At 38.2% G+C, this 101550-nt stretch overlaps 3 protein-coding genes across 10 annotated transcripts in view; 1 reads left to right on the forward strand and 2 right to left on the reverse strand.

The window, feature by feature from the left end:
- Window positions 1-11853: 11853 nt before the first annotated feature.
- etv4 (ETS variant transcription factor 4) lies at window positions 11854-48235 on the forward strand. Of its 2 annotated transcripts, none has more exons than XM_028475929.1 (12): window positions 11854-11933; window positions 16051-16153; window positions 16224-16271; window positions 18907-18960; window positions 32734-32863; window positions 34359-34532; window positions 34608-34930; window positions 45509-45574; window positions 46084-46131; window positions 46663-46835; window positions 47388-47489; window positions 47866-48235. In XM_028475929.1, exons 1-12 carry the CDS (start codon window positions 11862-11864, stop codon window positions 48076-48078), a joined length of 1506 nt encoding a protein of 501 aa, XP_028331730.1. In that variant the 5' UTR covers window positions 11854-11861; the 3' UTR covers window positions 48079-48235. The 2 variants fall into 2 exon arrangements, with proteins under 2 accessions (XP_028331730.1, XP_028331731.1); XM_028475930.1 differs by lacking the exon at window positions 11854-11933 and adding an exon at window positions 15594-15760 and having other exon boundaries at window positions 47866-48078.
- dhx8 (DEAH (Asp-Glu-Ala-His) box polypeptide 8) lies at window positions 46835-62681 on the reverse strand. Of its 2 annotated transcripts, none has more exons than XR_003676229.1 (24): window positions 62440-62681; window positions 62109-62194; window positions 61934-62006; window positions 60981-61072; window positions 59814-59917; window positions 59349-59687; window positions 59123-59267; window positions 58726-58932; window positions 58567-58654; window positions 58403-58500; window positions 58128-58275; window positions 57763-57944; window positions 56577-56771; window positions 55685-55870; window positions 53716-53926; window positions 53463-53644; window positions 53222-53362; window positions 52498-52653; window positions 51976-52113; window positions 51779-51907; window positions 50750-50946; window positions 50494-50673; window positions 49360-49641; window positions 46835-47464 (listed from the first exon to the last, which is right to left on the reverse strand). XR_003676229.1 is itself a non-coding variant. In XM_028475928.1 (24 exons), exons 1-23 carry the CDS (start codon window positions 62546-62548, stop codon window positions 49422-49424), a joined length of 3606 nt encoding a protein of 1201 aa, XP_028331729.1. In that variant the 5' UTR covers window positions 62549-62681; the 3' UTR covers window positions 46835-47464; window positions 49418-49421. The 2 variants fall into 2 exon arrangements, 1 of the variants encoding a protein (XP_028331729.1); XM_028475928.1 differs by having other exon boundaries at window positions 49418-49641.
- Window positions 62682-81151: 18470 nt separating this feature from the next.
- LOC114481262 (thyroid hormone receptor alpha-B) overlaps window positions 81152-101550 on the reverse strand; it is a 90387-nt gene continuing 69988 nt past the window's right edge. For 5 of the 6 annotated variants that reach the window (XM_028475935.1, XM_028475933.1, XM_028475934.1 and 2 more), the window contains 8 exons: window positions 101347-101550; window positions 96928-96989; window positions 95560-95660; window positions 94811-94958; window positions 94411-94616; window positions 90461-90607; window positions 88566-88824; window positions 81152-87604 (listed from right to left, as the gene is read on the reverse strand). The exon at window positions 101347-101550 is cut by the window's right edge and continues 149 nt beyond it. In XM_028475935.1, the coding sequence (XP_028331736.1) occupies window positions 87354-87604; window positions 88566-88824; window positions 90461-90607; window positions 94411-94616; window positions 94811-94958; window positions 95560-95660; window positions 96928-96989; window positions 101347-101402 (1230 nt within the window). In that variant the 5' untranslated portion in view covers window positions 101403-101550 and the 3' untranslated portion in view covers window positions 81152-87353. Of the gene's footprint in view, window positions 87605-88565; window positions 88825-90460; window positions 90608-94410; window positions 94617-94810; window positions 94959-95559; window positions 95661-96927; window positions 96990-99882; window positions 99990-101346 lie in introns of those variants that run through there. The other variant, XM_028475937.1, reaches the window with a different exon arrangement.

Raw genomic sequence — 101550 nt, forward strand, 5'->3', positions numbered from 1 at the left:
TGGGTGGGATGGTGGTGCTACTGGGATTGTGCCACGTTGCACTAAGTTCACCTCAGGTGTCAAACGGGACAAATGTGAAAACATAAAAAGAGCTGCACAAAACTAACGCGCAAATGTAAAAGATGCAGAAATGAAAGAAAAGTGATTAAAATATGGTAAAAATCTTACAAAAAGTGGAAAAATGGTTTGATTCTTTCTGGTTTTTGGCAGTAAATACACAAAATCAGAGCAATTCATAATGTCAGGGCTAACTAATGTTAATAATATTTCAGTTTCAACCCAAAAATAAGCAACTCCCTATTCATTTTATAGCAATAAGAGAACCTGATAACATAGCTCCGCCCCTTTACCCTTTGACCCTGGTCACCCAGCGCTGCTACGTGCTAATCTAACCCAAATATATGAGACTGGTTGCTACATGCTAAGCTAAGCAAAACATGTGGGACTGGTGGCTACATGCTAAGCTTACCCAAACATGTTGGACTAGTTGCTACGCACTTAGCTACTCAAACATAAGGGGCTTCTCTCTATGTGCTATGCCAACCCAATGACGTGAGACTCCTCACTACGTGCTAAGCTAACCCAAACGTGGGAATGATCGCTACATCCTCAGCTAACCCAAATATGTGGGACTGGTCGCTACATGCTAAGCTAACCCAAATGTGTGGGACTGGTTGCTACGTGCAAAGCTAACCCAAACATGTGAGACTGGTCACTACGTGCTAAGCTAACCCAAATATGTGGGACTGGTCGCTATAAGCTAAGCAAACCCAAAAATGTGGGACTGGTCACTATGTGCTAAGCGAACCCAAACATGTTGGGCTGGTCGCTACATGCTAAGCTAACCAAAGAAACACATTTATCATCTACAATACATGGAACGCAAAGATTCTTCTTATGTGTCTTCATGGATGATTTGGTTCATGTTTGTACAGTTATGAACAGATCTATTCTTTCTATATCTGTCATGACCTTATTCGCAGAAGTTAAAAATGATTGGTCGGTTTGATAAACGGCTGACTCGGCGCTACACTTATGTATTTCCGTAGCTGGATGTAGTTGTAGCTTTTTATTTTTTAGTGTCCGAGAGGTTTCATCGCTCCAAGGTTTTTGGCGTCTGACGCTGACATAAAACATTGTGTCTGCTTTGCTTCTATCACGATATATCTGGACTGTGAAGGTCCGACCACATTATCCACATATATCCTGAGTTCATTCCAGAACTTTTCCATCTCCTCTGAGTAAAAAGCCAATCCTTCAGAGGTTTGTGTTCGCCTGCAGGAGAGAAAAAGCACTGCTGTCAAACTGTCAGAGGCCGCGTTACCCAACACCGACCGAGCGAGGAGGACCTTGGTTGAGGAGTGCTGCTCCAAACCGCCACGACCATGTGTTTATCAGAACAGGCAGGGTTTCACTCATCTGCTGCAGCCATGTCAGCCGCGTCCCCGCAATCAGAGAAAAGCAGCTGACACACGCAATAAGTCCAGCTTTGTTTCAGCGCTGCTCTGAGGGATCGGATTACTGTGTTTATATAACAACGGGTCTTAATTATAGAGAGTGTGTGTGTGTGTGTGTGTGTGTGTGTGTGTGTGTGTGTGTGTGTGTGTGGTGGAGTCTAGCACTAATTGGTGTTGATAGGCTTGGAAAAGTGACATCATTACCAGATTGTGTGGATTTCCCCCCGAAGGTCAAACAAGTGAGCGAAACCGGAGCGTTCTGCAGAGAAGGAACCACATTCACATATCTGCTCTAGGTGAACAATATCTACATATCTACTCTAGGAGAACCCCATCTACATATCTGTTCTAGGAGAACTGTATCTACTCTAGGAGAACCTGGTCTACTTATTTGCTATAGGAGAACAATATCTACATATCTGCTCTCGAAGAACAATATCTACATTTCTGCTCTAGGTGAACAATATCTACATATCCGCTCTAGGAGAACCACATCTACATATCCGCTCTAGGAGAACCACATCTACATATCCGCTCTAGGAGAACCACATCTACATATCTGCTCTAGCAGAACCACATCTACATATCTGCTCTAGGAGAGCCACATCTACATATCTGCTCTAGAAGAACAATGTCTACATATCTGCTCTAGGAGAACTATATCTACATATCTGTTCTAGGAGAACTGTATCTATATATCTGCTTTAGGAGATTAATGTCTACATATCCGCTCTAGGAGAACCACATCTACAAATCTTTAGTAGAGCAATATCTACATATCTGCTCCAGGATAACTACATCTATATATCTATTCTATAAAAACTACATCTACATATCTACTCTAGGAGAACCATATCTACAAAGCTGCTGTACTCCAATGCTGTGGTAATGCTGCCCCCTGGTGGTCATTTATTCACAGCTCTACTGTCATTTTTTTCTACTAATATTTCTTTTTAGGAGATAATCAATGGACGCATGGTTTAGTAAACTATTAATATTTTTCCTTAAATGTAAAAAAAAGTGATGTTAAGTCTAACTTTTATCATCTCAGCTGCACATACACCTTTACTTTGAAAAACATTAAACATTAAGCACATTTCCTGCAGCATTTTTTCCACAATTTACTGCTTTACTAAAAAACGGAAGTTTCCTATTGCACCACCGGAAACCATCAGTGGGAATATTCACTTTAACCATAGACATTATATAATGTCAGTGACTTTAACATCTATTGAGTGTTGAGGCTGATAGAAATGTGCTGAACTAGCAAAGCAGGCCACAAGGGGGCGTTAGAGACTAATAATTAAAAACTGCTGCTGAAACCTTGGACATTAAACAAACAAAAATATTTGTATTCATTTCTTTTATTTTTGATATATTATATTATTGTTTTATATCATATTTATTTATTAACTCTATTATTAATAATTTACTATCATCATTTATCGGTAGATTTTAAAAACCACAATTAAAAACACAAAGTAGAGGTTTGATGGTAGCTAACGATGCTATTTGATGTTAAACCTGTCCAGTCGATCTGTAAATCTATCTCTACGTTACGTTCCAATTCCCTGAGCACTGAAACGCGACACCGACACAGATCAATCGGATCAAAACAGGTCTTAAATAACCCGACCTATTTAGGATCACTTGTGATTACGTAATGGTTTGTGTAAGAGGAGAAGACTGGGATGTTTTCACTCACACATCGGACAAAACAACAACGTGTCGTAACTGGAGTGATGACGTTTTTCACACGATAAGTTCACGTTGTTGAACACGTCACTGGTTAGGTTACACACCTTATACACAACATACATATTATATACATACAGTATATACAATAATACATATGAAAGTGTTCCTTGGGTCACAAATAGAGTTTAAATTATTGACAGAGCTAGTTATCGATTAGCTAACCTAATTAAATTCTCGTCATTCTCGTTATCGCTCTGAGTTGTTTCGTAAGAACTGTTGGAAGGTGAATAAAGCATTTATTCATTAAATCGACTATTTGTTATAAAAGTGTTTATAACCCACAAAAATTGTTTTAGCAGAACTTTGAATGTAAACAAAGAGCTAGAGTTAGCGATTAGCTAACCTAATTAAATTATTGTCCATTATTGTTCGAGTTGTTTTGTAAGAACTGTTGGAGAATAAATAAAGCATTAATTCATCCAGTCGACTATTTTTTTATATTAAAATACATGAAGTGTGTGTGAACCACAAAAAAATAGTTTTAACAGAACTTTGAATGCAAGCAAAGAGCTAGAACGCTCATAAGTGATTAGCAAAACTAATTAAATTCTAATCCATTATCGTTCTGAGTTATTTTGTAAGAACTGTTAGCGATCAGCTAGCATACTAAACTACTTTTGAAAGAAAAAAACATTAATTACCACCAGAAAATGAGCTTTGGGGCACAATTTTAATGTAAACAAAGACATATGTACAAAGCGGGTCATCATCTGCTAACCAATTTGTCACGTCCATTATTAGGCTTAGCTTAGCTTTGTTGTTTTATAAAATTTGTGTTGTTAAATGAAGTATTTATTAACTAAAATAACTACTTGTCTGAGCAAATACATTAACAAAAAGTGTATTAACCCACAAGAAAGATGTTTTGTGGCAGAATTTGGAAAGTAGGCTAAGAGTTTTCAAGCTAGTTAGCGATTCTCATGTCCATTAGCCTCGTTTAGCTAACCCAATTCTCACTTCACATTTTAGCTTGATAATTGTGTTTGCTTTGTAAGAATTGTGAAAAGATAAATAAGGTATTTGTTAAAAGAACTGCTTTTATTTTTGTTTAAAAAATGCAATAATTACTCCTCAAGAAATTCATTTTGAGGGAGAATTTTGAATGTAAACAAACAGCTAGATAGCGATAAGCTAACCACAGTCTCAAGTCTTCCATGACTAAATTCTCTCTGCTTCAGTTCTGTTGTTGTTAAATTATTAGATTTTATTAGATGAACCTTGTTTTACTGCAAATACTTTTGAAGTATATACCACTACAAAAAACTGTTTTGTGTTATAATTATAAATGTAACCAAAGAGCTAGCATGCTAGCCAACAATTAGCTGACCCAGTTTTTTTTTTTTTTTTAAAATGCTTTTATCTTTTCTATTAAACCGTTTTATTTCACAGTTTGTTAAATCTGACATGTTTGTAACTTTAAAAGTTATTGTTCATGATTTTTTTTTCCAGAAAACAAACTACATCTTTACATCTTTTGACTTATTCTTCTTTTGCTAGCATAGACTTTTTGTCTATGTCATAAAAAAGTTCAAACATTTGCTGCGGAAGACAGAAACAGATGGTTCACTTTCTGCTTTTAAAAGATAACGATCGTAATATTTTGTCATATTTGAGAACTTTTTTGTAATGATAATGTAACTTTTTTGCCAAAGCTTAAGTGTTTTCCGGTTCAAATGTGAACAAACCGACCTGGTTTTTATCATCTGGCCGACAATTTTATTGATAAACAGAAAAACAAGAGGTCGATTGTTTCACCTGCCAAGAGAAAATCAGAAGAGGGACACACGATACTATGGTGTATAATAAGAATAAAGCAGGAATGTGTGGGAACGACGCAAACAAAGCAAACGGCAGCGATGCTGTAAGTGATCCAAGCGGCTGCCAAGAGAGAAGAACCAGTTTGGAGGAGGAAAACCCCTTTAAAAAGGTCACAGGTTAGCGACTCCTGCTCTGAGCGCGTGTGCGAGGTGTCAGAACATTCCCTCACACAGATCATTACCCGCGATCGCTTCCTCCCGCCGTGGAAACCCATTTTCTGGGTCAGTGGAGCCCAGAGAAACACTGATGGTTCCCATTGTTCTCAGACAAAAGGCCCCAAACAACCAGCAGAGAACCAACGCCTCCACAGCTTCACTGGGAACCACTGAAGGAACCTGTCACATCACCTCAACACTTCCAGACACTTTTAACTGTTTAGAGCTAGATGGTTGATCACAGCAGGGCCACAGAACTGTGATTATATCTAATCAAAGTGTCACATGATCAATGATGTCAGCATTAGAACAACAGAGTTCTGTAATTTCTGTGTATTTTTATTGTCATAATGTGCATTTTTCTGTTTTGTATATTTTTTTTTTGTAATTTTGTGTTTTTGCTGTCATCTTGTATGTTTTTGTTGTCATTTTGTTTGTTTTTGTTGTCATTTTGTGGGTATTTGTAGTTGCTTGTGTGTTTATGGTATCATTTGGTATATTTTCTCTCATTTTATGTGTTTTAATTGTTTTTTTTGTATAATTTTTTGTTATTTTGTGTATTTTTGTTGTCATATTGTCTGTTTTTTCTGTCATTTTGTGTGCTTTTGTTGTCTTTTTCAGTGTTTTTCTCTCATTTTGTGTGATTTTGTTGTTATTTTATTTGTTTTTGGAGTCATTTTTTTGTATTTTTCTGGCATTTTGTGTATTTTTGTAGTCATTTTGTGTTTTTTTCTGTCATTGTGTGTGTTTTTGGAGTCATTTTGCGCATTTACTTTGGGGGCTGAACTTAATTAGTCCAAGGGCCACATGTGGCCCCCAGGCTGCCAGTTGCCCATGTCTGTCTTAGTGAATGGTACTGACCTAAACCTCAAATCCTCTTTGAGGTCATTCATTCCTTTTCATTTATTTATTACCAATACCAATTTAATACATTATTCACAAATATTTTGATTTCATTTTTCACACTTTAAAATTACTCGTTATAATATATAATTTACCATGTCGGATATTTAAATCTAATAAAATACCCTTACATCTTTATCATGTATATTTCATATATCAAGACTTATTTTTCACATTCCAACAATGAACATCTATAAGTGAGACAGCATTAATTCATGTTTTTTCATTAAATTATTATGATAATATTATTTAACTTTATTAATAGGTAGACGATACATGTTTTATTGTTATAATCATATGATCGATTTAGTTTTATTATTGATTTATTTGTAATTTGTTGATGTCTAATTGTGTTTTACTCATGATAGTGTGTTTTCTAATTGATCTTATTTGAATTTATTCTGAGCGGAAGTCTTAGTAAATGATTGAAAGACTTGAGTGTTTGAAACCTGAAGCCTGCTGACGAAGAGGAGGAGCGATGAAGAGGAGCGATGAAGAGGAGCGATGAAGAGGAGCTATAGCAGCTCTTAGTGTAACTAGATTGTGAGCTAATCAGTGACTGTTCAGTTATCTCTGCTATCATCACACAGCTGATGTCATTGTGTGTGTGTGTGTGTGTGTGTGTGTGTGTGTGTGTGTGTGTGTGTGTGTGTGTGTGTGTGTGTGTGTGTGTGTCCTCAGAGAGCCACAGATGAGGTTAAGTCATGTGAGGATGACTAACTGTGCCCATGATGATATGATGTAACTCACACAGGCCTGATGCAATGTGTGTGTGTGTGTCCGTGCATTGCTTTTAGAGTTTTTCCTCGATCGTTCACACACATTCTCTAAAAGCTTGCCTCACGCTCTCAGAACTAGACACACAAATCCAAAATAACACACACAATGGGCCAAACCCGTCAATTCTCCTGCATAATGAGACTTTGCATTTTTTAAAAAATGTAATTTCTTCTCAAAACTGTATTTTGTTTTCAAATGACACACACAAACCATCATATGAATAGACATTTATAAGAACCAGTTGAACACTGATGTGCTCAATGTAAAACACTATGAGGAATGGAAAACACTTCTTCTCCATTCATCAGAATGTTCTTTTGTTCAGTGTTCCACTTACTACAGACACTACATGTATGTGTGTTGGAGAATATTTGAGAATATTGTTTTTCATACTCAGAAGACACAAATACATGATCAAAAATATTTTATTTTTCCCACAAAAACAATTTACACTGTACATCCCAACCAACACAAACTTGCACATAGAAAACAAAAGAATTTACTGTATACAGTTACAGTAAAAAAAAATGTAAAAAAAAAAACTTTGCTGCATCTTCTCTTCTATTTCGGTCATGGCCACAGCATCTCATAGAAAATAGAAAAAAGTGTGTTTTAGAACTGCAAATTGAGTGTAAAACAGGAATTGTGTTTGTAGTTTAGCAGAATTGGTTCAGGGTGTTGGTGCGTTAGTTACATGTTGTGGTCATTGTGTCTCAAGTACCAGTAATTATGTGTAAACAATTGAGAAAAACTGTAATACTTTGTTTTTTTTAAACTTTTAATGCATGACTTTCTAAAAACAAAAAAAAATGAATTATGTGTGTGTTTAGGTGTTACATTTTCCACCGTGTGTGTGTGTGTGTGTGTGTGCGTGTGTGTGTTCCTGTGTGTAAGTGTTTTGTTTCATGTTGATACAGTGAACTCTCAGAGGTGCAAATGTGACACCTGTGTGTTCCCAATGGGATATGTGTGTGTGTGTGTGTGTGTGTGTGTGTGTGTGTGTGTGTGTGTACATGTGCAGTTTTATTGATAAACAAAGAATGAAAATGATCAAAGCCCTAAAATCAAAAAAACATTAATATTTAAATCAAATAGAATTGAATGTTTGCTGCTGTGCTTTTTATTATTCTGAGGGGGGAAAAAATGCACATGTGAATGTTTAAAATTGTATTTTATTTCTTATTTTTTTAAATATTTCATAGTTTTACAAAGTAAAAACAAACTACACAAGACCCAAAAACACATACAAAATGAGGTGAAAAACACAAAAAACAAGCATAAAAATACAGAAAACAACCCCAAAAACAAAAAAAAACATCAAAAAACAAAAATGACACCAAAACAAACTTAACAGGCATTACATTTTTACAAAGATGCACAAAAATGTCCCAAAAAACAGCAGAAAGGGCGACCAAAAAGACACAAAATGACAACAAAAATGTGGGTGTGGATTGAATGATTTAATTTATTTTTATTTCTATTTTATAAATGTTCTCATCAATTCTGGAAATGTTTTTTTTTTTTTTTTTTTTTTTTTTGGAAAAATCATCTAACTTTTTTGAAAAACTAAAAACCAAATTTTTAATTGCTTTTTAATAATCAGAAAATGTAGGTAAAATAGAGCCTATGTTTTGTTTTATTTTTTAGAGAAACATCTCATTGTATTTTTTTTTTTGAAAATTAAATGTCATGTATTTAAATATGAAAATATTTTCATTTTTATTTTTTTCCAGGGTAAGATTTGGAATAACAGCCTATTTATACAGTATATATATTTTTTTTTTCAAAAAAAGATCTCATCAATTGAGAAGAACAGGATGTGTTTTTTTGTGAACACTACATTTTATGATGCATTACACTCTTTATGGTAAATATCAGTAATAATAATGTTGTTTTCATTGGATAATAAAGTCTTATTAATGTTGGATGTTTGAGCTGCTCTCATTATCCCAGTGTCGTGTTTTTAAGGGAACGAAGAACATTTACGTGACAGAGTTTAGGATGAATGAAGAAGTCCAAGGAAAACCGCAGGAGACAAACGGCTCATTGAGAGACGCCAATGGAACAAACCAGCTGCACCAGCAACACCTCACTACTGGTTAGTGTGGGAACGCTAGTGGGAACGTTAGAGGTAACATTAGAGGGTGAAAAGGCCCCAATAGAAGAGTTCAGTGCATGAGGGTAGTGACCCCAACAAGGCTCCTGTGTGTGTGTGTGTGTGTGTGTGTGTGTGTGTGTGTGTGTGTGTGTGTGTGTGTGTGTGTGTGTGTGTGTGTGTGTGTGTGTGTGTGTGTGTGTGTGTGTGTGTGTGTGTGTGTGTGTGTGTGTGTGTGTGTGTGTGTGTGTGTGTGTGTGTGTGTGTGTGTGTGTGTCTGCAGCTGTGTGACTACAGTGCCACCAGTCAAGAACACCCCAATAAATGCTATTGTGTTCACCTCCTAATTGATCTTTCAGAGGGTGTGTGTGTGTGTGTGTGTGTGTGTGTGTGTGTGTGTGTGTGTCAGTGAACAAGTGGTCCAGTGTGTGCAGGTGGTTCTGAGAAGCGCTGCTCGATGCCAGCAGTGACATTTCCTGAGTGCGTCTCCACAGCCTCTCATCCCAGCAACGCTGTAGATTCCTACTGGAATGAAGGACCCCACAAAGACCTGCACCACACCTTGAACTAACAGGTCCCCACAAACACACTCAATCTGCAACAAACACACTGAACCTGTAAATAACAGGTCCCCACAAACACACTGAACCTCGAACAGGTCCCCACAAACACACTGAACCTGGAACAAACGGGTCCCCACAAACACACTGAACATAGAACAAACGGGTCCCCACAAACACACTGAACCTGGAACAAACGGGTCCCCACAAACACACTGAACCTGGAACAAACGGGTCCCCACAAACACACTGAACCTGGAACAAACGGGTCCCCACAAACACACTGAACCTGGAACAAACGGGTCCCCACAAACACACTGAGCATAGAACAAATGGGTCCCCACAAACACACTGAACATAGAACAAACGGGTCCCCACAAACACACTGAACCTGGAACAAACGGGTCCCCACAAACACACTGAACCTGGAACAAACGGGTCCCCACAAACACACTGAACATAGAACAAACGGGTCCCCACAAACACACTGAGCATAGAACAAACGGGTCCCCACAAACACACTGAGCATAGAACAAACGGGTCCCCACAAACACACTGTGATTTTTGTGGTTTTTTTGTGTTTATATTTTGAGTTTTTATTTTATTTTATTTTTTTATTATTTCTGTCAAATGTTTTAGTCCTTTTAGTGTTTTGAAGAAGCTTTGTGTGTTCTTGGAGTCATTGGCCATATAGGGTTTTGTTTCTTATTCCCCCAACACAAAAAAGAAAAACATCTCCCCCTCAACACACACACACTCACACACAGACACACACTTGCGATACAGGCGTCATGGAGACTGCTTTGTTAGGAGACGGTCAGAGAGCAGCCATGCCAACTGGAAAATGATTCCCAAAGCAAACACTCGTGTGTGTGTGTGTGTGTGTGTGTGTGTGTGTGTGATACTGATAATGCACTTACAAAATTATGACAAACTGTTTTTTCTTCTTCAATTTTGGTCAAACGTGAAAGTGAACTAACTTTTACTGTAACAGTTTCTGTGACGTCACTACAAGGCAAATTTATTTGTATAGCGCATTTCATACACAAGGCAACTCAATGTGCTTTACATGATAAAACATTCATACAGGTCTTATAATCATGTACATTTGATGATGTTTCACTTTGTACCTAAACCGGAAGTTACACTGCCCTCAGGAGTCCCAAACATGACAATTTGTTCATACTCGACCAAAAAATATCTCTTATTAACTTTTGCTTAAAACCCAACTGTCTGTCTGTGTGTGTGTGTGTGTGTGTGTGTGTTCGTTCCCAGCTCCAGCACATCCTCTCCTGGACTAGTTTCCACTTCTATATCCAGGAAGGATTTACTTTAGCAAACAACGCACCTGAAAATAGATGCAGACCAAACGAACCGCCGAGGTTTTCTCCACCCACACACACACACCCACACACACACACACACACACACACACACCCACACACACACACACACACACACACACACACACACAACGTTTCCTGGAAAGGTCACCATGGATTATTTGAACTCACAACCTTCCCAAACTGATCCCATTGTTTGGCTTGTTTTAGTCATCCTGGATTGAACGTTGACGACTGTTTTTAATTTGTCAAAAGGTTAAAAGTTAAAACATTTCTAGGATTTATAAACAGCGCTCGTAATCAGAGACGGGTGAATTTATCGGCCAGTATTTGCCATAAAATGTGAAACTGGTCCACATTTGTTTTGGTATTTCCACAGAAAAAGAATTTGTGCTGTTGTTCTAGCTTTGTTTTGCTGAATTTAAATCAATTCTTAATTCTCCCAAAAGCAATTTCTAGCTTTTGTGTTAGTCTGCAGATATGGATTTAAGTGGTGTTGCATTAGAAAAATGAAAATTTAAGAAAAATGAACTTGTTTGCATCATTCAGTGCAATGATGGTAAAAAGTAAAGAATAAAACTACAAATTTACCTCACTGAATGTTTATATATAAATGTCGATACTTAAAGTAAATATACGTTTTTTAAATTATTTATTTATTTTTTATTATTTATAAGTTTTATTCCATTGATTCATCAATTTTTTTACCCGCTTGTTCTTGTTTTCAAGGTTGCGGAGTATAAGTTTTATTAAAAAAAATTATTATTTAAGTATTCATATTTAAATTGAAATATTACTTCAATTTAAATATAATAATGTAATTTAATTTACAATTAGCAATTAAACTCATGACAAAAACAGTTACATATTTACATAAATACTATTATAACATATTACAAACGTCTTACGTTTACGTCAAATATCACGGTACGTCACGTGACGTCACAGAAGCTTAAGAAATGCTAGTGAAGGAAGTGACATCACTCCCGCACATGCGCAGGACGGATGGAGTTTCCGGTACGGATCGTGTAGCAACAACAACAATAACAACAACACTCAATTCTGTGAGCTAAAACCATGTGTTTAAGTGTTTTCAGTAGGTAGACAACGTTTATGACGATTTCAGTCATTTTGTAAACTAATATAGATCATTTCCCCCGTGTTTTATTCACATTTATTCAGCTCAGGGGCTAACGCTAGCTATGTTATCTGACTTGCACCTCATGTGAGAACTTTCTAAGAAATGTTATATTTAAACTCTTTGAGTTATTTACCTTTTTAGGCAACATATTGTGACTGTTGTGTGTTTTTTGTTGTTGTTTTTTACACATTATTACAAATTTTATTTTGTTATATTGTAACATTATGTAGCCAACTGAGGGAAATGCTTGCTCGTGATTGGTTGATGATGTCAGAGGTTGTCTACAGTAGCCAATCAGATGGTCCTTTTAGAAAATAAGTGGATTCTGTGAAGGTTTCAGTCTGTTATTTTAATCTTTTTACATTTATTTTGAATTCCGTGAAGGTGTCTACAGCAGCCAATCAGATTGTCCTTTCAGAAAATGAGTGGATTCTCTGAAGGTTTAAGTCTGTTATTTTAGTATTTTTACATTTGTTTTGAATTTCAGGAGGAAATTAATTCATTTTGTTTTTGTTTTGAAGGATTCCTGACTATGAATCGTCCTTTGTAGATGTTTGATGTAATGTCTGTAGCACTGATAGACCCTCCCCCCACATCCTCTTCTTCTTTAGTCCATGTTTTCCCCACTAACGTGTGTCTGTCGTCGCTGCCAGGAAGTGTTCCCCTCTCCTCACTCTGAATATTCACATCTGAGCCACAACAGCTGAAGCTCCATCGTGGTTTCATCCGTCCATCAGCTGTGATCAATAAGCACTCTTCGTCCTCCACGGCTGAAGCTAAAACCCTCTCTGAGTGCATACTTATCTCCCTGCTGACCAAGCTCTATCAGACTCTCTTACAGGAGCGTGTTTTTCAGTTGTGTGTGTGTGTGTGTGTGTGTGTGTGAGAAACATCAGCAGTGATCTATCTGCACTCTATCCACTCGTAAATCTTAAAGGCAAAGGAAACGTGCAGAGATCAGCACAGGTTAGCAGAGTTCGAAAGGAGGCGACTTCAAATTGTTCGACACATTGAAAACATGTGTGTGATGTGAGGACATCACATGACACGCCTCAGCTCAGAGCGTCAAAGATTAGAAAACGACCCCCGGCCAAACTTGTAAAGACGCAGAAGCTCAGTCTTAATTATTTATTTATTTTAATCAATTTTTATTTTTATTTTACATGAAATGATCACACAAAGAACAATCTCCAACTGTAAACTGAGTCTTAATTATTGTAGTTTATTTTTTATTTTAACTTTTTTACATGAAATTATCACACACACGTCACAAAATAACACGATCCCCCAGCCCAACTGCGACACTAAAAGACCACTAACAGTGGTTTGATAGACGCTCACTAAATACCATGATTACCATCAGACCGTCAACACCACCTGAGAAAAGCGTCACCAATCCATCTTGAACACTCGACGACAGTTATAGCAGTGTTTGACAGAGGGCCACAACATACCATGATCACCAGCCCGCCCGTAACACTGATAGACCGTCAGCCTCATCTGAAAGGACAGGTCACAAAACAGCGTGATCACAAGTTAACCCATAATACCAACAGACCGTCGACACCAATATGCAACATAACACGGTCACTAGTCCGTCTGTAACACTGAAGGGACCTTCATGTCAGCGTTTGAAGGACAGTAACAAGATACCATGATCACCAGTCCAACCGTAACACCATCAGACCAACCAACAGTGGTCGTAGCTCTGCAGATTTCCATTGATATGGTTCAGATTCAGATCATGACCTCCTTCATAAGGAGGAAATCAGACTTTAAAGATGCAGAGTATTTGATAAGCAGCTCCATGTTAGCTTTGGTTTCCGTTCTTCACTGATTTCTCTGAGCTGATGTATTATTTATGGTCTGTGATGTACATCTAAATGTTCATGTAAACCTCATTAGGAGGAAATCACCCGCTCACTGTTTCTAAGGATCATGTTAGAGCAGTAGAGATGACTGAGGCCTGTGTCTCACTATAGCTGGGGTTCTCAACCTTGGGAGGGGGTCACCAGAGGCCTTCAACAAACAATTTGAGCCCATTTTTGCTTATTTTCACCCAAACTTGCCATATTTGAACCTATTTTCATCACTTTTTCTTGCCATATTTTTTGCTCCTTTTAATGCATTTTTGCTACATTACTCCCATTTTCTGCCACTTCTCCATCACATTTCAAAGTCTTTTCTACACATTTTTTCCACTTTTAACACATTTTCAGCACTTATAAACCCTTTCCACCACTTTTTCACCTAATGTCGTTCATGTCATTTTTCATGAATAATTTTGCCAATTTAACCACATTCACCATTTGTTATGCCCATTATTTACCAATGTAAACTAACTGTTCCAATATTGACACTTTGAAACCTTTTTACCACTTTTTTCTGTTTTACTTTTTTTGCCCACTTTAATTTGCAACTTTGAACCAGCCGACATTAGAGTGGCCAAAAACAGACAGAAAAAGGGTTCAAAGTGTCAATGTTGGTGGGGATGGGGTAATTTAATAAGTATAGAACAATTAGTTAACATATGTCACATTAGAAAAGGCATTGAAATGTGATGGATAAGTGGCAGAAATGGGAGTAATGTGGCCAAAATGCATTAAAAGGAGCAAAAATATGGCAAGAAAAAGTGATGAAAACAGGGTAAAATGTAGTGAGTTTGGTGCAGTTGCAGAAAAACATGCAAAATGGTCTCAAATTGTTCAGAAAAAATATTTTTAGTTTGTTGAAGTCATCTGGTGACCCCCCTCCCACTGTCTTGTGACCTCAAATGGGGTCCTGACCCCAAGGTTGAGAACCCCTGGTCTATAGTATGGAGCATTTATCCGATGCGTCGAAATCATAGAACCGAGGACACGTGTAGGCAGACATGTTACATAAGAAGAATAAATAAAGTGCTTCAGAAAGGCTAACTCTGAGTTTCCGTCTGCGTGTCAAACCTCTGAGTGCAGTAAACAAAGAGTCTGGAGGATGAAAAACATGTCAGGACTTTCGTGCTGGGGCAGGTTTTTATGAATGGACGTTTTTTTTTCTCCCCTCTCTCTTTTTTGTGAATGAAAAACAACTGGAAAATCCAGTCACAGTGAAGCCCTCAGGCTGCTGCACGCTGATTGGCTGGCTCTGCTGTAACCCCGCCCATTGCTTTACAACACAGCCTCGGTGTTCCTGTTTGTGATTGGCTGGAGGCTTCATTCATAAGCGCGTGCATTCATCCGGACAAAGGCGAGAAATTTAAGCCTCTAAAAGAGGAAAAATGCGCCAATCAGAGAAGAAGAAAAAAAGCTCCTAAAACACGTTTAAACGACAAAAAAAAAAAAAAAAAAAAAGGAAGCTGAAGGTTGGTGCAGCTGCTTGTTTCTGGTTCTGGTTCCTCCTGGTGAAAAAGTATTTCTGACGTGGCACCCAAAAATCACACAAAAACACATTAAATGTTGTTTTTAAACCCACAACGCAGAGTTTAGAGCAGAGAAGCTTTTTAAAAACACAGACAGAGACAGACAGACAGACAGAATCCTGCTGGTAATCACTTCCCCTTTGGCGTTTTTTTTTTTTTGTGAATGGAGCTCATTATGCATGCAGCAGTAGCTCCATTCACGAGCTGCTGCTGCTGATGCGCGCTCCCTGCACGAAGAAACTGTGTGCGTGCGTGGATCAGCCTCCACGAGCGCACACGGTTAGCGCACACAGAGCCGTGGAACGAACATGGATGGATATTTGGACCAGCAAGTGCCTTACACTTTAGCAAACGTACGTATGGAGCAGGTTTTTCTTAAGTTTGGCGCAGCTTTTTGCGTTTTGTTTGTGTCCGAGCTTCATCTTGCGCCGTTTCTGCGGGGCTTGCACGCGCTCCCACCGGGGAAAGTGTGCGTTAACCGTGCGTAAAAGTAGCCCCGGGATCACCGGCTGGAGACGCGAAGTGTGTATGTGCGTGTTGGAGTTTGTTGTAACGGGTTAGACGGTGCGCAAACTACGGTGCACGTCACTGCGCCGCTGTTTCTCCGGATGTTTTTGCGCTAATTCTCTGATTTCTGCTGCAGAGGACGCACGGAAATGGAACCGGGCCCCTAAACAGACTGCTGATGGCAGCCAAGAGGAAATACACGGACACAGAGACAGAGTTGCCCCCTCAGGAATCTGAAGGTAACGTTTTTGTGTCTTTTTACGTTACTTTACTTTAGACATTTATGTTTGTTTTCTTTCATCTCCTCAGACCTTTTCCAGGACTTAAGCCAACTCCAGGAGACGTGGCTCACAGAAGGTGAGACGTGTGTGTTCGTGTGTCTTTGTGTTGATTCTTTATCCGAAGCGTGTGCGCGTGATTGTTTGCGTGTATGTGAATGTGTGTGCGCGCGCGCTCGAGGTGTGAATGAACTCTGCTGTGTCAGTCTTTGCCTTTGATGTGCGTAAAGGGAGAGCTTTCAAAATGCAAAGATCTAAAGGAAAATCTGCAAAAACTTTCTGGTCATTTGTTGAGAAAACGCAGTTAAACTTTGATATTTTTAAAATGCATTCTTAAATGATATGAACAAACAGGAGGATTTCTGCACTAGAATCAGTGATTTATTGAGAAAATCAGCTGTGGTTGCATTAAAGACCTAAACAAATACATAAATAACATTATATTAAGTCTCTTTTTGACTTTACCTGTTTTAAATGACGTGTGAACAACTTTTTGTTTTTCTTTTAAATAAAATTTGTTCATTTATTGACTTTTATTTAATCCTGAAAAAGACTAAGCTGTATTTTCATTTATTTAGAATCAAATGGTGGTGAATGAATTAAAAGTAGACAGACAAGACCAATTTAATTATCTATAGTAAATGTGTATTTTTTATTAGTCCCACAGTGATGGTAATTGGTTGTTACAGCAGCAATTATTTAACAAATATATATTGTTAATATGTAAATCTTATTTTATTATTGATAACATGAAACAGCTTTTTATAAGAAATAAAAGTCTTTGTGTGTGTGTGTGTGTGTGTGTGTGTGTGTGTGTGTGTGTGTGTGTGTGTGTGTGTGTGTGTGTGTGTGTGTGTGTGTGTTACAACTTCCACATCCCCACAGTTTCACTTCTGTAATCCTGGTCTGATTTTCTGGGAATACACAAAATGATTCAAACAACACAAATATGCATGAAATCAACACAAAACTACTCAAAAACAACAACAGAGATACACAAAATTGCAGAAAAATAGTCGAAATGACTCCAAAAACACAGAAAGTGACTAATTTTTCATAAACATCTGATTGACCATTGTTTTAAATGCTGTTGATAATGTGATGATGATAAAACTTGTGCGTCTCTGATATTGAAGCATTGCAGAGATACGTAGATGTACCATGGTGTGTTACCCTGGAGAACACACAATAAATCTGATAAATGTGAAAGTGGGGTTGAAATGGTGTTAAATATAAAAATGTGAAAATAGTTTTAAACATAGAATATTGAGTTAAATATAGAAAATAGTGTTAAATGTGAAAATGGTGTTAAATGTGTGAATGGTGTTAAATATGTGAATGGTGTAAAATCCAAAAGTGGTGTTAAATGTGGTCAGAGAGGCGGAGTCTGCTTTGGATGCAGATGGAGGCCTCGGTGTGGATGAATCAAACTGTTTGTTTCCTGCTCATTGACAGAGAGCTGACGGAGAGATGTGATCATAAGTAGCTATAAATAATATGACTGTTACGCAGACGTGGAGCGGAGAGGAGGAGCAGAGTGTGGAATAATCAGGTTTAAAAATGTGACAGGAGAACATGCCAGTCGTTAGATGTTCTCCTGGATTCTCCTGGTGTGACATCACTGAGCGTCGTCTGATTGTTGTGAGGCTCAGATTAGACGTTCTACTCCTTAATTGTCGTTTAGTTGGATTGGCGTCGGTGGCGGTGAGAGCCATGTGAGCTGCAGGCGTTGTTTCTGCTGCTGAAGCTGAACGTTAGAGTTGAGGAGCTTGTTACATCTTGCCTGAGGTCGTCTCTGGGGTTTATACCAATGCTCCAATCTCCCACCGACTTCCTTCTTGTGCCGACTTGCTGCTCCTGACGAGTTGTTCCTGGAAACCGATCAGATGTGAACACACACACGTCTGATGCTCATCGTGTGTGTGTGTGTGTCTTTACAAGGTCCAGCATGTTTCTATGAGGACATGTTGAAACCAGCAGTGATTGATTGATTGGTGGATGTGAGTCTGTTCAGTGTCAACGCTGTCCTCTACCAGGACATGGACTCAGTGATCCACTTTCCCCTGCACACGACAGAGGATTGAACTCTGATTTACTCTTTTTCCCCTTCTGTTTGTGTGTGCAGGTTTTGTAATCACATTTGAGGACATTTTTATGATGACATACCTAAAAAATTGGTAACACCAGACATAGACAACTGCCGGTCCGGGGGCAGCATGCGGCCCTCAGCCTTATCTTGTGCTACCTCCAAAAGTGAATGCAAAATATGACTCAAATAGCACTGAAAAGGACAGAAAAGTACACAAGAAAATAACAGCAAAATGTACAAAACGACACTAAAAACATACAAAATGAGAGGGAAAATGTGCTGAAAGATGCTGAAAAACACACAAACAATAAGAAAACCACACAAAATGCTTCCTCTGAGACTCCAGACCCACATGTTTGGGTTAGCTTAGCATGTGGCAGTGCAGGGTCAACGGGTAAAGGGGCGTGGCTATCTCACAAGGTCCTCTTTATAGTTCAAATTGTCTTATTAGGATGATGAAAATCAAAGAAATATGTGATTATTGGACTGACGATTATTGCGCAACAGACGGTGAAAATAGTGTTAATGTGTAAATGGTGTTGAATGTGAACGTGGTATTAAATCTGAAAACGGTGTTAAATGTTGCTAAATGTGATGCTAACGTGTTTTTATCTTATATTTCCAGCTCAGGTTCCTGACAGTGATGAACAGTTTGTTCCAGACTTCCACTCTGAGAACTGTGAGTACTTTTCCTCTCCGTGTGTCGATGTTTCTGATGTGAAGCTCTGCATCGTATCTGTTGGTGATGATGTGTTTAATGATGTGTATCAATTGGGTATTGATCAGATATTGATCGGGTATTGAATGGTCCGTGGAGCGTCTCTGCTCTGGTGCTGGTGTTGGTTTGTCTCTCGTTTGCATTGGAGGGTGAAATAAAACCTGTAGAACATTTACCAGTGAAGGAATATAGACATTATTTCAGGCGGGAAAACTTGAACCAGTTTCCCTTTCCAATTGTTTCTTTGGGTCTCTGTTCTTTCAAAATAAATCGCCTTCATTTTCAGCAGTGACACTGAGATGTCAAGCTTTCAAAGTATAGCTGGAATTTATGAGATAAGATCACACAACATATCATAGGATGACTTAAGTTAACGTAGAAAAAGATAACAAGACTTAGAATAAGATTACTAAAGATAAGATAACTTAAGATAATTTAGGATAAGTTAACTTTCTAAGTAAAGCTTAATTAATGAGATAAGATGACACAACATAACATAGGGTAACTTAAGAATAAGAAGACTTAAGTACAGATAAGATAACTCAAGATAGGATAACTTAAGATAAGATAAATTATAATGAGATGACTAAAGATAACATGACTTAATATAGGATAACTTAAGATAATTTAGGATAAGTTAACTTTCTAAGTAAAGCTTAATTAATGAGATAAGATCACACAACACATCATAGGATAACTTAACATAACTTTGAATAAGATAACTTAGGTTAAAATAACCTAAGATACGATCACTTGAGGTAAGATGACTAAAGGTAAGACAACTTAAGTTAAGATGAGATAATTTAGGATAAGATCAGATAAATTAAGCCAGGATAAGTTAAGCTGAGATCAGATCGTGTGTGAGCGTAGCCTCATCTTTGTTACAGTCTGTTGTTTACACACACTCAGCCATTCATGACTTTTTTTCCTCTCGCTGCTTAAAAGGAAGTGTGCCTCGCCTCCACTCTTCATTCATAAAAACACACACACACACACACACACACACACACACACACACACACACACACACACACACACACAGTCTTTCACATACCTACACACACTGCAAACCCCTCCCTGCCTAAACCGAAAAACCTCTCTCTCTCCTTTCCCTTTTTCCTACACACACACACACACACACACACGGAGCACTGAGTGATCCAAGATGTGCTCTAACGCTGATTTCCGAGCTGTGAGGGACGATTGTTTGGTTTTCAGCAGAAAAAAAAATGACTCAACGGAGAAAAACATTTGTCCTTTATTTTGAAAATCCCTCGACCTTTGCTTTGTTCCTCTGTGATACACACACACACACACACACACACACACACACACACACACACACACACACACACACACACACACACACACACACAGTTTTTCATGAATGGGCTGTTTGTGAGGGAGAGGCTGAGGTTGCAAGTTAAGGAGAAGTAAACACTCTGTTATGACGTCGGTGTTAAGCTCTTCACCGTTAGCGTTAGCATTAGCATTTGCGTGTGTGGTAGCAGAAAATGCCCCAAGTCATCACTTTTCATACTTGTTTTGTAGTACTTAGAATGGTTGTTGTAAGTTGTATATTTTAGATATAAAAGCTAAATAAGTTAAAGTTACAACATATTGGGTGAGTGTTCATATGCACAATGCTAATTCTGTTAATGTGACTTCCCATAATATGTTAGCATTAGGCTAACGGACATTTTTCCACATTTTTTCCCACAAAAACATTTGGTTTACACGAAATTGAGCGAAGTAGAAGATAAACCAGGAAATTAACTGAGGGAAGCAAAGGGCCACATGGAGCCCCCAAACTAAAATGACACAAGAAACACACAAAGTGACCGAAAAAAATACACAAAAGAACAACAAATATACACAAGATGAATACAAAAATATAAAGAAATACACAAAACTAAAACTAAAACCACATCAAAAATACAAAACAATGACTGAAACATTACAAAAATTACTCCAAAAACCCACGAAACGAATGAAAAATACATAAAAAATAACAAAAAAAACACAAGATGAATACAAAATATTCAATATTAAAAACTAAAATGAAGATACAAAACAAAAACGCACAAAATGATGCATAATACACAAAACAAAAACACACAAAAACAACTTCAAGAATATAAAAAATGACTCATAATATACAAAACAACAAAGGAATATACAAAATAACAATAAAAATAACATTAGGAATACAAAAAATGACTCATTATATACAAAACAACAGAGAAATATAAAAAATAACAATAAAAACAACATCAAGAATACAAATAAATGACAGAAACTTAAAAAACAATACAAAAAATGACTCCAAAAACACACAAAACAAAAGAAAAATACACAAAAATCATAACATAAAAGCGCAGAATGATTCTAAAACTACACATGGATTTTATAGCGATTATCTTTCATTAAGTCAGATTCAGTTTAGATTTGCTGCACCTGTAGGATGTTCAATGAATGAATGAAATACTCAGAGAGAAATGGTGAAGGCTAAATTCAGGTTGAGAGCATCGCAGTCAGAGCGGCTGGGATTCATGAATGGACGTGTGTACGTTCCTGTGAGTGTGTGTGTGTGTGTGTGTGTGCATGAGTGCGGCTCTAATTTCTGCAGCTGGGACGTTTTTCTTCTGTGAGGAGTTTGAAAAAAAAATGTCAGAGAGGAAAAGATCCTGTGAAAGGAGATAAAAATACCAGCTGAGAGATCAGAGTGCTCCAAGAAAACGACTTCCAGTGTAGAAACCAGCAGTTTGTTTCTAACGGGAGCTGAAGTGGAAAATCTGAAAGAGACGTGTGTCGCTATGCCAACGATGTCAGACTAAATTTATCTCAATTAAAAGACGTCTAAAATGTCAAACTTTTTTTTTTTTTTTTTTTTTTATACTTATTTTGTGTTGTTTTGGGTTAGTTTCAAGAGTTTTGTGGAGTATTGTTTTTAATCTTTACTTGTGTTTTATGTTGTTTTTTTGTTTCTTATATTGTTGATTGTTTTGTGTAGATTTTCATTTTCTTTATGTTTTCTTTTTGTGTGTTGCCCCTAAATAATTTTGATGTTTTTCTTTTCATTCTTATCATATTTGATGATGTTCTGGGTTATTTTGATGAGTTTTGTGTGTTTTTTCTTTTAAATCTTGTGTTTTATGTTGGTTTTTCTCATCTGTCATGTTTCCTTGTTGGTTTTGTCATGTAAAAAATGCCAATTGGTTGTGTTTTCCTTGTTTAGTTGGTGTAATGACCCTGTCATTGGTAACAATGGTGTTATTTTTGAACAATGGCGGAAATAAACACTTGGTTTTGTCTTTTGGAAATTATTTTTTTTTTCCAATTTTCTTGTGATAGTATTTTGTACAAACTAAAGGATGGTGAAGAAGGAGGATGGTGGTGGTGGTTTCCCAGTTTGTGTCACTGGGTCTGCTGACATGGAGCAGAAGCTGAGAGTGATATCGATCCCTCAGAGCTGATGGAGATGAAGCTCAGATAAATCAGCCTCAGGGTCCGATCGCAGCGGAGGAGGGTCAAAGATGTCAGCCGGCATTAGGTTTCAGATCCTGACGGAGAAGTGAAGGATTGGAGGAAGTGCAGGAGGAGCTGTGGACAAGACTTGTGGGTTGATAAGATGATTGAAGTAAGGAAGGAAGGTGTCCTCTGAGCACCAGATAAGGATAAGGAAACTTCCACCTCCAATCCATCTTATTTTCCCTAAAGTCCTTTATAATTCTTACAAATTACTTCTTATTTTCCTTATTTTGTTAAATTCTTCCCAAATGCTTTTTTAATTTCTCCAAATTATTATTATTTTTTGAAAACATTTTTCATTTCCCAAATTATTTTTCTTTGTCAAAATTATTTTTCATTTTTTTCAAATTATTATTTATTTTTCTGAATTTTTTTTCATTTTCTAAATATTTTTTCAAATTTTCCCAAATTTTCATTTCTTTGAATTATTATTATTATTATTATTATTATTATTTCAATTTCATTGAATTTTTCCCAAATTTAGCATATATTTATGGGAGAGGCATGTAAAGCTGCTGCTTGGTAGCCTGGAATCCATCCTAATCTCCTTGTATTATTCATACAGGCGATTAGTTTGGAAACAGTCAACAGTCAGGACAAATACGTGCAGAGTAACCAATCAACCGATGAGCGGACCTGGCCACAATAGCACAACAAACGTAGTTCTTTTTCCCTAAACGGAGCCCGCAGACAAAAACAGCGTGTAGTACGGTACAGACTTATGGTTTTAAAGCCTCTTCTTGTTGTGGTTTCAACACAATAAACAGGTCACAATAAAAACAGAGCATAGTGCAGTTTTGAACGTCTTCTCCGTGTCGGCCGCCATGTTTGTTTTGATACTGCTTGGCGCACGGGATATGACGTTTTTTTCCTGTTTGGCTCGCGAAACAGCGGCATCACCAGACCCAATTCCTTACAACAAGTAAGGAAGTGGGTGTGGCTTCGCCAGGCTAGCTGCTTGGCGGAGCGTGAGATGAACTCTAACAGACTTTGCACGAGATTTAGAAAATGGCCACCAAAACAGCTTCGCAAAAGTGTGGAAAACTTCAATCTTTCATGGATTTTAACAGGTCGTTCGGTGTGAAAGGGGTACAGATTCATTTATGAACATGTTTAAGAGTAGAAGGCAGCCAGAAAGAGAGTCGTAGGTGAGTCCTCCCACCGCCTGCGCTTGTGGAAATCCCTGATCTACACACGTGCACGCTCGTGCACACCCCTCCCATAGTGCTTGATGAGCCTCGGCCGGTCGATGACCACATTTAACATTAGGACGAGAGCGAGGAGTCGATCCACAGCAGATTAATGACATCAGACATAAAGAGAGGATTTATAGCTGCTCATGAAGAGTCGACGCGGCACAAAGGAAGAGAACTATGTGGAACATTCCCAGTTCAAACTGGGAGCTCACATACAGTTTCAGTTCTACCTGACTACTGTGAGTTCACACTAATGATGTTTCTATGGTTACTGGATGATTGGAGCACAGATAAATAAATCTGAGAGGATGATGAGGGTTAATTTTCTGATAATAGAGTAAAAGAACTCATAGAAGTCCTAAAACAGAGCTCTGTGGGACTCCCACACCTTCACCCACTTTGGGAATAATGAAGTCTGTTTCTGTATAATCATGGATGGTCTTGTCCTGTCAGTTCTGATCTTTTATGGTCTGGTTTGGTCTTGTCTGGTCTGGTCCTTTCTTTTATGATCTTGACTTTGTATTCTCTGGTCTGATCTTACCTGGTCTTGTTTCGTCAGGTCTGGTCCTGTATGGTTTGGTCTTAAATGTTTTTATTTGGTCTGATCTTGCCCTGTCTTGTCTTTTAAAGTCTGGTCTTGAATGTTCTTGTCAGGTTTTTCCTGGTCTGATCTGGTCTTGTCTTGTCTTTCAAAGTCACTTCTGGTCCTATACAATCTTTTCTTTAATGTTCTTGTCTGGTCTTTCTTTGTCTGGTCCTTTCTTGTCTGATCTGATCTTGTATGGTCTTGTCTTCTAAAGTCAGCTCTTTCCCTGTTTTTTCTTGTTTGGTCTGGTCTTGGATTTTCTCATTTGATCTTTAGTGGCCTGATCTGGTATTGTTCTTGTCTGGTCTGTCTGGTTCTGTCAGGTTTTTCCTGGTCTGATCTGGTCTTGCCCGGTTTTGTCTTATCTGGTCTGGTCTTGCCCGATCTTGTCTTTTAAAGTCTGGTCTGGTCGTTTTTGTGTGCTCTTGTCTTGTCTTGTCTTGTTGTGCTGTAATGATTTGTATATAATTTAACGTGTGAAGCTCCTTCTACCCGTTTGTTTTTCTTTTTTATATCTAAATTATATTTTTATTGGATTAAAATGTGATTAAAATTCTTCAGATTTTTCTTTGATTGGTTGATTTGAACCATCCTGACATCACAGCAGATACAGAGGCTGTGATTGGTCAGTTAAAATGCATTGATTTCATGTTCACATTAAGGAGCAACACAAAGACTGATGTTGATGGTTCTGATGTAATGACCTGTTTTTGGAAGTTTTTTTAAATTCCTTTTACATTCAATATTGAAGAAAATGCAGTCACTTTGTGGTTACAGATGTAGCTGACCTCCACAGTGATGGTTGAGTTCAGATACATAAAAAGCATCCGAGGCCTCGCTACAGGAACCTGGTCTAATTTTCTGCTCCACGTTTAAACTGCGACGAAGGGAAGTGAAACTTTCTCGTCATCGTCTGTCACTGACTTCTACTTCCTGTTAGTGAATAGCACACAATGCACATGAGACATTAACACAGAGGTTCTCAGCTGGTGGGTCGGGTCCTAAAAGTGGACCTGAACCTGCTTTCAGTTGCATTTATGTTTTAAAGACAATCTGGGACAAGCTCCTGAGGCTTTTATTTTGAAGATGTAGTTAGGGAGAGTAAATTGTTGGTTTGTTTTCTTTTTGGTCTTGGTCTGGCGTAAAATAGGCTCTGGACTTTAGTCGCATCTACAGAAAAAAAAATTAAAACAAGCTTGTGTGCTTTTGTTTTGAAGGGGATTTATTTGTCTAGAATAGCGTGGCCTAATCTTACTCCTAACAGTAGGGGGCGGTGATATGTTCCGGGTTTTCTACAAGTTTTATAAGTAATTACAAACTGAAAAAGACCGTTTTTTAATTTTAATTCAACTTTTTGATCATATTTTATTCTTTTTGAATGATAGAAATAATTTTTTACGTAGACGGGGCGTCTTACTTTACTTCCAACAGCAGGGTGCGGTAATGTTGTTGTTAAAGGTTCCTGTGCTTTTTTTTAAATGATATTTATTTATCTAGCACAGTGATGGGAAACTTTTATCAAAAACGGTGATTGTCTGATATAATTATATAAATTAATGACCAATCTGAATATTAATACAGGGAAATATAAAATGTTCTTGTATATTTTTGTTTTTCTTATTTTCTTCTCATTTATTGTGTTTGTTTTGTGTGTTATTGTAGTCATTATGTTCATTTTTTTTCTTGGTTCATTTTTCTCTCATTTTGTTTATTTTTTCTGTTGTTTTTGTCTATATTTGCTGTCATTTTATGATCTTTTGAAGTAATTTTGTGTATTTTTGCTGTTTTGTGCTTTTGGAGTGATTTTGTATATTTCAGTCTCATTTGTTGTGTTTGTTTTGTGTTTTATTAGTCATTATGTGCACTTTTCATGTTTGAGTCATTTTTAGGGTCCTTTTATGAGCTTTTGAAGTATATGTGTGTATTTTTTGTTGTCCTTTTGTGCAATTATGTATGTTTTATTGAGTGATTTTGTGTATTTTTGCTGTTATGTGTGGTTTTGGAGTGATTTTTATGTGTTTACATTAAACCGAGGGTCGTCAGTTTCTCATGTGTGTTCTGATCTAACCGTAGGGGGCGCTAATGTGTCTCTGAGGCTTTTTGTTCATGATGATTTACTTTGGTGTTGACTGTCTGGATGGAAAGGGTGACTTTTCTCTTATAAACCTCATAGAATGTTCTGCTCGTGTGGCGATCTTTGAGTTTAGGAAACGTGTTTTCACGAATGAATGAATATTGTTTATGACGTAACGAGAGTAGCGGAGGTAGAACAAACGTCCAGGAGGACGGTTGGATGGTGTTGGTTCTTCACATCTGTCAAGTCGGGCTTGTTTGTCAGGAATCTGACAGCCGTGCTTTAAATATTCAAGCAGCCTCAACCATTATCAGATAAGAGAGGGAGAGCTGTAAATCAGATGGAGCCGACGCTAATGGATCCAGCACACACACACACACACACACACACACACACACACACACACACAAATGCACGCACGCACACACAGTGAGTGCTGTTTCTCTGTGTGAATGTGAAAGTCGTTCACGTGTTCACCATATGTTTGCATCTGCACGTTTCCTCGCTCGCCCTCGTCTTCGATTGTTATGGTAACGTCCTATTGAGCCCCTATGCAAACTTGGGATGGACTGAATGGAAAAGTCCAAACATGGCTAAGGTTCTACTGGGAAGGGGCGGAGTTATCCTTAGGGTAAGGATGTACGGTGGCGTTCCCCAAGGCTCCGTCCTTGGACCCTTTTAGTTCATCCGCTGCATCAGAGATGAGCGGCTTTTATCACAGCGGGGCCACAAAAATCACTTCATCAACATTCACGTTGTTTTATGTATTTTTTCTTTCGTTTTGTGTATTTTTTCTATTGTTTTGTTGTCGTTTCTTGCCTTTGCTAATGCTAATGAGGTTAGTTCGAGTTTTCTGTAAGGTTTATAAATAATTACAAACTGAAAAAGACTATTTTTAATTTATATTTCACTTTTCTAATCTTATTTTATTGTTTTTGAACCATAGAGAAAATTCTTCATGTGGATTGATTTTTTGAATTGCCCTGTCTTATTTTACTTTCAAACAGCAGGGGGCGGTAATGTTGTACTTGATTTCCTGTAGGTTTTTAAAGGTTTAATCTCTATAAATCTTCTCTTTTCAATACTCTTGACTCTACTTACTGAAACCTGCAAATTGGAGTCCACGACTACTTTTGCTAACAATATAATAGTTTGTTGAATTTTATTTTCTGATTAGAGAGCCACATTATGAGAATATCATCTCAGCAATTAAAATGAATAGTTTTTTTTTCATATTTTTGTCTAATTTGTTGTTTGTTTTGTGTGTTATTGTCATCATTATGTGCGTTTTTTATGTTTCGAAGTTGTTTTTGGTCACATTTTGTTTATTTTTTTGTTATTTTTGTCCATATTTGCAGTTGTTTTATGAGCTTTTGAAGTGAATTTGTGTTTTTTTGTCATTCTGCATATTTTTGTCTCATTTATTTAGTTTGTTTTGTGCGTTTTTTACTCTCATTTTGTTTATTTTTGTCTATATTTGAAGTAAAATAATTTTTGAAGTCAGTAAATTGTCTTTGCTAATGCTATTGAGGTTAGTTCGAGTTCCTCACTTTAAAACATTGATCAGACGGTTGATTTCACACACTATCAGTCAGGATTTCAAACATTTCCTTGACTTGTTTTTAAGGAGGAAACCCTTTGAAAACCAATCAATCAAATCTGACAGGTTCCAGTCTGTTCCCGCTGTATCAGGGAAACCACACGGTTGTTCTCCCAGGTTTGATATTTGACGTTCCCAGTGAGCCTGAGTGTGTCCAATCTCAGTGCGTGTTTACGTTCCTCTCGACGTGTTTCTGAGAAGGAGAAACTTCCAGGAGCTCCAAACTCTGCGTAAACATCCGAGCTGAAAATGTCCAGATGTTTCCAGAGCTGAGCTCTGGAAACATCAGCTCACACTTCCACACATGCAGACTTTGACTTTTTGTATGATTATGGTTTATTTTTTGAATGATTTATTTTTGTGTGTTTTTGTTGTTATTGTGTTTTTGCTTTTTTGGAGTCACTTCATGTATTTTTGTGTATTTTTTTTGTGTCAATTTGCCTATTATTTTTAAATAATTTATTATTTTATGGAGTCTTTTTGTGTATTTTCTGTCATTTTGTATGTTTATGTTTTTGTTTTGGTTTGTTTTTGTTGCCATTTCGGTTTTTTTTTGGAGTCACTTTATGGGTTTTTTTTTTTTAAAATGTATTTTTCTGTCAGATGGTAAGATAATTTTGTGTAAACACAGTCTGTGCAGTGAGAGTTCCTCATAGTGCAGACGGTATAACTGATCTATTGCTGTCTGGGTTAGCTTAGCACGTAGCGTCACTGCCTCAGCAGGGTCAAAGGGTTAAAGGGGGCGGGGCTACGTCCATCATCAGCTACAAAATTAAATCTAAAAAAACAAGATGTTATCGACTGATAATTATCGTACATCTCACAACAAGCTCAACAATGCAATATTTGTTAATTAGGGTGTGTGTGTGTGTGTGTGTGTGTGTGTGTGTGTGTGTGTGTGTGTGTGTGTGTGTGTCACACTGATGTGGTGATCCCTTCACTTCCTAAAGCACTCGACCGTGACCGTAACCTTTGACCTTCTGAAAGCCGACGCTTCCACGTGTGTGAGGAGTTAAAAGGCCCTTTGACCTTATCAGTGAGGGGGCGGGCAGCACACACACACACACAGTCCGAGTCTGTTTCTCCAAAATTAAATGATATCCAAAATACACAACACGTAATTACTCCAAAAAAACATACACATTTACAGGAAGGCACCAGAGGATGACCAAGATGCACAAAACAACTTCAGAAATATCAGAAAAATATGCAAAATGATAACGAAATAAATGCGAAATTACAGAAAGACACAAAAGCAAAACAAAAATACATTACTACAAAAATATCAGGAAAATATCCAAAACGAAAATCAAGTTAAAGTAAGAGAAGGAAAAAGGGTAAAAAAAGATTTTTAAAAATAATAATAATCTAAAAGAACGTGACATGAATGTTGTCATGATTCATGAGAGTTAATAACGTGACCCTTTGTGAGTGCGCTGTGATAGATCACATCTATAATAAGAACACAAACCTGATCTTCTGACAGTGGAAACTCTTCTGCTTTTTCTCTAAAAGCTTTGCTTCACAAGTCTGTCTAAACTCTAACGTGTTAATACGAATTATACTGAGTTTTACTGAGTGGGGATGTAACGCTGCAAAAATGATTGTCTTTAATAAAGAGCAGGAAGAAGAGAGCCCTGCCTCTCGTCATACAACGTGGATCCGTTTATACGTCCAGTAAACACACACACACACACACACACACACACACACACACACACACACACACACAGCTCCAGCTCCTCTCTTCATCCAAAGTGGATTTTAGATCCAGCTGAAGTGACACAAAAACAAAACGACCTGATTAATCTGCTGCATCGTTACGCAGGCGTGGAGCAGAGAGGAGGAGGAGCAGCGCGTGGATGGAGTCACACAGATATCAAACTGTGACAGCAGGAAATTAGGAAACAAACCTTTGCTTTGTTTCCTGTTTATTCACCAACAATCATAACAACAGTCGACAATCTGAATTACAACAAGAAAAAATACACAAAAAAACACGCAAAAATGTTGACATTTTTAAAGTGGTTTTAAATTATTTTATCTACCTTGTTGCCTTTGAAGTCATTTCTGCATCTTTCCTCTCGTTTTAGTTTCTTAATTGTCATTTTTGTGTATTTTTATTGTAGTCTTTGAGTCTTTTTGTCATATGATTTTGTAGCTTTTGTTGTCGCTTTGATTTTTGTGGTACTTTTTATGTGTTTTTGTCTCCATCTTACTGTCGATATGTTTTTGGAGTCATTTTTGTGTATTGGGTTGTGTTTCATATAAATGTTTGTTTGGGAAAGTTTTTTTTGTGCGTGTGGTATTTTTAGTGTAGTTGTGTTGTTTTGTATGTTTTTTTAGTCATTTTATGAATTTTTCTTGCTGCTTGTGGGCTTTTAAAGTTGTTCTTGTGATTATTTTGTGTACCTCGTTGCCTTTGGAATCATTTCTTTATTCTTGTTTTATGTATTTTGTTTTTGTATTTTTGCTGTCGGTCTGTTGTTATTTTTGTGTGTTTTTGGAGTGAATTTACAGTGAATTTAGGTACACACACACACACACACACACATACACACACACACACACACACAGTCCTGGTGCGTCAGGCTGGGAAATGAGAGTAAATGCTCTCTAATCCTGTTGATCTGCGTTAAAGCCCAGACTTCCTCACCTGACTTCCTGTCGTGGGAGAGCGAGCAGCGAGAGCTTCTACTATTGTTTAATGTGTTTGGATTATCTGTCAGAGACGCAGAGCAGAGACGCTCCGTTTAGTGTCACACACACACACACACACATACACACGCACACACACATACACACACACGCTGCTTTATTTCTCCTTCAGATAAACATCGCTGAGACACCATGAATGGATGAATGAATGAATGGATGCAACATTCATGTCAGCGTTATATTAATAATATATCTGAGCATTAACACAGGAAAGAAAAAAATCTTTTGTGGTTGTTTTGTGGGTTTTTTGTGTGTTCTTGTTGTCATTTGTGTATTTTTCTCTCATTTTGTGTTTTTGCTGTTGTTTTATGGGTTTTTGTTGTTTAAGTTTTTTCTCCATCGTCCTGTGTATATTTGTGATTTTTATGTATTCTTATTTTCATTAATGTCTTTTTTTTCTCCTTCTGTGTATTTTTGTGGTTGTTTTGTTGGTTTTTTGTGTATTATTGTCATTCATGTTTTTTTTTTTTCATTCTATGTATTTTTGTGGTTGTTTTGTGGGTTTTTGTGTATTCTTTTTGTCATTCATGTATTTTTTTCTCATTCTGTGTATTTTTGTGTGGTTGTTTTGTGGGTTTTTGTGTATTCTTGTTGTCATTTGTGAATTTTTCTTTCATTTTGTGTATTTTTGCTGTTGTTTTGTGTATTTTTCCGCCGTTTTGTCTATTTTTGCTGTAGATTTTTGAATGATTTTACTGTTTTGTGTTTTGTTGTGGTATGTGTGTTTTCTGTCACTTTATTTGTTTGACATCACTACTTTGGGGGCCGCAGAAAATTAGAAAGAGGGCCTTATGGAGTACGTCGACCTTGTGTCGTGTTGTGTTTGTCCAAACGTCAAACTCCATTTTTAAACGTACGAGTAAAGAATGAAGGAAAGGAGCAAAATGGTCGAGATTAAATCTAGTTTGTCTTCATCCAATTAAACATCAGCACTGTAAATAAACCCCGCCCCTTTCAAAGACGCGGGCTGTTTGAAAATGCGCGGAGGATGTTTCTCAGTTGGAGTGCAGGTGAACTGTGGGATTAACACACACACACACACACACACAGCTGGAGGTGCACAGCTGCTGCTGTTTATTCTTTCGGGACCAGAAAAACATCCTGTAGTGTACACTCCTGCCCTCACATAATAAACACGCCTCAGTGTGGAGCTGCACTTTGGCTGCTTCCCTACAGACACACACACACACACACACACAGACATTCTACAGACTGTGGGTCTTTATTCAAAGTCGTAACCTACGTGCACTAAAGGGAAACTTTATGAATAAAATCTACATTCATGAGAAAAAGGTTATTTTATCTCCTGCGATAGAAACGAGACGAGTTAAAACGGGGGTTTTCAACCGTGGAGTCGTGACCCCATGTGAGCTTATTATTATTTTATTTTTTTCAAATGGAAATGCCACACACAATCTCAAACAACTGTATTCTATACTTTCACTTTCTCAAATATAAATCTCGTTCAAATAAAATGCAGAATAAAAATATCGTAGCTTGCGCTTATTGTTACTTTGTGCGCTGATACACATTTGTAACACAGTATAACAGACTTGATCAAAAAACTAATTTTAGAGAGAAGAAAGTCTTTGCGGTTGCTAGAAATGAGTAAAATATAAATGGGGTCATGACAAGAAAAGGGTTGGAAATCACTGAGTTAAAGGTTTATAACTTTTTTCTTTGAGTCGTGAGAATACGAATGCTGAACATTAACCAAGTCCTAAACCAAAAGCATCGTGTACGTTAGCATGTTGTTGAACTTCCAGAGGAAGTTTTGTCTGATGTTGTGTCTGTGGGCGAGGACGCAAACGCTGCAGGAATGTGATCGTGTGCGAGCATGTGTGTGTGTGTGTGTGTGTGTGTTTTTTTTTAACATGTCTGTCTGTCTGTCTGTTGTGTTGTTACTTAAGCATTTTGTCTGGAACATAAAAGAGATTCTAGTGTGTGCGTGTGCGTGTGTTTGTACGCTAAATCTCACCCCTGTTTTCCACCGTGTCTTTGTGTGTTGTTGTTTTTGTGTGTTTTGTAGCCGTGGCCTTTCACAGTCCTCCTGTCACCATCAAGAAGGAACCTCAGAGTCCAGGTTCTGATCCGAGCCAGTCCTGCAGCCACAAGCAGAGCTTCAGCTTCTCCAGTGCAGAGCAGTGCCTTTACGCCAGGTACTGACCGTCTGTGTCTGTGCTTCCAAACGCGGCCTTTCCAAGTGACGGATGCAGAAACTTACAACATGTTTCTCTCCTCTGGGAATCTTCGGATCATTCCATTAACAGCTGATAAATGCAGGTTTTTAAATAATTGAAAACGATTATGGCAAAACACTTAGCTTAGCACGTAGCGACCAGTGTCACATGTTTAGATTAGCGTAGGGTGACCATATTTTCATTCCCAAAAAAAAGACACTTGGGCCGACCTCTTCTTACTCAAAAAGTACTCAACGTTTTTTTGAATTTACCTTGTAACGGCAAAATAAAATAGAATAAATAAATCAGTTGTCATTGTCCATAAGGTTTAAAAATTATTTTCTCTCTATAACAAAGACTGAATGACTGACCTTTATTATGCATTTAACTATCTGTCCTTGAAAAATATCATATAAACCTTAAAATCTCTCAATCCTTGAAACAATGAGAAACGTCTCCTATAATCCTATAACAAAAAAACTCTGCTACATGTTTAGATTATTTTAGCAGATAGTAACCAATGCTACATGTTTAGATTAGCTTAGCACATAGTGACCAATGCTACATGTTTAGATTAGTTTAGCACATAGTGACCAATGCTACATGTTTAGATTAGCTTAGCACATAGTGACCAATGCTACATGTTTAGATTAGCTTAGCACATAGTGACCAATGCTACATGTTTAGATTAGTTTAGCACATAGTGACCAATGCTACATGTTTAGATTAGCTCAGCACATAGTGACCAATGCTACATGTTTAGATTAGCTCAGCACATAGTGACCAATGCTACATGTTTAGATTAGCTTAGCACATAGTGACCAATGCTACATGTTTAGATTAGCTTAGCACATAGTGACCAATGCTACATGTTTAGATTAGCTTAGCACATAGTGACCAATGCTACATGTTCAGATTAGCTTAGCACATAGTGACCAATGCTACATGTTTAGATTAGCTTAGCACATAGTGACCAATGCTACATATTTAGATTAGCTTAGCACATAGTGACCAATGCTACATATTTAGATTAGCTTAGCACATAGTGACCAATGCTACATGTTTAGATTAGCTTAGCACATAGTGACCAATGCTACATGTTTAGATTAGCTTAGCACATAGTGACCAATGCTACATGTTTAGATTAGCTTAGCACATAGTGACCAATGCTACATATTTAGATTAGCTTAGCACATAGTGACCAATGCTACATATTTAGATTAGCTTAGCACATAGTGATCAATGCTACATGTTTAGATTATTTTAGCACATAGTGACCAATGCTACATGTTTAGATTAGCTTAGCATGTAGCGACAAATGCTACATGTTTAGATTTGCTTAGCAGGTAGTGACCAATGCTCCATGTTTAGATTAGCTTAGAACGTAGTGACCAATGCTACATGTTTAGATTAGCTTAGCACGTAGCAACCCGTGTGTTTGCATGTTCTCACATGTGACCGTGTTCTCCCTCAGTGCCTATGAGCAGAAACGCGCTGCTAAGGGTTCCTGCCCAGGGACCCCTATGTCCCCCCTGCAGCCGCAGCATTACTCGCCTAAATCCGCCTCGGCCGGACGGCCCGACGCCGCCTACATGAACCCGCCCTCCCAGCCGTTGCCTAGCAACACCTACCCCCCCGTCACCACCAGGTGATGCTGCGTCTGCGAGAAACTCCGTGAATATAAAACAAGAACTCGTTCTGATGCTTTCCTACTCCGTTCCAGGTTTCAGGGAGCATCAGGGGACCCCATGTGCCCCCCTCAGTTCCCCCCACATGGACAGCCTTACCCCCGCCTGCCCCCCTCCCAGGCTGCACACGGGGGCGGCGGCGGGGGAGGAGGGCCTGGGGGAGGAGGGGGTTTCCAACACCCGCCGTACCTGCAGCAGAATTTCAAGCAGGAGTTCATGGACCCGATGTACGAACGGGCCGCTCACATGCCCGGGCCGGGTCACAGGGGGGGCCACGGACCACATTCACACCCACACCGCTACCCACCAGCCCACATGATGGTCAAACAAGAGCCCACGGACTACGCCTACGAACCGGGTAAGTGATGCAAGACCCCGGCTGTGACTTTTGAAAGATTCTGAAGAGTCTGTAAGGTCTACAGAAGGTCTGTAAGATTTTTAAAGGGTCTGTAGGTTCTTTAGAGGGTCTGTTATTTTTAGGGTCCATGAGGTCTAAAAAAGGGTCTGTTGTGTCTTCTTTAAAGTTTCTCGTGTCTTTAAAGGGTCTTTTATCAACTTTAAAAGATCTGTAGGTTCTTTAATGTGTTCATAAGGTCTAATAAAGGTCTGTAGGTTCTTTTAAGGTCCATTAACTCTAAAAAGGGTCTGTAGGTTCTTTAAAGGGTCTTCAAAGGGTCTACAAAGTGTGTTCTCTAAAGGTCTGTAGGTTCTTTAAATGGTTTATAAAGTCTAAAAAGGGTCTATAGGTTCTTTAAAGGGTCTGTGTCATCTTTTATGTGGGTTCTCCTGTAGGTTTTTTAAAAAGTTCTGTAGGTTCTTCAAAGGGTCTGTCGAATATTTAAAGGGTCTGTAGGTTCCTTAAAGGTTCTCTAAAGGATCTGTTGTGTCTGTAAAGGTTGTTCTCTGTAATAATGACGATATGATAAACTATAGACGCTGCGTTACAAAGACCTTTACCTTTACTTCATGAGTTCTTGATCCGTAACCAAAGGATTGACTGCAGCACAAACTGTAAACACTGGATCGACTCCTTTCCTCTCCTCCTCCTCCTCCCTCTGAGGAGCCGCAGGAATTTCATTGAGAAAATGGAGGGCAGAGGAAAGCCTAGAGTCCCTGGTGGAGCTCTGATGGTTTCATGTTGCACCAGCGCTTCCTCTTTCTGCAGAGCATGAACTCATAATGGAAAAATGAGCCTCGGCCGCAGAAACTCGACCCTCGGCTCCGAATGTCAGCGCTCACACACAGGACGCTTACCTGCTACACAACAAACACACAAAATAGGTTTTTAACTTAATGACAGAACGCAATCCTTCCATAATCACTTCTGTGAAGTGTTTATTTTAGCAATTCATCCACAGTTCATCAGACGCGTCAATAAAACACAACAATTAACGACAAACAAAGGGAAGTTCCATTTAAACTATTGTAAACAACAACATTTATTAAATGTTTATATGAAAAGAAGAGAAAGTTCCATCACTTACCGTCATTCTGGCTGTAAATCGCTGCTTGTTTCATTTTAAACCGAGGAAGTGTTTGTATGTATTCTGTAGCCTGCTGCTCCCTCTAGTGAGTAATTATGTGAACTACACGTCTCTGCGAATGCTGAGTGGCTTCTACTGAGCATGTGCTGTACCAGCCAATCAGCAACGACCTCTGAGATCATTCCAAAACATGTGACTTATAGCCCATAGTGAAACTTATGGCACAAAGTTACTTTCTTAGTTACTAAATTATTTACTAATTAACTAACTTGGTGTCATTTTGTGTTTTAGGGTTTTTTGTTTTTGTTGTTATACTCTGTTTTTTGTTGTTGTTGTGCTTGTTTTTGATGCTTTACTGTGTCATTTTATTGTTGTGTTTTTGTTGTTTTACTGTGTGATTAGGTTGTCTTGCTTTCTCTTTCTTTGTTTTACTGTGTAGTTTTGTTGTCGTGTTGTGTGTTTTTATTGTTCTTTTGTGTATTTTTTGCTGTCCTTTTGTATGTTTTTGTTGTTTTACAGCGTAATTTTGTTGTTGCGCAAGGTTTTTTGTTGTCATACTGTATGTTTTAGTTGTTTTACTGTGTATTTTTGTTTTCATGCTGTGTTTTCATTTTTTACTTTATTTGTTGTCCTTTTGTGCTTTTTTTTTGTTTTATTGCAGAATTTCATTGTTGTCCATTGTATTTTTGTTGTCATACTGCGCGTTTTAGTTGTTTTACTGTATTTGTTGTCCTTATGTATGTTTATGTCATCCTTTATTATGTTTTTGTGTCTATTTTGGGGGCCCACACACTTAGACAGAGGGCCGCCTGTGGCCCGCTGGCCCCCAGTTGGCCACGCCTCCTTCAGTGCCTGTGTGCGGATGCTGGGGCTGGTGCAGCCATGTGGTTTCTACATTCTCCAGCAGTGAGTCAGCGTGAGCCTGAGGCGGCGCTGCACCCGGTCCAGTTCAAAACACACAAACAGACGCTCATAAATGTGTGTGTGACTCACACGTCTTTGTGTGTAACCATAAAGAAAAGCACACACACAAAGATGGCACAGGAAACACACAACAAAGCACCACACAACACCTTCACTGTGGGAATCAGACGTGTGTGCGTGTGTGTGTGTAAACACCTTTTCTCACACGCAGACTTTCTATGTTTTTATTGTTATGCCTTACTATAGCCTTATCTCAAATTTTGTTTTTTCTACATGTTTCAATTTGAATGCCTTACTGCCTTTTTTGCCCTTTTTTATTCCTTATTGTAGCCTTACCTAAAAAAATTACTTTTTTAACATGTTTTTATGCCTTACCTCCTTTTATAGGCATTTTTAAAAAGATGTCACCCTTTTTTATGCCTTATTACAGCCTTACCTCAAATTTTCCCCTAAATGTTTTCATGCCTCACTATAGCCTTACGTAAAAAAAAAAGTTTTCTAAATGTTTCTATTTTTATGCCCTACTACATTTTTTGCCCTTTTTATGCCTTACTATAGCCTTCCTTTTTTCACACTTTTTTATGCCTTACCTCAAAAATGTTTTTTAAAATTTTGTAAATGTTTTTTCTAAATGTTTTTGTTTTCATGCCTTACCTTTTTCACCCTTTTTTATGCCTAACTATAGCCTTACCTCAAATGTAAAAAAAAAAAAATGCCTTACATTTTTTGCCCTTTGTTATGCCCTACTATAGCCTATACCTAAAAAAAATTAATTTTTTTTTATGAATGTTTTGTTTTTTATGCCTTGCCTCAAAAAATTAATATTTTTATAAATGTTTTTATTTTTATGCCTTACTATAACCTCACCGCAAAAAAAATTTTGGTAAATTTTTTTTTCTAAATGTATTAATTTTTTTGCCTTACTTTTTTTTGTCCTTTTTATGCCTCACTATAGCCTTACCTCAAAGAAGAAGAAAAATAAATTATAAATGTTTTTTTCATTATGCCTTACTTTTTTTGCCCTTTTTAATGTCTTACTATAGCCTTACTGTAGCCTTACCTTTTTCGCCCCTTTTTATGACTTACTATAGGTATTTCTTATTAAAAAAAATTATATTTTTAATAAAAAAATTTTTTTTGCCTTACTATAGCCTTACCTAAAAGAATATATATATTTTTTAGAAATGTTTTTATTTTTATGCCTTACTGTAGGCTTATCTTTTTTCACCTTTTTATGTCTTACTATAGCTTTACCTAAAAAAAATCTTGAATTTTTTTTTTTTTAATAAATATTTTTATGCCTTGCCTTTTTTTTTTGCCTTTTTTATGCCTTACTATAGCTATACCTATAAAAAAAAAATTCATTTTTTTTAATAAATGGTTTTATTTTTATGCCTTACCTTTTTTTTTTTGCCTTTTTTATGCCTTACTATAGCTATACCTATAAAAAATCTTTTAATTTTTTTTAATAAATGGTTTTATTTTTATGCCTTACCTTTTTTTGCCTTTTTTATGTTACAATAGCCATACATTTTTTTTGTCCTTTATTATGCCTTACTATAGTCAAACCTCAAAAAAATTTTAAATTTTTTTTTGTAAATGTTTTTACTGACTATAGCCTGACCTAAAAAATCCAAATGTTCAAATTTTTATACCTTACCTGGAAAACAACAGTTTTTTATTTTTATGCCTTACTATCACCTTATCTTTTTTTTTGCCTTTTTTATGCCTTACTATAGCCTTACCTCTGTTTTTGGCGTTTTAAATTTTTTTGCCCATTTTTATGCCTTACCTTCGTTTTTGGTGTTTGAATTTTTTTTCCCTGTTTTTATACCTCCGTTTTGGCGTTTTAAATTTTTTTGCCCTTTTTATGCCTTACTATAACCTTTCCTTCGTTTTTGGCATTTGAAATTTTTTCGCCCTTTTTATGCATTACTATAACCTTACCTTCGTTTTTGGTGTTTGAATTTTTTTTCCCCGTTTTTATACCTCCGTTTTGGCGTTTTTTATTTTTTTGCCCTTTTTATGCCTTTCTATAACCTTACCTTCGTTTTTGGCATTGGAATTTTTTCGCCCGTTTTTATGCCTTACTATAGTCTTACCTCCATTTTTTGGCATTAAAATTTTTTTCGCCCGTTTTTAGGCGTCTTAAATTTTTTTTGTCCTTTTTATGCCTTACAGTAACCTTACCTTCGTTTTGGCGTTTAAAATTTTTTTTCCCGTTTTTATGCCTTACTATAGCCTTACCTCCGTTTTGGCGTTTTAAATTTTTTTGCCCTTTTTATGCCTTACTATAACCTTACCTTCGTTTTTGGTGTTTGAATTTTTTTTTCCCGTTTTATACCTCCGTTTTGGCGTTTTTAATTTTTGCCCTTTTTATGCCTTTCTGTAACCTTACCTTCGTTTTTGGCATTGGAATTTTTTCGCCCGTTTTTATGCCTTACTATAGCCTTACCTCCATTTTTGGCATTAAAATTTTTTTCGCCCGTTTTTAGGCATTTTAATTTTTTTGCCCTTTTTTTGCCTTACCATAGCCTTACCTTCGTTTTTGGTGTTTGAATTTTTTTTCCCGTTTTTATGCCTTACTATAGCCTTATCTCCATTTTGGCGTTTTAAATTTTTTTGCCCTTTTTATTCCTTACTATAACCTTACCTTCGTTTTTGGCATTTGAAATTTTTTCGGCTGTTTTTATGCCTTACTATAGCCTTACCTCCATATTTTGGCATAAAAAAAATTTTTCCCGTTTTTATGCCTTACTATAGCCTTTCCTTCGTTTTTGGCATTTGAAATTTTTTCGCCCTTTTTATGCATTACTATAGCCTTACCTCCGTTTTTGGTGTTTGAAATTTTTTGTCTTTTTTATGCCTTACTATAACCTTACCTTCGTTTTTGGTGTTTGAATTTTTTTTCCCCGTTTTTATACCTCCGTTTTGGCGTTTTTAATTTTTTTGCCCTTTTTATGCCTTACTATAACCTTACCTTCGTTTTTGGCATTTGAAATTTTTTCGGCCGTTTTTATGCCTTACTATAGCCTTACCTCCATTTTTTGGCATAAAAATATTTTCCGCCCGTTTTTGGCTTTTGAAATTTTTTTTCCCGTTTTTATGCCTTACTATAACCTTCCCTCCGTTTTGGCGTTTTTAATTTTTTTGCCCTTTTTATGCCTTACTATAACCTTACCTCTGTTTTTGGCGTTTTAAATTTTTTTGCCCATTTTTATGCCTTACTATAACCTTACCTTCGTTTTTGGCATTTGAATTTTTTTCGGCCGTTTTTATGCCTTACTATAGCCTTACCTCCATATTTTGGCATAAAAAATGTTTTTCCCGTTTTTATGCCTTACTATAGCCTTACCTCCGTTTTGGCGTTTGAAATTTTTTTTCCCGTTTTTATGCCTTACTATAGCCTTATTTCCGTTTTGGCGTTTTAAATTTTTTTGCCCTTTTTATGCCTTTCCATAACCATACCTTCGTTTTTGGTGTTTGAATTTTTTTTTCCCGTTTTTATACCTCCGTTTTGGCGTTTTTAATTTTTTTGCCCTTTTTTTTTGCCCTTTTTGACCTTTTTGACCTTTCCTTCGTTTTTGGCATTTGAAATTTTTTCGGCTGATTTTATGCCTTATTATAGCCTTACCTCCATTTTTTGGCATAAAAAATTTTTTTCCCGTTTTTATGCCTTTCTATAGCCTTACTTCCGTTTTGGCGTTTAAAATTTTTTTGCCCATTTTTATGCCTTACCATAACCTTACCTTCGTTTTTGGCATTTGAATTTTTTTCGGCCGTTTTTATGCCTTACTATAGCCTTACCTCCATATTTTGGCATAAAAAATTTTTTTCCCGTTTTTATGCCTTTCTATAGCCTTACTTCCGTTTTGGCGTTTTAAATTTTTTTGCCCTTTTTATGCCTCACTATAACCTTTCCTTCGTTTTTGGCATTTGAAATTTTTTCGCCCTTTTTATGCATTACTATAGCCTTACCTCCGTTTTTGGTGTTTGAAATTTTTTGTCTTTTTTATGCCTTACTATAACCTTACCTTCGTTTTTGGTGTTTGAATTTTTTTTTCCCGTTTTTATACCTCCGTTTTGGCGTTTTTTATTTTTTTGCCCTTTTTATGCCTTTCTATAACCTTACCTTCATTTTTGGCATTGGAATTTTTTCGCCCGTTTTTATGCCTTACTATAGTCTTACCTCCATTTTTTGGCATTAAAATTTTTTTCGCCCGTTTTTAGGCGTCTTAAATTTTTTTGTCCTTTTTATGCCTTACAGTAACCTTACCTTCGTTTTTGGCGTTTAAAATTTTTTTTCCCGTTTTTATGCCTTACTATAGCCTTACCTCCGTTTTGGCGTTTTAAATTTTTTTGCCCTTTTTATGCCTTACTATAACCTTACCTTCGTTTTTGGTGTTTGAATTTTTTTTTCCCGTTTTATACCTCCGTTTTGGCGTTTTTAATTTTTGCCCTTTTTATGCCTTTCTGTAACCTTACCTTCGTTTTTGGCATTGGAATTTTTTCGCCCGTTTTTATGCCTTACTATAGCCTTACCTCCATTTTTTGGCATTAAAATTTTTTTCGCCCGTTTTTAGGCATTTTAAATTTTTTTGCCCTTTTTTTGCCTTACCATAGCCTTACCTTCGTTTTTGGTGTTTGAATTTTTTTTCCCGTTTTTATGCCTTACTATAGCCTTATCTCCATTTTGGCGTTTTAAATTTTTTTGCCCTTTTTATTCCTTACTATAGCCTTACCTCCATATTTTGGCATAAAAAATTTTTTTCCCGTTTTTATGCCTTACTATAGCCTTTCCTTCGTTTTTGGCATTTGAAATTTTTTCGCCCTTTTTATGCATTACTATAGCCTTACCTCCGTTTTTGGTGTTTGAAATTTTTTGTCTTTTTTATGCCTTACTATAACCTTACCTTCGTTTTTGGTGTTTGAATTTTTTTTCCCCGTTTTTATACCTCCGTTTTGGCGTTTTTAATTTTTTTGCCCTTTTTATGCCTTACTATAACCTTACCTTCGTTTTTGGCATTTGAAATTTTTTCGGCCGTTTTTATGCCTTACTATAGCCTTACCTCCATATTTTGGCATAAAAAATGTTTTTCCCGTTTTTATGCCTTACTATAGCCTTACCTCCGTTTTGGCGTTTGAAATTTTTTTTCCCGTTTTTATGCCTTACTATAGCCTTATTTCCGTTTTGGCGTTTTAAATTTTTTTGCCCTTTTTATGCCTTTCCATAACCATACCTTCGTTTTTGGTGTTTGAATTTTTTTTTCCCGTTTTTATACCTCCGTTTTGGCGTTTTTAATTTTTTTGCCCTTTTTTTTTGCCCTTTTTGACCTTTTTGACCTTTCCTTCGTTTTTGGCATTTGAAATTTTTTCGGCTGATTTTATGCCTTATTATAGCCTTACCTCCATTTTTTGGCATAAAATTTTTTTTCGCCCGTTTTTAGGCGTTTAAAATTTTTTTGCCCATTTTTATGCCTTACCATAACCTTACCTTGGTTTTTGGCATTTGAATTTTTTTCGGCCGTTTTTATGCCTTACTATAGCCTTACCTCCATATTTTGGCATAAAAAATTTTTTTCCCGTTTTTATGCCTTTCTATAGCCTTACTTCCGTTTTGGCGTTTTAAATTTTTTTGCCCTTTTTATGCCTCACTATAACCTTTCCTTCGTTTTTGGCATTTGAAATTTTTTCGCCCTTTTTATGCATTACTATAGCCTTACCTCCGTTTTTGGTGTTTGAAATTTTTTGTCTTTTTTATGCCTTACTATAACCTTACCTTCATTTTTGGTGTTTGAATTTTTTTTTCCCGTTTTTATACCTCCGTTTTGGCGTTTTTTATTTTTTTGCCCTTTTTATGCCTTTCTATAACCTTACCTTCGTTTTTGGCATTGGAATTTTTTCGCCCGTTTTTATGCCTTACTATAGTCTTACCTCCATTTTTTGGCATTAAAATTTTTTTCGCCCGTTTTTAGGCGTCTTAAATTTTTTTGTCCTTTTTATGCCTTACAGTAACCTTACCTTCGTTTTTGGCGTTTAAAAATTTTTTTTCCCGTTTTTATGCCTTACTATAGCCTTACCTCCGTTTTGGCGTTTTAAATTTTTTTGCCCTTTTTATGCCTTACTATAACCTTACCTTCGTTTTTGGTGTTTGAATTTTTTTTTCCCGTTTTATACCTCCGTTTTGGCGTTTTTAATTTTTGCCCTTTTTATGCCTTTCTGTAACCTTACCTTCGTTTTTGGCATTGGAATTTTTTCGCCCGTTTTTATGCCTTACTATAGCCTTACCTCCATTTTTTGGCATTAAAATTTTTTTCGCCCGTTTTTAGGCGTTTTAAATTTTTTTGTCCTTTTTATGCCTTACAATCGCCTTACCTTCGTTTTTGGCGTTTAAAATTTTTTTTCCCGTTTTTATGCCTTACTATAGCCTTATCTCCATTTTGGCGTTTTAAATTTTTTTGCCCTTTTTATGCCTTACTATAACCTTACCTTCGTTTTTGGCATTTGAAATTTTTTCGGCTGTTTTTATGCCTTACTATAGCCTTACCTCTGTTTTTGGCGTTTTAAATTTTTTTGCCCATTTTTATGCCTTACCATAACCTTACCTTCGTTTTTGGTGTTTGAAATTTTTTGTCTTTTTTATGCCTTACTATAACCTTACCTTCGTTTTTGGTGTTTAAATTTTTTTTTCCCGTTTTTATACCTTCGTATTGGTGTTTTTAATTTTTTTGCGCTTTTTATGCCTTACTATAACCTTTCCTTCGTTTTTGGCATTTGAAATTTTTTCGGCTGTTTTTATGCCTTATTATAGCCTTACCTCCATTTTTTGGCATAAAATTTTTTTCGCCCGTTTTTAAGCGTTTTAAATTTTTTTGCCCTTTTTTTGCCTTACTATAGCCTTACCTCTGTTTTTGGCGTTTTAAATTTTTTTGCCCATTTTTATGCCTTACCATAACCTTTCCTTCGTTTTTGGCATTTGAATTTTTTTCGGCCGTTTTTATGCCTTACTATAACCTTTCCTTCGTTTTTGGCATTTGAAATTTTTTCGGCTGATTTTATGCCTTATTATAGCCTTACCTCCATTTTTTGGCATAAAAATTTTTTTCGCCCGTTTTTAGGCGTTTTAAATTTTTTTGCCCTTTTTTTTGCCTTACCATAACCTTACCTTCGTTTTTGGCGTTTGAATTTTTTTCGGCCGTTTTTATGCCTTACTATAGCCTTACCTCCATATTTTGGCATAAAAATTTTTTTTCCCGTTTTTATGCCTTACTATAGCCTTACCTCCGTTTTGGCGTTTTAAATTTTTTTGCCCTTTTTATGCCTTACTATAACCTTTCCTTCGTTTTTGGCATTTGAAATTTTTTCGCCCTTTTTATGCATTACTATAACCTTACCTTCGTTTTTGGTGTTTGAATTTTTTTTTCCCCCGTTTTTATACCTCCGTTTTGGCGTTTTTAATTTTTTTGCCCTTTTTATGCCTTACTATAACCTTACCTTCGTTTTTGGCATTTGAAATTTTTTCGGCCGTTTTTATGCCTTACCTCCATTTTTTGGCATAAAAATATTTTCCGCCCGTTTTTGGCGTTTGAAATTTTTTTTCCCGTTTTTATGCCTTACTATAACCTTCCCTCCGTTTTTGGCATTGGAATTTTTTCGCCCGTTTTTATGCCTTACTATAGCCTTACCCCCGTTTTTAGGCCTTTGAAATTTTTTTGACCCATTTTTGGTGTTTGAAATTTTTTCGCCCGTTTTCTTGCCTTACCTTACCCCCGTTTTTAGGCCTTTAAAAAAAAATTTAACTTTTTTTTGCCCTACTATAGCCTTACTTTAGTTTTTTGGCGTTTGAAAATTTTTCGCCCGTTTTTATGCCTTACTATAGCCTTTCCTCCATTTTTTGGCATTAAAATTTTTTTGACCCGTTGTTGATGTTTGAATTTTTTTCGCCTGTTTTTATGCCTTTGAATTTTTTTTTTTCACTTTTTTTTGCCCTACTATAGCCTTACTTTAGTTTTTTAGGCGTTTTAAAGTGCTTTGCCCTTTTTATCCCTTACTATAGCCTTACCTCTGTTTTTTGGTATAAAAACTTTTTTTCGCCCGTTTTTAGGCGTTTTAAATTTTTTTGTCCTTTCTATGCCTTACTATAACGTTACCTTCGTTTTTGGCGTTTGAAATTTTTTCGCCCGTTTTTATGCCTTGCTATAGCCTTTCCTTAATTTTTTGGCATTTGAATTTTTTTCGCCCATTTTTAGGCGTTCTAAATTTTTTCTCCCTTTTAATGCCTTACTATAGCTTTACCTCGAAAAACTTTTTTTTTTTTGTCCTTTTGCAGCCTTACGTACATTTTGTCTATATTTGAATTTCAGTAGTTTTTAGGGCCTTTCTATAACTAAACCATATCAAATATTTTTTCCACATTTTTATGCTTTACCTCTTTTTTCATGTTGTTTTTTCATTTTAACGCATCATTATTAACACATTTAGATTGTCGTTGTTGTCCAAACACTCACAGAGCAGCATTTGTGTTTCAGATGTTCCTGGATGTCCCTCCATGTACCAACACGAGGGTTACACACACCCGCAGCACAGCAGTGAAGGTAACACACACACACACACTTTAAAATAAACACACTAAGTACAACAGCCTTAAAGGACGAAAGCATTAAAACCCAAGATTAAAAAAACACACAGATTAATCAAATAAACAGTTAATATCAGGAAAATATGAAATTAATAGTTACAAGAAGTAAAAAAAAAGCTGATTATTTGTTAAAAGAATGGCAAAAGCATTACACCTTAAACTAGATGTAAAAATAAAGGTAATATTTAATAGAATAATGTAAATAAAAATCCATGATATTTATTAAAGTTCCCAAAATCCTGAAGAGAAAAAAAACAGAACAGTTTGACAAATTCATATACAAAATTAATTAAATGCATTCAGTTTGATCTAAATAAAAATAAAACGGATACAAATAAATCTGATTTTATTAGAAATAAATCAATAAAATTCAAAGAAAATGTAACGTTTTGTGAATCATCAGTTAGTGACAGATCAAACACTGAACCTCCTCCTCCTCTCATTCTGCTCTGATCTCCTCTCCAGGTTTCCTGTTTGAAAACGACTCTCGATTGGTTCCTGAAAAGTTTGAAGGTCAGCTCCTCCCCTCTGGTCACATGACACAAATAAGCCTTTGATCTACATTCACTACATCTGTAGAAACCCATTTAGTTGAGTCACTAATTAGTTCAGTGAACTATTGTAACAACATTACGAGATGTTCAGAATAAAAAGATCAACATGTGACTTTGAGGCAGTCTGGGATATTTACCTACTTACTCTAAATACATCCTTACTTAGTTACTCAGTTTCCTCCTCACTTCGTATCTTAGGAAGCTAGTAAATAAATAACTTACCAAGTAATTTTGAGAGTAAGCAGAAAAAAATGTTTATTCACAAACTTTTCTAACTTACCCATTTGCCTACTCTCTAAGTTACTATGTTACTAAGTTATTTAATAAGTTACTAAGTTAGTAGGTTACTAAGTACTAAGTAACTCCCTAAGTTACTACTTACTAAGTCAAGTGACTCAGAAGCTCTTTGGGGCGTCGTTGAGTCCCTCAGACCAAAGCCTTCTGGGTAAATGGAGGTCAGAGGTTATGAGTCTCTCTGTTCCTCCTATAGCTGAGGTGAAACAGGAAGGAGGCGGAGTCTACCGTGAGGGAACGCCGTACCAGAGACGAGGTTCTCTACAGCTGTGGCAGTTCCTGGTGGCGCTGCTGGATGACCCAAACAACGCTCACTTTATCGCCTGGACTGGGCGGGGCATGGAGTTCAAGCTCATAGAACCAGAGGAGGTGAGTTTACCCTCTTATCACGTTACTAATGCTAGCGGGGCGCTAATGTTAGCAAGGAGCGAACAAGCTATATAGATTACCCTCTATCACGTCATTAACCTAAGCCGGACGCTAACATTAACGAGGTGCTAACATTAAGGGGTCGCTAACATTAGCAAGGCGCTAACATTGACAAGTCTCTAACATTGGCGCTAACATTAACGAGTCAGTAACACTAGCGAGTCAGTAACACTAGCGAGTCGCCAACATTAGTAAGGTGCTAACATTAGCAGGGCAAAGAGTGTTAGACTGAATCCTTCAGCTGCTGTTTTCCATTATCAGTTTTAGAGCAAAAGAGACCAGGATAGACTGTTAAAAAACCAAGACTCATTGATGACTCCTCCGTAGCTCCGCCTCTTTCCTCCGAGCTGCTGTTTGTTCCACAGTAAATAAATCACAGCTGGATTTCAGAGCCATTATCTGGACTCTAGCGCCTCCTGGAGGCCACAGAGGGATTACTGCTGAGTCATGGCCTGGACTTTGTTTGTTTGTTTACTCCTTGTTTCCCCTCAGGTGGCTCGTCTGTGGGGGATGCAGAAGAATCGTCCAGCGATGAACTACGACAAGCTGAGTCGCTCTCTGCGTTATTACTACGAGAAAGGAATCATGCAGAAGGTCAACTACATTATATTATCTCCATTATATATAAACAGATCATATTTAAATACTATATTATGTATTAAAATAATAGAACAACAAAAATAGAATTTATTATAGAAAACAGGACTAAAACAAGAAGAAAAGCAGCATGAAAATAGGGAGAAAAAAGGACAAAACAGTATTATTTTTCTACAAAAAATTATATAGAATAGATATTGTTTATATCATATATAATACATGTTTATTTATTATAAACATTGTATAAATTAATATATTGTAGACAGAGAAAGTTTATAGCTTCTATTTCAGAGCTGCTGAACGGAAACTGTTGTCATGGCAATCTGTCTTTTCATGTTCTCCTCTAAAAGCCCCTCCCTCTCTCTCCCTATAGGTGGCGGGTGAGCGCTACGTCTATAAGTTTGTGTGTGAGCCTGAGGCTTTGATCTCTCTGGCGTTCCCTGACAACCAGCGTCCGAGCCTGAAGGCGGAGCTTGAGCGCTACGTCAACGAGGAGGACACGGTGCCGTTGTCACACCTGGACACGGCGGGCGACGCCCCTCAGCACGTGGGGGCCCCGCCCTTCACCAAAGGCTACATGTACTAAAGCCCCCGCCCCCTGCCCCTCCCTCCTCGCTGCACCTCTTGCACACGCCCACGTGTATATAAAAAAAAGGCTCTGCTGGTTTTGTTTAAATTAATCTGGTCGGGGTTGTCCACTCTTTACTGTTGTGCTTAATAAACACTCCTGATACTCAACGATTCATCTCTCATTCCACTTCCTGTTTCCTGTCTGCAGAGCATGAATCCGTAATAAATTAATTATATATAAACAAAATATTAAAAAAAACTCTAATATATTAAAATAAAATGACAAAAAACTATCTGTTACAGATGACAAGATGAAAACAGGACTAAAAAACTCAGCTTCATCTCCGTCCCAGCATTCCACTTCCTGTCACTCAAAGTCAGAGCGTCTGCAGAGCAACACTTAGCGTGGTTAAGATGAAACGCGTGGATAACAAAGTTCCATCCAGATCTTTTCTTTAGTTTTAAAGTCTGAGTCAGAGCCTGAGGCGCAGCATTAGAGCCACGTTCCACTCACAGGAAACGCTGATTAGCATCTGAAGCTAACGTCGTAAAGCCTGAACCAGGCCTGGATCACAGCCATGTCTTTAAACGCATGGATTTCATCATGAAAATCATTCCTCAGGGAAATGAAATTTGCTGAGCAACAACTGTTCGGTTTCCTGGTGGAAAATAAATAAATGACACGTGGAGATGTTTTTATCTCGAGTCGTTTGTTTTAATCTGTAATAACAAAACAGAAGAAGTGGTTTGATGGATCAGTGTAAGCCTAAACATATAAACTAGATTTTACTTTCATCTATGTGTTTTATTTAGAAAATTTGACACTTCCTTTAGTGCTCAGAACCTAAAAAACAAAACTGCATTTTATTTTGAGCTACAATTTTATTTTGAAAAAATTGACTTTAATCGATGCATTATATTTTGAAAATTTGACACTTCCACTTTAGCACTCATAGCCTAAATAAATAACTGGAATTTAATTAGTCATATTTTGAAAATTAGATACTTCCTTTAGCGGTCTTTTACTGGTCTGATTAATATCCGACTGTGTTATTCTTTATATGTCTATAATGTGCATCACTGAGGTCATTGTTCTTAAACCTTTTGTTATTGGCCGTGTCAGATGTGGTTCAGGGTTGAATTCCAATGCTAAGCTAATGGTGTGTGTGGTAATAAAGTCCAACAGAGGAACAGGAAGTGGTCGTTTAATAAAAAATCTAAACGTGTAATACAAAAATCAGGTGACGAAGGAAAGAACGACAACATTTCAATAAATAGTCCATTAAATCTTTCAAACCTGGACATCCTGATTTAAAATGTAAAAAAAAAAAAAAGGTGTGGCCTCCTATTCTCACGGGCTCAGCGGCGTCTGAAGGCGCGTGAGATCCTCCATGCGTTGGGCTCCTCGTAGCGGTTGTAGAGCGGCTCCAGGCGCTGCTGCTTCTTCTGTTTACTGAGGCGCGTTGGATCGGACACTTTGAAGAAGGCGGGAGAAAACTCCACCAGCCAGCGAGGGTCGATGGTCGTCACCTCACGCATGTACTCCTTAGTGGTGAGGACCAACTCGTGGTACACCACCCTGAGATGGACACACAATGCACGCATCAGCACCAGGACAAGAACAGGACGGGTTTGAAAATCTGCCTCATTTATAATCTTAAATCAATAAATAAATAATGATACGGATGGGGATATATACATACTGTATATACATAAATATATTTTAAAAAATTTAAATACAAAAATTTTAAAATTACAAAAATTTCTTTTAAATAAAACAAATGTTAAAATAAAAATATTTTTTAAAATACAAAAATGTTAAAATACAATTTTTTTTAAATATTAAATTTTATTAATTAAATAAGTATTAATTATTTTAAATTAAAATAAACAGCATTCAGTCAGTGATTGATGTTAAAGTTTTCATTTTAATTTATTTATTTTAGTGCATGGACTTAAAAATGTGACGTGGTACGACCGTAATTTTACTGTAATTTTTTTTTTTTCCTGAAGTGAAATATTTTGTAAACAATCAAAAGTAATGGTAACAATGACATTTATTATGCGGCACACACACATTTAAGCTGTGGAAAGATATACTCTTTAAAATGTCATAAAATAACTATTTCTAAAAAGAATGATTAATCTTATTATTCAACGGAACATTTTTTTGACAAAAATCATTAAAACATAGTTGTAAATACATTTTTAATAACATATTGGATAGATAATCAATTAATTAAATATTTTTGAGATTTGATTTTGCAAAATTATTATTACGAGACAAATTTAGACAAATTCCCAGTGAATCTGTGATGTTTCCAACCTGTTTTATTATTATTTTTTATTTTAGGGTCATTATTGTATGTGTTTTATTATTATTATTGGTGTGTATTTTATTTTGAAAGTATGTGAAGCAGGAAGTGCGTACCACTCTGGCTGTCTGTTGAACAGAGCGCTGGAGGGGTGGATGTAGACCACCTGCTGGTCGATCAGCGTCCTGTAGCCCTCCTGTGGATCTTTCTTGGCTGCGTTCCTGAAGAATCCACTGCAGATCGCTTTCTGCACACGTACCGTAGCTTTACCACACGACACCACGTCCAGTTTGTGTCTGAGGAGCAGAGGAGGCAGAGCTTAGAGAAGGAGGCGGGGCTGTGGGGGCCAATGCCCACCTTACCGTACCCTACCTGTCCATGATGCCCAGCATCTGCTTCCTGATGTCCTGAGCTCTGCGCAGCGATCGCGCCTGGATGAAGTTCTCGTAGCACCAGGGGTTGGAAAACTTGTTGTTCTTCCATGAGTTGTAGACGGCGAGCAGCGTCAGGTGGTCTCCCTCCGGCTGGTGAAACTTAGCTTTCTTCTGGTCGGCCAACGCCTGCTTGTCCTGGAACGAGGAGAAGAACAGATCTATTGTTTATCTCTATTTAGAAAAGACATTTATTCACTTCTATTGTTTTCATGGTTTTTCACCGTTTGGGAAATAAACAATAAATGAATAAAGAATAAAGTTCATTTTAATTTCTGTGTTAAAAAGTTTGATGTAAATAGTCTTAGATTTGTTTTTTTGTTTTATTAAATCAATGTTTTTTATTCAATACTCGAAAAAAGTCGAATTCAATTTCATTTATAAAGCAACAAATACAACACGATCAACCCATAAAATTAGGAAATAAAAAAAATAAAAACTTTTTATGGTATTTATTCATTAAAATTAATCTGAAATTGGAAATAATGTTTTAAATGTGGCCATTTGGCCATCCATCAATTCTGTAATTTCTATAAATTAACATTGAAAGTTTCCAACTTTTTCTATTATTTTGAAAGAATGCTAATATTTAGATTTGAATATCTCCAAAATTCTAGAGCTTAAGTCCTTGTGGAAATGTATTTTAATATATATTTTCTAAATTATAATTTTACTTAATTTTTATCATTAAACAAATAATAATGATTTAATTATACATATATATTTTAAGTTTTGTATTTTAATTTATTTTATGTACTTAATTACTATATAATGTATTGTATTTTTATTATCAACATTTTTTAAATTACTTTAGTAAAAGTTTTTAGAAATTTCATTGAATTGTATTTTTTTTATTTTTATTTTTTATTTTTTTTATTTTTTCCCATGGTCCCCATAGTAATGTACGGATCTAGCGATGTGTAGCAAAGACAGAAATGACTGTTGTGTAGCTAACAGATTAGCTACCCACCTTTGGTCTGTAGAAAACGTTCTGCACGGACAACATGGACACAATGGTCAACATCTCCTCACTACAGCCCAGATGAACGGACATGATGAGCATCTTACACAGCATGGGCTCCAGAGGGAACTCAGCCATCTGTGGGATTCAGAGCGGCGTTAGCTACTGTTAGCTTAGCTTAGCGTAGAGAGGAGCGACCCACTCACCCTGCGACCGAGGCGCGTCAGCAGACCTTCATCGTCCAGAGCTCCCAGCGTGTAGAGCTGCTCCATAGCTGTGATCAGAGTCTCCATAGGAGGAGCGTCCATGAAGTCAAAGGATAGAAGGTCATTGATGCCCATCGCCTGAAATTAGAACCAGATTGCACGCTGATCAATTATTGGAAGAGAAGAAGAGAAACGGTCCAATCAGAAGGCTTCAACTGTTTTTATAAAATATGAAGCAATCGCTGCACAAAACAACACATAAAATACAAAAAAAAACATAAATACACAAAATACACATAACAAATATGAAACAATGACTCTCAAAACACAAAAGTTAAAAAAAATGAACACAACAAAAACAAAAATGTACAAAACTACAACAAAATTAAAGTACAACAAATAACAACTACAAAAAGACTGAAATGCAACAAAATGACGACAAAACTACACAACAAAAATGAATCCGACATAAACACACTAAACAGAACTGATTATAATGAACCACAGCTATGGCGTCAGCACCTTGAGGGACAGCACGGTGCTGGCTAAGTTGGTTCTCTGGATCTCGGGTACGTTGGTGGTCAACATCTCGTCCCTGTAGGCTCTCTCTGTGTAGAGTCGGTAACATTTACCAGGTCCAGTTCTACCAGCTCGACCCGCTCTCTGCTTGGCCTGGGCCTGAAACAACATGAGCCCAAATTCATGTGAGTAAACTTCTGTTCACTACACAACTTCTGAATAGCTACGATTTAAGCAAAAAGAAATTACTTAAAAGGAAAAAAGAAAAAAACATTTTTGGAAAATAAAAAATTGAAAGAAACGTGAAAAAATAATAAAGAAAAACATAATTATTTAATTTCTATTACTAGATAAATAAATATATAATATAAATAAATAAGTTAAAAATTAAATAAAAACAAAATCAGAGGCTTTAGGAGTGTTTTTCTTCATGACATCAGAAACTGGGAATTTATAGAAACAAAAAATGTTTTTAATCCATTCATGTAATAATAGGGCACAAAACACAAAATGACTTAAAAATACACAAAACAACAAAAACACACGATAATAGAAAAGTATACAAAGTGCTAGAAAAATACATAAAATAACTTAAAAGATTATTTTGAAGACACAAATCGACAGAATTACACAAAAAATACAGTAAAAGACGCAAAAAGACAATAAAATGCTGAGTAACCTTTATGTGTGTTTTTGTTTGCAGTAGAGAGTAAACGAGCGTCTCTACCTGTGAGATGGGCGTCACCACCAGCTGATCGATGCCCGTCTTAGAGTTATAAACTTTCTGTTTGACGAAGCCGGGGTCGACCACGTAATAAATTCCATCGATGGTCAGAGACGTTTCTGCGATGTTCGTGGCGATGACCACCTGACAACGACAGGAAGTCAGCGACATGTAACGTTTACATACGAACGTACACAAGGCGTTTAAACACAGGCCTGAGGGGTCTCAGCGTCATGTGACCCACCTTCCTGCTGCCTGGTGGCGCTGGGTCAAAGATCCTGGTCTGCATCTCACTGGGCAGAGCAGAGTAAACTGGGAGGATGATCAGCTCAGGAACGTCTGGACCCAGAGATTTCATTCGCTCGTAGAGGATCTCACACGCCGTGTCGATCTCCTCCTGACCCGTTAAAAACACCAGGATGTCACCTGCACAGACGTGTGACGGTGAACGGAGAGAGCAAAGAATTGTGGGTATTCTATCCGTGGTGATGACGCACCAGGAGGCTCGGTGAGGTGGATCTGCATGACGGTGATGAGGCTGGCGTCCAGGTAGTCCGTCTCAGGCTCTTTGGTGTAGAGAACCTCCACGGGGTAGGTTCTACCAGGGATGGTGAAGATCGGAGCTTCGTAGAAATACTGAGAGAACTTTACGGCGTCCAGCGTTGCCGAGGTGACGATCAGCTTCATGTCTGTGCGTTTCTGAACCGTCTGTCAACACAAAAGGAGCACGAGTGTTCATTGGTCATCAATACTAGCTCTTTGAAGCCCCGCCCCCTCACTGACAGCAGAGACATTGAATATCGACTGGTTTGCTTAAATCTACATAAACGTGTGGTGTTTTAAACCAGCTGGTGATCTTGTTAACTGGTGTTAGCTGGCTGTGCTCAGGAGTCAGTCATCAGTTACCACAGCAGTGAAGCTGGGATGGATGGATACTGGTTCATACTGGTATTTTTCAGTAAATGTAACATTAATGATGATTTACAGGATGTGATTTGTTAATTCAGGCTTCAGTGAACGTCACCTAGCAACGCTCAGGTCTGCACTTCTACATGTTCATTTTACAGCTTATATAATGTCTATGATTAAATGTATAATGATGACATAACTATATATAGAGCATATACCAGTGCGTCTGACTGATTACAAAACTTATATATAAACAATAAATAAATAGAAATAAAAATGTGTTGCATTTTAAAGCTGAAATAATTAAAGTATTTCACATTTACTCACAGGAAAATACTTTATTTTACTTTAAAGACAGAATGTTGTGTTTGTGAGAATGTTTAAAGGTGTAAAAAAAAGTTAATAGAATTCACACAAATACTGAAGTGATTAATGGGTTGAAAATGGGAGCCTCTAGTGTCAGAAATGTGAACTGCAGCCCTTTGCTCGATGCATAACTTCATCCCCTGATCTCATCAGAAGTTTAAACATATGGGTTCTATTATCCCGTCTGCACTTAAGCACTTCTTCACGCGCCTGCAGGTACGCGCCTCTCTCCTGTGCGTATTCTCTGGTCCAGGCTCCTGACACGCCCACAAAAAGTTCACCAAAAGCGAGTAGTCTGTGAATGAAGGCGGTCTGAAGCAAAGGAGGCGGACTGGGCCATGATGTCATTATTTTGGGGCCGTCTAGAAATCACGGAACATAAAGTTTTCCCAATGCTTGTAAATGTCATTGAAATCCATGAAAATGAATAAGTTCACTTTTAATTTGAATCGTTGATAAACAAAGTAACCGGTTGATCGATTTGATCAGATTACTGCAGGGTGAAGATTGGACACATTTTTCAGCCTGAGCCACAGTTAAAATCTCTCCTCCTCATATTAACGATAGATTAACGTTTGTTTGTGTGGAAAGCCTGATTTTATTAACTTCTTACATTCAGAAATGATCAGTGCGCATCATCATCAATGTTTCACTTGTCATTTACTCTTGTAATGGATCAAACTGTGGCTTTATGTTATACACGTCGCTCCTCGACGCTGCTCTCACCCCCTCCCTAAAAAAGGAGTGGACGACACATGTAAAATATAATTAAATATAAAACATTTTGTCCCGACTAGAACTGGTAAATGTGAACATTAGAAATGCTGATGGTCAATCCTTTATCGTGCATGTGTGACTCCCCTCTGCCACCCTGTGACAGCGTGACACTGTCAGTTTGGATAGATTCCTTCCGGGAGTCTATCCTGCAATATTATGAGTCTGTTTGGCTTAAAATGTAACTAAGTCCATATTTCTAGTGCAATATAATGTTTCACCTCATCAGGGCGCTGCACTTATTCCAGGTTCAGAAGCGTAAGAGGAAAACAACTTAAGCAAAAGTGAGAATACGCGCAAGGCACATTTCAGGGCCGCTCCACCCAGAGTGCGTTAATGGGATGGAGGCGCAGTGACATGGTTTTTAAAGACCACCTCCTCCATCCTGTCCCTGGACGTGCGCTAACGGAGCATTACCTTCTTGAGCAGACCGAACAGGACGTCTGTGTGGATGGTTCTCTCGTGAGCTTCGTCCAACATGATGATGGCGTACTGTCCCAGCTCAGAGTCGATCAGACACTCCCTCAGTAACATCCCGTCAGTCATGTACTTGATGGCCGTTTCTGGGCTGGTGCAGTCCTCGAAACGGATGGTGTACCCCACCTAGAGGACCAACAGGACATTAATTACCATGTTCATCTACTGTATCTGATCTGAGGGTCACATGATCAACATTCATGTCAGCATTAAAATATCAAACAATCCGAGCATTGAGTTCATATGTCTTTATTCTCATGTTGTGTATTTTTGTGTGATTTTGTTGTTTTATGCTTCTTTGTAATGCATGTTGTTAGAGTTTTTTGTATTTTTGATGACATTTTGTTGACGTTTTACTGTGTATTTTCTTTGTTTTTTTTTTTTAAATATTTTTCTAGTATATATGTTTCTGAAGTAATTTAGTGTGTTTTTGCTAAGCATGTTTTTAGAGAAATATCGATGTAGTTTTGTTGTCATTTTGTGTTGTGTTGTTTCTGTGTATTTTTGTTGTCCCTTTGTGTAATTTTCTATTACTTTGTGTATTTTTGGAAGTCATTTAGTGTATTTTGTTGTTTTGCTGTTTAATGCATTTTTGTTGTGTTTTTAAACAATTTTTTTGTATTTTTGATGTTTCGTTGTGTTTTTATATGTAATTTCGTCCTCATTTTATCTAGTTTTCTAGCATTTTTGTTTCCCTTCATGTATTTTTCCATCACATGTCACATGAGTCATTTTGTACGTCGTCATGTTTCCATGTGTGGTTAAAACGGCTGTTATGGATGAAAAACAATCCAAAGTGTGAGTACAGATTCATTGTGTGTTATTGTCTCACCTCCTGTCCCAGACAGCAGCCGTACTCTTCTGACACTCTCTTAGCGACCGACATGGCGGCCACACGACGAGGCTGCGTACAGCCGATCTTTCCTCTGGCGGTGTATCCGGCCTCCGCCAAGTACTGAGTAATCTGAGTAGTTTTACCAGAGCCCGTCTCACCGATCACGATCAGGATCTGGTTATCATGGACGGCCTGTGAAGGCGAGAGGTTAAAGCAGCGGTTACACACTGAGACACAAACATCACTCGCTCAAATAAATCATGTAAGTTTCTGTTTTTGAACTTAATTCAAAAGTTTTTCTACCATTTTCACAATTAAATACTCAAAAATATTAATTTCAATTGATAGAAATTAACAGTATTTTATCATATTTGTCTCTGTTTTCTATCTGCAGTATAAAAAAGGACAAAAATTATGATTTTATATTGTTTTTTAAAAACAAAAATATAAATAATTTAGTAAATTTACCACTGAGTGTGGCTGATCACCATTTTGTTAAGTCACAAATTTCTATGCAACACTTATGCATGACTTAGGGCAGTGATTCTCAACTGGTGGGTCGGGACCCAAAAGTGGGTCACGAATCTGTACTGGGTGGGTCGCGGACAGCTGGTCAAAAATAAATACTTAATGACTCTCATGTTGGACTTGTCTTTTATTTTGAAAGAAACTTTTCTTTTGATAGACATGCTGTGAAATGCATGATGCACGGGAAAATATATAGATTCATGTTTTAAAGTGTACATATGTGTGTGTGTGTGTGTTTTCAACAGCTATTTTTAAAAACCTAAATTTGGGTGATTGAATTCTAAAAAAAAAAAAAAAGTGGGTCGCGATTTAATGACGGTGGCAAAACGTGGGTCCCAGGGTGAGACCAGTTTAGAACCCCTGACTTAGGGCATAACTGGTTTTCCTGCTAAAATAAAGGTTATAAAACTAAACGACAACAAAAAATTCAAATTAAATCTTGGTATTATAATTAAAAAATAATAACAAAATAATAGTAATAATAAATGTAAAAATTTTAAAAATTAAATAAAACTAATACTAAAATACTAATAAAAATGAAAATACTAATAAAAACCTTTTTTTAAACCTAATAATAATAGCAAATAATAATCAAATAGTAATAATAAATAAATAATAATAATAAAAGACAGTAAACTTGGGGAGGGTGTGGAACCTGAATGAGCTGCTCCTTCAGTTTGTAGATGGGGAGACTCTCTCTCTGCTCCAGGATGGAGAGCTGCGTCTTCTTTCCGTACGACGCCTTGTTTCCTCCGAAGGCGTGCTTCTTCCAGTCTGGGATGTCGTGTGGCACCATCCCGATGCCTCGCATGTTAGCGGCAATTTGCCTCCCGTCCACTGGGATGGAGAAGAGTTGAGAGGACTTAGTGACAGAAATATTAACCATCAAACAACACGAATCATGCCATGTAAGAGCTAACCAGCAGCCTGCAAACACAAGAGCTTTTTAGTGTCATTTTGTTGTTTTTGTGTGTCATCATTTTTTGTATTGTGTGGTTTCAAGGTGGTATGAAGCCTCACCGTCTGGTAGTGGATCCACCCAGTGTTTGTTGAGCCCAGTGGGGATGGAGTCCATCTCTGCCTCGCGCGCCGCCTGCTTCAGCTCACGCCTCTCCTTGGCGAGTGCGCTCTGCATCATGGCGGCCTGGGACAGTGAGCCGTCAGGGTTCTGCAAACAGGAAGTGGTAGTTAACAGCAGGAGTCTAAGCATCACACAAATGAAGAATAGTTTTTTGTGTCATCTTAGTGCCGTTCCTTCCAGTGACTAATAACGAAGCAGATAAGCGTTAGTGTACCTTGACGATCTTGACGGGGCTCATGTCCATGCTCTGCTTGGTGTGTCCACGTAGAAACGGAGGCTCCTCCTCCACCAGCTCGATCTCCAGATCTTCGTCTGCGAGCAGAAAAAAAACACCTTCAGAACTGAATTCACGGAGCAGCAGAACTCACACCTTCTCACCTTCTTCATCGTCCACTTTAGGGAGGATTCCCGTCTCATCGTCAAAGTCTGGGAACTCCTCTTTGGACAGAACGTTGGCGGCAATCATCTACGAAGGAACATAAGCATGAATCCAGCAGGAGAACAGGAGCCATCATCATCATTATCATCGTCTCCTACCTGCTTGATCTCCCACTTCTCAGGGTCAGAGATCTTGGTGAGTCGTTTGCGCTCCAACGTGTCGTCCTGCTCCAGCTCGGGGGCGTGGCCTAAGTTCAGGTTGCTGGGCCGGTCGGGGTTCCTCATGGAGGTTTCCTCTCCTCCATCAGGGCCCACGTTTCTCCTCCTGTTGGGGTTCATGTCCTCCCCGGTCTCCTGGTCCACATCCTGACAAACGAGAGAACACAATCAGATCATTTTGAGGGTTTTTTCATTTGCAGCTCATTTTACTACAGAATTTCATACACAATATGATCAATTCAGTCTGTTTGTCTCATGACTCTACATTTAAAGCCTGTTTTAAACCTTCAGTAATGTGGTGTATGAATGTTAAAATGTTGAGCCCGTGGTCCCTCACCTTCATGCTGAGGCTGGTCTTGGAGCCGGTGAAGGAAAGCACTTTAACCTTGACTCTTTGACCTTTGCTGACCACGTCGCCCACGTTGGCCACCCGTCCTTCTCTGCGCAGCTCAGAGATGTGGACCAGACCCTCCCAACGTTTCCTGAGGGACCAGAGAGCAAAGATCAGAGGTACAGCCGGAGAGGTGGGATGATGATGGATGTGTGTTGTCCCAGTGACTGACCTCAGTCCCTCCAGTTGAACGAAGCATCCAAACTGCATGATGCTGGTCACCTTCCCATTATAAATGTCTCCCACTGACGGCTCCTCAGGTGGAGGACGGTCCACGTGTTTGTCCTTCCAGCGATCAGACTCTGCCTCTTTCCTGGGACTCGGGGAGCGGTCCGACCAGCGACTCGACTTCTGCGTACGTTTCCCGCGGTCGTGGTCTCTATCTCGGCCCCTGTCCCTGTGCCGCTCTCTGGATCTGGACCTGGAGCGAGAGCGGGAACGATGGCGCCTCCTTCTGTCCCTGTCTCTGCTTCTGCTTCTGCTGCGACTTCTATGTCTCCTTTTCTCCAAACTAAAGGGGAAAAAAAAGAACAGAGATACTCTAAACTAAAGCAGAGACATTCATTTTGTGGAATATCTGTGAATAATGTTGTAGCCTGAGCTCTCAGCCAGCAGGGGGCGCTGTTGGTCATCTCACCTGTTCTTACTGACTTTGGACTCTGTGCCGCTCACACTGGGCAGAAACATCTCCAGCTCCTTCATCGCGTCAGCCGCTACTTTCACATCGTCTTCATCCAGCAGCTGGAAACAACACACACAGTCAATGATCATTCGTTAATTTATTCTTGTTTTTTACTTTAAAAAAAAAAACAAACTCGATTTTTTTCCACAAAAGTTAACATTATTAATTAAAAATGTAAATTGTTTTGGTGCAGGGGTTTATATTTCTCACACGTGTGTATTTCCTCTGTTTTCATATCTACTAATTGTCGTACTGCCGTAATGTTTTGTCACTGTGTTTTTCTTGTTCTTTGTGTGTTTTTGTGTCATTTTATTGGTTTTCAGTGAATCTTTAATGTTTATTTTTTCCAGTCAACACTTGTAGTATTTCTGGCGCTTTTGCCTTCTTTTTGGAGTAATTTTTTAATTGCTACTTTTTTGTGTCCTTTATTGTGTGTGTGTGTGTGTGTGTGTGTGTGTGTGCGCGCGCGCATGTGTTTGTGTGTGTGTACGTGTGTATTATTGGAGTCATTTTCTGGGTGTGCGTTGTGGTTTTGGAGTCATTTTGTCATGTTTTTGTTGTTTTGTGTATTTTTGTACTCCTCCGTGTAATATTACTATAATTTTGAGCACTAATAATGTGTGTCCTTTACAGTGTTTGTGTGCTCATTGTTTTTTTTGCAGTCATTTTGATGATGATGATGATGATGAATTATTGGACTCAAATGTTTTTTGTGAGGGTTTAAATGTCCTGAGATGAGTTGAATTCTTTGGGGAGTTTCTCGAGTGTTTATGGAGCATGTGGCAGTTGTCAAAGGTTAACACAGACTGAATGATAATGAAGCAGCTACACCATCACTAACAGTTACACTGAAGCTGTCCAACAGATGTTCTCACATGGGAAATGTTACTTATTCTAATCTGACTGTTTGCTGCTTGATCTTAATTAAATCTGACGCATGAAGACTGGAAACTATACCAATGAGCACGAGTACGTGTTCTTTGTTTAACAATTTTTAAAATATTGTTTATTGTGGTGATGAGAAGGATTGAATCTCTAATTTTTGCCTGAAGACTTCCCAGAATGCAGCAGCTGAAGGTGGAGGAAGTTGCAAATCTGGGTAAAACAAAAAAATGAACACACCTTGGGAGCAGGTTCGTTGGCCCGACACAGAGCAGGAAACATCTCCTTCAGTCGATCCTTCTCAGACCTTGGTTTGGTCGACTCCTCACACACTGAAAGGAAGAAATATTATTGATTATCAGTCAGTGTGAGACTCACCCTTAGAGCACATAACCTGTCGGTGTACTACTTCAACTGGTCATCGTCGTAAACGGTGACTGATGCTTGTTCAGTCACATGACACTAAAAACACGCTTCAGATGACAGATGTGCACTCATCTGTCCATATATGTTTAAAACCATCCACAAGTTAACACGATGACCAGTTCAACTGTAACAGCGATAAAAAAAAAGTCAAAAATCCATTTGATTCCCATAAGCAAAAAAAAATTCCAGAAATATATGAAATTACTCCAAAAAGACACTTCAGGTGACAGCTAGAAACATATTTACAGTTTGTACATTTGTCCATATATTCAAAAAGTCACAAGATAAAAAAAAAAGGAATAGTTAAACTGTTGACTCTAAATGGCAAAAATAAATATACAAACTTAGTATGAGTAGTACGTTAGTATGACTAGTACGTTAGAATGAGTAGTACGTTAACAACACGGCCAATAACTTCGCATAACATTTGCCCAACATGTCTGCTCCACGCTGATTGTATTTTAAGGTAGAATATCCTTCAAAATAGTACTTTTTTATGAAAATAAATCTGCACATATTTAGTTGAATTTACATTAAGCATGTTTTAAATGTATGTTATGTGCATGTACGATTTAACATATTTCGTCCTTTCTGGTGACATTTCATGTTAGTCTGATGATGCTGCAGTTTCACATGCTTTAAAACTGAAGAGATGGAAGTGAGTGAAGTATTAAACTATTGCTTTTCCTAACAGTAAAATACATGTTTTATATCACAGGGAATTATTCGAGGACAATGAAGGTTTAAGTTTGAGTGTAAGCTCTTACCTTTACTGGTTGATGCCTTGGAGGAAGGCCTCATGGTCTGAATGAGTCTGAGTAAGTTACTGATGAGAGAATCCTGCAGATAAACAACAACCAACACATAAACAACACGTCCAGAAGAATCAACTCAGTGCTATCAGCGGTTATGATGGTTTTTAACCAGCTGAAATGAACTTACGGTGAATTCCGCCCCATTCTGTACCAGCAGAGCTTTAAATCCATCAAAGGCAGGTTGTTTCTCTGCGAGGCTGATGACAAACTCAGCTGTGAACAAACGACAGGTGAACGACGACGGTTAGCATCATTAGCACAAAGTTAACACTAAAAATCGAGACAAAACTATAGCAATAACGCTTATGTTTCATTTTACAGCTGCTTTAACGAAATTAACTACATTTCTAGACGCTTTGATTATGTAACAAATCTAAGTTTAGCCTTTTTTTTTTGACGACTCCAGCGTGTTAGCATTAGCTCAGCAGCTGCTAACTGAATGCTACACTAACACTCACCGAGGTCTTTGTCGCTGATGCCCAGGTGGTTGTCGAGCTCCGTGCACACTTTGGATACAAGAGACAAATATTCCAGCTGAGAAAGCTCATCCACTCCTCCGTCCGCCATGGTTCACCACTTTTGGTTTGTTTCCCTGATTGTTGACGCTTTAGTGAGACGAAGTGGTGACGACTCTTCTTCTGTGGTTTTCTTCCCGCAGGTGGTCCCCACATTGCCACCTAACGGCGGAACAGGAAACTACTTCTTCTTCTTCTTCTTCTAATGGTTTCCGGCAGGCTGTACACTAAAAATGCTGCCCTCTTCTGTTCAATAGAATCACTCCACTTTAGATTCTCGAATAGAGGTTGGCGGAAAGTTAGCTCACCTTATACACTGTACTAGCCTTATCTATTAATCACGATCTATTAAACATCGATTTTATTGAAAACACTGTAAGCCCAAGGGTTGAAAGTTCTTTAAATAGCATTCCTTTTTCAATAGAGTAACGGAAACAGGACAGTAAAACGTGAAATAGTCTCAAGCTGACCACACTGACATAGCCTATCTGAATGCTTGTTCATTTTATTTAATGCCGTGGCTATAGATACAGAAACGTATTAATAGACTGGTAGTCTATTCATACGGAGCGCCACTCATTGGCTAGCCCGCTAATCCTGACCCAGGAAATACCCTAAAATGTTTTGTTTTTTTTGTATATGTATTTTTAAATATATATATATATGACAAAAGCGGGATTCGAACCCATGGCAGCGGAAGGAAGAATTCTTGAGTCAGGCTCAACCACTTGGCCATCCTGACAGTGAAAACACACGCACATTACGCTTATGTAGAAAAGGTCCGGGGAAAACGGACTATGACATACCCATAGTCCCGGGAGCTATTGATACATTTCCGTATCAATGGACACTTCCTTTATTTAAATATGCAGCAAGCCCACAATGCCCCACTCTTAATCTGGTTATTTTAGCTTGATCGGCAGGTTGACCACAGGAGTTTACGGCCCTGCACAAGAGGTTGACAATTAAAATAGTGTCTCCCTCTAGTCTCATTCTCACACTCTTTGCCATTGTTGATACATAGTAGTTTTAAAAATACTGACACACTCAGTCTTCCCCAAACAGACCATATAATCAATTTCCATCTTGAGAAGAGCCTCCTTAGCTACTAGCTTATCAGCAGTTTCATTCCCCACAATACCTGAATGAGATGGGATCCAGGAAAAACCAATACCAGACCCCATTAACGCTATCCGGCAAAGGCAACACAAAACCTCCAGCACAATATCTGCCCTAGCCCCAGAGGGACCGTCAGAAATTGCCTGTAAGGCAGCCATAGGACCAGAATAAATATACGACATCTCAAGTTTATTTCGCTCAATCCCAATCTAAAGCCCATCACCAAAAGGCTAACAGCTCAGTAGTGAACACAGATACATCATCACATACTTTTCCCAATTTCATAATTCATAATGTAGACTCCAAAACCAGCTTTTCCTGAGCTCGGATCCTCAGACCCATCTTTGAAAATGTGATAAGAAGTTTCCTTATTAAGAACCACAAACCCATTTACTTGACCACTAACACAACTCTTGTCCAGGCCCAGCAGGTCCAATTGGACCTCTGCTTCTGGAAAAAGTCATAATGGAACAGGGGACCACGCTGATGCAGCAATACTTCCATTCTCCAAGCTCACCTTACTAGCCAACTGACAGATAGATCTAAACCCCCCTCTTTACAAACTGCAGCAGTCCTATAAAATGCACTTGGCCACAGAATTATGCTGTAGTCCTACTAGTCTGGCCCAGTACTGGAGTCCCAGCTTCTGCCTTCTAATTTTTAAAAATGTTTCCCCCATTTCAGAGCAAGAAACTACTTCTGGCCACTAAATAAGTACTGAAAAAAGTAGAAAATGACAATTTTGTTCATTTTTGATATTGTGTTTTCAAAAACAAATGTTTTTTTGATGCAAGGGTTTTTATATGTTTTATGTTACTAGTGAAAAAATAACAAACAATAAATGATTATCAGACATAGAGCCAAGCTCCAATGGCTTTGTGTTAAGGATTTTCAATATTCAGGAGTGGTGAAGTAACCCAAAGTTTAAGTCCAAAATAAAAAAGAGTAATCTTTATACTATAAATTAAAACAGATCAGATTTTTCTTACATTCCCACATGCAGTTATGGGACCATTTTTTTTTTTTTTTTCAGATTTCCAGAGCTTGTCTTACAAGAACCAATGCATATATGTGACTAATCTGTAGTGATGTGAACAGTCTATGTACATAGCTCAAAACTGATAAATACATATGTTATACCCAAACACAGTAACTTTTTTACTGTTTTGAGGAGCTGGCTTGTCCACCAGATATGATGTATAGCAGATATTTTTGTGTATTCTGACAGAGTGGGTGCAGCTGTAAAACTAGGCCAAATTTCAGTTTCCTATATGTTGTAGTACCTGAGATATTGGAAGCTGAAAATGGAAGAAAAACAAGGACAAGCAAAAATCTACACTTACCTCCCTCACTAAATTGGCCATAACTGAATAAACACGGAGCAGTAACTCAAAACTCGTGATTTTTTTTTTCTTTCTTAGACCGTTTAAAGAGAGACTGGCAGACTTTACTTTTCGTGTTTTGACACAAACACGTGTTTCGCGCCGATTCTCTTCCCGCCACAAGATGGCGCCTGAGTCCCTCCCGCTCAGATGAAGCCAACACGCCTTCTTTCCTCTCAGAAAACCTCCACATGTGGAACCCTCTGCTACTAAAACAGATCTATTTGTCATTCAGGTTTTGGCTGCTGTAGAAATCCTCCATGTTAGAGAAAGTGAGCGAATAAATCAGACAGAAGCAGTCGTTGTGTTTATCTGCAGAGTAACTGATCTCTTGGAATGAAACCATAACATCTAAATACAAGAAAACATAGACATTAATGTCAGTTTATATAACCAGAGGCTATAGTCTATACTGCCTCAGATTCATTCATGGTAATATTTGAAGTATGTGTTTAAAATATGATGTTTGCATTTAAATTGTGTTAATCACTTAAGTCATTATTTACACATGTGCTGATATTTAGTTTCCTCTAACATTGTTCTTGTATGAAGTGCAGTTATGTAACCTTGATGGAAAGTCTGCATTTGTATTTTAGTGCCTCAAATTCCCTTGAAATGTAACTTTTTCTCATTGCTTAAAAAGTAAATGAATTTTAATTTTAATGTCAATCAAATATCATTAATAAAACTAGAGGTTTAGTTGAGTTATTTTCTTTAAAAGTCCTTGTCCATGAGAGACGGTGCCCGCCATTTATGCTCATGGATAGATGTTGTGACAAAATCTATGACCGGACAAAGTGGTGGTTCCTGAGTTTCAGTCGTGCATGTTTAAAGCAGTAATTCTCAACTGTTGGGTCGGAACCCAAAAGTGGGTCGCAGACCTGTACTGGGTGAGTCGCGGACAGCCGGTCCAAATTTAATTATTTATTTTTTCCGGTCCAAAATAAATAAATACTTAATGTCTCTCATGCTGGACTTGTCTATTATTTTGAAAGAAACTTTTCTTCTGACAGGCATGCTGTGAAATGCATGTTGCACAGGAAATTATATAGATTTACGTTTTACAAAAGATTATACATGTGTGTTTTCAACAGCTATTTTTGAAAAACTAAATTTTTGTTGGTTGAATTAAAAGTTCGGATGAACTACGGCTGGGCCCACAGAACGTTTTCGTGTCGAATAGCACATATCACGTTCCCGAGAATTCAGTCCCTGGTTCCCCACGTGGCACATACGGAGTAATGGGCCCCATTCATATATTGGTATGTGTCAATAATTCGGTGCCACCAACTGTCGCAATATTTGACTCACAAATAAATGACAAAACAACTTTAATGGAAATTGCAGCTAATCAAATTATGCAACGCATAATTGTAATCTATGTTGAATTACCTTTGAAACGATATATCACACGACTATGTTACCATAAATCTTAAAATTACTGGAAATGGGGGGGTGGGCCCCCAGGCCCTATTTAAAAAAAAAGGGCTATGTATTCATACCAAACTGCATTCCATTCCAAAGAGAACTAATAGAGGAGTAGTCATTTGAAAAAATGTGGCCCCCGTGACACGTACGGGGTAATGGGCCCCATTTACTGTATATATTGGTATGTGCAAATGATTCGGTACCACCAACCGTCGTAAACATCAATACCTAACAAATTTCAGCCCGATCCGTTGAATAACAGAGGAGTAACAATGTACAATAACAATACAATAACAACAAGAAGAATACAGAGAAGAAGAAGAACAACAAAGTGAGTGGCGTTTTGAGTTCGGTAGCTCGGCCTAAAAAAGTGGGTCGCGATTTAATTACCGTGATAAAATGTGGGTCCCGGGGTGAGACCAGGTGCTTTAAACAGTGCACGGCTGACGCTCCAGTATACCATTCTGTCCGGTCACAAATTTTGTCACAACACCTATCCACGACTTGAGAATGAATGCCATAAATAAAGGACTTTTAAAGAAAATAACTTAGTGGCAGGTCAGCAAAAACCAGGGGGTTTAGTTACACTTTAAATATGATTACTTCCTTTTACCGATCTCAAAGTTTTTTAATTTAAAATTAGAATTTTTCTACTCCTTAAACAGAATATAAAATAAAAGAGGTGCTTGTGATGATATAAGGGGGTCAAGGACACATTGGAGCCAAAGTTTTCGATGAACTGAGCCGTTCTAAAGTGACGGTCTCCATATAAATGTCATCCTGGTGGACCTTTTACAGCTTTCGGCCCCAAACTGGATGCTCTCTGTATTCCACAGCCGTCTCGCACTAAGTGCTGCCTTGTGGTTTCTCTCCTCGTGCACAAGGTCAAGGAGAGTGCTGGAGCTATAGGACATGCTTCAGCGCTAAGTGGGGGCTGGTTTTTTTTCTGTTTTTTCTCCCGCTGACACAAAGTGGTGAAAGTTTCATTGAATGTTGCACTGTGTGACGCAGAGTTTGCATTAGTGATGTCGCTGCAAGCGCAGGGGCCGTGTGGAGGGAATGTTAATGCAGGCCGGTGACATTTTGCCAAACGAGAGCAGTAAATTAAGGCCTTTAGTCCAAATGTGGACGTCTTTTATTGCTCCTGGTGTGATTGAAGCATCAGAAAAGCACTGAGGGACACTTTAGAGTTTGGAGAGGACGTTTTGTCTTTCATCCCAGTGATCCCATTCACAAAGCCCAGTCTATTAGGGCAGGGGTTCTGAACCTTGTGGTCGGGACCCCATTTGGGGTTGCAAGAAACTGGGAGGAGAGATTTAATTTTTTTCTGTTAACAATTTGAGCCCATTTTTGTTTATTTAAAAAAAAAAAAAAAGCTGCAATTTTTCCAAACTTGCCATATTTTAACCCATTTTCATTACTTTTTCTTGCCATATTTCTGCTCCTTTTAATGCATTTTTGCTACATTACACTCCATCAAATGTCAATGCATTTTTTTCCACTTTCAAGATATTTTCCTCTCTTATAAACCCGTTTCCACCTAATGTCACATACACTACTGGTCAAAAGTTTTATAACACCTTAATTTTTCCAGTTATTTATTGCAATTCAAGTCATGTAAGTCCAATGAATAGCTTGAAATGGTACAAAGGTAAGTACTGAACAGCCTGAGGTTAAAAAAAAGCTTTGTTACCCAAAACTGAAAAATAATGTACATTTCACAATTATACAAATAGGCGTTTTTCAGGGAACACAAAGTGGGTTAATGATTTAAAGCTGTTCTGAATCAGCCTTGAAAGCTGGTGCTACTCATTCCTACAGGTGTTCCAACTTTTCTTGGTTACTTACAACAGCATTGTTCATGGATTCCATGCTTTCTTTTTCAACTCAAATTGCTTATTTTTTCTATATGCTTTCATTTCAGAGTGCAATGACACAATAAACTGAATAATTTTCAGTAAAAAATTGAAAAAGTGTGGTGTTCTAAAACTTTTGACCGGTAGTGTATGTTCAGTTGACCCATTATTGTCACTTTTAACCTCTTTTCACCATATTTCATGGTTATTTTGGCCAATTTAACCACATTAACAATTTGTCATGCCTATTATTTGCCAGTTTAAACTAATTGTTCCAATATTGACATTTTGAAACCTTTTTGCCACTATTTCTGTCTGTTTTTGCTCACTCTAATTTGCAAATTTTAACCAATTTCTGTGGATTTTAAAATCCCATTTCACCACCATATTTGTTTTACTTTTAACCTCTTTTATTTCTGATTTAAACAAGGATTTCCATCTTCAAGATCACTGTATACTATGGCCCAAATAATAGTAAACTTCCTAGATAACAGTGGATATTATTCATCTGAATAAATAAATGTGGTTATCACAGATTCATAAAACAATAGACCTTCATTTTTCTGACTTTATGGATGGGTTCCAAAAATCTCTCCCCTTTATTCCCCCTCATACATGGCCCTGTCTCCACACGACTGTTCTTCAATGTCCATGTTTGTGTTCAACCACCTTCAGGCACAGTGGGGGTCCCTGGTCTCTGGGACCTTTATTTTGGGGGTTCAGGCTCCATTAGGAATGCATTAACCGGTTCACGCCCATCCAACACATTTGCATGAATTGTCAGTTTGTGGGAGCCGTCAGAAGGGATGAAGCCGTTATGTTATGCTAACAGATAATTCAGGAGTCGTTAGCTCAGCGAGAACCACTCAGTCACCAGGACATACTCTCCGTCTCCTGCTGGGACTTTTTCTTTTGCACGAGAGCTCCTGATTTACAGCTTCTCACTCACCAACAAGTTTATCCCTCCTGGGTTCCTGGAAGAGTTTCCTTGTGGTGGTGGAAGGGAGGGGGCGGGGGTAGGGGGGAGAGAAGTGGGACAGTAAATCCTGGCTACTTTAAATGCTGTTAGCTCAATGCTAACGTATTTATTCTGGGAGATATTTAAACCCACATAGGTGACGTCCTTCCTCACCTTGTCCTGGTCTGACCCACACACACACACACACACACACACACACACACACACACACACACACACACACACACTGTTTACTCTACACATTTCCCTCAGTAGGTGTCTCTGCCCCCGCCCCCTCCTCTAATCTGCTTATTAAATCCAATCCTCATAACCCGCCCATAATCACTAATTATTTACTGTGGAGTTATTCTAAGGAATGTTGTGTGTCTGACATCCAGCCACTGCCTTTTTAAAGCCCATTTAAAACACACAGACTTAGATATTAATGAAATCTGTGCAGAGGCCGTTTCACCCGCTGAAATCCCCAATGAGCTTTCAAACGTCTCAGCTCCAAACACAATCTGGATCTTATTTAGCGTCCGTCTTCAGGGACACATCTCAGCGCGCAAAAATGCATATTTACCATAACCGAGCTGTCAAAAGTTTAAATATGTTCAAAAACACACGCAGAAGTATGTGGATGTAGGGACATTACAGCCATATGTGAGCCTGGAGACGCTCAGACGAGGCTGGGACTCCATGATGGGGAATGGACTTCATTATGGAAACAGACTTAGCTTAGCTTAGCATGGAGGTTAGAAAAACACGTGGAAAAATCCTTACAATTTGGCAGACTGGATTGAAATCTAACACTATCACCAGAGTTAATCACACATAGGCAACTGAAGGCACGGGGGCCACATGTGGTCCCCAGTGTCTTGTTGTGCAGCCCCTCCAAAGTAAAAAAAAAGCTCCAAAAAGAACCAAAAATACAGAAAAAATACACAACAGGACAACAAACATGCAAGATGATCACAAAAATAATAAGAAAAATAGAATAAACAACAACAAAAATAAACAAAAAGACTTTGAAAAAGAAGACTTCAAATGTGAAAAAAATATACAGAATGACTCCAGTCACTGAAAGACAACAAATACACACAACAATCACAAATATACACAAAGGTATAGAATACTCTTGTTTAAGGTTAAAATGTGTGTAAATCATTGGTTGTTAACAAATGGGTCCAAAATGACGTCATAAAAGTGCATTTCATTCATGTTGATGTCATATTTGATTAATATCGGGAGAGAAAAAGTTGTTTTTATTGTATTATTACAGTTTTTTGTGTCCATTTTAGGTTTTTTTATGCTGTTTTGTGTATATTTTAATATTAAGACAAAAACTGTGGCTAACTTCTTGACAGTCTGTGCTGAGGCTGTTTCATATTCCTCTCATAGTGATTGTGTATTTATGGTAAGAGGGTTGAGGAGAGTAGAGGATCTTTCCCCTGGATTTTCCTGTGTTTAGATGTTGTAGATGAACAACGTGTACCTTTTCTTCTAGACGTAAAGCTCTGAGTCTGTTTGTTTTCTCTCTCTCTGTCCTTTTCCGCACACTTCCAGGAATCCAGCCAATGTTGATGAAAAGCGTTCCTCCGTCTTTCTCTGCTGCTGCAAGCCTCCATGATGATGTATATGTTTTCCATGCTGGAGGCCGTTTGAGGCCAGTGTTCCCAGTCCTCAGCTGACCTACAGCAGGGGAATGTATGGACAGAGCATGGGGAGGGGGAGGGGCTCTTATATAACAGGCCTGTAATGTACACACAGCACATGGCCATGGCCATGATAATCCATGCAGCCTCAGGTCCTCGCTGAGAGAAAGGAACACACCGTCTTTGCTCTGCATTAACACACACTGACACGCATTAACAAGCACACAAAAACACACTAACTCACACAGACACACAGTGGGTGTCGTCTGACAGTCTGTGCGGACGCCATTTCCACAAAACATATTCAGACTCAACTAAACAGGATATAACGTGAACAATAGCAGCAAACCATGAACACAAAACCAACAGTGAGTCACATTCTGTTTCTTTTAAAGTGAGATTATCTGTTTTTTAGATTAGAACCACTGAATAAAAAACAGAAAAAAAAAGAGGTCCGATATTTATTTTTTAAAGTTTAAAGTCAGAATCTGAGTTTAAAGTCAATTAGTTTGAACTGGCAAATAACGGTTATGACAAATGAAGAATGTGGCTAAATTGGCAAAAAATAAGCATGAAATATGGTGGAAAGAGGTTAAAAGGGACAATAATGCTGAAAAAGTCTTGAAAGAAGAAAAAAACGTGTCTGAAGTGTCTGAAATGGGAGTCATGTAGAACAAATATTTTTTAGTTTCTTGAAGGCATCTGGGGACCCCCTCCCAGTGTCTTGCAATGCCAAATGGGGTCCTGACCCCAAGGTTGACAATTAATAGATGGCGAGACAAATTAAATACACAGTCAGGTACTAACGGGAACTTTTTCAGGTGCGTTCCTGCTCTGCCACACATTCATAAATGCGTGAATTTATGTGTGTATAGATCTAGATATAATCGATCTATGTATGTAGATCTAGATCTATGTGGGCGTCTTTGAATGTTAAACTAACAGCAGCTGGCTGTAATGTTCCTGTTGCAGAGTGGAACATTCCTTCTATGACCAAGCATGCACAGAGTGTGTACGCTGTGTGTGCACGTGTGTGTGCATGTGTGAGACACATACACATTAGAGAAGGGGAGGGGGGAGGAGCCAGATAGGGATTGGTCGGTGAAAAGCTTCCTTTATGAGATCACAGCCTGAACAACAGCCGAGCAGAGAGAAGTGCAACAGTGTTACTGTCACTGACCTCTGACCTTTACAGAAGGTCGTCTGTGTCTCATCTGAGAGGGGTCTCTGACCAGGGTTGCCAGGTTGGGTGGATACAGCATTGTTGGACTCACTTCACTTTAGCAGCAGAAACATTTCAAACTGGCCAGACTGAGAAAATTTAAGCATTCCATAAAAAAGGAGGAATTTCAACAAGTTTTTGACCTGAGAATGGAAAACAAAATGAATAATTAAATAAAAAATCAAATACATTCACGATCCCTAAAACTAATTCTATCTATCTGACTCTACTTTCTTTACCTTATGAGTATAACTGAATATGGAATATTTATTAGAAATGACAACAATCGGGAAAAAAAACAAATGAATTAAGACTATTAAATCACTGTAATTCTTAAATATTAGAGGTGGGACAATATACGATACTGGGATCTCGATAACAATATGGGAAGATATTTTTGGAAAGAAAAATGACAAAAGAAATTCAGTTTGAAAAATAACTGTGCTTTAACTTTACATATTTACTTTGGGTTCAACTCAAATAAAAGCATATATATGCCACCCTAGTATATAGTCATCCTAAAGATGAAAATCCTTGTTTTAATCAGAAATAAAGTGGGTTAAAATTGACCAAAAATTGTGGAAAAGGTGGTGAAATGGGATTTTAAAAACCACAGAAATTGGTTAAAATTTGCAAATTAGAGTGGGCAAAAACTGACAGAGAAAGTGGTAAAAAGGGTTCAAAGTGTCAATATTAGGACAATTAGTTTAAACTGGCAAATTATAGGCATGACAAATGATGATTGTGATTAAATTGGCAAAAAATAATCATGAAATATGGTGAAAAAAGGTTAAAAGTGACAATAATGGGTCAACACGTGACATTAGGTGGAAAATTGGTGGAAAGGGTTTATCAGTGCTGAAAATGTCTTGAAAGTGGAAAAAATGTGCAGAAAAGACATTGAAATGTGATGGAGAAGTGGCAAAAATGTGAGTAATGTAGCAAAAATACATTAAAAGGAGCAAAAATATGGCAAGAAAAAGTGATGAAAATGTTAAAATATGGCAAGTTTGGTAGAGTTGCAGAAAAAGGGGAAAAATAAGCAAAAATTGTCTCTAATTGTTCAAACAATAGGCATGTTTTGCGTCCCCAAGGTTGAGAACCACAGATCCAAAGAAAAGAAAGAAACATGTAAATTACACAGAGAGGAGAGCCATCAAACACACAGTCACACATTAGTGTTCAGTTTTTATTCGTCCAGAATGAAAAGCTTCCAGCGCGAGACGCAGTCGTCTGGAGAGCTGAGACACAAACAGACGACGAGTCGATGAGAAGTCGTTTAAAGTCGCACATTTTATATTTATAAAATAGACCCGACATGATTCCCATAAAAATATCTGCCTCTGAAACCCCCACCGTCAAAGCAAAGGCTCCAAACTCACACACAAACACGCTGATTGTCTGGACCCGACCTGCTGCTGGCTGCTCGGGACCAGCCGGGGATCGGGTAACGGGCCCAGCTGTGGTGGAGAGGAGATCAAAGTAGAAATGAGACAGAGCACGTTTATTGAATCCTGAATATTGTTTCCTATCCTGGTTTTGACGTTAAAGAAATGAAGAAGAACCGCTGAGGTTAAAGGACTGAACAGATCTCTGCGTTACCCTGAAAACATCTCAGTGTGTGATGCTGAGGATCGACTCACTGTGGGACAGCTAGAGATCATTCCTGCTGTTGCTTATTGTCGCTTTTAAAGACATGAAGGAGAAGAAAAGAAAGAGAAACAGATGTGAGGAGGATGTCCCGATATCAGACGTAACGTAATGCAAATCCATGAGGCAGTTCAGTTCAGTTTGCTGGTGAAAGAGCAACGTTGGCGGCTTCATAAAAACATTTGTGTTCATCGCATTGATTTATATCGTTATGGTCCCGGCCCCCTGGGTGTGTGTACGTGTGTGTGTGTGTGTGTGTGTGCGCTGACGGAGTGACATGACCCGATACACACGCTGATTAAAACATCATCCAAATGTGTCCCCTTGTCCTTGTCCCGTCTTTAGGAGAAAGATGAGCTTTGATCAAATGTTTGAAAGTGTTACACTTTGTTTGGTGATCATGTTACCTCATGACTAGTTCCAGTGAATGGATGCATATTTATGGAGTTGTGAGCAAATAGAACCGTTAGCGGTGACGTCATCATCCGGGACACTTGGCCTAGTAACTCTCATTTGAGAGGTACCAACAAACAAGCTAGCAACTGACACTCGACTCTGGTGAAGAAAACGCCATGTCTTAAGAATATAGAATGGGATTAGATCCTCCAGAAAGACTGAAGTATGAAAAAAGTTGTCCTTGCTCGGTTTGGCGTGTTGTCCGTACCAAATTCCTTACGGTTCGTGGAAAGACAACCCAACTGGGTGGCCTGATCTGGAGTGGCCAGCTATTTACGAGTACCTGGTTGAGACTCCTGGTGTGTTCACAAAAGAGAAAATGCGAACGTAAAACAAGGCTTGAGGCATACATCTTTTTTGAGGTAAGATTAAAAGCCATGGCTATTTTTAACTCATTCACTGCCATTGACGCATATATAAGTCATTTCAAATCAAGTTCCGTCAGTGTTGATTCTACTCAAAGCTTGTGCCCAATTCGATCGTTTTTCCGACTCTGTTTGGAACAAGCAAAAACGATACCTCGCCTTGCAGCGAGGGGTTGCCGCATCTAAAAGTAGCACACCTTTTAGGTTTTAGGCATGATAAATGTTCTACGGGGGCTCAAAAAGGTAGAGAAATGTGAGAGCTTGTGTGTCGCTTTCAGTAGTAGTAACTATGTAGTTGTTGGCACCCCTCAAAATGGCGGGGCGTGTTACTAGGTCAAATGTCCCGGATGTGTGACGTCACGCGAATCTAGCTATAGCCAGTTAAGGATTGTCTCCCATTTTTTAGCTTAATATTCTGTCATTTTAAAGCAATGTGGGCGTGGTTTGTTGTAACCCAGCCCCTGGGCTTAATAGCAGACTGTGTGTGTGAGTGTGTGTGTGCGTGATGAACAAACAGCGCGAACTGATGCGCACAATCATCAAAATGACAGATTCTGTTTTGATTCGACTGGTTCCTGACAATCTGAGCGCTCGCACCAGTCGGTGTTACATTTGGACTGGTGATCGTGTTATTTTGAGACTGATTTCTGACAATCTGAGTGCTTAGACCAGTTGGTGTTACGATTCGACTGGTGATTGTGTTATCTCGTGACCAGTTTCTGAAAATGAATGCATAGTTTTATCTTGGGTGTTGTTTTTTTTTTTATTGATTTGTGACTGAGCGAGAGTTTCAGATTTCTAATTAATCACAACTTATTGCATTAAGGTTCACTTTTTATTTATTTATTTAGTTGTTTTATTTTCTTTTTTTTTTTTTACTCAACAGAGAAGTAAAAAAAACAAGAACAATTACTATACAACATTAAGTGTTCATATCAAATCTTAACACGGAGTAAAAAAATCCATCGGGACATCCGTAAAATAACAAACGTGGGATTAAAGTCATGAAACGGTTCAACTTGGAGCAAAAAGATGGAGGTTAAAGGTGAAGAAAAGCCCGTGGAATAAACTGAATAAACTTCTAAATAAAATCTGATACTCTGAGTGTCACCCTGAACGTATATATATACTGTATTTATATAAATGTGTGTGTGTATTTATATAAAAGAATGATGATGAGGGAATGATCTCTAAGCTGTGGTACAGTGTGTGGCCTAAAATCATCATCATCATCATCATCATCATTGCTCTACTGCAGATCTTTTCTCTTTCGTGTGACAGTGAAGCCCCGACTCAGGACGTAGAGAAAGATTTCACGCAAACATTTCCATCAAAGGCGAAAAGTCTCCCACACCTGTTTGATAAATACCAATTTGTCCTTTTAATTGTTAGATTAAGCAAAACTCATTAGTGAGAAATATCTTTATTTATTTCAGGCTGTTTAATAGATTATTTAACTGCTCTTAGTTTATCTCAGTTTCCCACACAGAGATGACTTCTGATTGGCTCATTTAAAACAATGCCCCACCCCCTACCTCCCCACTGATTGGACGAAATTAGTTTAAAATTAAATTTGGTTTGAAATATTTAATGTAATTAAAAATGCATTTTTGATTTTTTTAATTTTAAATGTAAAAAGTAAAAATAAAAAAACAATACAAATGTGAATTCATAAAAAAAAATTAAATATAAATGAAATATTATGTAATTATAAAGAAATAATTATTAAACATATTCTATTAAGAAATGAAAAAAACGTTTAAATCAATTTCAGTTTGGAATACGTTTTATTATTTAATATTAATGTAAAAATTCGTTTTTTCTTTTAATATAATTGAATATAGAATATAGAAAAAAAGAAAAATACAAATAAAAGTGTGAATTCATGAAAAAAAAAAAGAAATAAATATAATGAAATGATAAGAAAATATAAATTTACTACTGTTGGTGTCCGTACGTCACACTTGGTTTTTCAAATTAAGAGTTCAGACCAGTATGATGTTGCGATGAAAGTAAAAACTTTTTCAATTTCTTCTTTGAGCTTTTTAAATTGTAGAGTTTCGGTGTTGGTATTGATCTGAAACGGGGCTTCACTAAAATCTCTTCAATTCTCCGTCTTTGGAACCGTCCGGTCTGAATCCTCCAGACTACGAGTGGACGGGTCGACCCCTGAGTGTCTGCAGAACTACTTTATTCTTACGTTTTTGTTTCCCAGCAGCCTCTGCAGTCACAGTGAAGCGTGGAAGGTTAGAGAGAGCGAGGTGTTCGTTTTATGAATGAAAGGTTTGTTTCTAAAACTGCTGGTTTGAAATCTTCACGAGGTTTTGTTGCAAATATGAATTAATTAGCAGGCTCCAACGAGGTCTTTGAGCGAGAAAATCCTGACAGAACAAAACAAAAACAGCCTCGAGAGAAAGAGGAGCGCCTCCTGCTGGTTGGGAGGACGCCCACGTGTTTCTGCTGGTTGAAGAACATCTAACGCAAGTTTTCCTGATTTATCTTTGAACAGAAACAGAACAAGACACACACAGAGTTCACAGATGTTTGTAGCTACAGCTTCAGTTTTAGACCCGCTAGCTTAGCTTTCCTAAACGCTAAGACGTCCCAGATACAGCTGTGCTGTCCAGTTTAAAAACCCAGCTGTAACATTTAAATAAAGTTATTGAAAACAGTTATTTCATTCAAACACATTCAGAAACAAAAACTTCTGACATTTCTCTGACATCTACGACTAAATATCATCGTCTTCAGGGTTACGACGAAGAATTGGATACGTTAGAATAGCGCATACTTTTACATGTTAAAACCTTCCAACACACTCTCATCTTTCCAGACAAACTCCTTCAGTCTGAAATTCAGCGCTAAAGCTAGCTTAGCACTCGTACCAGTCGGTGTTACGATTCCACTGGTGATCATGTTCTCTTTCATCTTAACATGAAGTGTCCAGTTGTGTTTTCTCCGATACGTTAAATGTTTTTGTCTTAGAATCACAACCAGAAAATCTTCCAGGATATGAATGTCCTGACCTTTCAAAATAAAACACTAGTTGAAACCATCGTTCACAATCTGAGACTTTCACAGTCATTTCTCCGTTGGTCGTTCAGCTCTAGGTGGAATTGGTTACACTTTTATTAGTGGAGACTGTCGTCATGGTTACCGACCAAAGGCAAATACAACCGAGTGGTTTTCTAGCGTTTACACCCAAACATCATCCTCTATGAGAACATGTAAACTGTTTTCAGGGTAAACTTTTTAGCACAACCGTAACTTCCCAGTCTGATGATCCACCTTCAGGTGAATTACTGCCATCTACATAACCTTTGTCCCGCTCTGTGAGGATGATGAAGGTGATGGACAGAGGAAGAGGAGGAGTGGGGGGGAGCACCCTTTGAGGCCGCTTCCTGAAACCTGAGCAGTTCGACCAAACCCTCCCGACACACGTTGCATAATTTTCTCTTTCGATAAACTTTGACCACGCCCCTTTACGTCGTGGATCTATAGCTCTGATTGATAGACTATCTAACTATAGATGAGCTCATTGGTACATTCTTTGCTGTCCAGGCATGCACCCCCCCACCCCCTCTATAAAAATAGCCCACAGACTAAATAATCTCCTCCTAAAGAGACCAAAGCCTCAATAAGTGCCTTCTGTTCTTTTTTTGGATTTGGTAAGATGACACACAAAGCTATTATTATTATGACTATTATTATTATTATTATTATTATACTCTTATTATAATGCTTGGATCTATTTACACTCCCACAGCAAAGGTCCTAACAGTAATTTCATCAGTCTGTCACCAAAACCAACAAATAAGACGCTTTGGATGTTTGTTCAAGGACGATATTTTAGATAGTTTTGAGTAAGAATATATAAATATATACAGTATGTAATAATAACTAGCTTCAGAATGACGAAATTCAACAATGAAGTCAGATCTGTTAGTTAAGCCAGTGGTTCCCAGACTTCCCCTAGGAGGGTCATTGAGCATGAAAAATAGTTAAAAAAAATTTAATTGCACTTGAACTTTATTATTACTGTTTAATAATATGTGATAGCACGTTATGTTATTTGTTGAATTCTGAAGAAGAATCACATTTTTGACCTCTTTCAATTAAGGTAGCATTTCTTTACCCATTTTGTTGCGATGGAGGGGCCCAAAAATGTTTTGGTTTTTTTATTCTTCAAATGAGGACGCAACAGTAAAAGTTTGGGAACCACTAACATTGTGTTTAATACTAATGGCTACAGTATGTGGTATTTATCAGTTCTCTGATAAGTTTGCAGTTTTCTGGTGAATTAGCAGAACATCAATTCTTAAAGTTTTTAGATTATATTAGTATTTTTCTGTTAAATGTTTTTTCCTTGTTTATTTGTAGTTTTACATAAAACATGCCACTTGTAACTTTCTGTTTGCTTGTTAAATTTCCAGTTTTGCACACAATTCACGTTCAACTTGCAATTTCCTGTAACTTTGCAGGTTTTTAAAAAATTAATTTCCTATTTTTTTTAATACAATTTTGAGTTTAATGGAAAAGGGTCAAATGATCTGTACACTGATGATTTATGCGTTAATTTGTAGCTTTTTGTTTCATCAATAAATTTGCAGTTACGCATCAAATTTCCACTTTTTTTGGTTAAACTTGTAGTTTCATGTTCAACTTGCAGGTTTTCTTAAAAAAAAGAAAAAAGTATTGCCCTTTTTTTGTATAACATTTTGAATTTAACGGGGAAAAGGTCAAATGATCTGTACTCTGATGATTTATGGTTAAATTTGTAGTTTTCCGTAGTTCTAATGAAGAGGTAAACAGATTTAAAACTTCGGCTCAGTGCAGAAACAAACTGAAGCTCTCAGGTTTCCTAAATCACTAATTATTAATAAAACTTTTCCCGAGAGTTTCTTAAGTGCAACTATTTATAAAAAGATCCTCTGAAAGGTGGCCTGGGACCAGGTTACAGAGGACGAGGGCGTTTTAATCGTTAAGGCCATCGTTTGAGGAAGTCTCGCTCCTGCAGAAACAGATTTTGCTGCTTTACGTTTTCCACCACTGAAGAAGAACTCTCCCTAACTCTCGTCACATTCTCAGAGGAAACAACACGCGCCGCGGCCTGAAAAGGTGCTTTTATTAAAGGAAAGGAGGGTCAGCTAGGGTCGATCAGATATCAGCTCCACATGCACATGTACGTGCACACACATGCACAGTCTGGACGACAGCCATGCACTGAAACAGAGGGGGAGCGTGAGGGAGGCGGAGCCACGTGTTGCTGCAGAAGATGAAAGCGAGGCAGGAAAAAACCCAAGCAGAGCTTTTAGATCCATCAGTCACAGAAACGTGAGTCGTTTCAAATCCAAATCAAATCAGCCAAACCATCAGGACCACCAGCACATCAACGAAATCAACAATTAAGGGAGGAATTATATTTCAGCCAGTCAGCAGCATCATCTAATGCAGTGGTAATAAAGTAGGAACAATTAGTTGAAACTGACACATAATGGGCATGACAAAATAGGGAATGTGGTTAAATTGGCCAAAATAAGCATGAAATATGGTGAAAAGTGGGTAAAAGTGACAATAATGGGTCAGCATATGTGACATTAAGTGGGAAAAGTAGTGGAAAGGTTTTATAAGTGCTGATAATGTCTTGAAAGTGGAAAAAATAAGCAGAAAAGGCATTGAAATTTGCAAGACAAAGTGATGAAAATCGGTTAAAATATGGCAAGTTTGGTGTAGTTGTAGAAAAATGGTAAAAAATAATCAAAAATGGCTCAAATAATCTTTAGTTTTAGGCCCGTCCCAGTGTCTCGCGAGCCCAAATGGGGTCCTGAACCCAAGGTTGAAAACCCCTGATATAATGAGTAGGAATGTGAATTGCGAGTCACTGCTTTCTAGACAGTTAGCGTAGCAGGCTAGCTACAGTTAACAATTAGCATAAAAAGCTATAAAAGGACTGGTATGCAGACATGGAGCAGTGGAAAAGGAGTTTGTTTGTAGAAACTCAGTGAAACTCTTTATATTTCGAAGAAATTTGACCAGAACTAGAGCCCTAGGAAACATTTCTGTGTTAATCTATAGAAATAGTCAAGCATCATCTGCATATTGAAATATTTTGTTCAGGTTTCAAACCTTTTGGTGGTCATAATGATGTGGCTGATTGGCCTTATATATAATCTTCTTTTTCATAATGTCTCACCTGCAACACAAATGTATGGTTTCTCTTTCGGAAACCCAACACAAAAAAGGAGAAGTGGAGCAAATAAAGAGAAGCTAACAATAGTTTTTTTTAATCTAATTTTCATCATCATTTATTAGAAAATGTTCTTTTACCTGAGAGTATCCTTCAATAGCTTCCTTTACCCAGTCACAAAAAGTGGTTTGTGAGTGTGTGTGTGTGTGTGTGTGTGTGTGATGCTCTCATTAGGAAGTGTGTTACCACCCCACAAAGGGCAGAGGTCATGGGGGTCACTCTCACTTATTGCACTTCTTTTTTAAAAAAACTCGTCACAAAGGTTCGCTCCGAGGCTCAGGTTTGTTTCCTTGTCATTTGGGATGTACTAATTATTATTTTATTTTTTAAAGGGTGGGGGGGGGGGGGTAGGGTTAGGGTGCAAAAGGCATTTGGCTTGGGTGCAATTTCATGTCTTTAATTCTCCCACTCAGAGTGAGACAGATGGGTTTGGGCTTTTTTGAAAGTGCTCGGTAGTCATAAGTGCTTTAGGAAAACGCGTTTCAGCGTTTTTTTTTTTTTTACTTTTCTTCGATTGCTAAAGGAGTCCGAGCCTTAACCTTTGAGGTGCCGGCGTCGGTAAACATCGAGGACTTTTCTCACGTTACATTAACTTGGTCACAAAGATTTACAAAAGATTAAAGCTTCACACACATATTCGACTGGGGCAAAATTTAGGGGCGGGGCTTAAAAAGCGAGGTTTCTAACGCAACTGACCAATGAGAGCATCACCGTGAGTAGTGTTCTGACTTATGATGAACGACACACAAATACGTACACGCATGCCACTTTCTGAGCAGGTTTACAAAAACAACAACATAAAATAAAACAACAGCACATTTCGTAAAATCCGTCCCCAAAACCCCGCCCACGTCCAAAGGTCGGCTCACCCACAGAGTAGCAAGGGGTCCTTGGGTCAATTGAATTCAGGCCATTTGAACCGGCCCAGTGGAGGGATTTTCTTTTTGCATAGACATCTTGCTACTCACATGTCTGAACTAACTCTATATTTGGCATCAGAGAGGGCGGAGCTAACACAACCATGAGAACCATAGAGAGACATTACAGATAATCTCCACACATGTCCAAAGTGTCGACACATGGGAACAAACCGGGATCCGTGACTGGATGATGAGAGTCGGAGCTCCGCAAAACCAGCTGGGAATTCTTAGCTCTGCTCGTTGTGGTTAGCGCGGGAACAATGAGTTCAGAAAAACCCCAAGATTAACCCCAGAAACATTAAATCATCATCTTTAACTCAATAATTCACAGTTAGAGCTGATTAAACTGTAAATTAAATCACAAATGTACAAGATTTTCTTGTAAAATTCAACTTTATACATAAAATGTAAATTATTTTGTACAAGCTTGTTATAAAACCATAAAATTCTGGCTTTGAAAAGTCTCTCTGACTTAGATATTCTGCTTCCACTTATTTTAGGATGAACAAACCTGAGATTTCCACAAAATCTGCTTTAAGAAACAACCTCGCAGTTTTTGTGACAAACACCAGGGGGCGATGCGGCAATGATTGACCACCAGAGGGCGACACTTAAGTGTAAAAACCTGAGATTGGGAATTATATATATTTTTTAGTATCCAACACTTTGCAAAGTGTCTCATTTTAGTGTTTTTTCTTGCTACACACTTCCCCCAACTGGCACGGTGATGCTAACGTTTGCTATGGGGACTGATGCTAATGTTTTAGAAACAGATGGTTTAACCTAATTATTTTTTTTTTTCTTATTATTTTAGGTTTTACAAAACTAGGAGTTCTTTAAAAACCAGGACCAGGTGTGCTGATTAAAACTTCCTGCCTTGATTCGACCACAAGAGCGCGGAGCCACAATAATGCGTCTGAGATAAACAGGTACAGCAGTTAATAAAGTGCTGCATTTTGGTGATTTTTAGTTTATCTTAACCTAAAAAAATTAATAATAAATTAATCATAATGTGTGAAAAAAAAAAAAAAAAAAAAAAAATCAAAAAATGTTACACACTGCCCCCTACTGGCATGGAGGATTATTCAACTATTCTGCTATTGATTAATAATGGAATTAATTATAATACTGAGGAAAAAAATTAGTTTGGAAAACATTTAGACAAACATTTTCAGTTAGCGTGATAGCTAACTTGACTAGATTCCCGTTGCGTCGCAGAATTCCCAAGATTTCCAGACTGGTTTTGGAAGTTCAGTTTCAGGTTTTTTCCAACTATGATGTGGGTGTTTGGCAGCACACGGAGCATCTGCTTATGTTATATTCATGCTCAAACCCCGCCCCCAATGCTAATCATTAGCCACCGCAGCTGCAGGAAACACTGACATCGTTAGTTCGGAAGAACTAAATCTGATTCCGAAGGTGAACAGACATGGGAGGATGACGGCTATGTGTTGATCTCTTTGCAAACAAGAGGAGGCACAGGGTAGATGAATAATGTCACAGGGCACTTCCTGAACATGGATGTGCATGCGCGTGTGAGAGCGTGCACACACGAACACATGGAACAAGCATCCTGCGTTACATTAGGATGGAGCAGTTCAATTTCATCTTTTCTTTTCTTTTTTCTTTCTTGTCAAAATACAGCTGTGGGGTTTTACTCTGTTGTCATATTTACATCATTTAGGTTGTGGCCAGAGCCGTTTCTAGCTATATGTGCATTAGCCACAAGGAGAGAATGAAATGTAGTGGAAATAAATGAAGAGTTTGTTTGCAAAAACGAATCAGAGGTTTGTTTTCGACACTTTGCGAAACTCGAGTCTGTTTTGCTGAAATACTGAAACCTGCTGGTGAAGCAGGTTCATCGCTCCTCTTTTGTGGCAGAAACGGTTAAAAAAAAAAAACCACAGTCATGACAAAGCAGAGGCCAACTTCTCTGTCAAAGCCAATCAGCGTGGAGCTTTTAGATCACGTGACAGGAAGAAGTCTTACCAGCTTCAGAAACCTTACGTTTAAAATGTAATTATTCAACAAAACAGAAGAGAATTTTTAGATAGATTGTAGTAAAGTGAAGTTGAAAATTATTGTGTATGTTATATCTAATATCAATATACATTTAATATATGTTTTGTAAATATTTAATGCTTTAGATGGCTGTTTATTATAAATACATTAACTGTAGTTCATTCTATGACCTCATTCAATGTAAAAAGAGGAATTAACTATTATATAGATATTATAGTGTACTATATAAATATATACTATATATATCAGTAAAATCACAAAAGAAAGCTATTGTTAAATTTATTGATCAAGAATGATAAATATTATTGCAACTAATAAATTATTTGTTCAACTAAAAAACCTTAAAATTGCAGCATATTGTATATATTAAAATATTAGAAATAGCGATTTATAAAGTAAAAATATAATATTGTTTCTAATAGTATTCAAGACTTCTTTAAAGTAAGAAAGAATAAATATAATTTAAAGTCTGGATGTATTAAGCAGAAAAGAAGAGCTCTCCTAAGGAACCTTAAACCTTAAACTGTGCGCTGACACGCTCTGGTGGCTGAAGTTAGTGAGTAAATCACAGAATCAAAAAAACAAATTTTTCTCAAATTTCTGCTTTTGCTAAAGAACTCTTCAAATGTGAAACGTGTTTTTGAATTCTGGAGTTTTGTTTGGCTAAAGAAATGCACCCTCAAAGCTGGAGACGGCTCTGGTTATGGCCCAAAAAACAAACAAACAAACAAACACATGAGAAACATTATAAAAACACACGAGGGCATATTGCACCTTGCAGGCGGAGCAACAATAATCTTTTGTGTTTGTGTTGTTTTGTCGTAACGTGTCGTGTTGTGACACCACTATCGTCTGCTGGTGTGTGGAAGTTAGGTCGCTCCTGTCGGCTACATTCAATTCCATGAAAACACTCAGCATGTCACACAAGCTCCGCCCCTCAGCTCTTATCGGAGCAGCGGGCGGAGCTTCTGCGAGCGACGCGTACACACACACACAAGCACATATTTATCTGTTACACGTACATCGTTAGATCTATTTGACTTTCACATGTGCCTGCGTTAATGACTCTCTCAGTTCCTTTGAGTTTTGTGTTGTGAGGTATGACAAGATTGTGTTTCAGTTTTTTTTCTTTTTTTTCAGTTTACGTTGCGTTATTTTTTTTCTATTTGTATTTTTTTTCTTCCAAAGTCTCATAAAAAAAGAAACAATATATATATATATATATATATATATACATATATATATATAGACATATATATATATATATATATATATATATATAAAGAAATTCCTGTTTTGTCAGTTGTGAATTCCTCCTGAAACAAGGGGACGGACAACTGGACAAACACTGACCGACAGAGACAAAGACAGACAGACAGATCCGTTGGCTTAGAAACACAAACTAGACGTGAAAAAACGAGTGAGATAGTTTCTATGTTACACTGCACGCATGGTCAAAAAAGTGACTACAGCTGTTTGTGTTCTTGTACACGGCGCTGTCAGAAACCAACAGGGAAAAAAAGAAAACCAAAGAAAAAGAGGAAATCTGTGATCCTTTTGTTCACAAGTCTTTTTTAAAGTCATCTCTTTTCTTTTTTTCTTGAATGGATTTATAATCATCTCATATAATCTTTTCTCTAAATCGGACTCAGACGAGCCCGAGCAGCAGCAGCATCGAAACCCGACTGTCGACGCTCGTTGTTTTCCGTCTCCTGCGTCTTCTTTTCTTCTTCTGCATCCTCACATTCTCGCCGCTGCTTTGCCTTTTGCATACATTCGGTTTTTGCCGCTCTGAAGGGGGCAGGCGTGGCCCCGCCTTGTTTCACAAGAGAGAGGCCAGGATCCCGTTTGGTTTCCGATGTGGGGGAGGGGAGGGGTAGGGGGCGGGGTCGATAAGGCGAGGACGGCGAGGCGGGAATGGGTTTAAGTGCTACACTGGCCCTTGGCCCCTCCTACGCAGGGATAAACTCCAGCTCTTCATCCACTTCTGTATGTGCTGTTGGTCTAATACTGACGACAAATCAGGTTTGGGACTGCACCTGCTGCGATTGGCCGCCCCTGTCACACAGAGGGCTCCAACGACCGGAGAGGCAGGGGTTACCGCATTCCTTGCGTAGAGGGAGGGCCGTAGTGCAAAAACTTCACCCAGCCTGGCTGAGCGGGGTCATCATGTGATGTGGGGACGGAGCTCGGCTCCGGGACGTAAAACAAAAGAAAAAAAGGCAAAGTCGTGGTGGTGAGGAGAGGCGAAGGGCGCGGCCCAAAGATGGCGGTCCTTCCTGCTGAGTGGAAATCGTCTCACGCGGTCGGTTTCTGATTCCCCCTCGAAAGGTTAAATCCACATTAGAAAAGTTGACGCTTGGTCCCACAGAACAAAAACAAAGAGATGTGATGGACGCCACCCCTCATGGATGGCCCTCCTGTCTTCAATGGTTTTTAACCTGAAACAACGAACGCTCGCTGTGTGTGTGTGTGGCTGTGTGTCCACAGAGGTGAGGTAGTGTCTGACCCCACAGCCTGGTATGTGCGTGCGCGTGTGTGTGTGTGTGTGCATTTTGTGTGAGTGTGTGTGCACTCTGAGGTAAAATGGTAGCCTTCTTGGCGTTCGCTCGCTCTCAGTGACGCCCGAAGTTTCAGAAAAATAATAAAAAATAACACAATAAAAACCAAAAAAGGCAAAATGTGTATGGAAGCCTGGAGGGGCCACACTGAGCGGTTCTCACACTGCGGCGCAGTGCGTACAGTAAAAAATGAGGCATTTTGCGTTACTTTGAGGTGATGTGTGTGTCACAGACAGTGTGTGTATCGGTGTGTGAGTGTCAGACAGTGTGTGTCACAGGAAATGTGTGTGTGTGTGGTCGCGGCTGTTCAATTTACGTCTGACCTCGGCTCCTCCTCCTGAGGGACGGATTTCGATGTCATACGCCACACACACGCACGTTCCCATGTGTGTGTGTGGCTGTGTGTCACAGGCTCCGGCCCCGTGACACAAACAAAGGTAGATATGGAGCCATGGTGTGCAGACGACACCATGTGACCATGTGACAGCGCCGGCGTGGCCGTATATAAATATAGCACCGCTTTGGCTAACGGCTAACACGCTGCTCTGAAAATCAGAAGAAGAAGAAAACGTCTGTGACGGCTCAGATTGAGGCGAGGAACCGATACTCGCGAGGAGCGCCCCCCGAGGCTTGAGGAGCGCCCACTCACGAGTGTCCGTCGATAACACTGAGAGGATTTGAAAATGAGGCGAACAGGCTGTGGCTGTGTACACGTGTGTGTGTGTGTGTGTGTGTGTCCTGCATATGCGTGTATGTGTGTGTGTGTCTTGGCAAATAACGGCGACGCCGCTGACTACATTAGACGTGATGCTCAGACAGAAGGGCCCCCATATAGATGGAGAACAGGTAGAGCGCTCTGAGGACAGGGCGTGGTCGGGCTCTTCTGTTGCTGGTGTGTTGTTGTTGTTGTTTTCTTTCCAGTTTCCAAACGGCTGATGAAGGTGTGGCGCCACCTTCTCCTGCCCCAAAAACAAACGAAGAAGAAGAGAAAAACAACAACTCCCGGGTTTGGTTTATCACACTTCCTGGTCCTCAAAGACTTCCAGGAAAAGCGGCGGAAAGAGTTCGTTGGGACACTCCACCTTCATGTGCAGGAAGCGGCTGGCGTGACACGCTCCGATCATACGCAGGTCGGTCACCTTCATCAGGAGTTTGGGCCAGAAGTGAGGAATGCTGTGCTTGCGGTAGTTGATGTAGTGCTCGAAGGCCAGAAGGTACGTCTCCTGACACTTCTCGATCTTATCCGTGCACGTGAGGCCAGAGCGGTCTGAGGAGGGAGAGAGAGAGAGAAAGAGTGAACAGGAGTGTTGAGGAGTAACGGATTACATGTAACATGTAACAACGTAATCAGATTGCAAATTTTGAGTAACTATATCATGTTATAGATTACAGGTACATTGTTGAAATCAGTGGATTACACAACGTTACTTCTCAGTTTCACATGTTTATTCACTCTCAACATGGCAACGCTTTTCCCAGAAGCTGAAATGTAAATATTAAAAAAATATTTGCGTCAGTCATTCAATCTCAATGATGTCGTAAAACAAGCAGCGGGAGATAAACGTGGAACCGGAGGCCGAGCTGGAACCTGAACCAGTAAGAATTTGTTTGTTGGTGGGATAAAAACTTGCTCCGTCTCGAAATACTATACGCTGAAGGGTGACAAAGTTTGAGGCTGAATTTCAACCTCAATAACTCATTGGCTGCCAGCCATTTTCAGAACAGCTACACCCCCCCCTCACTGCCAGCCATTTTACAGCATGTAAAATCTGAAAACAACTTCTGAAAGATTAGACTCTACTTTCATCAGAATTTTTGGTTTTTGTTTCTAACATGTTTCGTTCTTCCAATTCACACAAAAGGCTAGTTTCTGACAAAAAGCTGAGAAAAAAGTATTTTTCTGAAAAAATCCTGTCAGTGATTTTGAGGCCAATTTTTTTTTTGCTTTAGTGACACCTCAACATTGGTTTCCTTCTATAAAACAACAAAAACAACACTGAGACTGGGCTTTTGATGGCAAAACTTCCCCCAAGTCCCATCAATAGTCTATTCTATGTTGGGTATCGATGTAATGATGTGAGGGCAGATAATACTTTATCTATGGAGAGATAACTCCATAGATAAAGTGATTTATGTGATTTATGATTTGTTTGTTCCTTTGAATAGTTGCCATAGTTTATTGTGATTGTTGATCACATTGATTATTGATCAATATTATTGCTGCTAACCTGAGCTCATGAGCAGCACCGCCTGCAGCAGGGCCACCTCGGTGTCGTCAAGGTTGAACTGAGCCAGGCTCTTCCCCAGGTCAAAGATGGCGTCCGAGACCACACCCAGTCCCCCGTTCTTCAGCTGCTCTCGTTTCACGGCCATCTCTCCGCTCAGCGTTAACGTCTCACTGTCGGGGTCGTAGCGCATCGCCGCCCTCAAAGACATGATCTCCATACAGCAGCCCTTCAGCAGGATGATCTGGTCTTCACAAGGCAGCTACGGGACACACAGGGTCAAAGGTTAACGTGATTACATAGCCCCGCCCCTTCACCGTCCAGCGCTGCTATGTGCTAAGCTAACCCAAATACCTGGGGCTGGTAAATAGTAGAGTCCCTGCAGTGCTTGGTTTGAAATAACAGCCGGTGTTGTGATTTAGGTGGTTAACATTGTTATTGGTGACTGACTTCTGTTAGCATCGTGCTAGCTGAACTCAGACACAGACACCGGTCAACTGATCACAGACACTTCCTTTAACTGACAGAGGAAAAAATCGGAAACAGTAATTGAGTTAGCATCATGCTAGCACCTAGTTAGCATCGTGCTAGCGCCCAGTTAGCATCTATGCTACAAAGCAATGCAACTTCCTTTAACTGACAGAGGAAAAACTCTGAAACAGTAACTGAGTTGGCATCGTGCTAGCGCCCAGTTAGCATCTCTGCTACAAAGCATTGGGACTTCCTTTAACATACTGTTTCCAAAACACTCAGAAACAGTAGCTGAGTTGGCATTGTGTTAACACTCAGTTAGCATCGTGCTAGCTCCCAGTTAGCATCTCTGCTACAAAACAATAGGATGCTAATAGGTGGCTGCTAACTGTCCAAGTGTTTAGACTCGTTTTAGGATACAAAGTGTGTTTCTATTGTGAGTCATCATCTGAGTGGAGGAAAGCTCGACCTCTGCTCCTCTCTCTCTGCTCTAACTCAGCTAACCCATAATTATCCAATCACACAAGCGCTCATTGGAGACGTGATTACATGTTGCTAATTAAGGCAGAAACAACAAGAGCAGCATCTCTTGTCTGATTGGTTCCTGCAGCGTCTCCATTAAAAACACTGCACTTCTTTTTATAAAGGCACTGAGAATTTGGAAAACGATTGCCTTTATTTCTTTATTCAGATTTTGTTCAATTTGATAATTTCCACATTTTCAAATATTTAGTATTTCATATTTGTCATATTTTGTTTAAATTATAATCAGAATTTGTAATTTTTGTCATTTAAATAATTTCATAAAAACATTTTTTAAATTATTATATTTTGGTTAATTTGATAATATTTATATTTTTGTAAATTTGATCATTATATATTTATATTTTGTTTGAAGTAATTTCTGTGCCAACACAAGTTATATTTTTCATAAAGTAAATCATGTATAAAAACCCATTTAACAGTATATATATTTCATGCATTGTTATCATAATTTCATAATTTTATATTTTTCAAATTTTTAAAACTTAATTATAATCTGTTGAATTTGATATTTGGCATATGTATGTTAATTTTAGCATTTTTAGACCTTATTTAACATTTTAATTGATTATATTACATTTTACTATTATTTTGTTTAATTTGATATTTTGGTGAATTTTATTATTATTATTGTTATTATTATTATTATTATAGTTTCTTAATTTTTACATTTGGTTGACGTTTGTTTTTTTTTCCTGATAAAAATGTGATAAAGTAGTTTTCAATTTTAAAAAAACAAAAGTGTTGCTGAAAAGCATGAGAATCACTGCTTCACGTCCAGTTCGGTCCGTTTATTATGAGATGATCATGAAACATAATGGTTGGATAATAAAAGGTGAAGGAAGTTACTTCTTCTTCTTCACATTAATAAGTGACTCTCTCACCTCAGAGAACATGGGCAGTTTTTTGGCAAAGTCGACGACGCGTGTGATGGCAGGAGTGATGATCTTCGTGAACTCGCTGAACGCTTCCAGGTCAACTTTGTCTCCGTCTGACGTCGGAGCGACTGGAGACTGTCCGATTTTCTCTGGCTGAGCAGGAAAGAGGAAAAGGTCAGAGGTCAGAGAAATGATTTGAAGAATAATACAGGAACGAACAAAGGTTTAAATACACAAAAATACATCCAGATGTACAAAAACCAGCCTTAAAGAATGTAAAACAACAATAATAATATAAAGAAAAAACACACAAAATGCCATCAAAATTACACTGTTGTAAGTCAGTATTTAATCTTTTTCATCTATATTAAGTGTTTTTTTTTAACTTCTTTTTAGTCTTATTTTGGTCCATTTTCTATCTTGTATGTTTTATTGTCAGTTTTGTCTGTTTTTGGTCCAGTTTTCTGTCAAATTTGTTCCCAATTCATCTATTTTCTTTCTACTTTATGTCTGTTTAAGTCTTTTTTAATGTTTTTGTCTGGTTTGTAGCCTTTTTTCTATTTTTGGTCCAATTTGTTTCTTTTTTTGTTCTCAATTTCTGTGTTTTTTCAACTTTATGTCTGTTTTAAGTCCGTGTGCGGTCTTTTAGTGAGGGCTGATTTCCTGATTCATAAAAGCATACAACACCATTACCTTCACAGTGCACAACAAAGCTACTTACTAGCATCCAAACTCAAATTTAACGGACAACTATCTACTATTATTGTGATTAAATCACCTACAGATGAATTGCTTATTAGTTCAGCAGACATCTGTTTTTTGTCATACTATTCTAACCTGTACTCCTCAGTGAAAAGCCCTAATGACCAATTATGCAATGACTTTTTTAGCCTCTTACAACTAACTCAGCTTCAGCAGGACAGCCACCCTCTGCTAGATGCTCCAATAACTTTAAGTGAACTGCGTGAGAATCTTGGGAATATGAACAAAGGAAAGTCACCTGGCTTGGATGGTATACCGCCTGAGTTTTATTTAGCTTTTTGGCCCCAATTGGGACCGCTAATGCTTGATATGGTGGACAAAAGGACAAAGACCTACTCCTATGTTCAAGCTATCGCCCTTTGTCAATTTTGAACACAGATAATAAACTCTATGCAAAGACACTTGCCTCCCGACTGGAACCCTTAAAGGTGCAGTCTGCAACTTTAGTAAAAGTGACTTTTTGTCATATTTACTAAAGCTGTCAATATGTAAGGATAGCTTTACATCAAACTAGTATTTTGTGTGAAAAAAACAGGCTTGTTGAGTTCGCCCTGCTGCTCCTGCAGCCTTTGGCAGATTGCCAGAATGCACCGCGACCGAGCAAAACGACCCAATCAGAGCCAGGTTTGTGTTTGATGGACTGTCTGACAGCTGTTGCTCACAGGCCCCGCCCCTTCCTGGGGCTGGAGCTCCGTCATTTTTACAGTGTATGGTCTGGAGAAGTAGAAGATGGAATGAGCAACTTTTCTGCTTGAAAGGTAATTACTGCTGCTTGATTTACATTATGTTAGTTTTGTAATTGCTACACTAGAACTCTGTGGTGCATGTGTTGTTGATGCGTGCGAAGCGGCCTCCGCGTGAGCTGCTATAAGTGACGCTGAGTTGCTGCTGTTGCTGAGGTTTGTGCATATTGAGAGAGAGAAGTGCTGCAGTATTATGCTTTTAACAGTGCATGTTATATTACTGTGATGTTGCTGTCGGAATAACATTAGCTTGTTAGCTCCTCTGAGGGAGGGACCTTGGAAAGTTTGGAGGCAGGGCAAGAAAGCAGCGGGGAGGGCGGGAGGGATCTGAGAGTTGCAGACTGCACCTTTAAAAGAGACATATCATGCATTTAAATCCTTCCTTTTTACATATAAATCATACAGTTATGGTCTATATAAAGTGGAACTGCAATGCTTGGGTCTGAATTCCTCATTATTATAGCTCCACCCCTTTTCTGATGTGCTTCTAAGAGCAACTCGTTTTGGTGCGGTCTCTTTAAATGCAAATGAGACACTTCATACCCCGCCCCCTCTTCAGGTTCAACTCCACCCTGCTCGGCCATTTTTGTAGTTTGATAGAAGCGATATGGCTATGTAGCGGCGTAGAAAAAGTTTATTCACACGTTATTTACATAATGTCAACAACAGAAGACTTGTCCATCCAGCTTTAAATGTTTGAGCCAGAGTCTGACCCGGCGGAGCGAGATGAAAATGAAGATGATGAACCTGCAGAACCCTAACAAGTGAGCTAACACAAGCACCGAGCTAACGCTAGCGCCAAGCTAACATCACGAAATGCATTTTAATACAGTCTTTTCGGAGACAAAAACGGCAAAATGAAATGACTAATGAAAACTTTAGACTTAAATTAAATCACGTAGGCCATATCATCAAGGATCTAAAACGAGCACACAGCGCTAAGATATGAAGACGGTGCAACTGCTAATGCTAACAAAACAATGACAGGGACGTCTTATCATCACACTTTTTAGTGTCTTTCGACAAATCCTTCTTTATACTGGCGAAGCAGTCATCCTTGAAGTGCTTCGCGCACACAAAAATGACCTTACCCACAGATGTGGGTACATTTCCGTGAAAAATAAAACTCAACCAGGCACTTTGTAAAGGTTCTGATGCTGGGAGACGGTGTAATGAAGCGTGTGGGTTACTACATCCAACAACCGAACATTTTGACTTATCCTCTCGTAACTTCGGCATTCTTGAGCTTAGACTACAAAATAAAAGCGAGAAATAAAAATGGCGGATTGCTCGAAGTGTTGGGCCTGGAGTCGATGTCCTGATTTGGCAGTTCCGCTGCAAATACTGTCACGTTATTGTTCAAAAAACGTAATAGAGAATAGAAAAATCAAAACAGATTGAAAAATATGACCAAAACACAATATAAAGATATCAACGGAGCACCTGAAGAGACTAATTTAAACTTTTCTGTACTTCTAAACATTCTAAATGTACAACAAAATGCATTTAAGGGCTAAAAAAGTGGATTTAGCCTGATATGTCCCCTTTAAGGGTCTATTTGCTTAAGGAGGATCAAACAGGCTTCATTAAAAACCGCCTTGCTCCTGATAACTTGTTCTTTACATCCTGGAATTTTGTAATTCTACAAACTCATCTGATGTCATTTTGGCTTTAGATGCAGAGAAGGCCTTGAGTGGGATTATCTGTGGGCAGTATTGAACACATTGGGTTCAGTAATAAATGTATATGATTCAGCTACTCTATGTCAATCCATCAGCCATGGTTATTGCAGGGAATACTTTCTCTAAACCAGGGATGGGGAACTCCAGTCCTCGAGGGCCAGATTCCTGAGACTTTTAGATGTGTCCCTGCTCCAACACACCTGCATCACAAGAATGGCTCGTTATCATGCTTCTGCAGAGCTTGATGACAACACATTGATTTCAACCTGAGTGTGTTGGAGCAGGGAGACATCTAAAAGTCTCAGGAATCTGGCCCTGGAGGACTGGAGTTCCCCACCCCTGCTCTCAACGCTTCCTTTCTTTAGAACCTATGGCTCAGAAAATTGGGCAATCAATCTCCCATTACCCAATTGTTATACAAGACACTAAGCATTAAATCTCTTTGTACGCTGATGATATTTTGCTCTTTATCCAAAACGTCTCTCAGCCTCTTCTCCATTTGTTAGATATTTTCCATAATTTCAGTCAGATTTATAAATAAAAAAAATTAACTGGATTTTATTTTGGTCCTCTTTTTTTCATTTTTGGTGTGTTTCCATCTTCTTTTGGGCTTTGTTAATTTTTTGTTGCCTTTTTGTCTATTTTCAGTCTGTTTTTAACATACATTTCTCTGTATTGAATCCTTTCAGTCTGTTTTTGGTCCTTTTTACTGGATTTTGTGCCTGTGTTTGCTGTTGAAAGTAAAGACTCGGAAGAGGAAAAATCGTACCAGGAATTTGCGTTTCTGTTTCCACTGCGAGCCCTGAGCATTGGTGTGTTTGTGGGCATCGGTGACCAGACGGATCAGATCCCATTCCGCCCCACTGGGCTCTGGACGCGTCTGCAGGGTCTTCGTCATCTCCTCCTTCTTACGACGCTCACGGTTCTCCTCGATCAGACGGCGCTTCGCCACACGCTTGGAGTCGTCGAGCACCACTGAAGAAGAAGACGAGAGGTAGGTGTTACAAAAGATACAAATAAAAACATAATTTAATATGAAAGTGTAGTATTTAATGATTATTAGTTATATTTATTGATGTATTACTCATGGTCAATGGCGGTTTATTTAACATTTCCTTCATTCTGTTGTGTTCTTATATTTATTGATTATTTGTTGATGTATTACTCACGGTCCATGGCCATTCCCACAGCGATGCACTTCTTAAAGCGACACAGCTGACACTGGTTGCGTGTGATCTTGTCGATGATGCAGCAGCCATCGTATTTACAGGAGTAGGACGGATGGAGGTTCTTCTGAATCGTCCGACGAAAGAAACCCTGCAGAGGAGAGAGAGAGTTATTTTGTACATTTTTCTCAGATTTTGGATGTCTTTTTGTGTATTATCGGTGATGTTTTGTATATTTTTCATATTTTTTTTTTGGTATGTTTGTAGTCTTCTTTTGTGTTTTTGTAGTAGATTTGTGTATTTTTGGAGTAATTTTATGCACTTCTCTGATTTTGTTGGTTTTGTGTATTCTTTGTGTCGTTTTGTAGTCATCTTCTGTGTTCTTTGGGAAAATAATGTGTATTTTTGTGGTTGTTTTGTGTACTTTTCTGTCATTTTTTGCATTTTTGTAGTTATTTTGTGAGTTTTTCTCTGTTTTGTGCATTTTTTTGTGTATTTCTCGTCATCTCCAGTGTTCTTTAAGTAAATTTGTATCTTTTTGCGGTTGTTTTGTTAATTTTTCTGTCATTTTGTGTATTTTTGGAGTCATTTTGTGTTGCACAAAGTCAGACCGTTGTGAAGGTGAGGAAGCACCGTCACCTCAGTGTGTGAATGTGTATGTGCTCAAAGGTTGTGTGTGAGTGTGTGACCTTAGTCCCCTGACTGCAGATAATACACAGTGTGTGTGTGTGTGTGTGTGTGTGTGTGTGTACCTTGCAGCCCTCGCAGGTGATGCAGCGGTAGTGATAGCCCGTGGCTTTGTCTCCGCATACCACACATGGCTCGTCCTTTTCCAGGTAACTGGGAATGTACCCTGTAACACACACACGCAAACTTTATGATGAATAAAACATTGAATCTAGTTTCAGATTTTAAAAGTCTGATCCTTTGCTCTCAGTCTGAGACACAGACGCAGGAAACGTCCCGTTCTACAGTGATTGATGGACACACACACACTGGCAAATATTTGCTGTGCACATACATGTGTGTGATGTTGTTTCAGAGGTTTAAAGTATGATCATCACAAGGAGCAGAGACGCCCCTTTGTTCTACAGCAGCACAGAGACGAGGAAGAGGAGGAGGAAGAAGAGGAGGAAGAGGAGGACAAGTTGATCCATCCTCGTCCACGTCTTCTCTCCTCTAAACTAAAACGTTTCCACTCAAACCTTTTTCTAAACCGCTGTGGGTTGGTAAACATGTTTGTAATTTGACTCCAGCATCATTGTCTGACAAACAGAGAGGAGCGTATAGGAAGATATGTGACGGAATGTGAAGACACACACACACACGGATAGAAATTGAACAAGTAAATGAAGAAGAAGAAGAAGAAGAAGAAGAAGAAGAAGAAGAAGAAGAAGTAGTTCTAACATGTGTGTGACAGGTGTTATCATGTCTGATGAATCCTCAGACGTCATGTCATTCGTTCCAGACGCTCTGAGCAGAGCGTGACAGAAAGGGGGCGGAGCTACAGCCCTGATGGAGCGTCTCTCGATGTTCTTCCATAAACTGAGCCACCACCATCATGCTAGGATCACCAACAAGCCCCGCCCCAAATCATCAGTTTCATTATATCACACAGTTTAACAAAAGGGGGCGTCGCCAAAAACAATACGGACAGAGAAACAACAGAAAGCACGAGAAAAAAAGAAAACAGAAAAAAAATTGCAAACAAATAAAGTTTCAAAAAATGGGAAAACAACTTTTTTGAAATAAAATAATCTGATAAACAATGACAGTTAAAGAAATGAATAACAGTGAAAACATATAGAGGGGGAAAAAAAGTTAAATAAAAGAGAAAAATAAGAAAAAATTAAGAATGAAGAAAGAGAGGATTTAAATTTAAAAAAACAATGGTGAGAAGATAAAATATGAATAAATGAAACAAAAAAGAGAAAAGATGGAAAAAAAACAAAACTTTAAAGAAAACGAAATGAAGGAAGAAGCAAAAATTTAGGTGAAAACCAAAACAAATTTAAAACACAACATTAACATTTTAAAAAAACAAAAAAATAAAGGAGTCTGAAAAAAAACTCAAAAGGGAAAAAAAAAAAAAGAAGTAATTATATAAATTAGTTACTCACCAGTCATACTCTTCACCGAACATTGGCTGTTCTTCCTCTTCCTCTTTGGGCCATTGAGCCACCTGAGAGGGGGAGAAAAATATCCAAAGTGAGCAAAAGACATACAAAATTAATCCAAAAACACACAAAATAAGTATAAAATATACAATAGGACAATACAAATACACAAAGTGACTTCAACATCAAAAAAAAACAAAAATACCCAAACTGACTCAAAAAAATACAGAAAACAAGCATAAAATGTGATAATGTTCTAGTGTGAATGTTGATCATGTTGTTTGTCTCATGATTGTGTATTACTCTTTCTATTGTGTGTGTGTGTGTGTGTTTGTCCTCCAAACATTCAGTGAGACGTGAGCCTCACACACACGTCCATTCCACCGTGTAACGAGAGAATAAAAACATACAGAACATGTGGAAGTGGAAACGCTGACTCAGCGCTGCCTATGAACATAAACATCATCAGACGGAGGGGGGGGTGGGGGTGGGGGGTAGTCCAGACAGGGGGGCGGGGCCACCTGAGGACACGTTCCCGCGCCAAACGTCTGCTCTTGCCATCCTGGACCATATGATCACCACACGTCTCACTTTACAGCAAAAACACACGGAAAAGGAGCTTTGGCAGGAAAAAAACGCTCCAATCACAGCGTCTGTAGAACTCAGACAGGAAGTGGAAGAGAACAACTGTACGGTCTCCCTCCATCCTGTCCCACCTTTAGCTTTCTATCACAATCACACTGACGGGAGTTTGGGTTTGAACTGTTAGTACTACAAATCCCAGAGTGCTTTGCAACAGCTGAGCTCGTCATGACAACATGAACCAGTTTTTACCTTTGGATTTAAAATCATTGTGAGAACATTTTTGGTTGTTCCTCCTCCTCCTCCTCCTCCTCCCAGTGACAAACTCTCACACATAAACACAAACGTGGTTTCTTTCATAGATTTTTAATGTCATTTGGCTTTGTTGTTGTTGTTTTTGGTCTTTTTGGAGACATTTCTGTGTTTGTTGCTAGTATTTGTTTCAGTTTAGTTTATATTTACTGTGATCTCAATGTCATTGTTTCTTTTTGGTGATTTCCGCCGTTTAGTTGTATTTTTGTTGTTGGTTCGGCTGTTTTTGGAGTTGCTTTGTATTATTAGTGTTGTGTTGTGTCGTTTTAATGTTTCTTATTGTATTTTGTAGTCATTTTATGTTATTTTTAGTGTATATTTTTAATCGACAACATTGCAGGTTTTTGGAGGTTTTTTTTGTTGCTGTTTTTTTGTCTGTTTGGAGACTTTTCTGTTTGTTGCTGTTGTTTTGTTTCAGTTTCGTGTATATTTATTGTGTTCTCTGTCATTTTGTTTCTTTTTGGTGTTTTCTGGAGTTATGTGTGTGAATCTTTCTAGAGTTGTTCATTTTAGTTGTTGGTTCGACTGTTTTTTGGAGTTGTTTTGTATTATTACTGGTTTGTTGTTTCATTTTTAGGTTTTCAATTGTATCTTGAAGTAATTTTGTGTATTTTTCTGGCTTTTAGTTGTCATTTTTGTAAATGTTGGTGTCTTTCTGGAGTTAAATATAGTGTTCACTGTCATTTTGTGTTGTTTTTAGTTTATATTTGTCATTGATGTGTAAGTTTTCTGAGTCATTTTGTGTTGCTTTTGGTAGTTTTTTGCCTTTTGGGATTTTTCTGGCATGTTTTTATACTTTTATTGCTGTTATAAACTAGCTTAAGTGGTTTTTTGCTTGGTTTTTGTATAATAATCTTGATATGACAGCGTTCCCAGTGGGAGTGCACTGGTATTCCCTCCCTGTCTGACTTTCGATAAGCAGAAACGTGCTGAAGACGTTTGTCAGTGAAGCGACACTTCTTGGCGTGAACACAGTGAAGGAATTCCATCCGTCAGCGCTCAGAAGATAAGAAACTATTTTCACTGAAAAAGTAAACGACTCAGTCGGTTTGTGCTGTGGGCGACGGATGGAGAGCGACGAGAAAGATAAAGAAGACGAGATCCATCAATCATTCATTCGTTTGTTCCCGTGGCGTAACAACCGAACAGTCTCAGAGTCAGGGAAGCCCTGATCACTCTTTTATTCGACATCATATCAAACAATCCATAGAATGTAATACAAACAGTCTTAGATAGTAAACTATTAAATACAGTTACAATGTAATTTCTTTTTGAATTTATGTTCAACATTTTCTTTATTAGTATTTTTTAATAGAAACAAATAAAACATAATGTGCAATAATAATGAGGTTTGGCCAAAATGAATTAAATAATCTGTTTTCTTGTGCTTCCTTGGTTATTTCTTTATTTATTTATGTATTTTTCACTTTTTATTTATTTTTTCATCTAATAAGAAAAAAACATTTATTTATTTTATAAATGCATAAATGTGTATGTATAGTATATCATAAATATTTATTTAATTATTATACATATATATATATAAATATATATATGTTTTTTTTTTTACAAATTATTTTAATCAAGCCACATCTATTTATTTATTTATTTATGAAATACATTTTCTCTTTTATTATTTTGTATTTTCTTTAAAAAAAAATTTGAATGTATTTATTTCACACGAGAGTGTGTGTTCTGGGAGCTGATTGGACGGCTCAGGTGTCTCAGGGTTAAACGCTCTGACAGCAGGATGTGAAACACACAAACACAAACTCCACGTGTGAACACCAACGGCTCCCAGCACGACCGCAGGAATTCACTGAAAGGAACCGCACGCACACACACACACACACACACGCACACGCACACACACCTATATTTGTGCCATAGTGTAGACGAAGCTTTCTGCTCAGGATTTCATTCAGCGTTTCTCACATTAAACCTCAAACTTCAGCTCAGAGGTTTGACTAATATACTCACACACACACACACACACACACACACACACACACACACACACACACACACACACACACACACACACACACACACACACACACTAACCTGACGAGGGATTGGGACTGTAGGATGTGCATGATGATGATAGTGGAGGACGAGGACGAGTGTCCTGCTCCGACTGCAGATCGTATATGTGAGTGAGTGTGTGTGTGTGTGTGTGTGTGCGCTAAGTGTAGTTTAGTCTGCTGTCCCAGACTCTCCCTCCCTGCCCTCCTCCTCCTCCTCCTCCTCCTCCTCCTCCTTATTCAAGTCACGCCGGTCTTTCAGGTCATCGTGTACGTCTGGAGTTATACACGTTCTCAAACTGCTCTAACCCTAACTCGTTTGTTCAACAGCAACAGGTGAGACAAGCTCCACTTAAAGCTACCTGCCGCTCTTAGGCTCCTCCCCCTGAGGCTCAGAGACCAATCACTGCGTCCTTCTGACCATCAAGTCCGCCATCGTTTAAAACCGCGACGAACACGACGTGAGAAACCAACGCGCTAGAGATCAAAATGTTCAGCTCTCATCAATACAGGATCTATGGCATCAGGGAAGCCCCGCCCCCTCAGTGACAACATTAGAAAGCGACAAGATGACACCAGAAATGCACAAAACAACTAAAAAATACACAAATTAAAGCAAAAAAGGGACACAAAACAAATAAAATGACACCAGAAATATAGAAAACAAAGCAAGAAACAAAGAACTGACAAAAGAACAAAAAGACACAAAATAACTAAAAAATACACAAAACAAAGCAAGAAACAAAGAGACAAACAACAACAAAGAACAAAAGAAACAGAAATTACAAAATTAAAGCAAAAAAGTCCAAAATTGAAGCCAAAATATGACAAGAACATCAGGAAACATAAATAAAAAAACTGACTGATAAAAATAATTAAATAGAAAACATTCAAAAATTCACAAATCTGCAGCTGTTGAACAAAGAAACGACAAAAAAGAGCAAAAACGATCAAATAAAGCCGACAAAATGACACAGAGAGCAGAGCCTAGTGTCGTTGAGTATCGACTAGTTCGGAATCACACTGTTTTAAACCAACTGGTGGTCGTGTTGACGGCGCGCACGCACACACACACACACACACACACACACACACACACACACACACACACACACACACACACACACACACACACACACACACACACAATCACTCCATCGTTTACAGGGAGGAGGAAATAATCCGAGGTTTGAAGGATGTGAGGAATATTTTGCTTTCATTAAAGAGACGGAGCTGTTTGTGTATTTTCAGAAACCAGTCCAGACTGGTGAGAACACACAGATTTAGAGGATGAAGGAGTGAGGGAGGGGGAGGTATGGAGGGGCCTGGAGGGCGTCCTCAGGAAACCCCCGACATGTGTGACACCTCAGAAAAGCCCAACGCCGTGCACGCTTTACGTGAAACGACTCCAAAGGGAACAAAATGACACAAAAACACCAAAAGTTACAAAAAAACATCAAAACAATCCAAATGATGATGATGATGATGATGATGAAGGACTCACTGTTTCCCGTCTCCCTCTGATGGGTTAGAGTCCTGCTCCTTGGGCATGTGTTCCATTCACCTTAATTCCATTCAGCGGCCAATCAGGAGAGACTGAGGCAAGCCCCGCCCTCAGATGCACGTTTGTCATTCGCCGGTCGGAAGGTGGCGGCGTTCAGGGTAACATGACAGGGGGTCCCTGAAGTGGGGGGCGGAGCCTGGGCCT

Source organism: Gouania willdenowi, chromosome 19 (genome assembly GCF_900634775.1).
Source record: "Gouania willdenowi chromosome 19, fGouWil2.1, whole genome shotgun sequence".
In the NCBI taxonomy this organism is placed as follows: Eukaryota; Metazoa; Chordata; class Actinopteri; order Blenniiformes; family Gobiesocidae; genus Gouania; species Gouania willdenowi.

What these genes read in the sequence shown, in the direction of transcription:
- etv4 (XM_028475929.1), top strand. Translation starts at nt 11,862, where the DNA reads ATGCGCAGGACGGATGGAGTTTCCGGTACGGATCGTGTAGCAACAACA. An exon ending in CCCGCAGCACAGCAGTGAAG is followed by an intron (nt 45,575 to 46,083) that starts GTAACACACACA and finishes TCTCCTCTCCAG; the next exon opens with GTTTCCTGTTTGAAAACGAC. An exon ending in AGAAAGGAATCATGCAGAAG is followed by an intron (nt 47,490 to 47,865) that starts GTCAACTACATT and finishes CTCTCCCTATAG; the next exon opens with GTGGCGGGTGAGCGCTACGT.
- dhx8 (XM_028475928.1), bottom strand. Translation starts at nt 62,548, where the DNA reads ATGGCGGACGGAGGAGTGGATGAGCTTTCTCAGCTGGAATATTTGTCT. An exon ending in CAAGGCATCAACCAGTAAAG is followed by an intron (nt 61,073 to 61,933) that starts GTAAGAGCTTAC and finishes TCTTCCTTTCAG; the next exon opens with TGTGTGAGGAGTCGACCAAA. An exon ending in AGAAGTGGGAGATCAAGCAG is followed by an intron (nt 58,655 to 58,725) that starts GTAGGAGACGAT and finishes GTTCCTTCGTAG; the next exon opens with ATGATTGCCGCCAACGTTCT.